General features: G+C 52.2%; 1 protein-coding gene across 8 annotated transcripts; it reads right to left on the bottom strand.

The window, feature by feature from the left end:
* Positions 1-25,110: 25,110 nt before the first annotated feature.
* SH3BP4 (SH3 domain binding protein 4) lies at positions 25,111-121,918 on the bottom strand. 8 transcript variants are annotated; one of them, XM_067027198.1, is made up of 6 exons: positions 121,742-121,918; positions 63,923-64,022; positions 45,429-45,676; positions 37,996-40,355; positions 27,964-28,152; positions 25,111-27,148 (listed from the first exon to the last, which is right to left on the bottom strand). In XM_067027198.1, the coding sequence occupies exons 3-6, from the start codon at positions 45,544-45,546 to the stop codon at positions 26,924-26,926; spliced, it is 2,892 nt and encodes a 963-aa protein (XP_066883299.1). In that variant the 5' UTR covers positions 45,547-45,676; positions 63,923-64,022; positions 121,742-121,918; the 3' UTR covers positions 25,111-26,923. The 8 variants fall into 8 exon arrangements, with proteins under 8 accessions (XP_066883299.1, XP_066883302.1, XP_066883301.1 ...); XM_067027201.1 differs by lacking the exon at positions 63,923-64,022 and adding an exon at positions 68,537-69,270 and having other exon boundaries at positions 121,742-121,886; XM_067027200.1 differs by lacking the exons at positions 63,923-64,022; positions 121,742-121,918 and adding exons at positions 62,983-63,046; positions 63,142-63,582.
* Between the last annotated feature and the right edge of the window lie 21,054 nt (positions 121,919-142,972).

The following is a 142,972-nucleotide window of genomic DNA, read 5'->3' as shown; positions in this document are numbered from 1 at the left end:
CAAAATATATATTTTTAAAAAAAATCATGAGCTCATACTGATGGTGCCTTTACCTCCAATGCAATGTCAGAGGGTTTGTCCTCACATTCCCACACCTCATATTAGTTTATCTCCCACCACAGCAAGAATCCTTGTTTCCCGACTTTCCTGGTGGTGCAGTGGTTAAGAATCCGCCTGCCAATGCAGGGCACACAGGTTTGAGCCCTGGTCCAGGAAGATCCCACATGCCGCCGAGCAACTAAGCCCGTGCGCCACAACTACTGAGCCTGCATGCCTCAACTACTGAAGCCTGTGCGCCTAGAGCCTATGCTCCACAACAAGAGAAGCCACCACAGTGAGAAGCCCGTGCATCACAACGAAGAGTAGCCCCCGCTCGCCGCAACTAGAGAAAGCCCGCGCACAGCACTGAAGACCCAGTGCAGCCAAAAATATATAAATAAACTTATTATTAAAAAAATGAATCCTTATTTCCAACATTTATATATTAACACATTTGCCCAGTCCTAGAATACATGCAAAATAGTCTTGTAATTACTACCCCAATATCACTACTGAAAACAAACTTATTAAGTAAATTCCAACTTTTTTATGATTAATTTGTCCTTAAAATATATTCCACTGGAGGGTCCGTAGTCAGAGAGAACTTTTCAAAAGTTACTTGAATTCACTGTTTTCTTTAATGTGGTTATGATATCAATTTGATCTATAGTTAGACTCATCTATTTCTGCTTGTAGCCAATGGTATTTGATCCCAATAACAAAAGCCCAGAGGGCTTCCCTGGTGGCGCAGTGGTTGAGAATCCGCCTGCCAATGCAGGGGACACAGGTTTGAGCCCTGGTCTGGGAAGATCCCACATGCCGCGGAGCAACTAAGCCCGTGAGCCACAACTACTGAGCCTGCGCGTCTGGAGCTCGTGCTCCACAACAAGAGAGGCCGAGACAGTGAGAGGCCCGCGCACGGCGATGAAGAGTGGCCCCCGCTCTCCCCAACTAGAGAAAGCCCTCGTGCAGCAACGCAGACCCAACACAGCCAAAAATCAATCAATCAATCAAATTTTTTAAAAAGCCCAGAAAAATAGAGTCACTTTATATAAAACTTGTATACAGCACCATGACAATGAAAGATATTATTCAGGAATTTAAAATAAATTTCAAGTAAACAGAAGATATTTCTCAAGAGATGTGGTAACATAAGTTTGACCAGACTTAGAGGATGTATTTTTCCATCACTGTTCTTTGGAGCTGTATTTGGAGGTATAGGGACACTTCCTAAATAGTCACACAATAAACAAGGGCAAAGATGAATTTGAGATGCAGGAGTAAACCCTAAAAGATGATCACGGACCAACCAAGAAAGGAAAACTAGTGTCTGCTGAAGGAATACACAAGCACCTAGTAATCTCAATGGATGCCAAATAAAATAAAATAAACCTCAGTGTGCACTGGATATTAAGACTTGCCAGACATTTTTTTTTTTTTGACTGGTAAATAAGGTATAGAAGTAACTGACAAGATAGGGTCACAGTGAGAATGGTCTGTATGAAACATGAATGTTTTGGGTCATTCTTCCACTGATGTAATATGCTGTTGCATTATTTCTGCGGGAGACGCTGCTGCCTTTCGATTTACAAATTGTTTTGACCAAAATTTGGCAGCTCAGTGACTACTTTACATCTTTATTTTCCCAGAGTGTAATACATAATATTGATTAAAATTTCGATTCTCATGTGATTCATAAATTCCATAATGTTTAAACTTTGTGATACAAATAACGTCCACCTCCCCAAGGAGCAACTGCACATACGACAATAAAATTAAAATGTCGGATGTGAGTGAAATACGCTTTTCTGCCTTAATAAATAACTGAATACATTCATACTGTGAATTCAAGTACATTCCCCTGTGCCTCTTCCAGTTACCTAGCAAGACGGTGATTCATCGTATGCCGGGTTTCCCTGGAAACCATTGATAAGATTTCAAAACACTTCAAAACAGTATAACCCCTCTCTTGAGATGTTTCCTTGCTCGCCTAGGAAACCTGTCTCTTATTTTGGCTCGGGAGTGGACGGAATGGAGATTCTTATGCCAGGAGCAAAACGGTTTCTGAAAATTCCTGAGAGGAGGGTCAGCCCCGAGCATGAGGGTCCTCAGATGTTTCCATCTCTCCACCCACTGGATTTAGTGCACCGCCCTCCTGTTAGGGGCCCTCACGTCCAGGATGACAGGGCTGTGGGAGATCTCTGCCCCGAAGGCCACAGCCCTCATTCCTCACCATCCTCCCGCACAGCTGGAGGTGTCAACTTTTGGGAAACGTGTAGGTGATGCAGGGTGTAGTATGGTGGGTCCCTCTTCTAGATTTCTTGCTGTTATCCAGATAATTCATAGAAACCAAGCCCGGAAAAGCACGTCCCACCCTCTCCTCCTGCTCCAGCCCAGAAGCTGTGGTGGTAGGCAAAGGTCTGGGGGAGGGAGGGGGGCGTCAATCAGAGCCTCCCCTCTCCCTTCCAGCCAAGGTCCGGTCCGTGCTCCCAGCTCCCCAGGGAGCAGAGATAGTGCAGCGCTGAGGTCAAGGTCAGCCTCTCCCCCTTGTCTCATCAGAAGGTGCCTCAGGGCTCCAGGGGGCTGCAGGGTGCGCGGGGGGGTGTGGCGAGTGTCCCATGGGGATGAAGACAGGGAGGCAAGTGGAGGGCACTGTGTGGAGACCCGACTGGCCGTGTGAGTCCAGGAGTGGGCGTGACTGGGCAGAGGGCCAGGACGGGCTGAGACCAGAAGGAGAGGAGTCCAGCCGCCACTGGTGGGAGGCTCTGTGGGGGAGGGGAGGGAGCAGAAGCCCAAAAGGAATGTTCCAGAAGGAGCTGGAAGCATCGGTTTCCAGCCACAGGGTGAAGAGCCTCCTTACAAACACATAAATCTACTTTTGAGAGAAAGCACAATAATTTTCAGGAAAGTAAAACTGTGTCACTCAGGCTCAATTTTGTTTTTTGTTTTTTGGGGTTCTTTTAAAGATTTTTTTTTTTTTTTTTTTTGATGTGGACCATTTTTAAAGTCTTTACTGAATTTGTTACAATATTGCTTCTGTTTTATGTCTTGGTTTCTTGACCACGAGGCAGGTGGGATCTCGGCTGCCCAACCAGGGATCGAACTCGCGCCCCCTGCATTGGAAGGTGAAGTCCCAACCACTGGACCACCAGGGAGGTCCCTCAGGCTCAATTTTGAGCGATGAGTTTGAGGGTGAGGCCTGATTCCCGGCCGCCCCAGCCCTGTCGGAGGGAGCACGGGGCCCCCGGTGCCTGGGAGGGCAGAGGAGGGTTTGGGAAGCCTGGCTGCCCCCCGGCACACAAGGTGACCGGACACCACGGAGTCCTCGGGAGATGGTGGGACGGTGGGTAGGGGACCTGGGGACCCTGCGTGTCGGATGCAGCATCTGCAGGAAGCCTGAGGTCATATGAACTGTTTCTTACCCTCGAGAAGGAAGGAAGACACCCCCGGGAGCAGCGTGATGGAAGAGTTGAAGGCCCAGTGTCTGGAGCTCAGGGTTCTGAAGGGGGAGACACAGGTGGGTCCCAGCAGGTACAGGGAGTCTTGAGGTCCCTCTGCAGACAGCTGGGGGAGCCCACAACCATGGCGGCGGCTTAACGGCGGCTGAATGTGTCCTCCTTGGAAGAGTGGGAGATCTTCCTTTCCCCAGGAGAATGGGGATACAGGCTGGATTCGGAGGAACTGCAGGCAGGTGGAGGGCGTAGCTTGCGTCTGGGGCTTTTCACCTCCCTGCAGGTGCGGCCAAGCCTGCTGTGTGCCCGCAGGCCGGTGTGTAAGGGAGCCGTGAGGTCTCAGTTCACACCTGGCACCGCGCTCCCCGGATGCAGGACCACACCTTGTCAGGTGGGGCCGAGCTCCTTCGCAGGCAGCTCTGCTGCTTGGCGTCGGGAAGGAGACTGGGTTTGCTCCCCTGGATCCAGGTCACACACACTCCCTCTCACCTCCTCAAGGATGTCAGTCCTGAATCTCCCTCGATCCTGCATCCTCCGTGTTTCCAGCTACGGGGTGATTCCCATTAGCAAGTAAACTAAAAGCAAACACACACAAGACCACCTGGGGCCTGACCTGCTCCTCTGGCTGCTCCCTTGTTTTCTTCTCCCCTTCACTGCCCAGCCTCTTGAAAGAGCTGCGCTTTACACCTTCTCTCCTCCCACGTCCACAGTCTCCTCTGTGCTCTGTAGGGGCCTCATGGACACAGAATCGGATTCATCACGGCCCTCGCTTCCTGGTCGCCCCTCGTGGTCGATCCATGGCTGCCCCACATTTGTTTATTTACTTACTAGTTATTGTTAAGCACCCTTGAACTCACTACCCAAAACGAAAGCTGGTACATTGACAATGACCTGCATGTCACCACGTGGTTTTTCTACACCTGCCCATCCTCCTGGCTTCTGCCACCGGAAGCTGATCGTCACCCTGAACCCTGGGTGCGTCTTTCCCCGGCTTTCCTTTCTGTATAGTTTTATCACCTTGCTGGGTAATAATGAAGAGGTCTTCTCTCCCATTGACTGGCTTCAGGTTGTTCCCATGTCTTTGCTAATGTAAAAGCTTCCTGTTGTATGCGAGCACCTTGTCTCCAGGGTTTGTCTCTCTTCATTTTTTTTATTTTTTTATTTTGCAGTACGCGGGCCTCTCACTGCCGTGGCCTCTCCCGTTGCGGAGCACAGGCTCCGGACGCGCAGGCTCAGCGGCCACGGCTCACGGGCCCAGCAGCTCCGCGGCACGTGGGATCCTCCCGGACCGGGGCACGAACCCGTGTCCCCTGCATCGGCAGGCGGATTCTCAACCGCTGCGCCACCAGGGAAGCCCTCTCTTCTTTTTAAATTACTTTATCCAGAACTATTTTCAGTGCACACATATCTGTCTACCTCAGGAAATGCACACAACAGCATGTCCTGTTTCTACTGTCCTCATGTAAAGTTGTCACAAAGTCCACTGCATGGATGTGGCCCTTTACCTGCCAGCTTCCTTATTGTGTGACTCACGGCTGATGCAAATGACGCCACCATGAGCGTACTGATGGCATAAGTTCCTTTGAACTCAGAATCTTTGAATCCAGGATCTTCTGGAGGCTTCTTCACGCACATGTCTGGTGCTTGGGCTGGGGTGATTTGAAGGCTGATGTTTGACCAGAGCTCTTCTCAGGGTCTCCCATGTGGCTTGGGCTTCCTGCAAGCATGGCAGCCTCATAGGACCCTTTACATGGCGGTCAGGATTTCAAGAGCAGATGTTCCAGAGAAATGGCAGAAAGTAGGTGGTCCCTTCTGTCCCGCTTCAGACATCACACAGCATCCGTTGGCCATACTCTGCTGGGTGAAGCAGTCACTGTTCTTGTAGCCTCAAGGCGAGGGTGCAGAGAATGCACATCTGGATGGGAGGAGCGGGTTGGTGCCGTTTTAAAACTACAGACAGCAAGGGAAGGAAGCTCAGTCTGAAAGAAAGGGCAGCTCTGCTGTTCTGAGAGTTCCAGGAGAGAGCACGGTGGGCTGGAGGTGGGGTGGTGGGAGCCCAGCCTGGGGAACTCTGAAGACTTGGTGCCTTGGTCACGTTCTCCCAGAACCTGAGAGCTGGGCAGCTCCACAGCGCCCTTAATCCAGCCACACAGGGAGAAGGACCGACTGTCCAGACTCAAAATTGCCGAGGGGTTCACACCTCATGTTCTTCAAGTGTCTTCCCCTCTGTCGTTCGGGCTTGGCAGCTGCTCCCCGAGGAAGATCAAATGAGTTGAGATTTAACTGGAATAAATCCATTCTAATGAGAAAGAAGAGAATTGGACAACTCCAGTAAAAGAGTGTTTGGGACCCACTGGCATTTTGGCTGGAGAGAAGGAAGCAGCTGGGGAGCTGGCAGAGGGGAAACAGACTGAGGAAGAGGGCGGCCAGCAGCCTCTATGGGGCCATGGGGTCAGGAGCTGAGTGGGAACTGATAGCTTCTTAATTGTGAAAAGGGGACCCAGCACCTCTACATCACTTTTCCACAGATAAAATAAGCATCTATGTGAATGAGCAGTAAGAGAATCCCGTGTCCTTCATTTTGCTGTTTTTAAGGTGTGAATAATTTCCCCTTGGGGGCCTTTTTGAGAGAAGGGTCTGGGACCCAGGGCCACTCAGGGACAAAATCCTGCCTTCACAGCACTCCAGACTCATCTGTTACCCCCCTCTGTGCTCCATGGATGTGTAAATGTTACTGCTGCCATGGTCACTAGCTGGAGTCCATTCCTGTGCTCCTCACCATTCCAGTGGGGACTCGGTATTGGAATCCCCTCAAACCAGTAGATGACAAAAACTGGTAAAAGAGAAAATACACCAAATTCCAAAACATGTCCTTGATCAGGACCTGTAGCTCAAGAGAGTTTCTTGTGGCAGGGAACGGAAATGCCTGCCTTGTAGCTGTTCTCCATGCTCCCCGTGGGTGAGGGGTGGGTGTGACGGCGGTCACAACAGTGCTTCTCAAGTCCTTCTTTCCTACAAAGTCCCGCGGGGAATTTTCAACATTTTTCACAAAGATACCTGGATTACTAAGAAGGTTTTTTACATTGTTTTCCTTTAAAAAAAAATCTTTTGGCAGCAGTGCCTCCTAGCTCTGAGAATACCGACCACATTGCTCTATGTCCCTGTTCAGTGGGGACAGGGTTCCCGAGGCCCAGACTACCTTGTGTTTATCCCAAGAGTCAGACAGACTCGGGCATGTCTCTGTGGCCTCTGGGCTGATGTCACCAAGGTCATGTTTGTTGAGAGCCTTTGGAGCTTCCTGGGAGATAAGTCGTCTGAAGGGGAAGGAGAGGGGAAGAGCACAGGGTGACCCAAAGCCAACTCAGGAGGGGAGGGGCCGTTGTGATTCAGGACAGTGTCTATTCCACAAACTGCCCATGGCCCAGCCCATACAGACTCATGCCGGTGTCTTAGAAAGAGGATCTGGAAATTAAAAAGTGAGTTAGGAATGAACAGACTTAATGTTCCACTAAACTTCTCCCATTCTGCAGGGTGGACCATGACAGGGACAGGATGTAGAATTGGTGGCTTTGCAGCCCATCCATCAGTAAGCTGGAATCAGGGGCTGACATCTCATACCTACCCGTGGCTCGGAATGTGGAGACAATTCCCAGGAGCTGTTCATGGAGTGGTTTCTGCATCAAGCAGTTCAAAGGGCTTGAGGAGAAGGGCAAGACAGGGAGTAGACCAGAGATGATCAAGACCCAGCAAGGGGACCTGGCAAGGAGACCCGGCAAGGAGACCTGGCAAGGAGGTAGGGGGATGAATCATGGAGGAATCCCTTGACTTGAAAAATAAGCAACAAATAACACCAACCAACTAAAACAGATGGCTCTCCTTTCTCGGCTATCAAATTGGCAAAGATCATTTAAAATGATCATTCCAAGGGGCAGCCAAAACCATTAGGTGAAGAGTTGACAGGCTGACAACAGCTGATGCCTTTCGTCTATCTTAATGTTGCCCAAAGTGGGGCAGCTAGACATCGTGTACCCACTGAAGCTCTGCAATAGGAAGGTCACAGACCCATCTGAGAAGCATTATTGTTGATAGATTGAACCTGAACCCAGTCAAGCCTTTAGACCTAACTGCCCATTCACAGCAAATGTGAAGTTGAGAAGAGATTTAAAGGATGCCCCAATGCGTCAGCCAGCCAAAGCCAGAAGTGAGACATTCTGTTGGACAAGTGACCTGGAAAATGATCCGGTTGTTTCTAAGAAATAACTGGCATGGAAAAACCAGAAGAGGAGGTAAACTGTTAAGATTACAAAAGAATTGAGTCATATTATCTGAAAGCAAAGAGTAGAGCAAATGAACCATAAAGGCACTTCTGAGACAATCGGGAAAATTAAAGGTAGATTGGTTATCAGGCAATATAAAGAAATTATTGCTAATCTTTTGGGTGTAATAATGGTATTAGGTGTGTGTGTTTAGCCTTGATCAATTATTTGTTAGAGATGAACACTGGAGTATTTATGAGTGGAATGATATGCTGTCTGAGATTTGTTTTCAATACTCCAGATTCTTTTAAAAAGCTTTAAGAGGTCAAATGAAGCACAAAGAGTAGAATCCGGGTAAACGTTGACATGAGTGATGAGCGCTGGGCGTTCATCATACTCTTTTCTATACTTTTGTGTATGTTGGAGATATTTTTATATTAAAAGATAAAAAGAAATTAGTTCCTCTGGATTGGCAAAGGTGTGGAGAATTTTTTATATCAGATTTGTATTATCCAGCTTATCAGTTTCCTTTGGTTTTATCTTCGATTTCTCTCTTCATTATGTTCTTATTTTCCTTAAAATTCTTAAGCATATTTATAACAACTGTTTTAAAGTCCTCCTCTGCTAATTCCATCATTTCTTCATCATCTACATCATTTCTGGGTCTGTCTCCATGACTGATCTTTATCACGGTCATGTGTCACATTTTTTCACACCTTTGCACGTAGTAAATTTTGACTGGATTGGACATTGTGACGATTGCATTATTGAATGCCCAGTTTTTCTGGGGTTTCTTTGGTCTTCCTTTAAATAGTATTGCAGGGTTTTTTGGCAGTCTGTTAAATTATTTTTGAATCTTGCTGTTAAGTTTTGTTTTTTTGTTTTTTGGGGGTTTTTTTGCGGTACGCGGGCCTCTCACTGCTGTGGCCTCTCCCGTTGCGGAGCACAGGCTCCGGACGCGCAGGCTCAGCGGCCACGGCTCACGGGCCCAGCCGCTCCGCGACATGTGGGATCCTCCCGGACCGGGGCACGAACCCGCGTCCCCTGCATCGGCAGGCGGACTCTCAACCACTGCGCCACCAGGGAAGCCCGCTGTTAAGTTTTTAATGACAGGTTTAGAGTAGCCTTTACTGTTGGGCTAGTTTTATCTATGACTAATGCATGACCTTTCTGAGTTCTTTTCTGAATGCCCTGAACGTTCTGTGAGTTCTCTCCACTTGACTGGTTGGAACTGTGTGAGGTCTGGAAATGGTTAACCTTACAAATCCCCTAATAGTTATTTTCCCTGACCTTGGAGAGTTGGTCCTATGCAGGCACATTATGATTTTCACCCAGAGACTCAAGGGCATGGAAGGAGGCCTCGCAAAGAGCATTTTTTTCTGTGTAGCTCATTCTACTCTAGTAATCTGCTCCACAACTTCTGGCCTCCTTGGCCTCTCTGAACTCTGATCCCTGATGCTCAAGTCAGCGAAATCCTTACGACCTGCTTGGATTCCCTCTCCCTGTGCTGTGGTCCAGAAAGTGCCTCCCGGTGGAAATCTGGGGCCACGGTGGCATTCACCTCACTTGTTTTCCTTCTCTCAAAATCCTGCGCTGACACACTGACTTTGGTCCAGTGTCTGAAAACTGCTGTTTCCTGAATTTTGTCCAGTTTTCTCGCTGTTTATGGTAGGTAGGCAAGTTCAGAGCTGGTTTACACCTCCTGGCGAGAAACAAGAGTCCAACTTTATCATTTCTTTTAAAAAGGTCATATAACCAGTCTAGAAGCTTCTTCTACAAAATGAAACAAGACAGAAATGAGATCTAGACAAAAATAGAATCAGTGTTTTATGTCCAATATGAGGGACACTGAAGGGAAGAAGTGACCATGACTCATTATTTCTTCATGTGCTATCTTTACAGGAAGAAAAAAAAAAAAGTGGACAAAACGAAACAACAATAAACCAGAATAGGAGAAAGACTTTTAAAGAATTCCATCCTTAGAATGAATAATGAACAAGCTCACTGGTTAAAAACACTACCAAAAATAGAAAGAGATGTATCCTTTGCTTCCCAGCCACTGACCAACAGCAAGTCCAGAAGACTTGGTCTGCTACCCACATATAATAGTATCTGGATTCAATACATTGCAAACTTGCATTGATCTCCATGGCAGGCACAGAGGGCTTTGAATTTCCAACAACAGTGCTTGAGTGGAGAGGTGTTGGTACAAAACCACTTTTATTAAGAGTGTGAATTCAAAACAAATGAATCTGTTCGAGAGCAGTCAGCAAGAAGGGGGAGGATGAGCTGTGAAATCCCCACTCATTTTCTCTTTAGGAAACTCCCCACCCTCCTCTCTCTCTCTCTCTCTCTCTCTCTCTCTCTCTCTCTCTCAAGCGCTCAGGTGCAGGGCAAAGCAGGCTTCTCTAACTGCTGGGAGAGCGGTTGGCCTGGTGGAGATCACATCTGATCTTCCAGGGCGGAAGTGGGTTTTCTAGAATGTGGTTCAGGCCATCCAGGGGGATACGAGCTAGCCACAGCCACTCATGTTCGCAGGTGCAGCTGTATCTCCAACATTCTGAGCTGACCTCCTCATGGACTTCCACTTGTAACACAAAGAATCAAGCATTTGCCCTGATGTGAGGTTCAGGTTGACTTTTTGCAGAACTCAGGCATCATTTTGTCTTTTTTCATTTAACACTGGATGTGTATGGATAACTCAGGAGGAGAAAGCAGCAATGGAAAATATATGTTTTGCACAGCAAAAGGCTGGAAAGAGCAGTTAAAGTTCCTAAGTTTTTCCAGAAAACTAAAAGGAACTTCAGCTGAGCTCCTGTTGGTCTATGGCAGCCCTCTATTTTGATGAAGTTGAGCTGTAGAGTCACAGGCAATGGTATTCGAACCAGACGCCTGTAGGCAATTTTCAGAAACGTGCCATACATTCAGATCTCTGGGTATAAAATTATTTTTATGAAACGTGATGGCAGTTTTGTTCCTTTAAGCAACTCTAGGCATGACAGATGCTGCTGCTTGCAAGCGACATTAAAAATGGTGCAAGAGCAGCAAGGAGTTTGGCCGAGTTCTCCAAACGAAGGAAATTCTTGCTTTCCGGCTGGCAGTGGCTGGCTGGCTGCCTTTGGATATAATCAAAGCACGCAGCCAAATTAATTCTGTGTTCAGTTCCAATTCTGAGCTCTGTAGGGGCTGTCAGACCAGACCATCCATGCGGGAATTCGGGTGGCTCAGCAATGTGACCCCCCCCCACTCCCGTCCCCAGCAACCCTCTCCCCTTCCCTTCCTTTCTTCCTCCACAAGTGTTTATTGTGCAGCCGGGGGTGCAGTGGGGAGCAGGGCCCCGAGTCTCATGGCGGGGGGCAGACGTCAAGGAAACAATCATATTAAAGAAGGTGTAATTACAAAGTGAGATCAGTTCTCTGGAGGAAAGGGTCATGGGTCTAACAAAGGAAACAACCAAGGCCAGGGATGGAAGAGCATCCCTACCCAGGACACGCTGGGGAAGAAGCTCCCTGGGGGCGGGGCAGGAAGGAGACGATGGAGAGAGAGCCGTCTCCAAGGAGGGGACCCCACGCATGCCAAGGGGGCGTCAGGGAACTGAGAGCAGCTCCCAGATGTGATTTTTCAGGTCTCAAATGTGACCCTCCTGTTCATCTTGTCCCCAAAGAGTTCTCTGCTAAGGTAGGGCACTATATGGCTGACAATACGTTATTTTGGTCCTCCTGAGTCTGTCCAGATAAGGAAATTCTGGCTGCCTCTCATCGGAGAGACCGGAGCACCTTGAGAAGGAGCTGTGCCAGACACTCAGCACACGTTCGGGGGCTAACTTCACCCGTGGCACTTACAGCGCCTGCATTTTTTCCCGGTATCTCTATAGTTTTGTGTGCAGCTCCCACCGGGACATTTTAAAGATTCACAAGCTGTCGTAGAATGCTTCGAAATACTCTTAAAGAATCAGACTACATGAAATCTACCTCTATAAAAATATTTTAGAGCCGTGATAAACAAAGAATATTTATGTTAAAGAAACAGGGATTTAAATTTATCCTCAGAAACTAAATGAAAGGACTGACATTTCCCAAAATTACAGCTTTTGAATCACCTTACAGTTATTCCTTTGGGTGTAGAGAAAACATAAATCAAAGGTACTTTGGAAGACTTAAAAAATACCATCATGTGTAACCATGAAAGAGAAGCTATGCTCTGAATTCGTTCTCAAATAATCTCTCTAAAAGGCTGAGCAAGTATCCATGTATTTTGAGTTTTCTCTTTGGGAAACAAAGAAAATCTTACTCTTTTTTCTTAAGCTGTGGGTACTTCTGTAAGGATATTATACTCAGTATTTTTTTCCTCATGTATTATATTTTGATCCAGACAAATCTACCATGTTCAGGACAACTGTTATATAGTCATAAACAGGAGGGAAAATTTGAACACTATATTTTTTTCCAGTAGCATCTCTTTAAAATACAAGGTTTTCAAATTAAAACTTCAGAGTTAATGTAAAGAAAATGGAAGTTTCCTAAGGGAGAGAATGCTTTTAAGTTTATATTCATACTTAGTTTCTGGTGAAATGCTACCATTAATTAGTGGGTGCTTGGCCTCTGGAGAAACACCACACTGCAAAAATTTCTTAACAAAACGTCCCCCAAAACAGAGAGAGAGAGACGGACAGTGGTAGGTGTGATCCAGGAGGCTGGCTGTTATTCTGTGAGGAGAATGCTTTTAGTTAGAATTCAAGGCATCATCACAAGAATAATGTCAGTATTATTTCCTTAAACTCAAATTCTATGTCACCGTCTGAACAGTCACTCTCTGTACATTTAAACACCTGTTTGGTCATTTGGTCCAAGACCTACATCTCATCACTTCCGGCACCCACTTTTCTTCCATCAAAATTCTTCACGGGTGGCCCACCCACATCATTGCCGGCCCCAGCCCCAGGCCTTGGGTCCTGGTCCGGAGAAATCCACCCTTGTTGTATAGTATCTGGTGGTGTCTAGGAAAAGAGCTCAGAGAAAAGGCTTCCTTGCTTTGTTTTTTCACAGTGAAGAATGTGAGCCAGCCTCATGGCACTTTTTGTTGGTAACAGAGGTGCCCTGGAAAGTCTGCACAGAATTGGAACTTTGGCTGAACCAGGCACAGGTGGTTGCTTCATTTATTCTTTCTTGTAGGTCATTTTTATTAAAATGTATTTTCCGTTAAACTTATAAACGTAACTCGCTAAACTCATAAACCTTCAACTTAGACGGTGCTGTACGTCAATTATATCTCAATAAAACTGAAAAAGAAATGCAGTTTGCTTCCATCAGGAATTTTTCACCACGTCCCAAGCTGTGTCGTGCACTTTTATTGGAGTTACATTGGAATAGTTTAAAATCATATGATATTCAGCTTTGACTCGAATGGCATTAATGGATGCAGGTCTGTAAGTTACAGCCCCAGGCTGTACTTTCACAATGAAGGTATTAGGCCAGTTTTCAGGCCCAACTGACCGAATAATCCATGCTTGCTGCTTCACGGCGCAGGAATAGGTCCAGACCCACGCGCTCCCATGCATATGTGCAGGCTCCACTTGAGGTCGTGCAATCGGCACTGGACCCTATTCCTCCAACCTAACAGGATTTCTAGTTGGTTTATGGTTACACGACGACCAATTAGTGAACAGAATGCTCCCGGCGCCAGGCTCCCTTTTAGGTGGGCGGGGTGGGGGGGGCGTTTGAGTGTGCGATCATGAAACACAAAGGAATGCTACTGACTGCAGTTGCCCGGAAGGTCCTTGTTTCCCTTGTGAGAAAAAGACAAGACAACTGGCAGATCCCATGCCCTTTGCCCTCTCCCCCTCTTGCTGACTGGAAAATGGACCTGGTACCCGGAGATGCAGCATGAAGCCACAGCCTAAGAATGGCTGTGAAGGGAGATGAAAGTCTAGTTCCCTGAGCTTGTGCATCAGCCCTGGACCGTGCACTCAGCCTGGGAACTGGTCAAGTTAGAAAAATAAACCCCTTCTTCGGCACTGCCGCTTTTGGCCAGGTTTCAGCTGCATTCAGCCAAAAGTGGTCCCGGCAGACTGATAGAATGATGCATGTCATACATGTGATATGCGCAAGACGCAGTTGCTGGAAACATCCGGGAAGAGTGTGCCCTGGGCGTGGGTGGGCTTCATTTGACCAAGGCCAGTACCTATGAGTCCCTCTCATTAATGCTCTGCATAGGAGAGTCTTTTAAACGGAGATCGCCTTTTTTTTTTTTTTTCCGGTACGCGGGCCTCTCACTGTTGTGGCCTCTCCCGTTGCGGAGCGCAGGCTCCGGACGCGCAGGCTCAGCGGCCATGGCCCACGGGCCCAGCCGCTCCGCGGCATGTGGGATCCTCCCGGACCGGGGCACGAACCCGTGTCCCCTGCATCAGCAGGCGGACTCTCCACCACTGCGCCACCAGGGAAGCCCCGGACATCGCCTTTTTTTCACAGCCTCTAGGCTAGTGGTTGTTGAACTTTGGGGGTCATGAACCTGTGTGAGAATCTAAAAAAAAAACTGTGGACATCCTCCTCGGAGGATACACAGACCAAAGTGAAGAAAAAATAAGCGCACCATTTGAGGGTTTCAGAGAACTTCCTAAAACCCATCCAGGGGTGCTGGCTGCAAACGTTCCGTTGTGTTCAATCAGTTTTGATGATCCCTCTCTAAAGGCTCACTGGGCTAATTAACAGGATGCTAATTAGGTACTTGTTTGATTTTTAATTTTGCAAATTGGGGTATTCGTTTTATTCCTTGGATACTTACTAATTCTAAATTATTCTCATTTCATAAGTCATTATCTAGAGCAAAAAGAATATCACTGGTACAGAGTAGGAAATCAAATGGCACAAAAACATATACAACGAAAACTGAGTTCTTCCCCCAAAGGCAGGACCCCAGGTCCTAGCAACCCCATGACTGAGCTTCTTGGGTGTCATTCCAGGAATGTTTTGTGTGTAACTTCCTTAAATGGGAGATTTTATAGTCTCTGTTCTATTTTGTTGTTCACTTAGTATATCTTGGAGATGCTTTCACACCAATTATTATAGATCTGCCTATTCGTTTTCACGGTTGAACAGTATTCCATTGTGTAAGCGTACTGTGATTTATTTAACCACCTCAGTATTAATGGACATTTCTGTTGAGGCAGATTTTCAAGTCACTCTTGGTTCAGCAGGCTCTATGCTGTCTCCACGCCAGCCATTGAAATATGTGGAGAGAATACAAGCTAATTACATCTGCTTAACCAAAGGAAGTGAAAAGCCTGTTACAAACCCCTCCCCACTTTTCATCATCTCCATGTAGAACATTCTGAAGTCAGAAATACAATTTTTGCTCTTTACCACTTCCAGTTACGCAAGTCCCCGTTTCCTCCTCTTGCTGGGGTTTTTGACTCACAGGAAAACATCACCTGGGTATGGTAGGAATGGGGTTCAGCAAAGACCTTGGAGCCAGACTGCCTGGGTTTGAATCTCAGCTCCACACTTTGTAGCTGTGTGACCTTGGGAAAGTTACTTAACCTCTCTGTGCCTTACGTTCTCATCTGTAAATGTGGTTAATAATTTTACCAGTTGCACAGGGGTTTCAAGAGGCTCCAATGAGTTAAAATCTCTAAAGTTCTTGGCACTGTGACACACAGAGCAAGTGCTAAGTGTTGGCTGTTACTTGTCTAGGTGGCCGGGGAATAAAACTGAGGGGTCAGTGGCTTCTGCAGTGGTGGTGCTGCCCGCGGTAAGGAATGCCTGGAGGCTGTCTCAGAAGCCTCCTTGACCTCTGGTGCAGAGGCCCACATGTGCGCTTGCACACTTGTGCACACACAAGTACGCCCCGCACACACCGCCCCGGCCCATCCGAGGTCTGTTGAGCCAGGGACGGTGTGCAGGAGCGAGGGACACTCCTGCACAGCCCTCTTGGGGCCAGCATTAACCAAACGAGAGACTGTGCGTCTGCCTGCACGGTGCCTCCCACGGGGACAGGAAGCAGCTGGAAATCCCTACAGCCCTGGATATTAGCCCCTGAATGCAGAACACAGGGTAAGGCCCAAACCCCGGCCTGGCCTGGGGGCCACAGCCCAGCGGGGATAAACCCCGGATGAATAGGAGGCCTGAGAAGGCCCAGGACAGAGGGAGGTGGGCCCATGGCTGAGCACTGGCCCATTTATTCCTCCCATCAGGTACGGCCCAACAAGCCCTAGAGACATCGTTCGTATCAGAGAAGCCTCTCTGAAAATAACTGCCTGGATTTTAATTAAGGTTCAGCAGGAGGTGACTGGAAAGTGGGAGAGTGAGGAGAAGCCAGGAAGCCCAGGAGAGGAGTCTGGAGCCAAAGCTGCTGAAATATTTAGAAATCACAAAACGAAATCCATACCCATCCCCTCCTACTCAGAAATCATTTACATTTCTTTTCTGTCTAGTGTTTTACCATAAAATGAAAAACCGAGCTTGTCCCCATGCTTCAGAGCACCCAAGAATCAGATGGAAAGTTTGGTAAAATTCAGATTTCCTGTACAGGTGCCACAGTATCTGACTCAAAAGCCCTGGGAAATCTTGGAATCTGCATTTTTAATAAATACAGATGAAAATGCCAGCTGGAGAGTCCTATGCAGGTGGTCCGTGGATTACACATAAAAAAATCAGGCCAGTGGTCACAGCAATTATGTTTTTAAAAATGGCCTTAAACAGTCGAGTTATTTCATTTTCTCAAGATTACCAAGCTGGTACTCACTTCACTTCCTCCCAGAGTTGCGGATCCAAACCTATGGGAATCCCGAATAATAAGGATATTTTAGCTCGAGCTCTGTTCTGATCTGATTGACTTGCAAAATACCCAGATAAGAGTAAATATGATAAACCTTTGAATAATGTATATATATTTGAAGGCATTTTGAGAATAATTATACTAATAAACCACCTTGTTTGAAGTGAAATATGAGTACTGTGCAAAGTTCTTTCTTTCAGGGACAGAGTGCTGCCTGATACATCAAAGGTATCCAATCATACTTCCAGCAGAATTTTGGAATATATCATGTCACAAACAGAAAATGGAGTCGCTTTTACTTGGGGATGAATTTCGGAATGCAAAGCCAATTTATTCTTGTTTTGATAGTTTGAGATACACTCTGTGCATGGCATGGTGACATCAGCCGTAAGGACATCTCTATGCATTTTCCACAAAGCTAATATTTGAAAAATGATCACTGGCTCCCGGCTGCTGGGAAAAATACATAAACCTCCAAGGTCTGTGTAAATTATTTCTAACTAGGTCAAGTGCCCTGAGTCCCTCAATACACATCCAGCACCTTTTCTGTCTTTAATTTCTCAACTCACCTACCACATAGAAAATGTGATAATTAGAAATATGTAAAGGTGTTTTGAACAATGACTTGCAGAACTGGAATATGATTTTCCAAATTATTTTAACCCATAATTGTTTTCCTGTTAATTCACCAGTTGCACAAAGAGTACACCTTCATACAGCGCTTCCGTATACACACAGGAGGTTGCATTTGTACATTTCAATCTCGCACATCATTCAGCTGACTTGTCTGCGAGCATTTTACTATAAATCCTTCATTCTGCAGATGTTGACTCTAACCAGTTCAGGGTCAAAAATGAAAGTGACTCAGTTCTCCAGACCCTTTTTCTCTTCTAGGCAAGAAGCTCGGCCCTGTGATTCCTTAGCGTTGCCAGGCAACTACCCTGCCTGCTTTACTCAGGTGACGGTCCAGGGAGGCCTGTGACACCACGACAGCTCACCTGAGGCTGCAGGTGTTGGCTTTGTGTACCCACGTCTGCTATTCTCACCAAGGTGTGATCATCCACACCTTGGATGTGAACTGATTTTGTACTTGGAGTGTAGAAAAATATGCTGTTGTGTGAAAAATAAAGCAAACACTTTTTTTTTTTTTTTTGCCCTAAAGTGTGAGCTTCAGCTGAGCTGAACATATGTAATGTTATAGTGGGAAGACCAGTGAACTAAAACAAGTAGAGATAGAACTTTCTAGAATAAAATCCAAAATGGACTCGCCACAAAACTTACATTTGTTTGATTTTTTTTTTTTTTTTTTTTTTTTTGTGGTACGCGGGCCTCTCACTGTTGTGGCCTCTCCCGTTGCGGAGCACAGGCTCCGGACGCGCAGGCTCAGCGGCCACGGCTCACGGGCCCAGACGCTCCGCGGCACGTGGGATCCTCCCGGACCGGGGCACGAACCCGTGTCCCCTGCATTGGCAGGCAGATTCTCAACCACTGCGCCACCAGGGAAGCCTCATTTGTTTGATTTTTAAACATCGTTACAATTACATACAAACCTGTTCAGGCACTTGGTACTTGGCCTCCATCCTCCCAAGAGAATCGGTCAGCAGTGGTCATTGGGAAGTTGTTTATTCAACAAGCCATTCATCCAAGAATGTATTGAGTGTGAGTGTGCGTTTCTCGAGCGTGAGCTGGACACTGTTGCATCTTCCGTGCCCAGTTTACAGTCTGTGAGGGCACAACAAGCAAACACACGGCTCTAACACGGACAGATTCGGGTTATACTTGTGGTAAGGGCAGAGGGCTGGCACGTGGGTTTGCGTTTTCTGGGTTCCACGTGTAGCAAGAGTGTCCTCAAGAGGAGGACAAACTGACTGCCTGGAAAGCATAATAAAGCCACTAGCTCAGCGAGGTCGAAACAGCCACAAGAGCAAAGAGCCACGGAAACAGATCGTTCACCTTGTATGTCCCTTATTTGTCCAACGATCCGAGTCGTGAGGGGCTGCACGGGTGTTTGTCATCAGCCAACACTGTACTTTGCCAAGAAAGGCATGAAAACAACTACGACAATTTACTATCTTTAGCAGTTGCCAACATAAAGGACACGTTCACACTAAAAAGGCTTAACCTCGGGATCAGGGAGCGTTACCTGCTTTCTGTAAATCTGGCTTTCACGAAAGCCCTCCGTGCACTGTCCTTTTTCCTCTCATTTTGGGGGGACGGGTGGAGGCTTAGCAGGACCAACGAGATCCTGTGCGCCAGCATCTGGGAGACATCCCTTCGTCGGCCCGCAAGGGTGGGGGTTAAGCTGCAAGGGGCATGGGTTTCTCGTTCACAAGGACCATGCTGGCAGCCGGGTGGAGGATGAGCTGAGGGGGCGGGGCTGGAGCTGCAGGTACAGGGAGAGGTGATGGTCCTGCAGGCAAGGACCAAGGTGGAGCCCCGGAGAGAGAGGAGAGGAGATGAGAGGGGGCGACCCAGAAGCCTCAGAGGTCAACGTGACGGCACGGGTGTTGGGAGGGGAAGCCCCGGGGAGGATGTCCGTTCAGGTCTCCACACTGTCTGCTCCAGCTCCTCACTGGCCTTTTTGGTCTAAAATATTTCAGTGGCGCCTTCCATTCTTGTGTTTGGAGCCAGAGTCCTAGAACTGCTCAGCCCTCACTGCACCCCCCGACAGCCACGTCCTCCACAGCTTCCCTCCCCGACCGCGATGCTTAACCAACCCCTCCCCACTTCCCAGTGAAGCTGCTCGTCAACGCCTGGGACGCCCAGTCCTGACCCGCCGTGTTCTCAGAGGCCCCCCTTGGCCTCGCTGCTCCTGCACAATCAAAAGCCACCCCGAGTCCATCTCCCCCTTCCGTCGCCCACACCCTCCGGCCCCTGACGTCCAGGTCAGTGCAGGGGCTTTGGGACCCCGGGCTTCTCCTCGGCGAACCCGACCAACACCTCCTGTCCGGGTCTGTCACCTCCTCACTCCAACCCCCCAGAGCCTTCCCTCCCCTCTGAGTCTAACCTGGCATCAAGCCTGCTCACGGCCCTTCGTAGAGCAGCGTAAACCCCAGCGCCTCTGAGCCCCTCACCTGGCCCCAAACTTCGCCTCATCAGAGGCCTTCCAGGGGTCCCGATCCACACCCGCTCCTTCCCCTAAGGTCACGGTTTTCTCAGTGTCCCTCATAGCACTTAACCTCCACCTGATCTCACACGGAACATCCATCTAGCTTACCGGCTGTGGGCTCCGTGGGGACAGAGATTACACCCCCAGGGCCTGGAACGGTGCCGGGCAGACAGAAGGTACTCAATCAGCATCTCTTAGTAACCCCCTTCCCCTGCCCTTCCAGAATCTTCTCAGGATTTCCCCTCCACCTTGGGGTTTCTTCTCAGAACCCCCAAATATACAACCACACTCTCATTCAAAGCCCCGTCACCCAACAGGCTCCCTGGAAGTCTTTCTTGGTCCATTCTCATGACAGTGCCTCAATCTCCCTTGAGTTTTGAATATTTGCCCCTGCTCTGGGTTACAAACTCCTGGAAGCCCAGGAACTGACTCCTCTCCCTTGATGGGTCGCCCTTGAGCCTCTGCATGCCCACGACGGCACCCAGACCACATATACCGACGAGCAGCCTGCAGCCCGCTGAGGTCTGTGCTGCTCCCTCCGTTCTGGTGGTTCTTTTGCTGTCCCCAAAGTGAAAATTGCCTTGAAAATTGTACCATATACATGACATGAATATAGATATTCTTCTTCTTTTTTTTTTTTTTTTTTTGTGGTACGCGGGCCTCTCGCTGTTGTGGCCTCTCCCGTTGCGGAGCACAGGCTCCGGACGCTCAGGCTCAGCTGCCATGGCTCACGGGCCCAGCCGCTCCGCGGCACGTGGGATCTTCCCGGACCGGGGCACGAACCCGCGTCCCCTGCATCGGCAGGCGGACTCTCAACCGCTGCGCCACCAGGGAAGCTCAGCAAAGCTTTAAAAAGACGATTCTTGCCAACCTGGAGCAGAAAATATTAATACAAGCAATTCAAACACAGGTATAGCAAAGCTTGGTGATTCACTTTCCTTAGGAGGAGCTTTTTTATTTTTTTAAAGAAGGGAAAATATTGCATCTTTATTTTCATGAACTTTTAGCTGAACATTAGCATTTCATTCAACTATGCATGGAGGCAACGAACCTCTGTAATATGAGAAATTCCTGTGATTTTGTAAACAACTTCCAAATCTCAGATATTTTTATGTGCATTAATGTTTTTGCAGCTATTGAAATCCTCATCACTACGTGGAACTTATCGGGGATACGAGACCTGCTACCGGACAGTGTTATTTGGTGCATAAAGGAGCACATCATGGGCTTCCCTGGTGGCGCAGTGGTTGAGAATCCGCCTGCCGATGCAGGAGACACGGGTTCGTGCCCCGGTCGGGGAGGCTCCCACATGCCGCGGAGCGGCTGGGCCCGTGAGCCATGGCCGCTGAGCCTGCGCGTCCGGAGCCTGTGCTCCGCAGCGGGAGAGGCCACAACAGTGAGAGGCCCGCGTGCCACAAAAAAATTAAAAAAATTTTTTAAAAAAGAAGCACATCACAATTTAAAAACATCTTTGGGTAACTGTATGTAGAATAATTGTCTTCATTTGTGATCCCAGGTCACGAATGCACATTACTTGATGCATTTATGTGATTCTGAGGTGTCTACAGACTTCATCAAACTGTCAAGGGGGTCATGGCACAATAAGAGTTAAGAGCCCTGAATCTCACTCCCTAGTTTTCATAACCAGACCCTGGGGGTGCAGGGAACTGGAGCTACAACTTGTTCCTTTCACAAGGAAAACTTTGTTTGTATGTTCGTTGTACCTCAATAAAGCTAAAATTCCAAAAACAAACCCCAAAGGGAAAACTTTGGCTAAGTGCACATATTTTAAATACTCTTGATTTTAGGGAAACGGCCACAAAATAGTAATGCCCGGCGCGTACACACATCCCGCCAGAGATCCGTGAGGGCAGAGTGGAGACGCCCGTCTAACCCTGACACAGCCGGGCTGTCAGTGAAACTGCCCCGGCTCTGGCTTTGGGCATTTGCTTCTCAAGCAATGGTTTTTACACCGTTTCCTGCTTCTGATGTGGCACGGCTGGGGGTGGACAGAGCTGGGCGTTGGCCGCTGGGCCAGCTGGGCCTGTTCGCTTTCCCTGAGTCTCAGGGCTCCCATTTGTGAAACCAAGGTGGTCCGGGGGGGTTAAACAGAACCAACCTTCCGTAGAGCACAGGTGCTAAGCAAAGCCTGGGCACTTGGCATCCCTTTTGCCCCAACATTCCGGTTACTTGACTATTTAGGACGAGGTCATTTCAATCTATTCTATGTAAAACTCAGTTTTATTACAGGAAAAACCAAGGTCCAAATATACGTTGCCCTGGTGCCAGGAAATGAATAATTAGGGCGTGTCATTGTTGTTGGTGTACACTCCATTGAGTTCCATCCCCGCCATGCTTTTTCCTTTGAACTCTTTTTATTTTTAGAAAAATTTATTTGGCCGTGTCAGGTCTTAGTCGAAGCAGGCGGACTGCCCAGGGATTGAACCCAGGCCCCCTGCATTGGCAACGCGGAGTCGAAACCACTGGACCACCAGGGAAGTCCCTGAACTTTTTTTTTTTTTTTTTTTGCGGTACGCGGGCCTCTCACTGTTGTGGCCTCTCCCGTTGCGGAGCACAGGCTCCGGACGCACAGGCCTAGCGGCCATGGCTCACGGGCTTAGTTGCTCCGCGGCACGTGGGATCTTCCCCGACCAGGGCACGAACCCGTGTCTCCTGCATCGGCAGGCGGATTCTCAACCACTGGACCACCAGGGAAGTCCCTGAACTCTTTTTAAAATCTGAGCTGGGTTTGACGCCTTCACTGCTGGACAAGTTTCACTTATTTTTAACACTGGTTGCAAACCCAGCACAAAGCCCATCCTACCCACTCCAATAGCCGGTCATCCACATTCTGAGATGCATTTTTATGGCAGAGATACGGGTAGTTCCCTCATGCAACACACATTTATTGCACAAAGCTCTGAGGACTCAGAGACGAGCTTAGACACGGTCACCGCCCCGAGGAGCTCAGTGCGGCCGATGAAGGAAGGACAGGTGTTTCACCTCAAGGAGAACCCAGGAAAAAGCAGGGAGCTCTGAGAAGGGGAGAACTCCAGGGAGTCCTGCAACCGGGGCAGGGGTGGGGAACCCAGAGCTGACTGCACGCTGGGCAGCAAGGGGCGTCCCTGGGGCTTCCTTTGTATCCCACGGAGGGGAGAGGAGCCTGGGCAGGTGGGCTCGGTGAGAGGGCGCTGCAGTAGCTTTGCCGTAAGAGGGAATGATGGCAAAGGCACAGGGCAGAGCTCGCTAAGTCCAGGCGTGGTGGGGGGAGTGGCTGGGAGACAAAGTACGGGCTGCCGGGACCTGCAGACCAGAGCCCTGGAGGGAGGGTCCCAGGACTAAAACCGGGCTTGGCGGCCGTGGCCAGGTGACCGGAGACTACCCGAGGGGTGGGGTCTTGGTGACCACAGAGGAAACGATTTGGTGCATATGCCCCGCTTGATGTGTGACTGCAAGACGGTCAGGCGAAGACCAAGGCAGCAACTGACCACGCGCAAAATTGCCCTTTTCTTGGGAAATCAGAGCACAGCTGTTTTCAACGAAGTCTTTCTTCTGAATACTTGGTCCTCAAAAACACCTACAAATACCATAACTTTATATGCCAATTATTACCATTATCAGTATCAAAATCAACATCAATAAAGGACTGGAAATTGTAACCAAGCTTCTTGGAGTAGCCTAGAGAATATTCAGTAAAAGTAGAAAAGTCGTTCGTGTTCAGACCAGAAGCGCCCCCATTCTGGACGTGCGCAAACCAAGGAAAACTAGTGTGACTGAGTTCTCCTCATCTTTACCTGACATCATCCAGTGTGAGAGGGATGTTCCCTTTTTAAGAGCAAACCCGTCACCCCTCCAGCTTTTCCGTTTACAGCAGTAATCTGGGAATACAGAACCTGAGATTAAAGGGATGCCGGCTGCCATAACGCCACAGCCTCCGGGGCCTGGAGGTAAACGCTGGTTGCTGCAGAGAAAGCCTTCAGAGGGGTCATTCGGGGATCTGGGCTTTGCTGCCTGACTCTTCCTCACCTTTAGGTCCCTGGAATTCCTTCTGTTCAATGGGGACAGTGGAGGGGTGCCCGGAAGTTTCTACGGGACCGGCCCGATGGCGCCTGTATCACCAACACTCGTGCCACTTGCTGAGTCACTTGGCCGCACTTACTTGCAAGGGAAGTTGGAAAACACTTGAGCTGTTTGCTCAGGAAGAAAGTAGGTTTGGTGACCTAGCCAGTCCCATCTGAAGTAGTTTCCCCTTTTTAAAGATTTACCTTCCTCTGCCCCTCTGACTTTCTCATTAACCTGGGCAGAGACCTCCAGATAGATCCAGCTGGATTCCTTCCCTACCTTCCCCCAAGCAAGCCACACGCAAAGGCCTCGGAGGAGGAGGCAGGGCTGTGAGTTGAACTCTGTCCTTCAAGATCTGTTGGAGGTCCCATCCCCCCAACCTGTGAATGTGACCTTATTTGGAAATAGTGTCTTTGTAGAAGTAATCAAGTTAAGATGAGGTCACACTCAATTCAGGTGGGCCCTCATCTATGACTGGGGTCCTTAAGAAGAGAGGTTTGGATGCAGACACAGGGCGGACAGCCAAGTGATGCCTTGATCGTGGACTTCTGACCATCAGAACCTCAAGAAAATAAATTTGTTATTTTACGCCACCGGTATGTGGTGCTGTGAGACAGCAGCCCTGGATTAAAACCTCCACTTCTGCCACTAGCCGTGCAAGTCAGTCAACTGCAAAATGGGTGTCGGGATATGGCTGGCGGGGCTGGAACTGAGAAGCACGGAGGGTACAGGTGCACCCCGAGGTTCTTGCTTGTACAACACGCCCCAGGCCCGTGGTGGGGACGGGGCGAGCCTTTTAGAGTCCCTGTACTCTCTCAATGCTGCAGACACCTTGTTCCCCAGGTCTGGCCTGGCCTTGGGCTCACGGTGCCTACTCAGCCTTTGGCCTTGGATTAAAGTTACTTCTCAAGGGGGCTCTCCTTAGCCCCACTCCTCCCCACCACCTGCAGGTGGGGCTGGTCTGCATCAGTTGCCCCCTTACCCTCATCCTGTTCTCTCCCTGGGCTTGGTTCAGAGGGCTGGGTGAGCCCAGGGCCCGTGGGAGTCCGGCTGGTTGTAACCTGATGAAGATGGCTGGCACTCAGAAACGGCTCTGCCCTCAGCTGTGTATCGTGGGTCTGGGATTGGCCAATTCCAGGTACACAGGACCAAGAAAAAGGAAAGCCACCCACGTGCACCCTTTGGGTGCTCTAGGCAACACTGATACCCATTAGTTAGTTGATGACTGAGATCCCTATATTCCAAGAACAGTGAAATCAATAGTAAGAAAACAGATACCCACTCAACCAACGGTCACCCTGTCACCTAGGGGAGACCCGGTAGGGACGGAGCCGTTGTTCTAGGCACAGATACTTACACTAGATTTTGTGTTTTATTAAAAGTCTGGGTGCGTACAGAAAAAAAACCACACACACTGATGTTAAAATATCCAAAGAAAATTTACTGCAACTTCCGTAGAATTGAATTTGTGCTACAAGACATGTTGCATAGGAAACTATTTAAAGCCCCTGAGGAAAAATCTCAATATTTAAGGTGCGACTGGTTTTATTTCTTCTTTGGGGAAGAGTGAGAGACGCTCTCTGGGAAGACTGAAGGCGGAGAGTGAAGAACAAGTACGTAAGGTGATTTCGTGTGATGATTTGGGGGAACTGTGTATCTTGGTTCTTGCAGCATAAAACATGTAATTTTTTTTTTTTTATTGTTGTTGTTGTTTTCTAGTCAGTGGGTCTTCCGTATTTGCATCAATAGATATATAAGAATGTTTTAGCCCAATAAGGGATTTACATAGATTATAGTAAGTAATTAGCATGTTTCCAGAAAGCAGATTTAGAGAATGTGATGCCGGAACCCCAGATGGCTCAGCATCACTCAGGTAAGCACAGCGCATATCCTGGCCCCTTCCTGGGGATCAGCTCTACTGATCTGCCAGTATTTCTTCATCTCTGTCCCTCACTCCCTTCCGAGATGCATCCACAACGCAACTGTAGAATTCAGCCCAGCAAGCTGATCTCCAAACATCAAGGTTTATCAAAGCAACAGTCTGCCAAGTCCCAGATTTTATGTGGGAAACATTTTCAGATGATATTCATCCTGCTCAGATAATCTTCATATTGTTTAAAAAAAAAAGAAAAAAAAAAGATTTCCCTATGCTATTTATTTCCAAGGAGAGGTGGGCACACCAGGAAGGGAGAGGGGTTACATTTTAGGTGGAATGAAGTAGAGAATTTGGCAAATGGCAGCAGGTGCCTCTGGACGTCAGCGTAGGGTGTGCTTGTGGTGATGTTTTCTTCGTGCCTTCGAGCTCTGCGGCAAGCACTCCCCTGTCCCCGGGGAGAAGCAGGACCTCTCAGAGCTGCAGGGGCCACCTCTCTCCAAATGGCGTAGCTCTTTTGCAGGATTAAGGGCACACAGGCAGGGGCCGTAGAGAATGCCACCTGTCTACCGCCTTCTCAAGTGCACCCAATTGCTCCTGCTGGATTTCACTATTCCTGCTAAAGCTCCGAAAAGCTTCCCCTGTGCTGTGGCCATTCCTCTACTGCAACACGAGGCCAAGGTACAGAAGGTAATAAAAACCACAGGGAATCGCAGGACTAGGACAGCCTCAGAAAGAATGGGCACGGACCACACTCATTTACTGAAACACCACGTTTCCTATTTGATTTCTTTTTTTCTTTTACAAGTACAGAGGCAAAAAGGTCCAACATCTGAACGAGTGTCTTTCCGTGCTAAGTGTTGAAATGCAAAGAGAATCCAGCAATCAGAAATGCCCCCATGACCCTTAAATACATATATACATCTGTAACATAATTTAAAAAGGTCTTTATAGAACATAAAAACCTCAACAGCATCTGCCCCTATGAAGTGTTTTTTCTTTTTTTTTTTCACCTTTATGGTCCATTAAAAAATTAGATACCACACCTTTCTCGTACGCCCCCCCCCCATACTTTAAAAAAAAGTTATTTAAATTTATACTTAACAAATAGAAAGCTACGTGATTGGCAACAATATGCAGTAGAAATTCCCTTCAGGTCCCCCCGTGACAGCGGAGGCGGGTGGAACATTGCGTATGCCGGGTCCTGGGTGTGGATCCAGCCAGGAGGGACCCTGGGTCTGTCTGAGCTGACCTTCCCTCCCTCCCCAGCTCTACGTGCCCGCCTGGGCACCCGGGGCAGACAGAGGGCATACGCCCCGGAGCAGCCCTCCGGGAGGGCTCCAGCAGGTCAGAGACCCGTTCAAATCACAAAGTCGTCGGGGTCCACGGGACTGAAAGCGGCCGCCCGCAGGACGTCCAGGGAGTTCACCAGGATCAGGGTCCCCGTGAGGTGTTTCCAGCGCTTGGTGATGGGGTTTTTCATCTTATCCAGGCCGATGTGCAGCTCCTGGATGACATCCCGGTAGCTGTCCCCGACCTCGTGGCTCCAGGTGAGTAGAAAGTCGTACGCGGGCTTCCACATGGCCTGGATAGTGGAGTTGCCCAAAACCAAAAGAGAGAGAAGAGATTAGGGGACACTGAGAGACGGGGTCCTAGAACCTCTCCTAGTACCAGCATCTCTGTTCATCACCGATGCTACTTTTTAAAGAGTGAAATGAACCCAAAGAAGCCGCCTCCGTCCCGGGCCAGCACATTTCAGAGGGAAGAACACATTTTGTGTGAGAGCAGGTGTACAGTACCAAGTAGTGACCGAACAAACAGAAAGGTTTCTCTTTCCCTCCCACGTCCCGCAGCACTTTCCACTTATTTAGAGACTCATCACATCCATAAAGGATGCCCTTATTCTTGGGACTTCTGCTTTCGAGGTCTTGCAAGCCTGACTGTCTTTCCAGAAACTGAAAGTGACCACCACAAGACAAAGTGAGAAAACAAAGACTCCCTGAGCGGGAACCCAACCAGCCTTGGCCGAAGCTGACAACATATCGGGTATGCATTTCACACCGTGCAGGGCAGAGCCCCTACCAGAACCGATCACAAAGGGCTCCGTCAAGCATCACCGGGCTGAAGGTAATTTAAGATCAGGATCGGGGACGGATGGGCACTTCCGAGGATGATGTTGCAACGTCCCACTTGCCGGGAGAGTGGCCTTGCCGCCGCCAGGGCCCGGGCTCAAGACTAAGGACGCCGAGAAGGATGCGACTTGCTCCCGCTTGGCGAGAGCCTACTACGTGCCAAGCTCTTGCCTTCACATTTTACCCATGTTGTCCTCGCAAAAAGGCGATACAGCGGACGCCGCTGTCACTGCGTTTTACGGGTGGAGGGAAGGGCGGCCCCGCTCACCTCGCTGTCCACCACCCCGTTCTTGTCCCGGTGAGGAGACTCGTACGCGTCCATCTGCTGCTTGGACACCTTGGCGAGCTTCTCGGCCAGCTCCCTCCAGCGCTGGGCCACCTCGACTGCCGTGGTCAGGAGCACGAAGTCCTGGATGAGTCTGACCACCAGGCCCTGGCAGTCCATCTTCAGTAAGGCCTAAGGAGGAAGGACGGAGCAGGCATGAGGCCCGACGGAGGGCAGGCTGTGGCCTCAAGGGAGCCTGCAGCGCAGAGACCACGAGCCGGTACCCTCCACGCCGCCGGGCCCGACGCGCCGGCACTCCCAGGTGCACGAAACACCACGATCGGCGGGAGGTGCTGGGGCTCCCGCCCACGGATTCTCATCCTCCTGGAACCTCCCAACGTGACCGAATGTCAAAGCAGGGACCTTTGCGGATGTAATTAGCTAACACGAGGCCCCACTGGCCTAGGATGGGCCCCTCATCCAAGGACTGGTGTCCTCGTAAAGAGAGAGACAGACATGCAGAGACAGAGAGAAGCAGTCCACGTAAAGATGGAGGCAGACATGAGATGATGCAGCCATGTCACTGGAGCCACCAGGAGCTGGGAGAGGCGCACGGGCCAGACCCCCTCAGAGCCTCCAGGAGGAGCCAGCCCTGCCGACACCTCCAGACCTGTCGCAGGATAAACCTCTGCGGCCCGGAGCCTCCCAGCTTGCAGCAGCCCCGGGACGCTGACAGGCAGGGTGCAATGGGATGACAGCGGTTCGTCTGCTGCCTCCCCGACCGGGGCGCCAGGAGAGGTGATGCCCTTTGCCCAGCCAGCCAGCTCGGCACGGCCTGGGGCTCAGAGCAGGACAAGCTGACGTCGGCAGGTGGGGAGCCCCACCGGGCAGAAGAGGTGCAGGTGAGGGCTCAGATCCAGGCCTCTTAGGTTCTGGAGACACACGAAGGCCTCGCGTGGAGGGGAGGCTAACAGGACCATCAAGAAAGTCTCCAGAGTTGATGGGACTGTTCCCTTGACAACGCTGCGAGAGCCTTCTAGTGTCTCTAGGGTGCGGGTCACTATATGGAGGGACAGCGGCTCAGAAGGGCAACAAACGACCGTCAGCCGGGAAGGAGGCAACGGGCACAGCCCTGCCCAAGTCCCGGCTCGGCCCGAACAGCACAGGGTCACCTTGGACTCGATCCCCCATCCAGGAAAGGGGCGGGTCACTCAGGTGGGCTTCCAACACACGGCTCCACGTCCTGTGGGTTCTGTGCAGCCCCAGGCTACAGGCTGTGTCACATTAGCATTTCTGGCTCAAGGAAACAAAGCCACATCATAGCACAAACCCGTCTGCACGCATCACCCCAAGCTACGAGCTACACGGACGGCTGCTGGGTGTCGGGCTGCGGGTCCGGTGAGAGCCGGTACAATGTGTGTGCAGCTTTGGGCGGCCAGCATGGAGCCCCAGGCAGGGCGAGAAGGCGCGGTGAGGACCAGGCTCTCATCCGCGGAGCCTCTGCCGTCCAGCACATCCTCGGACTACAGCCTGACACCTGCAGAAGCGACGGGGTCTGAGACCCCCTTGGGTCCTCGGACATCGAGGATGCAACCAAAGAGATGCTGCTACCAGTCACCGGGCCCAGCCTTCTTTCTGTCCCTCTACGCTCTGTCCAAGCACCTGATGTCACTTCAAGCCTCCGAAGGGAAAGCGTTAAAAACAGCAACTGACCAACCAGCCAGCTCCTCCCCAGCTGAGCCAAACACGCCGCTGACGCGCTCCCTTCAAGCACTTCGTGAAGACGCAGGCGGCCTGGCATCTGTGCAGGATTAATCTGCGGGGCTGCTACTTGAAAGAACGCAGCTATTTTTGAGCATTCTCACCTACGTTTTATGTTTATTTGGGGGGAACTTAACAAATGAAGAAATGGTGACTTTGGGGGGAGTCCCCGGATGCAGAGGCTGATGCCCCAGCATCTCAATCTTTGCCTTTAAAACATAAGATCAGGGCTTCCCTGGTGGCGCAGTGGTTGAGAGTCCGCCTGCCGATGCAGGGGACACGGGTTCGTGCCCCGGTCCGGGAAGATCCCACATGCCGCGGAGCGGCTGGGCCCGTGAGCCATGGCCGCTGGGCCTGCGCGTCCGGAGCCTGTGCTCCGCAACGGGAGAGGCCACAGCAGTGAGAGGCCCGCGTACCGCAAAAAAAAAAAAAAACAAAAAAAAAAAATTAAAACATAAGATCAATCTGAGGCCGTCCTGGGTCCGAGGGGGCTATAAAGGTGGGAAGGCAGAAGGGAGCTTGAGGACCATGTGGTCCTTTTCTGATTTTTGTTTTTGATTTTAAATAAACTACCTTCACTGAGTATTTCCAGTGAGTCGGGGGCAGGGCGCATCTACCTCTCAGAAGCCCCCTGAAGGGAAGCCAAGCTCACCCCCAATTTGCAGGTAAAATCGGAGGGAAAGGGAGGGGCTCCCATACCTGGTGAGTGTCAGAGCCGGCCTGGCCTCCAGGCAGCCTGTCCCCAGCTGCTACCCACCGTGTGGGTTGCACGGTGTCTGTTTTATAGACTCCGTAGATGCTGGGTGGCTTGTCCAGGGCCCCACAGCTCGAGGGCACAGGAGTGGAGGCAGGTCCAGATTTCCCGGTGCTCAGGCCAGACTGTGTGGGCACCACGTGACATCAGGCACTGAGCACAAAGCTTCCTCTCAACGATTTACAGACTTCAGAAAACGGTCTCTGAACTTTGGTATCTTCAAGTGAAATTGTTTGAAAAAACTTAAATGTTTACTAGATTTGTGCTGCAGAAGATGTGAAGAGTAAACAGGGATGTGTTTATGGTATGGGGAAGATGTGTGATAAATTGGTAGAATTCTGGATTTAAATTCTTTGGCTTGAACAAAAAACGACAACAGGGGGCTTCCCTGGTGGCGCAGTGGTGGAGGGTCGGCCTGCTGACACAGGGGACGTGGGTTCGTGCCCCGGTCCGGGAGGATCCCACGTGCCGCGGAGCAGCCGGGCCCGTGAGCCATGGCCGCTGAGCCTGCGCTCCGCAACCGGAGAGGCCACAGCAGTGAGAGGCCCGCGTACCGCCAAAAAAAAAAAGAAACCGACAACAAGGTCCTACTTATAACACAGGGAACTATATTCAATATCCTGTGATAAACCATAATAGAAAAGAGTATGAAAAACAATGTATATATATGCGTAACCGAGCCCTTTTGCTGTATAGCAGAAATTAACACAACAATGTAATTCAAGTCTACTTAAATAAAATAAATTAAAAAAAAGAGAGTTAAAAAAAAATTCTTTTGGCGTGGTGTGGTTTGAGCCCAGACACACAGGAGAGGCAGGGTGCCCTCCAGCCACGCCTGGTGTCTTGAGAAGGCGGCCGGCCAACCTCTCGTGACAATGGTCCCCCCCAGGCCTCACAGTGCCCCAGCAGTGTCTGTGTGCTCAGTTACCAGGCTCCGCAGGTGGCCTTGTTTTCCAGGTAACAAAACACTTCAGAGTCACCTGCTTCTGATTCGGGTATCCCTGGCGGGGGCGATCAAAGCTGCTCTCTCCCAGGGCACTGGGTGCAGGCACAAAGGTCCTGAGAAACTCAAACCCTCTCTCTGGCCCAGAGCGCTGCCCACACCACCGCCAAGGGGTAGCTGATGCATTTATTTTTTTCTGAACGGCACATTTTGGGTGCCCACCAAGTCTCAGCAACAGAAAATTTCTCGGTGGCAGGGATATGGTGCTGGAACCTTTCCCCTGTAGCATCCTCTTTAATTTCTGCACACACACCAGTATACACAGGTGATACCAGAAATAAAGCACAAGGCTGGTTCCAGCTGGACTCTCACGAGCTGGAGTGACCCATGACTTAAGTCAGGGTGGCCAAGTCTGTTCCAAGGGCAAGACGGGACCTATTTTTGGCTTTGCGGGCATGGCGTCTCTGCTTCAGCCACGCGTCTCTGCCAGTGGGGCGTGAGAACAGCACAACAGTTGAACGGGTGGGCAGGGCTGCGTTCCAGTAACATTTCATTTACAAAAGCAGGTGGCCTGCGGGCCTGTGTGTCAACCCCGTCTTATGAAAATACAACAAAACGTCACTTTGCTGTACGTTCACCCCAGAGTCACGCTCCCATTCCTGAGATGTTACAACACCAGAAGGGCGGTCACCATGGCAACCCCGCTCCTCCCTGTATTAGCAGCCATGGGCTTTGGGACCACCTGGCAGGAAGTCCCCAGGAACCTCCCTAAGTGCACAGCGGGTAGTTAACTGTGTCCTCTTCTGGGGGATAAAGAGATTTTGCTCCTGATGGAGAGAATCCCTCCACACCATCCTCTCCAGCCCTAGCTCTCCCCGATCTCAACATCCCCCCTTATTTCCATTAGTATTCAAGGTTCTCTGTGTTGATTTCACCCCCGCACCTCACTCCTAAAGCAAGCACCCACCTTGACTTATATCCTACAGTAACTTTCCCTTTTTCAGAGAAACTTCTCCGAGATCCCAGAGCTCCCTTCCTTCCTTCCCTCCCTCCCTCCTTCCCTCCTTCCCTCCCTCCCTTCCTTCCCTCCTTCCCTCCCTCCTGGCCAGGAGGACAGACACTGTACCTCTCGTAATCCCCAAAATCAGGAATAATCTCTTACACCGAAAGCGTGTTGTTGAACGAAAATACTTCCAGTTCTCCGAGACACACACACACACACACACACACACACACACACACACACACACACACACACGAGATGGCCACTGCCCAAATCCAGGCAGTTCCACAGCACGAGCCAAATCCTTCTCTCTACTCAGGGCTGAGCGTTGTCATTAAGTCCTGGTACAAACACATAGCAGTGTCTTTCTTCTGCTTGGGCTTTCGACCACACTCCGAAAACCCTCCCCCAACCCCACAGAGTGTATCAGAAGCAACGTTAATGCCCTAAACACAGAGGAACGTGCTCTGTCGTTTCTTGCCTTCATGAAACAAAACAAAACCTGACATCGAAACCCAAGGCTCCGAGAGGTGAGGAGAGTGGATACACACCAGCGGGGCTGTTCAGTCTGGTCGCTGCAGTGATAGCGCTTGACACCAGCACGGCTGGTAAAGCATCCCCTGTCATTTTCAGGCCTTGCACGCCCCGAAGTGACACCCCCTGCCACGCGCCAGCGCTGGCTCCTCCTGTCTCGGGAGGGCTCCTACGGCCCGCAGAACGCTGTCAGGGAACGAACGGGGACAAGCGTGCAGAGCCACGGGGCCGGGACCCGGCTCGGAGCGGCGTGGGTGACGGCGAGACCAGGCACCGCTGCCCTGCCGGAGACCGAGGACCAGAGCGCCTGCCCAGCTGGGGGGCCCGCAGGCCCCGCGCAGACACAGAGCCGCCTGTGCACGCTCTGCAGGCGTGTACAGAATGCGGAACACGGACGGCGCAGGGCACACTCGGGGGACTGAGGAAATGTCCGCAGTGTCGACACCGCAGGCCGCTAACACGGGCTGCCTCTGGGAGACGGGCCGGGGGCCTTCTACTGCTGTCCCTCAGGACTGGCAAACAGCAACGCGAAAAGCAGCATCTGCTGTTCTTAACCAATAGAAGCGTCCATGAGGATGATCTCCATTCTGGAAAAAAGCAAAACCTGGGGTGAGCCGCGGCGGCGGGGCAGAGCCCAGGACGCCAGGGCTCTGACGCTCAGCACAGACGTGCACACGGCCTGGGAACTGCCCCTCTCGGCCACGCCACAACCCAGGGCCAGGGCCATGGGCCGTCCGATCCCCACCCGCCAGGGCAGCGCGGAAACAAACCCAGGGCTACTGCCCAGGGCGCCCTCTTGCTGAGGTCGGCCAGGTCTGAAGGCCGATGGGGGTACGAAGCCAAGGGATCCAGGCACAAGCGTGTCAGGGGCTCCCCACCTCACAGCACTTCCGTCTGACCTGTACTTTTCCTCTCTGACCTCTGCTAAAAATGACCCGCCCACTCATTGCCCCAACAGGAGGAGAATCCAGGGATGTGTGTGAAAATTAGATCCTCCACCGCCAGGTGTCCTGGTATTCTGAAAGAATGACACTCAGAGGGGGTGGGGGTGGGAGGGGGAGACTCTCTGTCACCTGAGCGCCTCTGAGACTAGAAGGTAGCAAAGAGCAACACACCTGGGTAGATCCCCAAGGAGCAGGGACACACCTGGATCCACCTGGCTCCCCTTCGTGTCCCCTCCCCGATGCCCAAGGAATAAAGCACAAGCATTATCCAGCCCAGGTGGCTGCACGCCTCCCTCCCATCCCGCCATGTATCAACATCTTGATTCAAGCCAGCCTCCGGCCTCTCCCAGCCTCCGGCCTCTCCCAGCCTCCGGTTCTACCCCATCCCGCTCCTCTGCACCCTTGGCCCTTGCCCATACTGTACTTTCAACCCAACAGCCCCTCCCTGTTGGATGGGATCCCTCCCTGAGTCAGGGGGATGTTTGCCTTTCCCTGGTCCACCCACGCCACGGGGATCTTTTCTTCGGGGCCCGTTACGAGTCCGTCTTGCACTCCTGTGGCTGTTCACTCGGCATCTCCCTCAGGGAAAGGCCCAGCACCCAGCGTCCCCACTAAGCACACAGTAGGCACCCAAGAAACGCTGAACGAGTATGGAGCGCAAACACCTGCCCCTGGCTGGCCGTGATGTCCCTTCCGAGCTCGGTTAGAAGCTGCAGCCGTATACCCGCCACCAGTTCTCGCTGGCCTGTTTCTGACAACGGAATTTGACTTCAAAAGCTCTTCAAATAGGTGGTGCCCACTCCAACCCGCAAGTCCCCCCAGCTAAGAGATCACCAGGGCTTCATTCGATGCCCTCTAATGCCTGGGGACTCTGGGAGCTCTGCCCGCCCTGGTCTTTCACTTTGGGGTCAGCCCGGCATCATGCCTCCCCCCATTTTCATTATAGTCGGGGGGTGGGGCACCATCGGTGTTGGACGGCCATCCTCTGTCACAGACATGCACGGCTGCTACTGGAGAGCTGGGCGGACCGGGGACAGAGGGGCATTTTCCACGGTGGTCACACCACGCGGGTGAGCAGCGCAGCAGAGGCACAGCGGGAGGCCGTACGGTTACATAAGATGCCTCTGGACCAGCTCTGAGACGGAAAATATGCACTAAAACAACAGAAAGAGGGGACGGAACCAGAGAATGGAAACACGTCTGACCTCACGAGACTGCGTCCAGATCAGATCCGTAGCCTGCATCCACCCACCCATTCATTCATTCACTCATCAACTATCTGGTTGTTTCCTATGTGCCAGCGTCCCTTCCCTCGTGGACTTCATATCCACTTAGGGTAATGACAAGAACCATGAATGCAAGTAAACAGGACCATTTCAGATTCGAGAAAGCACTGTGAAGACAATGATACAGTAACACAGAGGGTCAGTGACCCAGAGACACAAGGTTGCTTTATCCAGGGTTGCAGGAAAGGTCTGACAAGAGGACATTCGAGCTGGAATCTGAAGGATGATAAAAAGCCACGACGTGAAACTGGGGGAAGAGAATTCCGGGCACAGGGAACAGCATGTGCAAAGGCCTGGGGCAGGGCAGCTGGGTGTGTCCAAGATACAGAGAAAAGGCCAGAGTGGCCGGTGTGCAGGGGCAGGTAGGGGGCCCCGGGCTGCGACAGGCGGGACTGGGTCTTACAGGGTCTGTGGGGCAGAGGAAGGGGCTGGACCTCGTGCTGAGGGAAGTGGAGGGATGGACAACTCGGTCCTTGATTCCTTTTTCCTTCCCATCTCCCCGCAAATTACCATCCCAAACCTTCACCACTTCCAATTCGTTCAATCACTGCTTCCAAACCAAGGAGCCATACTAAACAGAAAACCACCTTCAAAATGAGAGGGGTGGGAAGAGGTGGTCTGGCTGTGACGGGGCTGGAGCGGGGGCGGGTTAGATCAGTGGCTGAGGCCAAAGGAAGCCTGACTGCTCAGTGGTTTGTTACGTCCCTGGAAATAAAACACCTGGTTTCCAGTGACTCCTGAGACACACTGGGATAAATCAGCCCGTGGTTTCTAGAAGTCTGGCCAACCATTCAAATCTGCCAGCCCACAAGATGAAGAGATAGGAGAGAGGCGGGGGAAATGCTGCAAAACCAGTTTCACTCGTGTACCGCAAATCTAACTTGTCTCGGGGCCACGTTCCTGCCAAGGTCAAGGTTCATTTCCTCCTCTCTGGGAGTCCTGGTGGCTGTGGGCAGGGGGTGGGGGGTGGGGGGTCAGGGAGAGGGTCTTGGACGCACACAGACCCCCATCCTCACACACACTAACCCAAGTAAGCCAGGTGAAAAACCTGCTCTCAGAAGAAAGTTCTCCAAGTTGAATAAAAAAAGAGGAAAAGAAATGAGGAGGAAATGGAAGCGAGAGCCACCTCCGTCCAGGGCGGGAGGAGGCCGCTCGGGTCGATGCATCCTGCGCCTCTGCCGGTTCCAGGTAGGCATTTTCCAGCTGTGACGAAGGAACGGTCAATACCCTTCACGTTCCATGAACGCACATCATTCCACCGTCGACGGAGGATCCCGGCTGGACGCTCACCCCTGCCCACCGTGCGAGGTCCATCCACGAGGGCACCGGGCAGCTCGGGCTGGAAGCAAAGCTCCAGGAATTGACCTCACAGGTGGGCCGGCGACGAAGCCCCTGAGGGGAGGGTCCTGGCTCCCAGCTGTGCAGGAGGAGCCCCATCCAGAGCAGGGGGAGCTTCCTCTCCGCCCATCCCCACCCCCGCCTCACCCCTCCCCGTCGCCATGACAGCCGGCTTCCTTCCCCCACCCCCAACTGAAGCTGCCACTTGGCGACCCATCAGCGATGGACACCCCCTGGATGCCACCTCCAGTTCCCGTCTCCCTCCTCCGGGCAATGTCCGGTTCTCATCTTGCTCCACGCACCTGACGCTTTCTAGTATCTTGGGGCCACCGACAAGGGGTCTTTCTTCGTGCCCCGATCCCTTGCCGGACCCTCAGCTGTCCACCTCTGTCCACGCGTGCGCCCTCACTCACGCAGACACGCCGGGCCCGGCCGCTCCGACAGGCACTCACTCCGAACAGCAAGCGCTGGGGGCAAGGGGGGGAGTTGAAGCGGCAGAAATTCAGGGGCGCCGGGAGTCCCACCTTACAGAGACTAGGTGAGGTGGCCAAGGGGTCCGTGCGGGGTCGGCGGAACACGAGAGCGAAGCCGACGACCGAGTCGGGAACAGAAACGAGCGGCGGGTCCACGTCCCGAGGACCAGGAAGAGACCCGAGGCGGCTTGTATCATAGAAAGAAGTCGACAGAGCACGTCCGGCACAGATTTGACTAGCGACGCCCAGAGGACGTCAGGCTTCTCCCAGGTAACTCCTCCAAGGCCAGCACAACTGAACCGGCAGTTAGAGTGGGCTACCTGTGGGCAGCAGGACCAGCCTGGTGGGTCCGTGATCGGGTCCAGAAAGCTTCCCATTCGGCTTGTGGGCCGGCTGTGCCCAGCAGCGGGACTCCCCACTCTCTCCTTCTTAGGGTCCAAGTTCCCAGCTGCGCTGGCACAACAGAGGCCGTCCTCACCCCGACTCAAACACACGCAAGGAGGAGGAAGAGGAAATGACACAGAGACAGAGGGGAGAACCTTCGAGTAAGGCCTGGAGAGAAAAACTCACAACAAGATAAAGTCAGACTGGGGCGGTTCATCAAACTCTCGAGTCACAGATCCCGCTGGGAATCTGACGGAAGGATGGATCTTGTCCCGAGAGCCCTAAGCAGGGGCGGGTGGAGCACAGGGCCCCCGTGCGTCCCCGAACCGGGCAGGCAGAGGTGCGTTCTGGGCCTCCAGAGGAGCTCACAGATTCAGCAGGAAGAGACCTGAACGACCCTCACCGCAGGGGCTCCGAGCTGTCTGGGGGCCCCTACCGGTCCCACGGCAATGCCTATCCCCAGGTGTGTGTGTGAATTTCAGGGGGCAGAACGGGGGCCCAGACACCGGCCCACTGACCCCCGACACCACACCCGTTCCCACACGTGCAAAAGGGAAAGGCTGAGGCTGGACCGAGCCCCATCCTCCACGGATCCAAGCCCCGCCGGGCACTTACCATCATGAGCTCCTTCTGGAAGGACTTCCGGTCTTTGCTCTCCGTGCTGTTGCAGTCCTCCTTCAGCTTCTCCAGGACGGACGCCACCCGCTCGGGTTCGCTGTCCAGCTCGGCCCGGCAGAAGAAGCTGAGCGGCAGGTTCCCGTAGCCCAGGGCGTCGGCGAAGGAGCGCCAGCTGCTGATGTTCTCCATGAGCAGCGTGCGGACGGAGGCGTAGATGTAGGTGAGGAACTTGCACGGGCGCAGGATCTGTTCCAGCAGCACCGACGTGCTCAGCTCGGGCCCGGAGAGGAGGCTGGGCCGCGCCTTGCCCACCACCAGCACGTTCTTGGCGTGCACGAGGCCGACCCTGCCCTGGTGGTAGCCGACGTACCACTCCTTGGTCCACAGCTGCCCCTTCAGCCGGATCTTCTCCTCGCTGAGCAGGGCGACGGCGTCCCCCTTCTTGTACTCCAGCAGGTAGTGGTTCTTGCTCTGTCGCACCACCGTCTTGAGTAACTTGCCGAACTTGAGGCTGGACACGGGGCGGTCCTGAAAAGTCGGGTACTTGGCGGTGGTAGCAAAGGGGGACAGGATGATCTTTCCGACCTCGTTCTTCTTGAGGAACCGTCTCTGCCCGGATGGCTTGATGGCACTTTTCGGGGGTGGCTGTGGGGTCTGGACGCAAAACTGGGTCAGGATGGCCTCCTGGTCGTCTTTCACCTGGACCCGCAAGGTGAAGTCGGAGAGCTCGCTGGCGCCGTGGCAGCTGATGGAGAAGATGAGGCGGGTCACCTTGCCCAGCTTCACCTGGAAGCCTCTCACGGCCTTGGCCTGCTCACCGGCTTTGACCTCGTAGTTGGTCATGTTGGAGAACATGCAGACGCGGAGATCCTGGGGCCTGGACAAGACGAACTGGTGCTTGCCCCAGAGCTGCAGGGCCACTGGGGCCGGGCTAGGGGCCTGGCGGGTGACCTCGCTGACCAGTAGGGTCTTGGGGGCACAGTCATGCCCGAAAATGGTCACCACCGTCTTGAAGGACGGGTGGATGTGTTTGGGGCCATAGAGACCCACGGTGACTTTTTTATTGATGAAGTCCCAGACCGTGGAAGGGTAGAGGATGTTGGGGCCGTGGGCAACAATGGCCAGGTACATACAGGGCTCCAGGCTGTCCAGCTGGACCTGGACCGTGTCCCCATAGCTGTAGGTGAGTGGGATGGGGACATAGGGCCCCTCCTTTGAGTCGCTCCTCAGGCACTGAAGGCCCACTGTGCTTTTGCTGAAAATGTCACTTTTCACCTCAGCTGAAACCTTCATCTCCAAGATGATGTGGGTTTTCACCTCCAGGTTGCTCAGCTTCACCTCCAGCACCGGGCTGATGCAGCTGCACCTGTCGCTGTTGAGCTCCAGCGGGGGGTCCAGCAGAGCCTTCATGGAGATCTGCTGCGTCTCCCCTGGAGCCACGTGGCCTTCGGGCACGTGGACGCTGATGTTGGTGTCGGGAAGCTGCACGGCGCCCCCCGAACTCTCCAGCTTGCACACGATGTTCGTCTCCACCGCCTGGGTCTGGCCCCACCCGGGACTCTGGCCCAGCAAGTCCAGGTCGTGGCAAGACCGGGCCAGCTTCCGGTGGCTCAGCCAGGCAGCCCGGAAGTCCTCCCGGCTCTGGAACTGCTCGGGGGCCGGCGACTTCAAGCCCGTGAAAAACCCCGAGGATGCGGGAGTGTCGGACTTGGCTTGGAGGACGGAGAGTTCCGAGAGGCTGTAGGAACGCTTGCTCCGGAAGAAAGGGTTGTCCCGCCTGACCGTCGGCTCCGCGTGAAGGCGGCTGGCGGCCGGCAGCTCGCCGAAGATGTTGCCGGCACTGTTGGTCGTGGCTGAGCTGGACTCGGTGAACGAAGACGTGCCCGTATCGAAGAGGAGCAAGTCCACGGTGCTTCTGGGGGTGGGTAGGTCCACGCTGGGCATCGCTGGCACGTTCCCATTGAGAAACGGGTTTGTGTGGACACCGTTCCAGAAAGGATTATTACTGTAGGTTTTGCTCGACGCCCTCCTGTCGTCTGTCCATCCTCCGAGCAGATCTAACTCCTTGGCTACTTCGTCCGGGCTGTCTGGAAGATTGTCGATCATCCCGCTGTCGCTTAAGGTGGAGTTCCGGTAGTTCAAGGGCTGCACGTAAGAGGAAGGGATGTAGCCCATCTCCGTGGTGTTGTGTGCGTACCACCACTCCCCGCCTGACGTATCCAGGACGTAGAGGTGGTCGCCCTTGGAGAACTTGAGGGTGGTGAAGTTGGTTGGGCAGTAGTCCTTGATTGCAATCACTTCCTTTGCATTTCCAAAGGGCGTGGGATTGTCTACGAGCAAGGCACTGGGAGAAGGCACTGCGTAAAACACAAAGAACAGGAGGTGAGGGCGGGCCCTCGGGGCGTCGTCAAAACCAGGGAGAAGAGAGGTCTGGAAAAGCATCACCCCCGACAGGGAGACGACGAGTCCGGCAAGCAACCGACAGAAACAAACCAAAGTAGTCTGGTGGGCGATTCACCTGGCCGACAGCCTAAATCGAGCACGTGGTCTCCCCGGATTCTATCACATCCCAACGCACAATCTGAGTCAGGTGGAGAGGCCACAGAGAGTCTCTCCACCATCCACAGAAACATGAATCAGCACAATGGAATTATCAATATGTCCCAGGTTTTAAACATCTCATTTTGACCCAACTTTTCTTTACGTTACTAACTTACCGGGACTGCTGCTAGGTCGAAAGAGATGCCGAATGTGATTTACTTAGAAAAGACAGTGATGCTGAGTTAAGCGACCCACTGCATGTAACCAGGGACTGGGAAAGACCCGCAACAGAATCTCTCTGTGTCTAAGAGCTGATTCCATGTCCTGCCTTCAGCATAAAATACATAAAACCAAGGGGAAGGTTCCCTTGACTATCATCCCCGTTTCCTAGTTTCCAAGTTGAACACATTCTTCATCAAACTGTTTATATGAAATAAGATTTTTCAGGTTGGTCTCTTTCAACCTCTTTTAAATGATCATTCAGAACAACATGGAAATGGTCTCTCTGTCATCCCCTGAAAATCAAAGGTTTAGGTCTGGTCGTAATTCACATTCTTTTTGAATTTCTGAAAATTTTTGAATTTCTGAAAAATCCCAACACTTTAAACAGTGACTCAAGCTAATTTATGGTTCTTGGCATTCAACTGCGTGTTACCAAGGTAGACGGCAATTGGAACAGCAAAAAAAAAAAAAAAAAAAAAAAAAAAAGTCATCTAAACAAGTAGGGTGTGTTTTGAAAAATAACAGGTAATTAAGAAACCTAAGTGCTTTCTCTCCCTCCCATACATAACAAAGTACATATACTCAGAGAATGAAGAAACTTCTGATGGAAATAAGCCCATATATTTCTCTCCAACCCCCCCATCCCAACTGTCCCTTGTTTTACGGAGTTTGCTGCCTTCCTGTAACAAACAAATGAAAGTAAACTTTTTTTAGTTGCTTATAAGCAAAGAAAGGACTACATTTTTAGTGGAACTACACCTACATCTTGTCCAATATATGATTAAGTCAACAGACATCCTATTCTACCAAATTGCCCCCCCCACAAAAAAATCATTTGCCAGTTTCCCTTTCCTTTAAAAGGAAATAGTGAGGAGACTTCCCTGGCGGTCCAGTGGTTAAGACTTCGCCTTCTAATGCAGGGGTTGTGGGTTTGATCCCTGGTGGGGGAGCTAAGATCCCCCCCCAACACAAAAAAAACCCCAAAACATAAAACAGAAGCAATATTGTAACAAATTCAATAAAGACTTAAAAAAATTTAAAAAGTCCACATTAAAAAAAAAAACTTTAAAAAATAAATAAATAAAAGGAAATAATGAAAATTAAATTGCATGTCCTCAGCAAAGTCTCAGGCAATAAAGCAGGAAGCTTCTATTTATTTACACTAACTAAATTACAGAGATATGCTTATTAGCAGGGTGTGAACCTGGGACTCGAAGGCTGTCACCTACCACCCTGTCTGGGGTGTCGGGGAGAAGCTGGTACTAGGATTACCAGGCCTGGGGTTCGAATCTACACCCTTAGCAGCGGTGTGATCTCCGGAGCCTGACATTCTTCACGATGGATGAACCACCTTTCCTGGATGGGCTCTGGCGAGGCTTAAGCAAGACGATGGTGATGAAGTGATTAGCACAGTGATGCTTAGTACAAGGTAAAGACTCACAAAATGTTACGTTTAAAGAGACATCGCCGGCCCCCTCCTAATTTAATTTTTCTCCATAGCATTTATCATTAACCAATATAAAATGTACCATACATATTTATGTTGGTTTCGTCGGGGAGGGCTCCATTGCCCCACTAGGGTGTAAGCTCTGTTAGGCTATGTTTTGCTCGCAGTGGTGTCCTTGGAACAGGGCCTGTGTCACAAAGCAGGTGCCCAATAAGCATCCATGGAATGAATGCTCATCCTGTAAGCTTACAACAGAGACGCCATATCCACGTTACTGGGACAAGGTGTTGTCCAAAGGCTAAGTTAGAATCCCCCTGGGCTGCGCCCTTCTGCTATAAAATCACACCAGAGAGTTAACACTGAAAGGGGGCAGTGAATAAAAACAGCCAAGTCAAAGGTAACGGCTTCGAGGGGAGGTGGAAGAAGGCAGATGGGTCAGCTGGGGTCAGGGGATAATATAAGATTTACCCTCCCACTTTGTTCTCCACTCACAGGCTCCACAGTTTCCTTGACACATCTAATGAAAATGTCACATAAAAATTAAAACCAAACGAAAATCAAAGAAAGCTGGCCAGCTACTAAGATCTTGTTAGAATTCCTCAAAAGTTATGTCCCTATTATGTTCCTCCAGAATAATTCCCTTACAGTAATTTTTTTTTTTTTTTTTTTTTTGGCGGTACGTGGGCCTCTCACTGTTGTGGCCTCTCCCGTTGCGGAGCACAGGCTCTGGACGCGCAGGCTCAGCGGCCACGGCTCACGGGCCCAGCCGCTCCGCGGCACGTGGGATCTTCCCGGACCGGGACATGAACCCGCGTCCCCTGCATCGGCAGGCGGACTCTCAACCACTGCGCCACCAGGGAAGCCCCCTTACAGTAATATTTTTTAAATTAAAAACCAAAGCTATTAGGCAGGCTGTGTACATAACCTGAGAAAACGTATCAGTGCAAATGATCACTTTAGTCTTCTTACCAGACCGGAGAATAAAAATGGTTTTACTCAAAATCCCAAGCGCTCTCCTTAGGAGAGGAGCAATAACAGATATTTCACTCAAGGCTGTGGCTTGTCTGATGGGAAACGGCACTCCTTCCTGTTGGGCCCCTGTGGAAGTGGACTGCGGTGTGAGCTCCCTTCCAAGACCCGGCCCTCTATCAGACAAGGGCCACAGACACCTGGGGGGTACACAAGGCTGAGGCGTCCATCCAATCAAATGCAGGAAAATCCGTATCGAATTCCATCTTAATGAATTCTGGGAGAGTGTTGCCAGATTCCCAGGTGCCTTGATTTTAATACAAGAAAAATATCCCTGGGTGTCAGGAGGTTCAGTTCACTGAATAATACATTTCCTACCCTCTGCCTCAGGTCTTATGCAGGGAAAACATTCATTAGGGCAGAAAATTCTGCAGCAGATATTCTGGCTGGAATAGATTCCCACCTTGAAGCTGGTTTCACCATCGGCATGTGTGGGGAGCAGTTGGGCCGAAATGCTGCCTGGGCCACAGGCTGCCCCTCGGGAGTGGAGTCAGGGGGTCTCTCCCCCCCCCACCCCCCCAAGCTAACCAGCCCCTCCTCACATCCCCAGCTGTCTCCCCTGCCTTCCTCCCCCAGCTGCAGTGTTCTTTTAGGGATAACAGCTCCTCCCAGATCAGCAGCATCATCGTCTTTTAAAGTTCAGCTCTCTGCCCCTCGTTTCAAAATCCCAGCCCAGGGCCTCCCTGGTGGCGCAGCGGTTGAGGGCCCGCCTGCCGATGCAGGGGACGCGGGTTCGTGCCCCGGTCCGGGAGGATCCCACGTGCCGCGGAGCGGCTGGGCCCGTGAGCCGTGGCCGCTGAGCCTGCGCGTCCGGAGCCTGTGCTCCGCAACGGGAGAGGCCGCGACAGCGAGAGGCCCACGTACCGCAAAAAGAAAAAACACCCCCCCCCAAAAAAAAACCCAACAACAACAAAAAACAAAATCCCAGCCCAAACTGCACGACTTGGGCTCCCAGTTTCCCACTTCAACCATGACTAGCTGGGTTACAAAGTAAGAAAACAATGCCCATTACCAGACTACGGAAATCAAACGGCGTTGATTATTTATAGCAACACCCAATAGGTCCGCTGCTCTTATTAATAAAACCTCATGATTCCCTTGCTAGTCTTTTCTTTAAAAGAACATTTTAAGCAACGCTCAGGGCCACAAGCGTAAAGGACAGACAGGAAGAAGAGGAACTTGAGGGTAACTGCAAGAGAGAAGAAAGGCAGAAACGGGCTCGTTATGATTGTAGCACATCGGGGTCGTGCATCATGATTTCATCTGGGAGGTAGCAGATTAGTTCCAGAAATATTTATTTAGCACCGATTTTGTGCCAGGGGCTAACGATACAAAGGTAAAGCGAAAGCTCCTGCTGTTGAGCTGTCTGCGGGCAGCGCAGTGGATCACTTCAACAGAATTCGGTAAACGTGGTGGGAAAGTCAACTGACGGTGGTGATGGTGACGTGAGGACAATGAAACATAAGGTGCCAGGAAGCCCACGGGAGACACTGACCACGGCCAGCAAGGGCAGGATGGACTCTCCACTAGCAACCACCTCGGAGACCAAAAGATAGGCTTTATCACCAGCCCAGTTTGACGTGGTTGTTAGGGAAACCCCGGGGCCACCTCTAAACCAGGGGTTGGCAAACTCTGGCCCCCGGGCCAGATTCACCGGCCGCTTCTGTAAAGTTCTGCTGGAACACAGCCACGCCCGTTTGTTTTCTCTCTTTTGCGACTGCTTTCTCGTTATAATCTCGGAGTTAAATAGCTGTGACAGAGGCCGTACGGCCTACACAGATGCAAGCATTCGCTCTCTGACCTTCTGCAGAGAAAGCGTGCTGACCCCTGTCTCCGGCCCCCCTTTTATTCTCCAGTGGCTCTCAGGACCTCATCGACTTAGTGCACTCTCCCTCCCCCCACTTTTGTATGCCACCAAGCTCTTACCTTAATGTCACCAACACTCACGAAAAGAGAAACATATTCTGCATTAAGAAGAAGTTTCATTACAAAGAGGAAAATTCAAAACCACCTCCCAACCCATCAAAACAAAACAAGTGGATATTGTTCCAGGGCTGAATTCATAACACGATGAAGTTTAGAGAGCCAAGATTTAGTTATCTGAACGTGAACTTGGCAGCCTGTAAGTAGAGGAGTCCTTGGGTCTTAGAGCTCTTGCAAACCCCAGCCAGTGCTGTTCCCAGGAGCTCACCTTTGACATCATTAAAGCTTGTTTCTGAAAACCCTTCACTCAGGTCAATCAAGGTCCCCTCGGACTTGCACCGCGGGAGGCCGCTGGAGTTGGCAGCCCGGATGCGCTGAGCTGCCATCTTGAATCTCTCTTGCCAGGTGAACGGCTAAGGTTTCATATTTCCCCTCCAGTTATTCCAGCAATTGCTGAAGCTTCTGTCTCAGGCAACCATGCTGCACTACGGCGCCAGCTCTGCAGTGCGCTTCTTCCTGTGGGCAGGGAAAGAAGAAAGGAATTTCCCTTGAGCAAGTGAAACACGGTCAAAGAGTAAACTGATGGCAAGCGGAAATTCTCTTTCTTCCAGAGGCCGCATCCCTTTTCCCGGCCCAAGGGAGCAGAGCAGGGCTCACTCCCCGGATTCGATGCCCACTCGATGCCCGTCTCATCTGGTCCCTTGCTGCACGCAGCCCCGGCAGTGTTCCCTCTCCTACTGTTTGCACCCCCTCTTCCCCTCTTCCCCTCACAATGAGGCCTGTGAGGTCTGCATGAGCACCTGGCCGGCCCATTCATTACAGTCAAAGAGGAGAACAAAACGGCATCTGTCCACACCGTGAGTTCCAGGGTTCAGGGAAGGGGAACTAAATCCCCTTCTGCCCAGCTAGTGGCTGGTCCCATCGTAGGGACAGCCACCCCTGTGATTCCAGCCTTGGGCAAGCAGCACTTGGCATCGCTGCAGTGGGTTTGAGGGGACGGCTCCCTGCCCACACGCTCCCTAAATCCTCCCTGGACCCCAAATAAACAAACACAAATAAGACACACGTGGCCACTTGTGGATATAAGGTATTCTCGTGTGACTTCTGCAGACAAAACGTGGTATATTCACTGGATCACTGTGCTGTTACCAAGCCAGCAAAGGAAATGTCTGTGGGAAAGAACATAGATTCTCTCCTAAGGCCTCGGTTTCTCTGGGAAAGGGGCATCCAGGCATGTGGCGGGTTCTGGAGGTGAACGAGGTGACCGGCTCCAAGCAGACCTCTCACCAGGGCCAACGGACAGGAAAGGACCTGCCAGGAGCCAATTTCAGAGCAGGGAATCTCACATGCTCTCCCAGAGAGGACCTGGGCAGACAACACTCCAGCTGGCCACAGCTGGGCCACAGCACTTGGAGCAGAGGGATACCCGAGGGCAGGTGAATTTCCCCCAGTACGGCTGGGTTCATGTAACCTGTCCTCAGGTCCCTTGTTCTTGGCCTGCGGTCCACAGGCAGCTGGAAATTTGTCTTCTGACACAGGTGGGTGGCCCTACTCCTGCGAGGGACCTGGGGGCCCGGCGCCACCCTCTGCAGCCTCTGCAGTGGGGATGACACAGCCCGGCCCCAGGCTCTGCGTGCAGCAACCATGCAGCGAGCAGACGCAGTTTGCGTCCACACTCTACGGCTCCCGGGGAAGACCCCGAGTTAAATGGCTTTTACACAAGATTCATCTTCATCTTTGTGACATGGCGTAGTAATGGCACTGCTCTGATTTGATTTGCATGAAGGAGAAAAAGAGAACCCAGGCAAGGCGCTGAGAGCAAGGGGCAGGGCTCGGTGACGACGGGAACCCCCCCGCCTCAGCCAACACAGGCGGGCATCAGCAGCCCCAGTCCTGGCTCCGAGTGACCCGCTGGCAGTGGCTCTAGGGTGGATTCCAGGTCATCCCGAGGCCACAGAAGGCCACATCCCTGCACCTGAACACCCTGGAGAGAAGACCTGGGTTATGGGCTGAACGCATCCCCCTCCTAATTCATTTGTTAAAGTTCTAACACCCAATGTGGTTATATTTGGAGGAGAGGTCTTTGCCGGGGGGCAGGGAGGGATGAGGTGGGTGGAATCAGGGCTCTTACAGGAGGAGGCACCAGAGAGTTCTGCTGTCTGCCTGGTGAGGACACAGCAAGAAGGCGGCCGTCTGCAAGCCAGGAATCGGGCCCTCACCCAGGATCCAAATCAGCACCTTGGTTCTGCGCTTCACAAACTCCAGAAATGTGAGGACATAAATTTCCATTGTGCAAGCCCCCCATCCTACAGCATTTTGTTACAGCAGCCCTAGCTGACTCATACAGTGTGTGAGGAGGGCAGAAGGGGAGAGCAAGGGCCCCATCCTCCTCAGGGCCAGGGGGCGTAGACACACATGCACAGGAGGCAGGACAGCAGTGGCTGCCTCTCTGGGGAGGGAGCAAAGGGGGGCCTGGGGGTGACGTGTCCCTTAAAAACATGCCCAACCTGCGCCCAGACCGCCATGCCTCCCATCCTGGAGTTCTCCAGTCCATCCTGAACACCCCCTCGCAAAACACACACACACACACACACACACACACACACACACACACACACACCTTCTCTTTGTGACTCATGCATCAGCACTCACAAACATGCCAGTTACTTGAAGGAAGGGGTGAAGCACCTGGATGGTTTCCCCAGTTGAGTGGGATCCCAGATCACTTCCATGCCTGCCCTGTGAGGTTACAGCGGATGGGACCACACGCTGGGACTCCCTTTCCTGCCCCCGGGCTCCCCTCCGCAGAGAGCTGTGCACGGAGCTGGGCCTCCAGGAGAGGACAACACTGGCCCAGCCGGAGGCACGAGGCAGCTGTGGCCAGGAAGTGCTGCCGGGCTTTGTCTCCCGGTCCCCACGGGTCCCCACGCAGTTTGCACGGCTCCTCCCCACCCAGAGTCCACCCTCCAGCTGGGGACACCGGCCCGCGCCCATCAGCTGCAGCGGCCGCACGGCTCTGTCCGCACAGGCTGTGTCACAGCTGGACCAGAGACCTGGCCACAGGGCTGTCGCGGCTCTGCCCCGACCAGGCAGCCTGCGGCCGCGCGTGGCGCTGTGTACTGAGACGAGGGAACGTAAAAATACTTCAGATCCAAAAGATGAAGCCTCGTTTCCTGGCGGGAATCAACGCAGAGGATAAAACGGGATCCGTGGGTGGGCGGGCGGGGAGGAGAGCTTTATGATGGTTTCGAGCCCGCAGCCTGTGTGTGACGGGTGGGCTGTCACATTCATGACAATTCCTACCTGAGATTCTGGGTCTGACGGGGCCTCTTGGGAGGCGGCAGCCGGACACAGGGGAAGGAGCTGGGAGGCGGCGGAGGTCTCGGCCAGGGGACGTGGTTAGCTGCGGGACCTGACGGCCCCCGCCCAGGCCAGGCTGCTCCCGGGACTGAGACGCACGCCCAGAGAGGGGACCACCCTTCCTGCCCCGCGTCCTCCAGGCCCCCCACCCCACAGGCTCCTGCGCAGGACACGGGAACCCCAGCAGCGGTGCGCGTCAGGGCCAAGGACGCCAAGGCTCTCCCAGGGCAGCTCACCCTGACCACGCTTCGAGAGATGGAGTGAAGAGGCCCCGGCCCTGCCCCCCACCGCCCTTGGGAGCATTACCGAGTCCCACTAGCTCACTGCGGGGGTGGGGGGCATCAAAAAAGCCGAGATGAGCACCATCTCGAGGCCTCACCGCACAGCCCTGCTCCCAAGGCCCCCGGGCCTGCTGTGCCAGAGAGGCTCCGCAGAACCGGGCCAGCCGCCCAGAGGAGGTGAGGTGCACCTGGGTTCTAAGCGGGGTGGGCAGGGGGCATAGCCAGGCAGAGCAGGGCACGCTGGCCTGGAGGACACGGCGGGCTGGGCACTGCAGAAGCTGGAGGGCAGGGGCCACGAACCTGACGGCCAAGGGTCCGGCCTCGGCCCTGGGCGCTACAGGAAGCCACAGAAGCCTTCCGATCGAGAAACTTTGGCTGCTGGTGACATACATGGAAGCGGTAATGCCGTTTTGTCTTTGAAAACTACTGGCACAGTTTAGGAGAAGCTGCCGAGAGAGCTGGTGGAGGGGAGAGACACAGGTGGACATGGCAACGGAGAGGGGACATCCGGAGGAGCCCCAGCCCGCCTCAAAGCCCCGCACAGACGGCCACGTCCTCAGCAGAGGAGCTGGCCGAAGTCCCGATGGGGTGGATTTTACCCAGGGCTGGGAGAGTGACAGCCGAGAACTCAGCTGAGGCCCCTACAGGACACCGGGACAGCTTGCCAAGAGCGGCCAAGAAAAGCGGAAATTAACGTTTAAGAGTAATCAGATTCCCGCCGCCCCTGCCAAGAAGGCAGGAGGGCTGGGGGCGAGGGCAGGGAGAGGCACGGAAAGCAGGGCTCCAGGGCTGGGCGGGGAGAACAGAGCACAGACCACCACTGGGACTCTGGGAGACAGATCCTTGTTTTTGTTTTGTCGTTGAGGGGGATACAACGATTGCCCTGAGCCACTGTGTGTTCCCAGCTACATAAAGAGAGGCGCAGTCCTTTTAAAACACAGATACGCGCGCACTGAGCTTGCCATTCGAGGAAGGTGGAAGCCACTAACTGCGGGGGCCCTGACAATGTCGCCACTTACCAGCCAGGGACCGAAGTCTGAGTCTGCTTCCCAGACCACCAGAGGCCTCGCTCACAGGAGCTTCAATGCGCTCATTCACTCTCTCTCCCTCGGGACCAGGACCCTTCTGTCCCGTGATGCTCAATGCCCCGTGCACAGCCCAGAATGGCAACTTTTCCCAGGGGCAGGGGAAGACCGTCCTTGGACCCACTCCTGACATCCACCACTACATTCGCAGAGAGAGTGCAGACACCAACCTTAGCCTCGGGCATGTTATTTTACAGCAGAGAAAGACAGCCTGGCTGGGCCGTGCCTGGGGGGCTGACACCCTCAGGGTGAGGACTCAGGACGGAGGCTCTGTGTCTCCGCCTCCTCCAGACCCCGGCGTGGAGAGACCCCTGCAGGGACCCGCCTGCCAGAGGGCACAGCTACAAGATGCTGTCAGCTTCCCGCCTGCTTAACAGAGCTCACCACACCTTTGCCTGTGGCCGTCAGATCCCTGAATACTCCCTCCCTGGTGCAATCCATATGTGACCTTACTTTTCTCCAAGGTCCCTCCTGCAGCTCAAAAGCCTCCAGGTGTGACTGGCTTTGAAAGGTGGACTTCCCGCCCTGGCACTCAGAGCCCCCCAACTGCTCGGCTCACCTGGGCACCCAGGTTAATCACTTACCTCCACCGCCACGTGAACCAGAGACACTCTGCTCAAGCATGTGTGTTTCACCTTCTGCTCCCCGGGGCTTGTTGCCTTCACCTGTGGCACCAGGAAAACCGCTTTCTCTCTCCCCGCCCTCTTCCTGCTCCACCCTCCTCCCCACAGCCCTGCAAGCTCTGGGATGACTCAAAGTGCTGACCTCAGCTCTGTAGCCAGTATCCTGGAGCCTCAAATTCAAGTGGCCCAAGTTCAAGGCCACGCCACTGGAATTAATCCCTGCTTTATTAGAAAATAATGTGGGAAACTGAGTCATTGGTAGTGAGGTGGATGGGCACAGAGTCTGTCATACAGAGTGAAGTAAGTCAGAAAGAGAAAAACAAATACCGTATGCTAACACATATGTATGGAATCTTAAAAAAAAAAAAAAATGGTTCTGAAGAACCTAGGGGCAGGACAGGAATAAAGACGCAGACCTACTAGAGAATGGACTTGAGGACACAGAGAGGGGGAAGGGTAAGCTGGGACCAAGTGAGAGAGTGGCATGGACATATATACACTACCAAATGTAAAATAGATAGCTAGTGGGAAGCAGCCGCATAGCACAGGGAGATCAGCTCGGTGGTTTGTGACCACCTAGAGGGGTGGGATAGGGAGGGTGGGAGGGAGACGCAAGACGGAGGAGATATGGGGATATATGTAAATGTATAACTGATTCACTTTGTTATAAAGCAGAAACTAACACACCATTGTAAAGCAATTATACTCCAATAAAGATGTTAAAAAAAAAAAAAAGAAAATAACGTGGGTGTAGATGACCTGATGCTCTGATCTGCTTTATAATGAGCTCACAAAGGTTCACTAACACTGCATTTTACTGTATGTTATACAACTAGTATATATTACTATACGCTATGCTATTTTTTCTATTTTTTAACCATTTCTCTATTTTCTTATTTAATTTTTATTATTTTTACTTTCATTATTAATTATTTTTACCATTTTCTTATTTATGTACATATCTCAAAATGTCCACAACAAAACATTTTTTAAAATTAGGTAAGTAATACTAGGAAAACTTCATCACCTGCCTTTCCACGAGGGATGTGTCAGGAATGAAGGTGTGTGTGTGTCTGTCTGTCTTCTTTCGACTGGGAAAATCTCTAAAGAGCCCTAAATCCAAATGCCCAGGAGGTCTGAGCCCCCTCACAGCACAGGTGGACGTGGCTGGGCTCCCACTTCAAGGTCACTGACAAGTGACCCCTGAACGCCAGATTCAATCCCCTTTAGGACCGATGGGCATCCGGCACCTCCCAGGTCCAAACCCAACTTGGGGTTTGCCCCAAACCTCCTCCCCAACTTCACCATCTAAGCCAACAGGTGGAGGGTTCACTCAGCCAGCCCCAAAGCCCATGTCCCTCCCCAGCGGCCCCTCCCTTACGCCCCTCTCCGTGGACGGTGTGCACTGCGTGTGTGCACGCCACCCCACGCCACCCCGGGCAGCTCCGGCCGAGCTCCCCTCAGCACCTCCTCGCCACTGTCACCTCTCAACTCACTAATCAGCTCCCTTCCACCAGGTCTAACACGTCCAGCTCTGCCCTCCCACAGCCCACCCCTCAATTAGCAGTCAGGACTATAAAAAAGTCCGTCGGGACTCTGTTCAAAACCCTCCAAAGCTCCTTAGGTCTTCGTGCTTACAGTGCCCTCAAGGCCAGCACCCTGGGTCCTGCTGGCTCTTTGGTCCCGTTTCTTGAAGTTCTCTCCCTCCCACTGCAGGGCCTTTGCACATGCTGTCCGTGCATCCTGGGAGGCCCCTGCCTATTATTCGCCAGACTGGATCCCTCACTGCACGCAGGTGTCTCTGCAACAGCAACACCCTCAGCCCGCACTCTTCCCCTACTTTCCTTTTTAACACTAGACACATCCTGTGCTCCTCGCTTTCTAGCCTGATTTCTCCAAGAAAACGTAAGCTCTCCGAGGCCACGGGACTCAGCCTGTTTCCTTGCTCCCTGGGTTGCGACAGGCCTGTGCAGAGCAGGCTCTCAAACATGAATGAGCAAATGAACTCCATTTAAATAAAGAATACAGCTTTGGAGCTATCTGGTAGGTATCCCCGGGATAATCTCCTTGAAAGAGCCCAAATCCCCCCAAAGTGTCCAATGTCCCCCCAGATGGCTGATGTGACTTAATTATACTCAGCAGGCTAGATTCAGGAATCGTACCCTCTTTTGGAAATCCAAGTTATACATTTCTAAAGCCCTGATGGGTTAGCTGGGTGGGCGCCTGGGATGTACCTGGGTGGCTTGGCCACCCTCCACGAGGGTCTGGACTTCACCCACGAACCCCAGGAGCCATCACCCCTCTGGGCCAGCCTGCAGCTGCATGCACTCTTGGTCAGGGCGGCCGGCACTGGACCTCAGGACATCTCAGAAGGGTAGAGGCTGTGGCAGCCACTGCGTCCCCCCGTCCCCGAAACCACACCCCGCTCCCCGCTTCACCTCCACGTGGTAGAAGTCAAGTCTAAGAAGTCAGGAAGGGACATTACAGCTTACTAACTCTGAGTCACAACTAATGAGGTTTTCTTATCTTTAGTATAAAGGCCAATTCACTTAGAGAGAAAAGAGCCTGCTGCCAGCTCCTCCCTGGTAACTACGGGGCTGGTCTCTGAACGGACGACACCGTTGTGCAAGGACGGACTTATTTACAGATTCCGGCGGCGAACTCGCGACCCCGCGAACTCGCGACCCCGCGACCCCGCACACAGCGCCTCAGCTACCCCTGTGGATCTGCCACTGCCCGGATCCTAGAATCCCAGAATATTCTTGTGGGGGCCTGTATGCCAACGTTCTGCCCGAGGACCAATTAAAAAACAAACCAACCAAGAAAAATAACGGAACACGAGCATCTGCAGGGTGGAGAAAACCCTGGTCAGGACCCCAGCATGTGCACAGCCAAGCGCCAGGTCCTCCGGGTGGCCCAGACCCAGGAAGGTGCAGAAGAAAGGCGCTGGGCCTGGACCCCTCCCGCAGGAGGGCATCGAAACTGCCTTCGGCTACTCCCTGGAGAATTCTGTTCGTGCCTTGTTTAAGATGACTCATTCTCCACGTTTGACTTTAATTTCTGGAGTAGGAGTAGCATGTTGATTTCATCAGATTTCCTCCGGGTTAAAAAGAAAGCATGAGTTTCAACCGGCTCCGGGGAATGTCAGTCACCAGGCTCTGTGGACAGACACTCCATCCCATCTGTCCCCCACCTCACTCTCTCCCCGAGAAAGAACATGTTCCCAAGGATGAAAGTAATCCAGAGATACCCTCCCTCCCAAGCTGATGTGCTTCCTGTGAGCAACTGCCCGAAACCCAACGCCCTGGGCTCCCAACGTGATGGGCCGCCGCGGAGAAGCCGACATGCCCGGTCAGGCTGCAGGGATGGACCAGGGATATCTGGTTTCACACCCCCTCCACGTCGAGGAAGAGCCTGTGAGGAAGGCGAGCTGGTGGTGACCCAGAGGGGTGACAGTGAGCCTGTCTGCGCGCCTGTAGACGTCTACGACATCCTTTTCCCTCCAAAGCAAACTGCCCTGGAGGGAGGTCCCCATCCCACAGACTCCAAACAGCACCCCAGCTCCCCGCCGCCTCCTGATCCTTGACCTGACCGGTCTGGGCAACGGCCCAAGTGGAAAGGCAAAACGTGACTGGTGTCCCTTTTCCAGGCTCTCCTCCCTTGGCAGGGAAGGCACAGGCTCCGGTTACGAGAGCACGGTCCTACACAGCGAAACTCGAACCTTCCCATCGCGGTGGCGGGACACTTCCTCCCACCTACAGGAGCCTGGTCTCCAGGACCCTTCTGTAGCCACCTGGAGCAGAGCCGAAAGCGCTGCCCGGTGGCCTGCAGGAGGGCTGCCTCCTTTGGGGGGAAAGCGCATGGCCCCCTCGGAGAGAGGGGACCATAGGGAATCAGCTGGTCGTTCCAGTGTCTGGGATGTATTTCACTTTGGTTCAACAGCGACCTCAATTTGCGTGCAGGAGCTGCAGCAGCAGCTATCGGAGGCCCCCAGCCATCCATCTGGGCAGTGATGAGGTTTGCGGGCAGAATCACGTGTCCTGGTCCCCGGGCACCTCCCGAGCAGGGGACCACATTGCCTGGGTGAGAAGCCCACGACAGCGGCACCTGCTTCTAGGAACAAGGCTCTTGTGTGCAGGCGCTGGCCTGGCAACATGCACACGTCCAAGGCCTTCTCTGTTCACCCAAAGCTGGTGACTCAAGCTCAACACCCCCTCAGGCTCTATGGGGTGTGTGGGAGGGGACCCCGCAGTTGTGGGTGCCCGCTTCTCACTTGCTGCTTTTATGGTGTAAAGTGTGATCGTTGGAGAGAGGTGGCCCAGTGACTCGGGGTGTTTTCACCAGCCAGTGACGAAGTAAGAAAATCAGAGACTGGAGAATCACGGGTTGTGGGTAAGGGTCAGGGAGGGGAAGGGGTGGCCAAGCCCCTCTCCACCGCCTCTGCGGAGCCTGAGCCTCTTATGCCCTGGCCGCCTGTCTCCAGCCTACTTGATGCGCAGCTGCGAGACTGTGCTTCAGGGCGGGCTGGACCAATCCCATCATTTCCTTGGGTAAAAACTACAATCTCAGACGTCACTGGTGGCGCAGCGGTGAAGAATCTGCCTGCCAATTTAGGGGACACGGTTTGATCCCCGGTCCGGGAAGATCCTGCGTGCCGCGGAGCAAATAAGCCTGCGAGCCACAACTACTGAGCCCGCGTGCCACAACTACTGAAGCCCATGCGCCTAGAGCCCGTGCTCTGCAACAAGAGAAGCCACTGCAATGAGAAGCCCGTGCACTGCAACGAAGAGTGGCCCCCGCTCGCCGCAACTAGCGAAAGCCTGCACACAGCAACGGAGACCCAAAGCAGCCAAAAATAAAATAAAATAATAAATAAATAAATTTAGAAAACAAAGCAACAACAATCTCAGCCTCTTCAGAGGCTCCTACAGTCTATAGAAGTCAATCCAAACCTGGCTTGTCTTCCCACACCTTCCTTGCACTAATTCTCCCTCCATGTCTGCGTCACACTCTCATTTGGATGCCCTGAGCTCTCCAAGCACAGCGACGGTTTCTTTCACTTGGCTCCAAACAACCCCAGCCATCCCCCGACCTTAAGCCTCCATCTCTCTCCGCACCCCAGTGACTTGAAGACCCAACAGTGGTCCCAGTTTCTGCTACGTGAGAACCTACCCATTTGAGAGGGACCCCGTCAAACAGTGCCTTTGCAGATGGAATCCTACCCCTTCTCTGAGCTCTCTCGGGACTCATCTGTCATCTTCTCTGGGCATTCAGGGCATCACAGCTGTGATTCTGCACGTGATTTCTTATTTCCCTGACAATTACCCTCGTTTCCTCGAAAGTCAACTGGATACCTGGCTCCTCTGTAATCCTCCGGCACCAAGCACAGTGCCTGGCCCAAGCTGGTGTGTGGTGCCACCTGTTGAAAGGACAAATGCTCCACCCAAACATTTACTCAGCACCACCGTGCAGCGGGACCACCGAATACACAAGTGGACCGAGACCTGGTCTTTTCCCTCAACTGCTGATCATTTAGTTGGAATGACAATGTGTATGAAACTGACCTCAAGAGGAGGAGGAGGGGTGATGTCTCCTCCATGCCTTCCGGGCCTGCACAGACCTTCTGGGCCTGCTCGGGACCTTCCGGGCCTGCATGGGACTGGAAGCCCAGACACCTTGGTTGGCCCAACACACCGTGTGTGCTATGTGGATGCCTTCCACCCACATGTCCTCCTGTCCCATCACCCTGCTGTTGACAATGGCAAGGAGTTCAAAGACGACCCGACACATGCGTGTCAAGTGCTCCCCAAGCGTGGGGTTTAGGAGGTCTGGTGGGGTGGGGTCAGCCTCCCCGAGTCACATGGGGAGAGCTGCAGCAGACAGGCTGTGAAGTAAAATCTTGTGATCAGCCCAGACTAGAAAAACTTCCCCACTCTGGTCCCCAGCCAGCGACTAGAAAGAAAAAGCACGATTATCTCTGCAGAGGTTACAAAAGACATGAGAAGAGAGGCCCATTCACTTGACGGGCTGGTTGGGGGTAGACTCAGATTCCTGACCCCCGTTTGATGAGTTCAACAAAACTGCAAAACATAAGCACTGGAAGGACTTGTGGTTTCCAAACATTAACCATTGATCTACTGTCTTCATTTAAAAAAAAAAAAAAAAAAATCAAATTACTGGGCTTCCCTGGTGGTCCAGTGGTTAAGACTCTGCGCTCCCTTGGGCTTCCCTGGTGGCGCAGTGGTTGGGAGACCGCCTGCCGATGCAGGGGACACGGGTTCGTGCCCCGGTCCGGGAAGATCCCACATGCCGCGGAGCGGCCATGGCCGCTGGGCCTGCGCGTCCGGAGCCTGTGCTCTGCAGCGGGAGAGGCCACAGCGGTGAGAGGCCCGCGTACCACAAAAAAAAAAAAAAAAAAAAAAAAAAAAAGAAGTTAAAGACTCTGCGCTCCCAATTCAGGGGGCCCGGGTTCCATCCCTGGTCAGGGAACTAGATCCCGCACGCCGCAACTAAGACCCGGAGCAGCCAAATAAATAAATAAATGTTTTTAAAAATCAAATTATTTAATATTTCTCTTTAAACCAACCTACTTTAACAATGTAAGTTTATTCAAGAAAGTTATTTTAAAGGTAGCTTTCTATATCTTTAAAAAGGAAGCTTCTATCCTTTAAAAAGAAAGGTCTTCCTTAGATATACTGATAAATCTTTTCTAGCATATATTAACTTAAAACATTTTTTTAAAGTTCATCTTAGCTACCGTTCTGGTGCCACCCATTTTGCAGGTGAGGAAACTGAGGCTCTTTTGGTTTTTATTGAAAGAGGTTTTCCCCGGGGTTCATTTCTGAGACTCGGATGAAAATGCCAGATTCAGACAAGCCAGTTTGCCTGGGGAGGCAGCTCCTAAGGCTCCATCATGCCCCCAAATCTACTGATGGAGTTCTCATTAATGACAGACGTGCCACATCTGAGGCTCAAGTTCAAGTTTAAGTGAAGACCAGGGAGGAGAGGCAAGAGCTGCAGAGACCAAAGTGGTAGGGGGGTGGGGGGTGGGGGGCCGGTGATGAGCAGGCTGAGAACACCCCCCAGGCAGAGACCAGAGCCACGCCCACCAGATGGCCCCACTGAAAACAACCAGCAAATACCGTGAGAGCCTGTGGCGGGGCCCCCAGAGCTGGGGAAGAGACGGCGACATGCGGCCCAACTCCTGAGGACTGAGGTGAGGTCAGTGCTCAGCTGCCTGGCTCACTGCTGCCTCTCAGCCAGGCCCTCCCCTGGAAGGAAGAACTGTTTCAGTTTTATCCACCCACTTATCGAGGATCTGGCATCTAGCACGGTAAGCAACCAATGAGACGCATGGAATGAACGAATTTCTTTACAGAAGTTCTACCGTGTCCATGAATTACGAATTGAGATCTATCCAGGGCAATAAACCAATCACTGATCTATATACTTCATCAACATTTATTAAGGGAAGTGGAGAGGACAGGATTCTTATTCTGTCTCCCATTCCACTGCCCCTCCAACTATCTGTCCTTAGGAAATCAAAGATGTAGGTGAAGTGACTTGCGTACAGCACTGTTTACAGTGATCCAGGAGGGGGTTCTACCTCCAGGACGGGCTACGTAGCTGTGAAGATGTGTTTTCTCATACTCAACAGAATGGAAAACCCATACAACAGAACGCTGAGAAAAATGAAATCCACAAACTTCACAATAAAACTCATTCCACTTTGTTCTTAGAAATGTATATTTACTAGAAAAAGAAGAGGTAATTTTCACACCAAATGCTGACAGCGACCACGTCCAGGTGTGGCAATCGTATGGATTATTTTGTTCTTTATTTTTCCTAAGTTTTCTACTTTGTGTAATTAAAAAAAAAAAAAAACAACACATTGTATAAAATAAACTTCCAGTCTCCTTCCCAAACACCATGATTCCAGCAAGTTCTTTCCAGCCTTGCAAGGCCATTTTCTGAGCGTGTATAACGGTATGCCATCTGAACACTTTCAAACACTTGACTGAGCGCCCAGAACGATGTATTAACCCCCAGTGGATCGAAAGCCAGCCTTCCCAATTCCAGCTCCATGGCTTGGGGAAAGTCATTTTCCCAATAACTGAAAAAAATGCATTCCTATTCCTCCTGGCCTCATGATTCTACTAACCAGGAAACAAGAGGATAGCTGATTGTGATATTTGATTTATAGTATATAATATATATATTAAATATGTATATATATAGAGAGAGAGGTCTGTGTTCTATTTCAGGCACAGAGTTCCTAAAACCTGGACGATTTCTTAAGCAAATAGAGCAGTAAAGGTATCTTTTGTTATGTTAATGAAGTGACTTTGGGGCGGCCCCCAGGTAACCTAAGGATGCAGGCTTTCAGTCCTCCTGCCCTCTGACTTCTGTGGAGGGGAGAGAGGCTGCACAGTTGCATAAATTACAGATGGCCAATGACTTAATCAATCATGTCTGTATAATGAGCCCCCAGTAAAAGCCCAAGGCTGGAGTTTCTGAACGCTTCTGGGCTGGTGAACACACGGAGATTTGGGGAGGGGATGCTAGGAGAGGGCATGGAAGCTCCACGCTCTTTCTGGATACCTTGCCTTACGTGTCTCTCCCACCTGGCTGTTCCAGACTTATATCTTGTTATACTAAACCTGTCATCTAATTAGTAAAATGTCTGACTTCTGTGAGCTGCTCTAGCAAATGAATCAAACCCAAGGAGGGAGGGTCATGGCAGGCTCCAATCTATATCCAGTCGGTCAGAAGCACAGGTGAGAACCTGGACTTGTCATGGGCATCTGAAGTGGGGAGGTGGGGGGCAGTCTTGGGGGACTGAGCCTTCAACCTGTGACCAGACTTCATCTCCACGTAGAGAGTGAGTGTCCGAATTGAGCTGACCCGCTGGACACCCAGCCGGTGTCTGAGAGCTGGCAGCCGCTTGTGGCAGGAGAAAGCCCTTTGCAGGAAAAAGCTCTCTGCGGGAGGCCCCTCTGTCCTGTCACTAACCTTAAACCAGGTGTCCCCACACTACTCACCTCTGGCCCTAGCACACCTTTCAAATCTTTGAATCACGAAATACGCCGCCTAACCTGTTGGTTCTTTCCGTAGAGGGAAGAAGGAGAAATGAAGAATAAGTAATTAACAGATGACGAGATCTCTTCCCTAGCTCCCCCTTCAGTAATTTCGCCAACAAACCGTGAACGAGATATTATCTAAAGAAAGATCACCAGGAGTTGACAAGCCTGCACACAGTGGGGGGTGGCCACAGCGCTGACCCCCCTTCCTCAGTGATTAGCTGAGATGACTTCCCTGTTTCCCTTCACAAGCTTTCCTGGCTAAGCAGAATCTCTGGAGGTGGTTTTTTGGGGGACGCGGGGTCCACCATCTCCCCAGATCGCTGGCATTCCGAATAAGGGCATCTTTTCTTTCTACCAACACTGGTGAGCACGGATTTTGTACGCGGCTAGCAGCGCTGTGATTCAGTAAGAGAATCATTCCTGATGGAGAGTCGTCACCAAAGCTCCGACCAGTGGGGCTTGTTTTGGGGTCTGCGGAGACTGAGAACCCTGATCGCTGCTCACCGAAGGCTCCCAAGTCTCCACTGCTATAAATGGCAGGGGGGCTGGTGACCATCTTCACCCCCAGTCTTCCTCTGAATTTTGGATTATTTTCTTAAGATGACTTTCTAGCAGAGGATGAAGCATTGCCAAACGCTTTCCTGGAAAGCTGCAGACATTTATCTTCGCAACAGCACTGGGGGTCCCTTTTCACCCTTCTGCCAGCGATTTGCGAAAACCTTCCCTAATATGACAACTGGGCAACGAAATACCAAGTTTAAATCCACATTCCTTTGACCCTCGGTCAGAAACGTTCAAGTAGGGACTACGTCTTATTTCCTGCTTCCTGACTATCATTTCGCATCCTCTGCTCGATTAGAGTCTGAAATTTCATATCAGTTTCAAATAATCTTCCTCACCGTTGCTCACGCATACCCATCCATTTGCTAACTTTAGGTGAAGTCTCAGTCCTCTGACCCTATCCATCCTTCCTTTGTAATTTCACCCTGAAGCGCAGAAAAGGGTCCCCTAATGAAAACTTTGATAAACATTTCACATCTATCTTCCTCTATTTAAAAACAAATGGTGTATGGACGGACATCAATGTACAAAGAGTCTATTTTGCTGCTCAGCAAGAAACTCTACAAAATTAATTAGCAAACAGCTAAGCTATTACTCCTTTATCGGTTCCCCAACAATCTGTCCCCTCCGTGATGTCATCTTGATGCGTTTTAAATGTGTATAGACGCCAGGGTTTGAATCTGGCCAATTCCGTGTCATGAGTCTGCCTATTTTTATAACAACACCAGCCCTTATGTAACTCCGGGAGCTTTACCAAGTTTGGCCATCTGGAAGGACCAGCCCCCAAGAACCATTCTATTTCAAAGTCTCCTATCAGTTATTTGAACCTGTTTTTTCCTTCCAAATGAACTTCAGAATAATTAAGTAATATGTCTTCCCACCTCTTCATTCCTTCAAAAAAGTTACTCCACTAGCTTTTTGTTTTTGTTGGCACAGCAATGGTAAGAACTGACATCTTTATACTACTTTATTTTTTCTTCCAGAAATATGGTGGGTCTCTGCTTATTTAAAAATGAGTGCCAGGACAGTGTATAGGGCCGGGCACACTGTTCCTATAAAGGGGCAGAGTGTAAATTAAGCTCTGGGGACCATACGGACTCTGTCAAAACCCCTCGAATCCAGGCAGTTGCACAAGTCCAAGGAACTCCACCTCCGAAGCATGTGGATCTGACCTCTTCTCCCTGCTCTCTGCTCCCAGCTAAGCACCTCATCTCTCTCTGGACTCACCTCAGCAGCTTCCCACCTGGTCTCCCCGCTCCTCCGGCCCCCAAAACACACCACGAAACCATTCTCCTTAGAGCAGCTGGGCCCCTCAGCAAAGTCAGTCTCTCCAGGGGCATTTCCCTCCCGTCACAATAAATCGAACCTCCTTATTGGGATTACGTGACTATGACCCCACCTGCTCCTCCACGACCTTGCCTCCTTCTTATGCACCCAGTTTCTGAATTTAAGTCACTTCTGTCCCAGGACCTTGCCCTGGCAGTTCCCTCTGGCTGGCAAGCTCTGTCCTGCAAACTTCACTTGCTGACAACTCCTGCCACTTGGGATGACTCAGGTCGATGTCACACTTCAGAAAAAACCCACCTGACCACTCGCCAGCGTAGCCATGCTCAGTGGGACCTCTGTCACACAATGCTTCACTGTCCCCAAGTGTAAGAGGACCATAGAGAGAGCTTGCACATGGGAATCACGTGTGCACACACAGGGCACGGTACACCCCCCCCCCCCCCCCGCCACAGAGTTGGTGGTCATGCTGTTTACACTGACCCAGTTCACGCAGGAGCCCTGTACTTTTCACCAAGTTCAAGACACATCTTTTTTGACACACCACCATGGTCTGGAATGCTATGAGTTTCACTGCAGCAAAGAACTAAACTTGCTTGGCTCATAGGTGCCTTACTAAATGAGGTAGTATAATTTCTTCCTAAATCACTAATCACTTCATAAATTCTATCTCTGTTGCTAGCTACTACATACAACTGTGGGTAGTGAAAGTTTAGTATCACTGTACCTTACTTCCATTTGCTTGAGCTATTTAAGGCCCGACCAAGGGGTTCAGGTCAAGCACTTAAGCAAAAGCATCTTTTGGCTAAAACCAAAAAGCCACCAGGCTGGGGAGAGGACGGCAATGAGAAGTCACATATGCTCACATTTTTCTAATACCCCCTTGTTATGAGTCGAACTGCGTCCCCCGCAAAGGAGGTTGAAGACCTAACTTCCACCACCTGCAAATACAACCTTATTTGGAAACAGGGTCTTTGCGGATGCCCACGTTCAGATAAAGTGCTACGGGTGGGCCCTCCTCCGATATGACAGGTGTCCTCACAAAATGGGGAAGTGTGGGCACAGAGTGAAGATGACGTGGAGACGGGGAGAAGGCGGCCGTCTGCAAGCCAAGGAGAGAGGCCCGGGACAGCTTCTCCCTCACGGCCCCAGAGGCAGCCAGCCCTACTGACACCTCAAGCCCGGACTTCAGGCCTCCAGAGCCATGAGAGGATGACCTTCGGTTGTGCTGAGTGACCCAGTTTGCGGCAGTTTGTTCTGGCCGTCTCAGGAAAGTCACACACCCTCCTAGGGGTGTGGACACAGATTCGGCTTCTCAGACCCTCACTCTCCTCGGCCAGCGTGGCCTCCTGCCCCCAGCGAACTTCTCCCCGGCTTCCTCTCTTTCTGTCACATCTAACACAAATAGAACTCCACGAAGCAAATGAAAGCCAAGACCCCCAAACAGAGTTCCGGCCTCCGCAAAGGGTGGTCTGGCCTCCACACTTCCGGAACACCCTCTCCTAAGATTCCAAACTACCAGGCCATTGCCCGACCGCCACTCACCTCACATTCCCGACGGCTGAGTCTGATGCCGGGGGGCAATCGGACCTCTATATCCCGAGTGTGACTGTGGAACATCTTGCTGAGTCACCACAGGCGCCCCGCAGAGGCATTTCTCAGTAGCAACCAAGTAAGTCGGGGTGTGCAAGAAGCTACTCTCACCAAGATTCCGGAGCTCTCCCAACATTTCGACTCACTGAGAACACACTGGAACCATTAGACAATAGGAGGCCAGTGCCCCCTAAGCGGCGGGGAGAACCGGGGACAGCCCCCCGCCCCGGGCTCCACCGCAGGGGCTCCGAGGCCACGAGGTCAGGTTCCTTCCGAGGGGGCCCAACCGGTCTGCAGCAGGACATGCACCAAAGGAACAGACATTTAGTAACACGGAAAGACACCCGACGTAGTCACAGCGCGGAGGCAAAACGCTGACAGAAATTTCCAGCCGCTGGTAGAAGCCGACTGGGAAAGCAGCTGAGGGCAGCAGATGAGGCTGCGGGGGGCACTCGGGCTCCCCGGGGACATGGAGACGGAGGGGGCAGGAGAGCACAGCTCCGGAGACATCGGAGATTCGATGGGACCCGCCGTCCGGAAGGAGAAAGGGCAGCCGAGTGACAGGCCTGCGGGGAGAGCAGAGGCCTGCAGGCCAGACAGCCTGCTGATGGGCGTTTAGGGGTTTAATGTGTCTTCTAGCACGAGCCGAACCCTACCTTCTCTCATGCCTCGACTTACAGTAATACTGGGAAATCACCAGGGAGGAAAAGGCTGTTTGGGAAACATTTGTTGGGAGCGGATACAAGCTCACCCTCTCCCCCCAGGCCAACCGTCTCTACAGCCTAGGAGACAAGCAGTTCCTTTCATCCGGCACCACGCTCCGCACCTTGCCTCCAGCCCCTGTTCCCTGAGGCCCTGCTTGGTCTTCTAGTGCGGCCCTTGGTTTCCTCACCTGATCCTTTATCACCAGCGTCTTCCTCCTCCTCCTCCTCCTCCTCCTCCTCCTCCTCCAACTCGCCTGTAGGCGGGACTAAATTAGGGCTGACAGCATCCTATAAAGAAGGAAACACAGGGTTTTGGAGCCAGATCGGAGTGTGACCAGCAGCTCCAGCTGTGTGCTCTTGGACAAGTGACTTAACCTCTCTGAGCATCTATCTGTATCACCTGCAGCAGGAAGAGAGTAAAACCTGGCTCACCAGGTGAGCACACAGGAGGCGCTCGATGAGGACCATTTCTCGTCACCGTGCCTGGAGATGAACGCCAGTCGGCCCAGCACTTATGTCCCCGAACAGTGATGTACCAGGGACTCAAACCAACTTACAAAGGTCTCCTGCAAACCACAAATTCTCTGCATTTTCACTTGGGAGGCGTTGGCATTTACTCAAAACCCAGGTTACCACCTGCTCACCTTCGATGACTTCCCCTTCATGCCTGGTGGAACCCCTCGCGTGACTTAACCTCCTGGGGCCTCCACTTCCTCATCTGCACCTTGGGGGGAATTACGCTCTTGACCTCTTCAAAGTGTATGGATAAAATCTGCTGGTTCATGCCGAGTGCTGAGGGAAGAGCCAGCACACGGCCCTCCCCAAGTCAGGGTTTCCTGCTCTTGGTGCCAGAAACACTTTGGGTGGGACCGTGCTCTGCTCTGCGGGGGACGCCCTGCCCACTGCAGGATGCCTGGCGGCACCCCTGGCCTCCACCCGCCAGAAGCTGGGGGCACCCCCACCCCCAGACAACCCAAATGTCTCCGGGAGCTGCCAAGTGTCCCCCAATATCGCCCCCCTGATCACCACTGTCCTCGGTGAGGGCTATTGTCATCAATGTTGTTTATCCTCTTCCTTTACCTTTAAGTCTGAGCCTGGCTGGTGTGTTGCCACCTCTTCTCTCCGGCTCCCTTCCTTCCATTTCCAATCTCCACCTCCCACGCTCCACCCCATGGCCACGCACGGCACCCCTGCACCCCAAAGGGCTCCCCTTAACGGTTTCCCCACGCCGGATACCAATGCCAACCACCTGGAGAGGCTTTTGGGTAACACAGTCCCACCCTGGAGACTCAGCAGTATTTTTAAAAAGCTCTCCCGTAATTCTAATGCACACACAGGCAGCCTGGACTCACTCACCTGCCCCCCAAAGAAACTACAGCAGTCCTTTCACTTAGAACCCAGTCCCCGTTGCCTCAACTTCAAATGCTGGTCCGAGGTCCCCCCCGACCGCTTGGAAAAAAGCCCACTTGTTCAACCCCCCGCTTCACCCCCACCCAACCCCCAGCTACAAGGGTCCCAATGGCCAGCTAACAGGTCCCCTCCCCAAATTCGCCACACTCAGCTGGGGATGCTACTCACCTTACCTGGAAGGTTCCCTCTGGCTCCTCTAACCCGAGCAAACCCATCTAGCCTTCAACAAATCCTCCCTGGGCTGCTCTGCTGTCACTGATCCCACACCCCGACCCATCACAAAACCACCCAAGGGCAGTTTCTGGGTCTTACACACAAGGTCCTGGGTCAACACGCCCAGAGAATTAAAGTCCCGGAGGCAAGTTCTGCAGACGTACACAGGCAGAGACACAGGGACGCTCCAGATAGATGACTCATCCCCCAAAGGGCACAAGCCCGCAATGCGGGTGATGTAAGCTCTGCGAATCCACGGACCACTGTGCCCTAGAAAAGCATTTGACCTTGAAGGGATCAACATGTGTTTTGTTTTGTTTTTTTTAAATTTATGTTTATTTATTTTTATTTTTGGCTGCGTTGGGTCTTCGTTGCTGCGCGAGGGCTTTCTCTAGTTGCGGCGAGCGGGGACCCCTCCTCATCGCGGTGCGTGGCCCTCTCACTGTCGCGGCCTCTCTTGTTGCGGAGCACAGGCTCCGGACGCGCAGGCTCAGTGGTTGTGGCTCACGGGCCTAGTTGCTCCGCGGCACGTGGGATGTTCCCAGACCAGGGCTCGAACCCGTGTCCCCTGCACTGGCAGGCGGATTCTCAACCACTGCGCCACCAGGGAAGCCCTCCACACGTGTTTTAACAGGCAAGTGACGGCTGGAGGCCCGACAGAGGGCCCAGTACGGAGAGGCCTGGTGGCCTCAGGAATCCCAGGACCCCTTCCTGGCCTCCAACCCCAATCCTTGGTGTCATTGTCGCTGCCTCCAGAACAGATCCAAGCGCACTTCGCTGGGCGTCGAGTCTGAATTGAAGCAGATCACAGGAATACCGAGCACCTGGGAGAACTCCCTGTATCAGAAGGGACCCGGGAGCATGCGAGGTTTTATTTTTAGAAGCAGGACACATTCTTCAAAGAACATCTTTGCAGAAACCTTGAGCCAGAACTAGGTAAACACGAAGCAGCTCTGTCAGAAGGGTGGAAAGGGGAGGTGTGAGAACAGGTCTGGGGAGGAGACGGGGCCACCTGCTAGCCCACCCGCTGCCGCCCGGCCCCATCACTTCCGAGCCCAGGCGGAGGCGTCACTCACTGACCGCCCACCTGCACGAAGCACAGCGGGAACACTTTGCACGCACCGGACACAGCCATTCCACCCCAGGCACACGCACCCCAGCGAAGAGGAAGCGGGTGTCCACAGAAGAGCTCGCGTACAGATGTCTGGACTGGATTCACTTTTCATAATGGCCCCAAACTGGAAACAGCCGTGACATCCACCGACAGGAGAAAATAAGCCAACGGAGGCACGTTCATATGGTACCACTGATAGGAAATACACATCCACGCCACACCGAGGTGGCCCACGGGCACGAAGGTGAACAAGGAAGCCAAACTCAGGCGCACGCGTCTCACAGGACCTATGAGAACAGGCAGGTGGCCCCTCGGACGTCAGCAAGAGTGGATGGCGGGAGGAGGCGGGGCCAAGATGGAGGGGAACACAGGGTGCCCTGGGGTGACGGGGACACAGCTTGAAGGAGTGTGGGTGACGCGGGCATCAAACCTCAAGGATGCACGACGTACGAAAGTGCAACGATGACGCGACACGCCTTTCAGAGTATAAAGAAGTATAAAGAAGCAGCTGGAGCAGAAACGTGGCGTTTCCGCCTGCAGTTAGGGAGCGTTAACCACAGAGCTGGGCTGAGAACCAGGCCTCCGCCTCCACTGACTGGAGGGTTGCACTGCGCCGGGCGGAATTATCTGGCACCACCTGCAGCTGATGCCCCAAGCCTGGCCCCCACGTGCCCACACGCACCAGGGTCTTCGACGATCGGCTTCCCAACCACGCAGACAAAGGCCTACCTGACCGCCCCTCCCCCTCCCCACGTGGCCGCTCCGAGTCCCCGGGAGCCCCCGGGATGTGCTGTGCTGGCTGACGCCTCGCCAAGGTGCCCTGGGGTCAGCGAGGCCTCGGACGGGCTGGCTCCCAGGCTGCTGTAACAAATCACCCCAAATGCGGCGGCTTAAAACAAAGGAACCGTTCTCTCCCGGCTCTGGATGCTGGAGGTCTGAAATCAAGGTCTCTGCAGGGCCCTGCTCCCAAAGGCTCGGGAAGAATGTGACCCAGGCCTCTCTCCTGGCTCGCGGCGTCACGGGCAAGCCTTGCCTTTCCTCGGCTTGCAGATGCCTCCAAATCTGCCTCCATCTCACGTGGCCTTCTTCCCTGTGTCTCCACGTGGCTGTCTTCTGAGGACACCAGTCATGGGATTAGGGTCCACTCACTTTGACTAAGCCAGTTACATCTGCAAAGACCCTATTTCCCCATAAGATCACATTCCGAGGTGCCAGCAGACGTGACCTTCCGGGGACGTGACAGCACCTTGGACATCGAGTGACAAGGGAAGGCAGGTCGGGGGGAGGCCAGGCGAGAGGCAGGCGGCGGGCTGCTTCCTGCCCAGAGCAGCCCCGCGAGGACTCCGGCCCAGCCGGCCTGGCAGGTGAGACCTGAGCCCTTGTGAGAGTGGCCTGGGACTTTGTGGGACGCTGGCTGCGAGTTACGGGAACGTCCCTCTTGTCTAGTGAAGTGGTCACGTGCCCAGTCAGACGCAGAGGTGTCAACCCCTTTGGGGCCTTCTTTACCTAAGACACGCACGTAAGGGAATCCAGTAACGATACGGGTGAAAACTTGGCAGGTAACTCGGGTTTCACCCCCAGCTCTGGTTAAAAGAACTTCACGGAGCACGTTACGCGTGTTTAACTAACATGCTTAACTGAGCACGTTCTTCGCTGCTACGCTTCTCACCGGGGCCAACAGAGCCTACTCTGGTGACAGACTGTCCGGTGAAGATGCTAGGTCGGTCGCCGCGTCAGTCACTAAGCTTTGCCGTACCGCGGGGGCCCGCGGGACCCGCGGGCAGGTGCAGGGATATTCCCGTCCCCTGTGCGCCCATGCCAGGGCAAACGGGGAGCTGCCAGAGTCCGAAGGATGTCCCAAGTCCTTTAAGCAATAGGCTGCCCTGCCAACACCACATCTGTGGTCACCGGCCCTGCCACCCCGGGCTCCCCTACAACAGGACCTAATCGCGTGACCGTAACTGCTCATATGTGTGTCTCTCCAACCAGGCCATGAGCTCGAGATCAGCAAGGACCTCTAGCGTCCCCGGCACACAGCAACAATCTCTCAATGAGTAGCACTTACACCAACCAAGGGCTTACAGGTTGCTCCGATCCCACAGTATATGAATGGGGTGGCTTCTCCAAAGCGAGGCTTCTTATGTTCATAGCCTTCTTCACGTCTGTCTTGAAAACCGGAAGGTTATCAGAAGTGGAGTCCTCTTTAATTTAAGTCACTAACTGCAGGGGTGCTGAGCACTTGTCATGCACCTTGCTAACAGCTGCTACAAGAACACAAAGAAAAGCGAGACCATCCTACGCTTAGCAGGCTCGTGGAAATGATGAAGACACAGACATGAACTACAACAGAAACCATAATACAGGTAAAACAGCCAACCACATCCACTGCTGTCAGCTGCGTGGTGTCCCCCCAAAGAAGATATGCTCAAATCCTAAATCACAGACAGGCCCTAAATCAATCACTGGTGTCCCTAAAAGACACCGGGATACAGAGACACACACACAGAGAGAAGGTGGCCACATGACGATGGAGACAGAGATGGAGGGGATGCAGCTCGAGCCAGAGGGCGTCAAGATGGTGGGTAAACGACCAGAGCTGGAAGGAGGCAAAGAGGAGTCCTCCTTGAGCCCTCAGAGGGAACATGGCCCTGCAGACATCTTGACTTCAGACTTGCAGCCTCAGGATTTGAGAGGATCCACTTCTGTTGTTCAAAGCCAAGCGGTTTATGGTCATTTGTTATGCGGCCCTGGGAAACTACAGGTAGACCTCCGAGATCACACAGGTTCAGTTCCAGACCACTGCAATAAAGCACATATCAAGATAAAGCGAGTCACATGAAGTTTTTGGTTTCCGGGTGCATAGAAAAGTTACTCTACACCCTGTACTACAGTCTACTGACTGTGCAACAGCATTGTCTGAAAAACATGCAGGGGCTTCCCTGGTGGCACAGTGGTTAGGAATCCGCCCGCCAATGCAGGGGACATGGGTTCAAGCCCTGGTTCGGGAAGACCCACATGCCGTGGAGCAACTAAGCCCGTGCGCCACAACTACTGAGCCTGCGCTCTGGAGTCCACGAGCCACAACTACTAAAGCCCGCACGCCTAGAGCCCGTGCTCTGCAACAAGAGAAGCCACCGCAATGAGAAGCCCGCGCACCGCGACAGAGTAGCCCCCACTCGCCGCAACTAGAGAAAGCCCGTGCACAGCCACGAAGACCCAACGCAGCCAAAAATAAAATAAACAGAATAAATACATTTATTCAAAAATAAAAATAAATTTAAAAATAAAAATATGTGCAGGCCTTTATTAAAAAATACTTTATTGCTCAAAGTGTTAACCATCATCTGAGCCTTCAGTGAATCGTCTTTTTGCCATAGTCATATCGAAGATCACGGATCTCCAGCACAAATATAATCGTTATTATGTGAAATGGTTAAATAAATATTTATTTTTAAAAGTAAAATAATGTTTGAAATCGTTGAAGAATTACTGAAACGTGACTCAGAGACACAAAGTGAGGAACTCTTGCTGGAAAAAGGACGCCAACAGACTTGCTCAATGCACGGTCGCCACAAACCTTCAATTTGTTAAAAAAAAAAAAAAAAAAAAGTATCTGCGAACTGCAATCAAACGAGGTGTGTCTGTCGCCCCGCCCTATCTTCACAGCATTTGTTGGTTGTGTGTCAGGCACTATTCTAAGTGCTTAGAATCAGGCACTGACTTACATGTCACAGCCACCCCATGACACAGACAGTTGATCATTCCCTCCAACGAACAGTCGAGAAAACCGAGGTGCAGAGAAGCTAGGTCACTGGTACAAGGTTTCCCAGCTCGGTGGCCGCAGGGCCTGCTGCAGGAGCCCAAGGCTGGTGTGAGCCCAGCACAAAGACGGCAGGGTTGGAGCAGCTCCTTTCTAGACCATTCCAAGACCACCACCTGCTCCTCCCCTGCCCGCTGGGCCCCTGGAGACCAGAGCAGGACCCCGAAGCTGGGCTCCTGGGCAGAGCTAGCAGGGTAGTCTAAGTGTCTGCTCTGTGGTTTTGTTCTGTTTTTGTAATCAATGCGTAAATCAACAAACCTGGCGTGAAATCACTCCCTGTTTTTCTGCACAGCCTCTGCTACAAGTCTGTACCAGGCAGAGATGAAATGGAATCCAACCGACCCGACAGGTTTCCTGCGGGGAGGATGAGTTCACCAGAGGCCCTGGAATCCAGGTCCCTGGCCTTTTGATAATCAGCTAATTTCCTTCCAGTTCTGAGGGTGACACAGGAGAGGCGCTTGGCCAGGGCGAAAGTGTGACCTGGTGCCAGAGGGCAGTCGGAGAAGCTTTCCTTTTGCCTCCAACTAAAAAGTGCCCGAGGTTGATTATTTTATACATAGGTTAAGAAAAAGGATCAGGGGAAGAAAAAAATTACCCACAGTAGAAAGGGGCTCCTCCTCAACCGTTCCCATCCTCTGCTTTGTTTTGTCACCATTCATACCCAGCCGTCTAGCGGATTCTTAGCGGCATCTTCTCCCTGCTGCCACCCCCTCCCCCCCATCCTTCCTCCTCCTCCTGGTCCTCAGGAAGGCTGTGCCCTCCGTCACCCAGAGCCTCGGCTTGGACCAGAGCCCCGGGCGGCACCGGGGCTCCCTTTCCTACAGAACCGGCAGCTGCCTCGAGCTCAGGGCTGCTCGCTGGCTGGCGCTGGTGCCTTGCTGCTTACAAACACCCTCGCTGGCTCCCCACGGCCCCTGAGCTGCCGCCCTCTTCCCCTCCCCTCCCCCGAAGCGGCTCCTGCCCCAAGCCTTGGACACACTGTTCCCATTGGGGTCGGTGATGAGGCCACCGGAGCCCCAGGTCCTGAGGGCGTTTTCCTGCATGCGTCTCACCGGGCGGCTTTCTAACCACTGACCGCTCCATGGCCTTCCAGGGTGACGGCTCTCTCCTTCCTCTCTGAGCTGGTCTTCGAGGTCTGTCTTGCAGGTGTCTTCCCAGCACCTGCATGGCTGGTCCTTCCCCCTTCCTTCCGAGATTCCCCCTCCTCTGTCTGCCTTCAAGTCTCCAATGTCCCGCGTCCATCCTTGCCCTTCTGCTTTTGTCACTTGGAGCATTCTCCTTAGGGGGCCTAGCCGCCCCAGGGAACAGGGCGGGGATGGGACCACCTAGTCTCTGCTGATGCCCAAAGCCTGGTCTGCCTGGCTGCCCTGTCTCTGCAGCACCTCCCACACGCCCTCAGGATGGCGCCCTCGGGGCCAGCATGCCTGGCTCACCTTCCCCCACCGAGCCTGCCCCATTTCCTTCATCCCCATATTCCAACAAAAGCGCCGCCCACCTCCCCCAAACCAGTCCGTTCTCTAGTTGAAACAGGAATTTTTTTTTCTGGAAAGCATCGTTTCTCAACCTTGGCACTGCTGACATTTGGGGCCCGATCATGTTTTGCTGCGGGACCCGTCCTGTGCACTGCAAATGGCCAGCAGCACACCTGCCTCCACCCCCTAGATGCCAGTAGCTGCCCCCAACCTCAGCCGTGACGAGCAAAAACGTCTCCAGACGCTGCCAATGTCCCCTGGGGACACCACTGCTGGAAAGGGCCAGACAGGGAAGATGGCGGGCTTCGTGGGCCACTTGGCCTCAACTCCAGCCACTCAGCTCTGCCTCTGAAAGGCAAAGACGGCCACAGACAGTGAGTGTGCACGGCCGGGTCCCAATAAAACCTTATTTACAAAAGCAGCGTGCGTGTAGGATTTGGTCCACCTGGTGCTGAGGCCACACCCCACTGGCCCCTACTCCGGGCGTCACCTGCTCTCTGGCCGGCTCCGCTCCCCAGCCCCTCCCGTGTCGCCTTCTTTTTTTTCTTAACATCTCTACTGGAGTATAACTGCTTTACAATGGTGCGTTAGTTTCTGCTTTACACCCTCCATGCCTTCTTTGGGGCGCTACCCATGCCTCACCTGGACACCCAGGTCCTTCAAATTGCCTGCCATCTGGAGACCCACCCTGACCCTACAAAAACAGAAATCCTTTGAATCCTAACTAGGAAGATAACACTGTTTATCTTGGGCCAGGCCCTGTGCTACCGGCTTTACCAACTCATTAACATCTCCAAAGCGGATCTGGGGAGTAGAGATAACGAAGCAGATGTGGAGAACCAACTTGTCCTAGGACACACAGATACCGCGTGGACCCCATGCCTTCATCCTACCTGGATCCCACGTGGACAATTCGCTGCTGTCACTGCCCGACCCCCCGGCGCCCTCCTCCAGCATCTCCTGTCTCGGCCCCTCTGAGTCCACACGGGCAGGGCCACGGGACCGAGGGGTGGCGTTGGAGGCCCGCGGCAGCACAGACCAACACTGGCATCCTCAGATGGGCTCACGCCCTCCTGGGGACACGGGCCCAGCAGAAATCCAGGCCCCCAGCATCTCAGAGTGAGACCCACGGTTCTGAGTATCCGGTGGTCCTGGCTGCCTCGGTCCGGCTGGTTTCCTTTCTGGAAAGTTTTTGTATTACACTTAAAAATCATTAAAAATGAAAAAGAATATACTCTGTTTCCCATAAAGATGCTAAGCCAGAGGTTTCTGGTTGATCTATTCTTTTATCAAAACCTAGGAATGTCAGGTTCGATACCCCCGAAGCAGCAAGTGGCCCTTATGAGGTTTTCTGAACATGCCCAGGCCCAAAGGAAAAGAAAAAAGACAGGATACAAAGCAGCAGCTCCCTATGGGAACAAAGCAGGAAGAGATGGGGTGGGGGGGCGAGCCTGAGCCCCCCTCCCACATGCTGTCCTTTCTCTGTTTCGCGCCCCGCCCCCGCAGGAAGCGAGAGCAGGCTCCCAGCACGGCTTTCCAGTACAGAGAGGGCGGCTTTCTCGGGTGGCCCCGCTCAGCCAGCCCAGGACAGGATTAGGGTCGGAGCCAGAGGGCTGGAGCTGGACAGCTGCAGGGGCTCCGCCTGTTCCCCACCCACCCAGAGGTCAAAACCCGTCCCTCGCAGGACACAGGCTCCTGAGCCCACCTTGAGGTTCTCACTGGGTAGGGACAGACAGGCTGAGCTGTCGCTCAGATTAGCATCGTTTGAGCTGAGTTTAGTAAAGGGACAATGACAGCAAGGTGGGAGGTTGCAGGAATGCGCTGGGGTAGTGACAGCAGGGGGGTGGTGGAGGGGGAGGAAGGTCCTGGAATCTGGGGAGACAGGGAAGGGCTGCTCCAACCCCCACCCACCTCCTCTCCCCACCCCCGCCTTTCTACTGGAGGCAAGGGAGCCCCACCTGATGCACTGATTCCAGACGAATCCCCGGGCCAACACCCCCACTCCCCCGCAGGTGTGGAAAAAGCACAAGGGGCAGCCCCAAGGCAGCCGCCGCAGACGAGGCCCAGGAGGCTGCCTTCTCGCAACAAGCCTCCCTGCGGTCCTGATGCAGGTGACCGAGGGGCCACATCTGGAGAGACGCCAGGCCTGGGCCTGCTGTTGACGCCCCTTCACTCAGTAAGCAGCACTTCCCGGCACCGCCGTGTTAGCTCACAGATGGGTGAATCCACAGGGGACAGCACCGGACCAGCCACCGCACCACAGTGACCCAAGCCAGTCCACGCCAAGGGTGACTTCAAGTCCAGGGCAAGCCCTGGCTCTTGCAGATCTGTAAGATACCAGGGACAGGCGTGCAGGCGGAGGGACGGGGCTGGTGGGGGCAGGGAGCTGGAGTCTAAAACGAGGGCTCTCGACAAGAACTTGGAAATGAGAGAAGATGGCTCTTACAATTAAGTCAGAACCTCACGGTAGGATGAGTCCTAGCAGCGCTATTCAGAACAGCCCAAAGGCAGAAACAACCCGAGCGGCCAGTGACGGATGAATGGACCCCCACAGCGTGGTCCCTCCATAAGGTGAATATCACTGGGTACGAAAAGGAAGGACATTCTGACACAGGCTGCAATGCGGTGAACCCTTGAACACACTCCGATAAATGGAAGAAGGCAGTCACAGAAGTCACGTATTGTACAGTTCCGCTTATAAGAAATACCCAGAAGAGGCAAATCAAGAGAGACAGAAAGCAGGTCGGTGGCTGCCAATAGCTGGGGAAGGGAGGGATGCCCCGTGGCTGCTCCCAGGTCTCCTGTTGGGTTGGTAAAAGGCTTTGGAACTAGAGGTGGTGGTGGTACAGCTTCGTGACTATAGTAAGTATCACCACATCGGGACACCTGAAAATGTGCCCGTCAGAAACCCAATTCAGGCTAAAATGTGTGTGTGCACAGAGAACAGTCTGAAAAGGTACCTTTACTTAAAAAATTGTATATGTTAAGATATATTTTTGTTATAATCGGGGTAAACTACTAAAGGATTGAGGGGGGGGGGAAATAACCCTACACGTAGTCAGGAGGGAGGGTGGTCCAGCAAAGGGAAGAAGCGGTAACAGTAGGAATCAAGGCGAACTGCACCCCAGTTACGGCCAGGAGGCGGTACCCGCTGGCCAAGGGTGCTGACCCAGAGCCCTCAGGCACTGTGGTCCCACTAGCGCAAGGCAAGGCGTCCCCAGGAGGGACAGGTGCGGGGAATCTGGGGTGGGGGGGCCGGGGCGGGTTTAGGACTGACTGGGGCAGCCAAAGCAAAGCTGCGGGAGGACAGGATGGGGGCCTGGAGCCACCTGGATGCAGAGACTCCGGCCTCCCAGCCCGCAGGCCCTCGTCCTCACCCCTGTGGGTTCGCCTGCGTTACACCAGATCCACTACTCCACCACGATGCGGGGGCGAGCTGTGAAGGCACTGCCCCCTCCCCTAACTGCAGCCCCCATCCTCATTCTGCAGAAGTGCAAACTAAGGCACCACTGAGGGCCGCTGGGCAGAGCCACACGGCTTTAGTGCCTGAGGTGTGCATGCGGACAGGCTTGTTTCAGAGTCCAGGCCACACCCTGTGGCCAGGACCCCATCAACCAGAGCTTAGTGACATTCACTCTGAAACCCACTCTTGAGTGGTACCCTGAAGAACGTCTACCAAAACTTGGCATCCCAAGGAGAGCAAACTATTTCCTAGCGACATATGCAAACCTGCCTCACGACACATATTTAGGCCCAAGCAGATGAAGGCCTGGTTCTCAAGTTACATTAAGTCCACTGGAAATCTAGATATCCCTGGGGTGTCCTCTGATGGAGCCCGATGGCCTGGGCCTCGGCCCACTGAACACAATCTTTATCAGTAAAAGGTGTGTCCCCGTGGGGCTTACGGACCTCTAGCTGTCAGTCCATTTAGAGGGTCCTCAAGACCCCAAAATGATAGGTACAACTTTACAGGTATAGCTGATTTTCTAAAGGGAAAGCCTGTAGCCCTTATCAGAGTCCTCAAATGATTTATGACCTCGAAACCCCTGACTTGGAGGAAGGCCTAAGACCGGCTTGGAGATTTGGAGATAAGGTGACCCCCGACCGGGAGATAAGTCCGTGCTGGGTCTGACTGAGGGCCTGAAGGTCTGCCCTTGACCATGAGTGTTCAGCCCAAGCCCAGATGAAACTCTTCTTTCCTTTATCTGGTTATTATTTCTGTTGCTTTTTGTTCAGTCCCAATGATATTTGCTCCTTTAGAGAACGGCGAGGACCTGGCTTATGAAAATCACCTTTGGACTGTAGCTGACGTGGGCTTGCTCTGATTCATACCTGAAAATCGGAGACGCTGTGCGGGTGTGGTCGGGTGGTCGACAGGGGCAGCTAAGCCCACGTGCCGCAACTACCGAGCCCTCGAGCCACCCCCTCACTCTCCTGGGAGTTTCACTGCCCGTTCCAGGCACACCCCCAGCCTGGACACGCCATGGCCCCGTCCCCTCCGATGGGTCAGCAACAGATACCACATATAGGTGAACCAGCCCACTGTCTGCCTGCCGACCCAGCAACTAAAGACCAGCTCAAAAGGGTCAGTGGGGCCCAACCCACTTCTCAGAGCACCGAGCTGGGAAACTCAACAGTGCCCCAGGGGCACATCCTGCTCGGGACTGCCGGGCCCTGGCCGGTGGCCATTCCTAGGCCAGGTGCACGCTGGCTGAGCAGCAGAGGCCGGGCGACAGGGGAACATGCAATTCGATTCTTGAAGAGCAGTTTCACTTCTCAAGTCCCGGTTCCCAGGTCTTCTGTGATCTGGGGGCTTGATCTCTGGATCTTTCCAACAATCCTCCCACCTTTTCTCCTGAGCAAGTTGGGGTGCATATTCGATTGCTTTTTATCTCTGAGGACCTTCTGAGACTGGCTCCATCTTTACAACCGAGGACCAAGGAAATTAGTTTATGCAAAATGCTTATGTGCTCCTAATTGATATTTGTCTCTGCTTGCAAAAGACCAACGCGATAGGCTCTCTCTGCATAGACATTTTTCTGACCCAAGAATGAAATACAGTCACTCAGTCCTTCCTAAATTGCAGTCGGCCCAGTCAACTTTAAATAATGAACAAAAGGGGAAAACTCCAGCCAGAGATATGGAAACTGGCGTTTTCTGATTAGATTGGGAAGTTCTTTGTAGTCTAAGCAGGTTTCAGCCAGAGACTGGAAGGCTCTGGAAATAAACAACGGTGGAATCTTTCCTTGACTCACCTCTTTTATCTCCAGAGCCTCAAGTATGTTAAAAATGTCTCGGCGGTCCTCAAGACACTCCTGCTTTAAGAAGGGTGAAAAGGCAGGCTGGTGAGGAGACTAAAACACAGGGCCTGTAAGGATGCAGATGCCGCTTCTGGGGGAGCGCGTGGGTTTCTCACCCGCCCCGCGTTCTCCAGGCTTCGCTCCGTGAAACCTGACCTCACTCACAGTCAACTGCAGCCTTTCTTTAACGAGGCAGCACTCACGTGAGGCTTATTCATACAGAGGTTGTGCAAGAGGCTGAGCACTGCCTTACATTCAGGCGATGTGCGGCCGGGTCCCCATCCCCCCAGCGGATCACCTGCAGACCACCGTGATGTCAGACCTCACCTCCGGAGGGGCCCTGCAGGCCTGGGATGCCAGCCTCGGTTGCTCTGTCCGAGGACACCTGAAAGCCAGGATCTCCCTTACCTACAGACTGGCCCCCAATTCAAACCTCAAGAGTAAACCCATCAATGGTGGCCAGGGCATGGGGACAGGGGGCAACGGTAGTACTTACTTAATGGGGAGGGCGGCCTTCTTCTGGGTGATGAAAATGTTTTGAGACCAGAGACAGGTGGTGGTCACACAATGCACTAAACGCCAATCAATCTGTACCCTTTCAAATGGTTAATTGAATGCTATGTGAATTTCACATCCAAAAAAACAAAACAAACTCACACAATCAGAAAATGTGGAGACCCCACCCCACCCCACCCCACCCCGGGTCTGAAAAGTAACCCCTGCAGAGCAAGAACTTGTCAGTGACTGTGCACGTGGTCCAGACAGTGCCTGGCCAGAGTTCCCGGACAGGAAGCGTGGACAAGTCCAGGCAGCTGGACAGCACCCGCCTTTGAGATCACGCAGCCCACTTCCTAACTGTGTCCGGTTTCAAGTAAATGTACAGTCCTACGAGAAAAACTTTAATTCCAGCTGCTTATTTTTACTCTAAAAATTACCTACGTGGCTCACGTTTGTGACTCACAGTTGATAGCTACTGGACGGAGAGGGACTCGCAGAGACTGGCCCACGTAGCTCATGTGTCCTCCTTCCCATAAGGAAGGACGGCTTGGGGCACACCCACAGGCTTATTAGTAACTGTCTGACCTTGAACTTGAACGAGGCACTGTCTGAGCCTCACTTCTTGTCTGTAAAATGGGCAGGACGTATGGAGTGTTCCTGGGCTGGAGGAGAAACGACAGAGGAGGGTGAGCGGAGGCCGGGGCTCCTGCTTCCACGGCCATTGGCAGCATCATGGGAACCAGCCTTGACCTTCGTCTCCCCACAGAGTTCCTCCTTGGTTGGCACCCCACCCCCCCAAGGAGCTGACGGGCCAAGCTGTTACTGCCGGTTACACTGGTCCTTCACAGGGGTCTTAAAGTGAAGGAAACTGGAGCCAGGCCTCTTTCCTGCTCCCTCACCTGGTCCATCACCTTGAATAGCAGCATCCACCAGCCCTTCAATAAACTATTCCTGACAGTGATAACAGAGGTGGAATTACATCCAAATCACAAAATTAGGCACCAGCAAAAACCCTGGGAAGCTCTGCCTCACAATGAACTTGAGATAAATCAGATCTTGAATATTAAGAAGCAAAGAGGAAACACTGCATTTATGTTTCTGGAGGGGAAAAAAAAGCCATAAAAAATTGGCCAGATGTAAAGATCCCATTTTGGCCACAGACAGCGTGTGGTCTCTTTTTAAATGCTGGGAGACACATGCCCACTCCCCTAAATTCTGCACAGGGCCCATCTGTCATCTCCAAGGCAAGCAGAGGTGCTCCTCCAGACACCCAGGAACCCCTAATGACAAGATGAGAACAGCAGGCACTGCTTCAGCTCATCCTGAGATGGAAGGCTCCATCTCCACCTCCTGTTCCCTCTTCCCAGAGGTCCTGCTGCCCCAGGTATCCTGGCTCAATGCTGTAGAAAGCAAACCACATAAATGACACCCAGGGAAGTGCCAGAGCCAGAGAGGGGTCCCAGGCGGGGGCTCCATTGTCCTCCTTTTCTGCTTTGCTCAGGAGGGGGTCTGCACCAGACCCCCAATTCAAACGCAGAGGTGGGATCCTGTGGGGGTCAGGCAGGGGGCCCTGCCCACCACCGCTGGCATCTATCACATTTATCTACAGAAAAGAACCCAGCTGCATACTTGCTTGCAGGACTTCAGAAACCCCAGCATTCAGGCCAATGCCAGTCCAGAAGAATGCGAGGAATGTGGATGCCTTTCACTGGGTTTCACTGCAGCCCAGACAGACCACAGCCTCCGGGGCTTGCCGACGGCTGTTTCCTGGGCAGAAATATTTTAAGTCTCTAAGACCTCTGCGGGGTGAGGATTAACCCTGGGACCAGAACACTCCTGAATTCCTCACTCACCATTAAGAGCCCCCGGGTCATAACCTGCAAATGTCCCCAAACATTCTTTCTGTCCTACAGCACACGGGCTGATACTGGCAAACAAAGAAACGTGATATAAAAAGGTGGGGAGGGAAGAAAGTTGAACCAAAGCCAATCATCTTCGCCCAGGTGAACAGAAGACAAGCACATGACGTAAAGAATAACCTTCACTAATTCAGGCGCTTTATTTGGAATGGCTTTTATTATTCAAACCTGACCCTGAAAGGAAGCAGTCTCTGAGCTGCTCCCTCTCAACTCCCCTCTTCACCCCGGGTCTGCAAATGACCCCTTTACATTATACCCTCTCCTTTCACCCGGAGAGGAAGGTCTCATTTTTTTTTTTTTTTTTTTTTTTTGCGGTACGCGGGCCTCTCACCGTTGCGGCCTCTCCCGTTGCGGAGCACAGGCTCCGGACGCGCAGGCCCAGCGGCCATGGCTCACGGGCCCAGCCGCTCCGCGGCACGTGGGATCCTCCCGGACCGGGGCTCGAACCCGCGTCCCCTACATCGGCAGGCGGACTCTCAACCACTGCGCCACCAGGGAAGCCCTCATTTTTTTTTTTTAAACACACGAAGTCTGTACCATTATTATGTAGGTGATCTTACTCAACTGATTTTACAAAAGGTGGTTTTTCCTACAGTATTGTCAGCCGCAGGAATAAAGATCAAGAACAGCCGAGAAAACATCCGAGAACATTCTACGCTGCCACCCTTTCCTCTCCCTTCTGCTGGGAGATGCCGGACGCCTCCCATTCTTCCTCCTGAACACCGGCTAATGCTTCCTGTTAACATTTTCTGCCATCGTACTCCTTCCCACGACTAACCTCTCCCAGATCCACACAGCCAAACACGTCGCACCTTGTCACTGGTGGCCATTGTTCGGGAAACTCAGAACCTCTTAGGTTTGAAGAATAACTCCTTTGTGTAAACACACAGGACAGCCAACCTGGGCTCCACCCCCCAACCCCCCCCCACCCAGCCCCCGGCTGTGCTGTCGGGGAGGAGGCCAAGCTGCCCGGCTGGTTTCTGGGGAGAGCGAGAACGTTCCATTGGTGGCCACAGAGAGGGACGTCGCGGAGGTAAACAGAAACCAGGGGCTGTTCTGGGAACACGCCGGTGCCAGGCACACCGGCGACATCTGACCTTCCCACGTGGGGACGCGGAGAGCTGACGAGGATGTGAAGACAGGGCTGCAGAGCCGGGAAAGGCCGAGAAGGGTCACGGGGAAGCGACCTCTCCCTCCCGAGGGGCTCTGCGGGCACGCGGGGCCCGGCTCCCAACACGGGTCTGTGCCTCGCGGTCACGACACAGCCGCCTCCATGCGACAGAGGCCCCGTCTGGCTGCTCATCAGACCAGCCACAGGGCCCAGCTCTCTGACATCAGAGCACCAGTGCCAGGACCCGGCCTTCTGTCCAGAGTAGGAAGATGCTACCAGACGAAAAGGAGAAACGTGACTAAGATTCAGAGCCTCATTCAGCTGAAGAACTCATTTCCACCTCTTCCCCCCAAGACTCTGCCACGCCAAGAGCAGATTATGTCATAAACTGCATTCATCGGGAAGTTGAGGACGGCGGTGGATCGCTGGGATGGGGCACCCGGACCCCTTTGCACCCGGCTGCTGGGAGTGTGGCCGGCTTCCTCGAATTGCCTCCTGGAAAGAGGCACTCCTCCCCCTGGGTCACGGCCCCGCCCTGGGTCAGCTAGGCAGGGGTAAAAGGATGCCCGCCACCCCTCTCCCAACCCGCACAGGTGGGAAGTGCAGTCCCAGGGCCAGAGTGTCTGTGGGGTCTCCAAGGGCTACCCGCTGCCCCCAACCCCCAGTTCCTTCCAAGGGGGCCGACCCCAAGAGGGCGTCACAGTAAACCTGCATGGCGACCCGTGTCACCGTTGGCTTCTGCGAGCCCAGCCTGCCACAAGGGCTTTTTTTGCTTGTGTCTCCCCGACGCTGCACCTGCTGCACCGTCTTCCCTCACCTGCTGTTACTTCTGCTGCAGAGACGGCAGTGTTGGCTCAACAGAATAATCTTATCAGCTGAACCCAAAAGATGCACTCCCGATGCCTTCCCAGCAGCGGAGTTTCCTCCCCACTTGCTGGTCATTTAGGAGGTGGTTTACTAGCAAGTAATCATGGAGGCCATGTCTGTGACAGATTCCTTAAACAAGGATGCTGATGGATGGTGGAATTGAAGGTACCACCTCCGCATGGCAGCCCCCCTCCACCCCGATGTTCTGGACGGCAGTAACAGAGCTGCTCTGAGCTTTACAGGAACCCTGCACCTGGCCAGACTGTGAAACAGGAGGAAATTTCATCCTGGATACCTTCCCTAAATCACTGTCCTTACCCGAACAGACAGCCCAGAACAGACCCTCAGCTGCGTAAATGATTCACATGCAATTACAAGGAGCATCACCAGAGGTCAAGAATTATCCCCTGAGATGCCGGGGGGCAGCTGGCCAGTCTTCAGAACATCAGTTTCCCCTTGGGGCTTCCACGGTTAAATGAATTCCAGATGTACAGAAAGCCCAGAGGGAGGGAGAGGGAGGCACGGAAGGAAATCAACCAGAAGCAAAGAGAAAATCCGGCAGGTGCACAGTTAACTCTAGAGGTAGAGACAGACGTAAGTGCACAAGCAACGTACAAAACCACAAAGGCAAAAGCAAAAACTCCAGTGAAATCGATGCACGCTACGAAAAAGGCAGCAACGACCGAGGAAATATATTCCAATGTGACAAAAGGTTTAGATCCTGAGAAGATGAGAAAATGACGGGATGAGGGGAGGATGTTCAGGACTCAGAGGCCGCTGTCCACCCATCACGTGGATTTTGGATACGTCCGCCACGCCACGCTGCTCTCGGGTCCAAGGACCTCGGGGTATCATCAGATGGCTCGCCAGTACCCCAAAGACTGTCAAGACAGAGCAGGTGAGAACTGCTGTTGAACTTTTGTTCAACTTTCTTCCCTCCCCACCTTTTTATATCACATTTCTTTGTTTTCGTTGTATTAAGGGGGCGGAGGCACTGAAAAGACCCCGGGGAAGTGAAACATTGCAGAGGTGGCCTCTCAGAAGTGGGTTTATGGTGTTTGTCTGCTTTTTCAGACTTCTCTAATCTTTCCACTTCGTTCTATGGTGAGAATAGTATGCATTTATCGTATTCTTTTTTGTTTTCAAGTCACTATACCAGCCTAAAAACTTGGATGTCTCCTTTCCTTTATAAACCCCAAAGCCCCCGTATCTAGGCCGGGGGATGGGACTTTCTACCCTACATCCCCACCAGGGGCCCACAACACTGCTAGGCCTCTGACCCCTGCCCGGGTCCATCTGCAGGCCCTTCGGGAAGGGCAAGAGGTGGCTGGGGGCTGGCGAGGCCACGGGGTCTCCCTGCAAAGAGCATCTCCGTGCAGCTAAAGGCCTTGGCCTCTGGCATCCACGTCACTGCTCAGGCTACAGCCCATCTCCCAGACACAGAATGACTGTACACTCCGCGGAAGCAGAGCAGACCGCCACCAGGTCTTTCTGAAGAGGGAAGTATGTTTCCCCTCTCAGTCCATTTGCGGTGCCCTCATTCACTGCGGCTTTAGGCGCCCGGCTGCTCTGAACTTGGCACAAGGGCCTAGGGAGCCACTGGGCTTTTCTCTTGTCTACTCCAGCAGGCTCCTGGGCACAGAGCTTCTGTTTACAGCCCAACGGCCCTGAAGCTGAGCTCTGTTCCCTCAAATGGACCCTGGCAGGCTCCTGGATGGGCCACGGGCAGGCACAAGTGCACAGCTGGAGTGCTCTACCCACTCGGTGTTCACAACCCTGGCGGTGAACAGTCATGCCGATGAGGTCCAGGGTGGGGGGGTGAGGTGAACAGGACCAGCTGGCCCCTTTCCACCTCCCCAGCTCCGGGCTCTACCTCTCTGGAAGCCCCAGGTTTCTGCACAAAGACCAGCTTTCCTGACAGGAGAGGGGCGTGGTCCTTCGCCCAAAGAGGGAGCCGCCAGTCACCGGGGGGCCCATCAGTCCCCACGGGCCCCCAAAAGAAAACACGGGACTTAGTGTGTGTGGACCAAGTTAGCCCAAAGCTCTGGAGTGTAGAACATGCCTAATTCCCTGATTTTCTGGTTTGTTTCCAGACACATCAGTGCTTTTATTAGCCGAAGTCTGGGGGAAATCTCCAAGAAGCACAGAGCTGTAAAAAGCAATGCTGAGAAGCCTCTGTTGTCTTCCAGAGCCTCCAAGCATGAGTCCAGCCCGGTGAGAACAGCACTGAGGTCGTCCTCAGGCATCACCTAGTAGCTGTTTTAGCCACAGCTTACAATCTCGGCTGACGATGTAGCTACAGAGTTAATCCTACCTGAGGAAGTCTGGAAAGCTCGGCAGGTAAACTTAGAGGTTCAAGAAACTTAAAAGACAGTAGACTCTGTTCCAACAAAGACAGAGATGACGGACGGCCCTGTCTTCACTTCTCACCCCAGGACAGGCCCCAACAAGACACTTGCCCATTCTCTCCACTTGCCCTATGTCATGAATGAAATCATGCCCCCAGCCCAGGCCTATGTTGAAGCCCTAACCCCCAGACCCTCAGAATGTGACCATATTTGGAGAAAGGGTCTTTACAGAGGCAATCAAGTTATAATGAGGTCATTCGGGTGACTATCTGTAAACCCAATAGGACTGGTGTCTTTACAAAGGGGGAAATTTGGAGGCAGATATACACACACAGGGAAAACTCCACATAAAGATGGAAGGCAGGGTTTCCCTGTTGGCGCAGTGATTGGGAGTCCGCCTGCCGATGCAGGGGGCGCAGGTTCGTGCCCTGGTCCGGGAGGATCCCACGTGCCGCGGAGTGGCTGGGCCCATGGGCCGTGGCCGCTGGGCGTGCACGTCCAGAGCCTGTGCTCCACGGCAGGAGAGGCCACAACAGTGAGAGGGCCGCGTACCGCAAAAAAAAAAAAAAAAAAAAAAAAGATGAAGGCAGGGGTCAGGGTGATGCTTCTCCAAGCCAAGGGTTGCCAGCAAACCACCAGAAGCCCAGAGAGAGGCCCGGGACAGCTTCAGAAGGAACCAACGCTGCGGACACTCAGTCTTAGGGTTCCAGCCTCCAGAGCTGTGAGACAATAAATTTCCGTTGTTCAAATAGACCCCCCAGCTTGCGGTCCTTTGTTACAGCACCCTGGCAAACTAATACAACCTATCTGCAGAACGGGATTAGGAATTCTCACCACGCTGCCTTCTTCAGAGCTGAAAGTGACAGATTCAAAAATGCTCTGTAACCTCGGATCCACCTCGACCTACAGCTTGGCCTGTGTCAACCCCACAAGAGGCGTCCGTGCCGCAGGACACAAGCCTCTCGGGGAGGACCTACGTGGTCCTCTGATGTCACCAAACACCCAGAGCTGCGTGCTTTGTTTCCACAATCCCAGTGTGTGCTCAGTGGCCCCACATCCACGCAGACACCCAGCACAGTTCTTCAAAGCTGGAGGGGAAGCTTTTCCAGCGGGATTTTGGGGAAACTGGAAAACCAGGAAGCTTTTTCCTTAGGTTTCCAACCGTCACGATGGAGACAGACAGATCCACCAGCTAAAGGATCCTTTACATCCAGCATCTGACAATCGATAGACTGGGATCTCTCCGCGGCAGGGCTCGGTTCTCGCCCACCCTTGACCCCACCACACCTGGAAACACCGAAGTAGCAGCGCTAAAGCACAAAGCAGAGCCAAACCCGGCCCGACACGTGTCTCTGCCTGTGGATGAAGAATGGTTTTCAACAGTTGGAAGGGAAAATCAAAAGACTGTTTCATGACATAAACATTATATGAAATTCAGGTCGCAGCGTCCAGAAATATAATTTTATTGAACACAGCACACCCGTCGTTCCTTTACGGTCTGTCTGTGGTCCTTTTGTGTGTCAATGACACACAAAAGTAGCTGCCGCAGAGACCCGAGGGGCCACAAAGCCGAAATACTTACTGCCTGGCCTTTCACAGTGGAAGGGTGCCGACCCCTGCTCTACACCGGCCCTACACAGGCCACGGGGCAGAGGGCCAGGCCGGGGTAGGCTCAAGCCACAGAGAGGTGGGCAGCGCCCACGGCGGGTGCATAGCCCGAATGGCGGAGGGCTGGCCAGGCAGCAGGTAGGATCTGAGATGGCAAGAGGGAAAGGAAGGCAAACAATGGGGGGTGTGGCTCCACAGGGAAACAGGAATGGCACAAAGGTAAACTTCATCCACTGGAAGCTGTTTGTTTCCTGGAGCTGGCTCCAACCTCCAGCAAGGAGGAGGATTCCCGGCCCACAGCCCTGAGCACAGGTTAGCACCCTCGTCTGGTCCCTTTGCAAGGGATGCTCAAGGCACATGGGGGTCCTGTGGCCTGGCCGTGGACTTCACCCTCGGTTTTTCATTGTTTATGGAAGAAACTACAAGGCAACCAATTTACAAAACTGAGAAAGATCACGCTTCTGCAGACTGACCTTCGTGTTTGATGCTCACAAAATAAACACGAGTAAAATTGTTCCCTGCAACAGAGTATTTAGGTATGTGGTGGGTGATGCAGCCGAGTGAGGCCGCACCTGACCTACGGGGCAGAATCTTCCTACACAGAGCACAGAGTACAGAACTGGTTCACCGACGTCTCCTAAAATTTCATAACATTTCAAACGGTACAGATGGCGCGGTAAGGAATATCCTTTCCTCTCTCGTGTACGAAACCAACGTTGAATATGAAGCACAAAAGGGAGATTATTGAGACACGCATCAACCAGACGCCCACAGCGGTTTCATCCCGTACATCTGTGGGTTCCCACCTGGTGCCTGACATGGTATCAAGTGGGTGGTTTAGTTCACTGTGTGTGGCCGGCGTTTTGAGCATCCTTCCTCCCTGGCAGGGCGGGGACGAGGGTGGGTGCTCCTGTGTGTGAACTGCGCCCACTCTCTCAGGTATGCGGACGCCCACACCTGTGGCCAGAAGGCTGCCTTCTCCTCCTCCTTTAGGCTTCTGCCCCCACTGGATGGAGCTGGTGGGCCTTGCTATATGGTCATTTTAATGGATTTAATTATCACATAAATAATTATGTGAGATGAGCAGCTTCCAGGACTGGTCAGGTAGAATATTTTGTAAAAGACTCGATAATGGGGAATCGCTTAAAAACAGGCTGGCAAACTAGACCATGTTAAACATTTAAGGAAAAAACAATAAAACTCCAGAAGAACTCTGGACTCGGACGGCTTCACCAGCCTCTGTGTTGTCACTTGACTTTAAATGGGGAATCAAGAGGATGTATTAGGCTGTGGTCCATATGCCAGACACAGCCATGAAACCCACACTCAGATAAAGACCTTCACCCCATATAGGAAGACCGGAAGAGCCACAGACACTGGCTTTTTCCATTAAAAAAAAAAAAAAATTCTATTTCTTCCAGGCTTAGACTAACTTTTTCTACTCACTGACCAATGACTTAGGGACTTTTACAATCTGACCCGGGTCACAGTTCTGGGCTCCCAGCGGGGCTGGAGGCTTAAATCCAATGTCTTGATGATCACCACTTAAGAGCTGATGAGGAAGTGCTTCCGGGGCAAGTCCTAGGTTTTTGATTCTGACCGTAACCTCCTCCTTTGAATAACTGGAGCCGGCGCCAGGCCCGGGCTGGGTGTGGGAGCTATACCACCTGAAGGAAGGCAGCCTGGAAACGGAGGCTTCTGAGATGGTCCCCAGTCAGACCTGTGGGCTCACAGGTCAGCGCCACCCTTCACTGGCCTGATGACCTTTGCTCCATGACCTAAGCTGACTCTGGGCCTTGGCTTCCTCAAGTGTAAAAGGGCTCTCTATATCATGCGAGAGATTACTCTTTGCTCTCTTCTTTCCTACTTCATCCTCTTTTTGCTCCGTATCACGTGAGAGTATACTCTTTCCTTCTTTTCTACTAGCCTCTGGACCACCTTGAGGGCAGGGACCCTGCCCTTCTCTTCTTTGAAACATAAAAGTCCAGAAATTTAAGCCAAATCCATAGTGGAAAACTCACAAAATGCTTATGGCATAAGTGGCTGAGAACTTAACTTCCTACACGTGAATAAAGCAGTGGTTCTCAAACACGGGCACGTATCAGACTCACCTGGAGGGTTTGTTCAAACCCCGACTGCCGGTCTCCACCCGCCGAGGCCTGAGCCGGGTCTGAGAATAAGCATTTCTAACCTGCACCCAGGTGACGCTGGTGCAGCTGGTCCCTCGACCACACTGTGAAAACCACTGATGTCATGCACGCCAGCTGACAAGGTGCTCCTCCATCTGGCCTCCTGGTGGTCGCAGGTGGGCAAGGCCGGCGTCACTGTGTCCTTTTCAGCAGACGAGGGAACTGAGGTTCAACAGGGTTTCAACGACTGACTGGGGTCAAGAAATGGGAAGCTGGGAGCATAACCCCTGGTGCAAAGCAGCCCCCAGGACCCTGATGAACAGCCTAACAGTCAAGTGCAGAGAAAACAAAGGCAGAAAAAGGAGATGACAGGGACTTCCCCTGCAGTCCAGCGGTTAAGACTCTGTGCTTTCCATGTAGGAGGCGCGGGTTCGATCCCTGATCGGGGAACTGGGATCCCACATGTCACGTGGCTCGGCCAAAAAATTTTAAAAAAAGAAAAAGACAGGTGGGATAGGGAGGGAGGGAGAGAGGGTGATGCAAGAGGGAAGAGATATGGGAACATATGTATATGTATAACTGATTCACTTTGTTGTAAAGGAAAAACTACAATAAAGATGTTTTAAAAAGAAAAAGACAAAGACAAAGCAGGCTGCAGTCAGACCAGATGTCTCCACGTGAGGGTATAAGATGCCGGCCTGGGTTCCAACACTGAATGGCTTTCCTTCTTTCCTTCTTCCAAGACAGCAATTACAACCACACACCCCCTTCCCAAGTCTACTAAAGTAGGAAGAAGTGCAATATCCTGCCTGGTGTTTATGAGCCGCAGGAAGGGAGTTTCTGTGCCAGTCCTGGGAGAAGCACAGAGCAAAGGGCCTCCCGACAAACGTAGAAGAGGCTGAAAATCCTAGACAAGTCAGTGGTGGAAGCTCAGCCTCTGCTTGAACAGGGCCTCAAATCCCAGCTCGGCCCCTGAACGTGTGACCCCGGGATGTGTCACCGTGTCCCGCGGTGCCACGTGGGGCGGGGAATTACCCGGCCTTGCGGGAGCAGCAGCCTCTGCCCCTGCCCACGTGGTGTCCCGTGCTGGTCCCTTTCTGCCGGAAACCCAACAGCAGTACCCCCTTCCTCAAAGCTGCCCTCCTGCTGGCTCACCCCTCCTGCAGAGCTGTCGCCATGAGGACCACCCACCCTCTGACCTCTTGGATGCTTCTTCCCGGGGACCTTCACCCGGGCAACCTCTCCCCTTAGCGACGGTGAAAGAGGCAGGAGGAGGGAAACGCAACTGGGGCCACCCTAGCGGACCTTTCCAGCTGACCCAAATTCCCCTCCACGCCCGACTCACCCAGCATAAGGCCCCCGAGAGGCCCCTTCCCCGCTGAGCTTTGCAAAGAGGGCTCATTTCAGTTCCATAAACCTAGCCAAGGCGGTGGAGAAAGGGTGGAATACCTACTTTATAAGAGCATCGAATGATTTGTAATTCGTTAATCTGCTACGTATTGCAATATCACAGACCACCCCCTACTTTTAGATGACAAGTCCTACTACTCTCAAAGACATGTAGAAACTGGGTCAGAAACAGAATCACTGCAACAAACATTTTCTGAAGCCCAAGACCTGATTCTGGTTATAAGAGGCCCATTCTGTATTTTTACTTTTTTCCCCCAAAGTGAATCCTCCGTTTCTTAATCGCTTCTTTGACATACGCACAATGCTAGCCAGAAACGCAAGGTGGTCCCCAACCTCGGAATATCCTACTTTTTTTTTTTTTTTTCGGTACGCGGGCCACTCACTGCCGTGGCCCCTCTCGTTGCGGAGCACAGGCTCCGGACGCGCAGGCGCAGCGGCCACGGCTCACGGGCCCAGCCGCTCCGCGGCACGTGGGATCCTCCCGGACCGGGGCACGAACCCGCGTCCCCTGCATCGGCAGGCGGACTCTCAACCACTGCGCCACCAGGGAAGCCCTCACTCTAAGTCTTAATTCTGCTCTTTCGGCATCTGTTTGAGTAGTCGGGATGATGAGATCAGAGGTTGAAGAATTTGCTTTAAGGTAAAAGGCTTCTGAAGCCAGCACTGTGGGTAACCCATGCACACCCATGCCTTTTTTTTTTTTTTTTTTTTACTTTATTTATTTTTGGGTCTCTGTTGCTGCGCGCAGGCTTTCTCTAGTTGCGGCGAGCGGGGGCTCCTCTTCGTTGCGGTGCTCCAGGTTCTCAGTACGGTGGCTTCTCTTGTTGTGGAGAACAGGCTCTAGGCTCATGGGCTTCAATAGTTGTGGCGCATGGGCTTAGTTGCTCCGCGGCATGTGGGATCCTCCCGGACCCTGCATCAGAAGGCGGACTCTCAACCACTGCGCCACCAGGGAAGCCCAAGGAATATCCTACTTTTTGAACGAGACTTTTTTTAAAAATGCAATCTTCCCCAAGAAAGTTTAAAAAAAAACAAAAAAAAAAGCCAACTTGAAGCAGCCATTTCAATGGCCAGCTGCCCACTGGAGTGGCGGGCATCTGGGCAGATGCTTGCATCAGCGGACACAGGGTTGGGTGACCGCACTTCCCCACCGCCAGCAAGGCCGGGCAAAGGGCACAGCTCCGTGGGGTCATTTCTCCCCGATCCCCCAGCCCCTAACTACAGGCTGGAACGAGTGAGCAAGTGTGGAATCAGGCCCCGGTCGGAACCCTCCAGCCCGGGTAGCGATTCTGCGACGTGAAAGGTGGGCTTTGTTTACCTTCCCTCAATCCCCGCCAGAGCCGCCTGAAGCTCTGTGAGGAGTCTCTCCTCCCAGTGGCTGCTCTGAATATCTACTTATTCTCACCTTCGTCGCAAGCACCCACCAGCTAGGTGCAAAGGGGCGACGCGACCTTAAACACAGTTCAAGCTCTCCTGGCTGGTGCCCATTTGGCTCTGAGGGACGTGAGGTTAGAGTGTCAACAGACCCCTCCTTCACCTCCCGAATCCTCAGTCCGGCTCCGTTGCTTGCCAGCTGCAGAGGGATGGACACCATAAATATAACACGTGGGTCCTGCGATCCAGAACGGAAGTTTAAGAGAAAGCAGGTACCTGAATAAAAGACAAGGCTGAAAAGAGAAGATGCCGGGACATGAAGCTGCTGGGGTGAGTACAGAACTAGATGGAGAGAGAACCCCTGGATGCAGAAGGGGCTCCTGGGACACGGATCGGGTACCACCTGGGCTGAGCGGGCTCCAAACAGGTATCAAGAGAGGATGCCACACACAGGGATCAAAAGTCCTTCTGCGGGTGCGCCGCTCGGCACCTCTGGGCCCCCATCACTCCCCACACACATCTGAGGTTTCTCCGACGACCGTCTGAACACCGTTTGCTTTGCTGGTGACTGACAGTCGTGAGGACGGACCTCGGTGGCTGTCTCAGCTCTCGTGGCTGGGGCTGAAATACCTGCCTTTCTCACGATCCACAGGGAACAGTCAAGCCTGGATTTCGTGGAGGCCACACCGTACTGGATTTGTGTTCAATCAGTTACCCCCTTGCTGTGCTGTCAAGATACCCTCCAAACGGGTGGCTACAACCCCTCCACGGCAGCCAGGCCCACAGCCCTCCCTCAGCCTGCAGGGACACACTCCCCAGGACGGCCCCTGTCCTCCAGAGGGACGATGCTGAGGTTCCTCGGGGGGGTCCCCAGCAGTCACGGGCACCACAAGCTCAGCAGTAACTGACCCTGCACTTGCTTCCCCGACTTCCTCATGTCGCCCTCCTGCGTCCCATTCCTGCTTCTGGGGACCACCTCTCCCCAGAATATCAGTCACCAAGTCCTCACCTCAGGCTCTGCATTCGGCAAGTGTCAAGCTGGCCCCGGGCCTTCTGGTCAAGACACAAGCCCAGCTGAGTGATGTGTGCGCACATTCCCGGTCGTCTCTGGTCAAAGCCGGTGGGCTATTTTGTACTGTTAGAGATTCCCGATTTAGAAAGCCAAGGAAATATTTGGTTCTATTAATAAGATACACTTACACTCAGCTAAAACTGGAGAAAAGCAAAGGGTATTTATATCCCGACTGACATTTTTACATTAAAAACGTATAATTGCACTGCGGCTCACTCGGGTCCAGGCTGGAGGCCGTTAGAGTCCATGGTTCCCAAGGAACTTCTGACTCTAAGCTGGGCCTGTATCCCGGGTCAGGCCCCGTGGCCCCAGCCCACAGGTCAGCAGGGAAGCCCACCCCCACCTTCTGAAAGCATCAAGAGTTAGGACCTTCGGTCACCTACGCCTAGGGCTCTGCTCGAGTGTCACCTCCTCAAAACCCCCAGGCTTCTGTATTACTTTCCGAGGCTGCTGTTACAAACGGCCACAAACTCGGTGGCTTAAGACCAATTTATTCTTACAGCCTGGAGGCCAGAAATCTGAAACCAGTTTCACTGGGCAAAAGTCAAGGTATTGCTGGGTTTGGTGCCTTGTGGAGGCTCTAAAAGGAGAATCCGTTTCCCTGCCTGCACCCTAGCAGCCACCTGGATTCTCAGCGTGTGGCCCCTTCCTCCATCTTCAAAGCCCGTCGCTCTGTCTCTGTCTCCATCATCACATGGTCTTCTGCTCCGTAATCACACCTGCCTCTGCCCCTCTCATAAAATGACACTGGTCGGGCTTCCCTGGTGGCGCAGTGGTTGAGAGTCCGCCTGCTGATGCAGGGGACACGGGTTCGAGCCCCGGTCCAGGAAGATCCCACGTGCCGCGGAGCGGCTGGGCCCGTGAGCCATGGCCGCTGAGCCTGCGCAACGGGAGAGGCCACAACGGTGAGAGGTCCGCATACCTCAAAAAAAAAAAAAAGACACTGGTCGTTACATTACATTCAGGGCCCCTCTGGATATGTGGGGTAATCTCCCGTCTCAAGATCCTTAAATTATCACACCTGCCAAGTCCTTTTTGCCATCTAAAGTCACATGCAGAGGTTGTGGGAATTACCACGTGACTATCCCCGGGGGGCCATTATTCAGCCTACTACACACCCTCTCAAAACAACACAGCTTTTCCGCCTACGCGTCCACCTGGCTTCAGGGACCACTCCCAACATTCTTTGTTTATCTTCTGTTTATTTCCTCTCTTCCACCAGAGAAAATGCTCCTTGAAGGCAAGGACTCCATGCTGTACATCCACCAAAACCACCTGGAACACAGCAGCGCTCAGCAAATTGCTACAGAATCCCCTCAAGGAAATCAGCATCTGTATCTTTCACAAGCTCATCTGTAGGGTCCATGGGCAGGAATCCACCCTCCTGACTCAATGTTGCATCCCAGCCCCTGCACGGAGCACGAGGTAAGATGCTCTTAGTACCTGTTGCCTGAACATAAAAAAGAAAAGTCCCCCCAGGTACCTGGGATCTGCATCCCAGTTTCGGAGCAAATGATCAGCTATCTCCCGGATGGTCCCAGCTGCACATACACCATCCATCCTCCGGCTCCCTCACCTTCAGCGATGATTCCCCTACCCATGAACACAAAGTGCCCTTCTCCCTCCTGCCCCCACCCCACCTGGGGGCCAGGCTTCTCTGCCCCAGCTCAAGCTCTCCCCAGCTTGGCCCCATCCCACCAGCCTCCTTAGCACGCACTGCCAATTCCCTTCCCTTCACTCCGGCCAGATCAGCCACCCACCAGAAAACTCCTACACACACACACACCCCCCACCTCCTCCTTCAAGGCCCAGTGGCTAGCCAGGGCTCCCACAAAGAGACCTGTGATTCCAGGTCTTGGTGACACGCACGCCACCTCCCCCCCGTTAAGGGACAGCGCCTCCGGGCAGTCCGGTGGTGAGCTTGTGACGCCTCTGGTTCCCTGGGTGTGAGCCTCTGACGAGCGCACTTCTGTTCTCCAGGGAAGAGGACACTCCCTTTCTCCTGTGCCCTCCAGCCTCTGGGCTTCGAGTGACAAAGCAGGAGGGCCCTGATGTTTATGAGCTACTCGAGCTGTGAAGCACGCCCTCCGTCCATAATAAAATGGGTGCCGCACGATCCATGACCACCTGACCGCAAGCTTTACCCCAGCAGGTGAGAGCGACCAGCCCAGTGCCGGCACGAAGACGTGTCCAAACACAAAAGGGACAGAGCCCTGGAAAAGCCACCGGTGCCACCAGCCAGCCAAGGGCAGGCGACATCCCTCCGAGACCAAGAGAGAGCAAGACCCAGGACCACAAAGTATCACCGGGGGTGAGGGAGGGGGTGTTAGGGCCGCCAGATAAAATCCAGGACACCCAGTTACATTTGAGTTTCAGATACACAACAAATAATTTTATTACTCTAAGTATGTCCCAAATAGTCAAACATACTGGGATGTAGTACATTTTTACTTGGTAACCTGGAGGAAGGGGGGTGCGAGGGTGTGCCCCCAGGTTGTGTCGGATCAGAGGGGGCTCCCCAAGAAGTCCAGCCTCAAGGGGAGAGGTGGGAGGTGGCCCCCCTGGGAGGGGGCAGGGCGAGCCAAGCCCCCATGCGTCCAGGTCCACACCTTCCAGAGCTCACCGACAAAGAGACGCGCTCCACGGTATCAACTTCCCATTAAAGAGCTTTCTCAAAAGGGAAAACCTTTCTTGCTAGCTATAAAAAGGAGTCCTTTCAAGAATATTTTTTTCATGCCGGCATAATTCTACAAGAATCCACAAACAAAGCCGTGATTCTGACAACAGAGATTGCCATGGAAACGGATCACCTCCATCCCGAAAATCATGACTTCACCTCACATTCCACCAGAAACCGACCCCAGACTGTTACCAGAAGAATCCTTGTGCAAACAAACACCGGCCAACTGCGGCTGAATGGCAGGAAGTGTAGCCGCTTTTTCTAATTTTAACTTCCTCCAGGAACGCGCGTTCCTTCTAAACACGCCGGGCCCAGGCTCCCCAGACCCCGCATTCCTTTAGTAAAACACCCACCTCCAGGGGCCACCGTGAAATGCAGATTTAAAGCTGCAGGGCCGGGAGGGGTGCACCCCGCCCCCGACCCGAGGTCCAGTGCTGACTCAGATTTTCTCCAAAAATGACTAAGAGACTAAAGCAAGCAATTTGAGCAGGAAAGCACTCCCAGACCAGAGGGTGAGCCAAGTGGGGAACAGAGAGTGAGAGACGCCTCGGGAAGGCAGCAACAAATAATTACAATAAGTGGGACCCAATCTCCCAGGCACCATGCCTTGGCCAAGACCAAGGACCCGTGGGCCAGAACTGGAAACGCCTGGAAAACAGTTCTGCAAATGATCGCCCAGGACAGGATTCGGGAAGTGTCTCGTTGGATTTCTGAAGCCCGTGTGGGCAAGTACACTGGGAGGCAATATTTGCAATGCTCACAGCCAAGAAAGGCTTATTTTCCAGAAAATTCAAAGAACGACAATACGGTAAGAAAAACAGGAAAAACCATGAAAACGATCTTCAGCTCCGAAGAAACTGCAGCAGCCAATAAACATTAGCTTATGGCCGATAATGAAGAAAGCGTAAATTAAAAGCCCTCTCACCTCCATCAGACCTCCTCCCAAAATGAAGAGTCAGACAACATCAGGGATGGAGAGATGGTGAGGACGTGGAACAACATGAATGACCTGGAATGTGGCTGGTGGGACGTGAAGGGGACACCCTCCATCTCATAGCCAGATCTGTCCCATAGATGGGCACAGAGCTGCTATGCTGAAAAGGCGACTTGTAACAGCAAAGCGCTGAAAAGAGCTCTGATCCCCAAGAGCGGAAGGAATAAGGAAACTGAGGTCTAGTACACTTGGAAAACCGTGTCAGAGAACTGCAGCTGTGGACCTCAAGAACACACGAGCCAGAAGGGAGCACTCAGAAGGATGTCTATCAGTTACCTAGTGCTGGGTAACAAAAGACCACAAACAGGAATCCAGGTGTGACTTAGCTGGGTCCTTTGCTTCAGGCCGCAGTCAATGCCTAGGCCGGGCTGGGGTCGCACTGAAGGCTCGACTGGGGAAGGCTCTCCTCCTACACCCCCATGCTTCGTGGCAGCACTCGGTCCCTGGCTGGCTGTTGGAATGAGGGCCTCAGCTCCTTGCCACGTGGGCCCCTCTATATGGAAGCTTGCTTCGCCAAAGCTAGCCAGAGAGAAAGTCCTTTTTCAAGAAGGACATTATAATCTTATGTAGCCTGTTCGTGGCAGGGACACCCATCACTCTGGACGAATTCCATCGGTTAGAAGCAGGCTGCTAGGCTGGCCACATCCCGGGGAGGATGACACAAGGCTGTGAATGCCTGCAGGTGGGGACCACGGGGGCCACGTCAGGGATGGCCAGCCACAGACAGATAGCGTGTGGTTCCATCTACATGAATGAGAAGACGTGAAAAGCAAACGATACTGCTTAAGGAGACGATGCTAGCTACGCTATACAGCTATAAACAGCAAGGGAATGACAATCACAAAATTCAGGAGGGACTCCTTTGAACACCTACGGCACATTAGATAGAACACATTTGGAAGGGGGCAGGTGAGAGGGCGTTGGGACTGGGGAGGGGCAACAGAACTTCAAAGTCAAGGGTAAAGTCCCACTTCCTGGCCTTGGTAGAGCCTATACCAGTCTATATGAGTGCTCATTGTTTCTGCAATTTGCTAGCCATCCCAGATATATAAACTTTATTTGTATCTATTCAATATTTAGGGACCACATGGCTTGGCCCCTGATACCCCACGGAATAGAAGGGACACGCATTGCAGGGCTGGGGATGGAGCCACTGCTTCCCCGTTCACCTCGCCCTGCAGAGAAACAGACCAGCTGTGACCTGAAGTAGGGCCCCACCTAGAGACCCTCCTCCCAAACCAAACTCACAGGCCTCCAGCTTCAGTTCGAAGCCGTGTCCTCCTGGGCTGGATTTCGACTCTCAGAATTCACCCCACCTCTTCGCCCTCCCTCCCCTGCAATTAAAGGCGCAGGTCCCAGAGGCTGCTGAGCCGGGCTCTTCATTAATCCAGGGCTCCCCCCGCCCCCAGGGCCCTGAAGTGTCCTGTGATTGTGGGGTTTGTCCCTCTTCAGGCAGCAGAAAACAAGAACCTTCGACTGCTGGAAGTTGGGAGTGACCCAGACCACATCCTGTTTGGCTGCGGCATGGATTCAATCACGGCAATATCATGGAACAAAAGAACTTTCTACGCGGGCTGATGGGCGAGACTGCAGCCTGCAGCAGAGAAGGAGCCCAGCCAGAGGTCAGTGCACAGGGTGACCCTGTTCGGTGAGCACACACGGCCAAGTGCACGCCAGCTGGGCCTGGGGGGTCGTGGGGTGCAGGGAAAGGGTACCTGGTCCCTGCTGCCCACGGACGGAAAGCAGACTGTGCGGGGAGCCCCGCCCTCTGCCCACCCCCTACACCCCGCGACGCAGCGGGCTCTCAAATACTTGTTGAATGAATGAGTGACAAAGCGCCTTCCAGATGGAGTGAGGAAGGGAGGTGAAGCTGCTCTTGGCCGTGAGAGCAAAGCCCCCGAGGACCACGGCACGGCGGCCGACCCTGCTCCTGGGGCTCCTGTCCTACAGCCGGCAGAGAGACGGGGAACGTTCAGTACCGAAAAATCAGGCTCTCTGTAGAAATTCCTCCGCAGGCTGCACAGCCTGCTTGCACCGAAGAGCTGAAAGGACCGGAGAAGGGGTTTTCACAGCACACCCTAAGCATGAAAGGAATCTGGAGGAGTTTCTCCCAGGAATGGCTGGGGAACGTGGTGGTATTAACTCAAAGGTACTGTGAGGCTCAGTCGGGGATGCGCTGGGCACACCTGAGTTTGGGAAGCAGAGAGTGGTGAAGGGAGAACCTTCGGGAAAGCCCAGACAGCAAGGAAGACGCCCCTGGCGGGGGGTTAGAACACCAAAGCGGCCATCCCGGCTCTATGTCCATCAGGTACATGAGCCTCTGGGCCCAGCACTCGTCTGAGAGAAGGGTGACCCCAGAGGCTCCCAGGACCTGGAGCTCACCCAGTGCAGGGACCCTAAGCTCCGGTCTGATGCTCGTCCGTGTAAACACATCGGCTGGGAAACCCCACCTGAGCAGGTGCCGGGCCGGGCGCGTTGCCCGGAGTCCAGGAGCGCAGCTCCCACCCTCCTCCCACCAGTGGGGGCCCCAGCAAGGAGCAGACCTGCCCTCATCTCTAGAAAGGTGCAAAAGGGGCTTCCCTGGCGGCCCAGTGGTTAGGATTCCACGCTTCCACTGCAGGGGGCACGGGTTCGATCCCTGGTCAGGGAACTAAGATCCCTCATGCTGCACGGCATGGCCCCCCCGCCACAAAAATTAGTTAAAATACATAAATAAAAAGGCACCCAAACGGCATCCAAATGGACACCCAACTCGCAGGCTGCTGTGGGGAGTGAAGGGTACATGTGAAGCGCTTAGAACAGCTCGGGGTCCTCGGTCGACACTACATAGGTGCGCGCCATGTTACTCTCCGATGAGGGACCACGTGTGCACACAAGGGCCGCCCGGGACGGCTGCCATCTCTCCTGCTCTCCCACCTGCCACCCCCTTGTCGCTTGCCAGCTGAATCTCATCCCTGTACTCAGGTTCAGGCGTACCTCCCGATTTATCCACCTGAAAAAAATTTCCGTCCCGGCCCCCAAGGAGAAGCATGAGCCCCACTCCTTGCAGAAGTCACCCCCCACCAGCCCAGACTGAGCCTCTGCCACGCAGAGGTGCGGTCCCCACGCCGGCCACCTCCTCCCTGTCACTCGGGAGCTGGTCAGGAACGTCCCTGTCCCGGGCGATTCCTGGGCACGTGAGATCGGCCGGAGGACGGCAGCTCCAGCTGGAGATGGACATGTGTCCCCATGGCGTCCTGGAGCTCGGTCCTCTAGGAAAGCCTTCTGGCCTAAGATGACAAGCTCCAGTGCAGGGGCCCTGTGCCTGCGTGCGTGTGTATGCGTGTGCACGTGCGTTCAGCGACTTTCCCGGTGCTGGGCGTGTAACACCGCTCACTCCCTGAGCCCTGAATCACAGCATCGGCAGAGAATACCTAAAGGAGGAGATGCCTCGATGCAGCCGTGCATACTTTAATGAGCCATCTTCGGAGCAGAGACAGTCTCACCATCTCAGGCCATCTTCTGTGCATCAACCCCTGAGCCGCTAACAGGATGAGCGGGACCCTCAGCCACCACCGCAATTCCCACCACCAGCTTAATGCTCCACACGCTGAATCTGAGAGCAGTTTATAAACAGGCCCACTGTCCCCGCTGCCCTGCTGCCTTTCTCAAGTGCACCTGGCAGAGATGACCCGTGTTTGTGTTTGCAAGCCGGCTGCCTCGCTGGCTGGGAGAGCAGCTCACCACCGTTCAAAATCTGGTCCAGGAGAGAACAAAGAGCATGCCGGCCGGAAGAGACAGGCCATGGCCTGACCTGGAGGGGGCTGGGCACCATGTCTGACATTAAAGGCAGCTACTAGCCCCAGGGTGGAGGCCTGGGCTTCTCCCTGGCAGCGGGTGGCCAGTACCACTGGCCGGCACTGCAGGGCGCCCTCCGGACACCAGCTGCGCTCACTGAACAAAGCAGATGCAAGAGCAGACAGGGCCATTCCTGGCCTGAGAGCTGTGCCATGGAATCCCTGCCACCCATTGGCCTTCCCTGCCGCTGTTTTTTTTTTTTTTTTTTTTTTTTGTGGTACGCAGGCCTCTCACTGCTGTGGCCTCTCCCGTTGCGGAGCACAGGCTCCGGACGCGCAGGCCCAGCGGCCACGGCTCACGGGCCCAGCGGCTCCGCAGCACGTGGGATCTTCCCGGACCGGGGCACGAACCCGCGTCCCCTGCACCGGCAGGCGGACTCTCAACCACTGCGCCACCAGGGAAGCCCCTTGCCTCTGTTTTGTCTCTTTTCTAAAATACACTTTCTGGGCTTCCTTGGTGGTTAGTATCATTGCTTCATAAACAACACGTCTCTCTCTCCCTCTTTTTTTCTGTCTCTCTCAGAAATGTTCAATTCAAGATCGAATAACTCTGCCCTTAAAAATTAATCCTAGGGCTTCCCTGGTGGCGCAGTGGTTGAGAGTCCGCCTGCCGGTGCAGGGGACGCGGGTTCGTGCCCCGGTCCGGGAAGATCCCATGTGCCGCGGAGCCGCTGGGCCCGTGAGCCACGGCCGCTGCGCCTGCGCGTCCGGAGCCTGTGCTCCGCAACGGGAGAGGCCACAATAGTGAGAGGCCTGCGTACAGCAAAAAAACAAAACAAAAAAAAAAAAAATAAAATAAAATAAAATACACTTTCTTTCAGAATAGGTTTAGATTTATAGAAAAGATAGCACAGGGCATTCCCATATGCCAACCAACACCTAATTTCCCAATGATTAAATCGTGCACTAGGACAGCCCGTTCGCCAACGAGTGAGGATGACACGTCATGACGATCTGAAGTCCGTTCTTTGTTCAGATTCCCTCAGTTTCTCCCTAATGTCTTTCTTCTGCTCCAGGATCCCATCCAAGTACCACATGGCACGTAGCCCTGTCTCCTGAGGCTCCTCTGGGCTGCGACAATTCCATTGACGCTCTTTGTTTTCAACGACCTTGACAGTTTGGAGCAGGAGACCAGGCAGGTAGTTTGTAAGTGTCCCTCAGCTGCAATGTGTCTGATGGTTTTTTTCATGGTGAGACTAGGTTTGTGGATTCAGGGGAGGAAGGGCGCAGAGGTGAAGTACCCTCATCACACCATATCAAGGGCACGTACTATCAACAGGACTTAATACCGATGATGTTGACCTTGGTCACCTGGCCTGGCCTCTGTGAACCCCCTTCTCCAGGCCCCTCCCTCCTTCTCTGCTTAAAGATCCCCCTACATCCATTGCCAGCCAGAAGGGCAAAAAAACACAAGCTTTTCTATTTATTACAAAACAAGCAACAGAAGTGCTGAGCCCAAGTGCAAGAGAACAAAGGCGTAGCATGGCTGCAGGAAACTCTATGTAAAGGCCTCTCAACCGCACGCACACGGCCCTCCAGTCTCCTAAGGATTTAAGTGGGTGACTCAGAACTTTCAGTTGACTATAACGTCAACAGGAAGTCACAACGTGAGAGGCTGGATAAATAAATAGAGGTGAAAACCTGGCCTGTATTTATAAAAAAGCAATTTCTAGGAGAAGGGCCCAAATACCACCTGTCCTGTTTGGGCCTTTATACATACCTGGCCAGGTGACCTGGGGGACCCCCCCTGCATGGATGGATGGATGACCTGATGAGGTCCCTCAAGTCTGTGGGCGTCCTTCAGAGGGGTCACTGGATGAGAGCTGGGCCCCGAACCCTAGGAGACATCGGCATGTATGGGGACATACACTGTCCCTGACACTGAACTCTGCCCCAGACCCCTGTGCTCTGGAGTCATAAATCAGTTTAGAGAATTGCTCAGTGTCTGTGTGTGACCTGGAAACTTTGGGTGGAGGATCCCTGAGGATGAGACGGGAGGAAAGAGACACATCCTCTTTTAGCTCCTTTCTGGAAGAGAAGCAGCAAAGTGGCTGGAGGCTGGGGAGGGAAGAGAGAAGGCTCCAAGGCAAACCACTTTTGTTCGATCTTTTTTTTTTTTTTGCGGTACGCGGGCCTCTCACTGTTGTGGCCTCTCCCGTTGCGGAGCACAGGCTCCGGACGCGCAGGCCCAGCGGCCATGGCTCACGGGCCCGGCGGCTCTATGGCATGTGGGATCTTCCCAGACCAGGGCACAAACCCATGTCCCCTGCATCAATCGGCAGGTGGACTCTCAACCACTGCGCCACCAGGGAAGCCCTTTTGTTCTATTTTTGACCCTCAAAATTTGGGGGAACTTCTTGATGCCTCGGTTTCTCCAAACGCTGAATGAAGACGCTCACAGTGCCTGCTTCTTAGGGGGGATTCTAGAACCAGGCATGAGCCTCCAGGCAAGGGAAGGTGAAAGCTGGTTACAGGATGGAATTCAGGCCCTGAATGGAAGGGGCCCCACGCTCGGGGGCAGCAGGATGTCTGGGTTCAAGTCTGCCACGGTGGCCTTGGCATGAGACTGAACTTCCCCAGGGAAGCTTTTCCAACTGTGAAAGTGACAAGGGGCAGCAGCTGCGGGCAAAGGGCTCAGTACTGTGCTGCCCCAGGGCTCGCTCGCAGGCTGGAAGGATTCCTGTTGGGGAAAACAACCCAACCCAAACCAAGCTCCCTTCTCCCACGGAGCTCTCCAAAACAGAGCTGCTGGACACCGGCAGGCACGTCCAGCTCTGCACCAAGCCAATCCCAAGACATCACCGCGCCCCCCGCCAACACACACCCATGTCCCTCCCTGCCCTGTGTCCTCGGGGTGCCAGGCAGCTACCAGCTGGGCTGAGACGTGAGCCAGGCACACTCCACACGCCCCTGTAATCGGGGTTAAGTTTTACGATTATCCCCATCACAAATCGCCACGTGTCTCAGGCAGCAGGCCTGAGCGGTTACGGATGAGCTGCATATGCCCCAGGGTGGGCACACACAGACTGGCTCAGAGCCACCTAATTCCTGCCCCTCCTCCCACCCAGCGGCCAACAGCAACCCAATACCTGCCAGTGAAGGGGGAAGCCAGTGAGGGGTACAGAGAAGCTGGAGCAGCTGTGCTGGGCACGAACCCCTCACCCTTTCTGAGCTAAGGAAGCTGGTCCGTGTAGCCAGGGAACGGAGCTCCAGCCTCGCGGAGCAGCTGAAGGGCCAGCCCATCAAGGCGGGAGCCTCAGGGCCAAGTGGAGCTAAAGATTCCAGAAGCTTCTGGGCTCCAGCGGGCCTGGCAAACCCGGAGTTGCATTTCAGGTTAACTGTTAGCCAAGGGCTGCGTGTCCACAGGGCCGCCCACCCTACCCGGCCCCGACACTGCACATTTCAGGGGGCAGCAAAGGATCCAGTTCACGCCTTTCCTGAATCTCCAACGGACCTTCCCCCAGGTGAGGAGCTGACCCACTGAGGCAAGTGAAAACATTCCTTCTCGAAGGTTCCAAACCACACCTACCAAAGTGGACGCAGGAAAAGCACTTCGAGATTGGCTCGCACTCCGTGTGGGCAGTGCGAGATACAGCCCCCAAATTCAGGCTTCAGAAAAAGGAGGGGGTCTCCGGAAGGCGTCCAGCTGAAGGGGAGAGGCAGCCTCACCGTCCCAGAGGGTGTGTAACGTGCACTTCTTCTCCGGAAGCTGGAATCACTTTCAGCCTGGTGCCACCGCAGAACAGGCAGCGAGGAGACAGCTCCTTGCCGGCTCCATTTCGGAACAGAGCACTGAAAACTACCGATCTGCAGCGAGAAGGTGCTTCTCCTGCCGGAGGACGCCTGCTTCGATTCCACCTTATGCAGCGAGGCTGGGAGGGAGATGTCCAAACCGGAATGCAAAGGAGTGGGTGACTGCAGGGGTCGTGAAGAAGTGCTGACATCACCTCCTCAGACCACGGCACTCAACTCGTCCCAGAGACGGCTAAGGAGCCACATGGCATGGGTGACATCGGTGTGGCCAGAAAACGCTGTTCCTCACAGCTGCCGAGTAAAAAAAAGCAGGCTGCAGGAGTGAGCACGAATGACCCCGTTTCTAACGCCACATCCATGTGACAGTGATGGGGTGACAGGCAGGCAGGTGACTTTTCATTTCTTCTGCAGGCTGTATTTTCTCAATCTGTGATAAGCATGGATTACTTGTGAAGAAACAGAGAAGACAACCGATGGGCCCTCTTTAGAGGCACTGGGTGGCTTCAATTCTTACATTTCAAGTCTACAGGGTGACAGTCGTGTCTTACAGGTGTCATTCATCACAACGCACTTGACCTGTATCGACTCTTTAAACAACCTGCAAAGGGGAGCGTGGCTCTCTGGGATGAAGGCGGGGAAGAGGCGGGTGGGAGAGGGGGTGCGCTCACTTTTCACAAGGAACTCCTCCTTCTAAATCGTCTATTCAGAAATAAGCGCCCCCAGCACATGTACGTGGGAGAATCCCTCAAAATCTACATCCGTTCACTCGAGTTTTCATTTTTACCACAAGTACCTATAAAGAAAAAGGCTCCTCAAAAACACTTTCAAGAAAATCTAACTAAATACTGTTTAAAAAGGGCAGGCTAAGCTAATAAGCGTATGAAGAGATGAGCAGTATCACTAATCTTTAGGGAACGCAAATCAAAACCATGGGCTGTCACCTCACACCCCTTAGGCTGGTTACGGGCAAAAAACCCAGAAACTGACAAGCGTGGATGAGAACGTCAAAACTGGAACCCTTGTGCGGCCTTGGTGGGAATATAAACTGGTACAACGGCCGTGGAAAACGCTATGGAGGATCCTCCAAAAGTTAAACATAAAACTGTCCTATGATAAAGTAACCTCCTCTCTGGGTATCTACCCAAAGGAAGTGAAAGCAGCATCTCAAAGAGATATTTGCCCACCCACCTTCATAGCAGCATCTTTCACAATGGCCAAGAGGTACAAAACAAATGTCCAAGAACAGAGGGATGGATAAACCAATTGTGGTCTCGCCATATAACAGAATACCTTTCAGCCTTAAGAAGGAAGGCAGTTGTCGTGTGCTACCATCTGGATGAACCTTGAGGACATCATAAGTGAAATAAACACCAGTCACAAAAAGACAAATACTATATGATTCCACTTATCTGGGCTGTGTAAAAGAGTCCAATTCACAGAAACAGAAAGTAGAACGGTGGTTAGTTATCAGGTGGTGCTAGGGGAGAGGGGGAAATGGGGAAAAGTTTAATGGGTAAGTTTCAGTTTTCCAAGAGGAAACAGTTGTAAAGACCTGTTGGACCACCACGTGAATACTATATTGACAATACTCAACTGTACACTCGTTAAGATGGTAAATTTTTTACTAGGTTTTTTTTTTAAGCCACAATTCAAAATAAATAAAATTTTTAAAAAGAGAGGGAGGTCCTGTACAGTAGCCTATTTTGTTTTCTTCACGTAGTTTCTGGAATTTGAGTTTGGCAACGGCGTGCAGCAACACACATCTAACTCCTTTCCACTGGGGCCTGGTGCCCCACAAGATAGGTCTAAAGCAGTTTAAAAAAAAAGTCTCGGGGCTTCCCTGGGGGCGCAGTGGTTGAGAGTCCGCCTGCTGATGCAGGGGACGCGGGTTCGTGCCCCGGTCCGGGAAGATCCCACGTGCCGCGGAGCGGCTGGGCCCGTGAGCCGTGGCCACTGAGCCCGTGCATCGGGAGCCTGTGCTCCGCAACGGGAGAGGCCACAACAGTGAGAGGCCGCAACAGGGAGAGGCCACAACAGTGAGAGGCCCGCGTACCGCAAAAAAAATAAATTAAATAAAATAAATTTTTAAAAGTCTCCTTGCCAGTCGCTTTAGGAGGCAAAAAGCGATCCTAATCCCTAAAGCTAACAAACAAAAAAGGAAACTATACCTAAACCCCACTTGGGAATACAGACTCGGAAACCTGAGCGATACGGGTCCCGCAGAAGAATCCACAACACAATGGATTTAGCCCCGGGAAGGTTGTTAAAAGCTGAGACACAGCCTGCTCCAGGGGGGTCGAGTGACTCACTTTTCACTTGCCAGGTGTCGGTAATATTTGGCATTGTTACAAAAGCGCTCTACTCTTACAATAAAACAATTTAATAAGCACAGCGCTATTTTTGAAAAACCGTCATCTAAGGAATGATACCATCCAAGACATGGGTTCCAATGGGGGTCACTCTAAGCTGGGCACAGAGTCACCCAGGATGCTTTTAAAACGAAGGATGCAAGGGGCCCAGCCCAAGGCCAACTGACTCTAAGGGAGGGACCTGAGCAACCGTCACCGGTGAATGTGCTTGGAGAACGAGAGAAGCCCAGCTGAGGTACAGAGATTCACCAAGACCCTCCTTGAGTTCAGGAGCAAAGGAAGCATGGCATCCAGGCCAGTCCTCAATACCAGTGATTGCAACTGTTGTGACCAGCGTAGCTGGAGCTAAAACAGGAAGACATCAGGGGTTACAGTGAGTGAGAGACACAGAGAGAGAGAGAGAGAGAGAGAGACATTCAGCCTGAAGGCCTGAGGAGGAAGGTCCACGCGCATCAAGTTGGGGACCACTGTGGCATCTCAGGGACCAGCGGCAGCTGCAGAGACGGGCAGGCCAGACAGAAAGCTCGAAGGCCGGCCTGCCAGACCCAATGCCGTGCTGAAAAGGTCAGGCTTACTCTGTGAAACCAGGAAGGCCTCAGAGTGTGCAGGTCAGGAAGAAACACGATCGGCTTGTGTTCTCAGTTCTTGGCAAAGGGCAAAGGTCATGGCGGAACCGTGTCCAGCACGCTGAAGCCTGAAGCCGCCAGGCGTGTCTGCTGAGGGAACCAAGGAAGGAGCAGCAAGAACAGGAGGGGGTCGGCCTCCAAAGGCAGGTCACAGAGCCACACGAGGCACAACTGAGGCCAGCCCTCCGTGCATGTGACCACGGGGTCCCACCGAAACCCACAGTCCACGTGACAACACACAACCTCCCAGACACAGAGAAGGGACCGAGCGCTGGGGAGGGGTCCCCGTAAGTCTACAGGCCAGACTCTGACTGCACCTCAGTCATTCCCAGATCCAAGTGTTACACACGCAAAATCCAACCACACTCAAGACTTGCAAACCCCAACTGAGAGCCAACTCGGCGGCACCACCGATGCAACATCACAGGAGGAAAACGGCGCCTGTGGGCCCTGGGAAGAGGGGACCTGGGGCAGGAAGCCTGGCTGAAACGCTCGCGTTGTCCCGGGAGCAGCCGACCCGAGTCCTGACACAGCTCTCAACACGCACCAAGCACTTACAGCAGGAATTTCTCCTTTTCAATGAAGGTAGTAACTAAGCCACCGGCCACGGGTCTACCTTCCAAACCACAGTCAGCAAGAGGACCCGAGAAGCAAGCCCTTCAAGGAACAGGGCAGCAGTGGAACCAAGCGTGTGAGCTACTACACCAAACACGAATCATCCAGGAAGGGGCTCCAACCCAGTGAGTAGAAGCACTCCTCTCTGCTGAAACCCACCCGAAAATGACCCAGAAGGGGTGACAGTAAAGCAGTGTCGGAAAAGGTAAAATTCAGGCCACACACACTGAATACACACACATGAGCATTTTTTGATTGACAAAATGGTGAAGCGATCAAAAGACCCAATTATGCTGAAAGAACAACTAACATGTACGAAGGAGAAGCTGCTAGAGTTGATCCAGAGAACTTGACAAAACCACAGTCACGTCGGGAAACAGGAGCCCGACCCTAGAATCTGACAGCGCAGCGGGCAGAGCATCGTCTGGTTACAACGTGAAACATAACATAATCAACGAGCATAATTTAAATGATCCACATCCACCTCCACCTCCACGTCCTGGAGAAAATGCAAAGGCCGTGCGAGTATTCAGGGAACATTCGCAAACACTCAGAAGCATTCTGGAAACCCAAAAGACTCTCCAAGCTAGAAAACTGTATGGGACAGCCCCTGGCCCCAATGCAGCCGAACCAGAAGTTAACTAGAAAGTAAGAGGGAGGAAAAAGGGGAAAAGAGACAAGGAAAAAAGTTAAATACTTAAACAAATGACTCTTGGGTTAAAGAGGATATTAAAATAAAAACGAGAGATGCCTTGGACGGCATTGGGATCCACCTGGCGCCAGGCACTCGGGTGCCTCTCCAGAGCACCCCATCATGGAAACACCACTGTAAACCCACCCACCCCACGGCCCACCGATGTTGCTACTTCCAAATATTCCCCCATGAGTTCGAGGGGCCAAAGAGGCAAGATCTGGAACCTTTCATCAGTCATCACTGTGGTCACCAAGGTAACCGGGGTCCCAGATCCCTTGGTGGACCAAAGCCCACCTTTCATCCCATCAGCCGTGGATCGATGGGTCCCAGAGGACCAGATGGCCGCCCTCGCTTGATGGAGGCAAGTCCAGTGGGGCTCCTCCATGGCTGGCAGGCAGGAAAACCGGAGGCACCATGACGGTAAGTAGGAAGCTTCCCATACTGCGCTAATTCTTAGTTGAACATGTCATGGCTAATCAGAAAAGCACCATAGGGCCTTCCCTGGTGGCGCAGTGGTTGAGGGTCCGCCTGCCGATGCAGGGGACGCAGGTTCGTGCCCCGGTCCGGGAAGATTCCCACGTGCCGTGGAATGGCTGGGCCCGTGAGCCATGGCTACTGAGCCTGCGCGTCCGGAGCCTGTGCTCCACAATGGGAGGGGCCACAGCAGTGAGAGGCCTGCGTACCACAAAAAAAAAAAAAAAAGAAAGAAAAGCACCATAAAACAGAGTTACTTGAGTACAAGCTCTTTAGGTACAAAGATTTACCTCTAAAACATTTACCACGCACAGTCATGAAGACACCTTGACCGAGTGTCTGGCACAGGGCCTGATGGGTGCAGATCTAGATAAACGACAGCTTTGAAGGAGGCAGGAGAGGACTGGGCCACAGCAGGAGGGCTCACATGTGTGCCAAGTTTGACAGCGCAGTGGGGGTGGGGGGGAGATTAAGACCCCCCCCTTCCTGCCCAGCTCCCCCACCCCCACCCCCCAGCATTAAGGTCTCTCTCCTGTGCTCAAGCCTCCGGCTGGGGGTCGGGAATCATCCCCGTCAGACGAGCCACCTGGCTGTTGTTACCTGCCCACCCTCATCTCACCTGAGACCTCATGCTCCCTGACCCGTCCCCCCACCCTACCCCCGGCCTGGTTCCCATAAGCACCTTGTTGGCCCCAGGATTTCCCTGCCTGAGGGAGACCTGGCCGCTGGTGCAGGGCAGAACAGGTAAAAGTTGATGGCTCAGACCCAAATCCTGGCTTCTGCACTCATGGGTCAGACAAGTCCCTTCCCCTTTGGCACCCTAGCTTCCCTGTGATCCAGACACGCTAAGAGTCCCTCCCATCACAGGATGGAAAGATGAATAGTTTAGAGGTAAAATGCTGAAGACGTTGGCTGGCGTACGGCTATGCTACTGGGGTCCTAATTATTACCATCATTATGAGCACAGCGTAAAGGTGCTATGCAAGAACGCCAGACAAGGACCCAAAGTAGAGGGGAATACGTAAACACAGTTTGTTAGCAAAGTGGGATTACATATATTTTTTTACTACTCCTTTTTTTTTTTTTTTTTTTTTTTTGGTACCCGGGCTTCTCACTGTTGTGGCCTCTCCCGTTGCGGAGCACAGGCTCCGGACGCGCAGGCTCAGCGGCCATGGCTCACGGGCCCAGCTGCTCCGCGGCACGTGGGATCTTCCCGGACCGGGGCACGAACCCGCGTCCCCTGCATCGGCAGGCGGATTCTCAACCACTGCGCCACCAGGGAAGCCCTTTACTACTCCTATTATCAAGGATAATGTTAGCTTCGTTAAGGAGAGCATGTATGCTTTCTCCACAGACCGGCAATGTTTACATTAGTTTGAAACGGGCGCTATCTGCCACCAATGAAAAGAACTATTTCCGAAGTTTCTGAGTATCCTTGTAATTCAAAGGAAGATAAGAGGGTCAAGGCACAGGCACCCTCAAATGCAGGATGTGAGAAAGAGTCGATGTAACACTGAAAACAAGCTGCCGGTGTCTAAGACGGGCTCACAGGGGCGAGAAGTGATTGGACAGGTGCTCGTGAATCAAGACCCTCCAGGGCAACGTCTGGTTTTGTGTCATTTTCAATGCACTTAACCCTCCCCCTCCAATAGTCCACGTATCCACAGTGGGACAGCTGCACCTAAGGCCGGGCATTCATGTTTTGGGTAAATAACCCCCTTGGTTAATATCCAGGCATAAAGACCACATAAAAGTATATATTCCGATACTCGCTGTGTCCCTGGACACAGTAACTATCCCCTTGTTTTCACAGTTTTCTCATCGGTAAGATGTGAACAATGCCACCTACCCCTCTGCGTTTTGGGAGGATCTCACGTATAAGTGAGAGGACCTGGTATACTGACCTGCCTGTAGGGGTTTTACAAACATTAGCCGCCATTTCTCCTCTTTCTCCCCAAAACATGTTAAATTTACAGTTTACTTTGTTTTGTTAAAGACAACGGAGGGGGTTGCGGTTGGGCGGGAGATGACAGCCCCAGACCTGCCCACCAATTTTCACACCCAAACCATTTCTGTTCACTCCCTTCCAGCCCTGTGTGCAAGCTCTACAGAGCTGCCTATCTGCAATTCCCAGCAGTAGAACCTGAAGGCAAAGGACAGCCACAAACAAGCTGACATATTCAAAGTCACGCACGCTCAAGTTCTCCCCTTAATGCCTAATTTACAATCATCTGCTGAGCCGTAAATCGGCACTTTGTCCTGAATGCCTTACTCACCTGTTACTCTCAGGCTGCCAGCACCGGACCCCAAGGGAATCGCTGCTATTCTTTCCATTTTCCTGCTCATCAAAATAACCCCGCTTCTTTCCAGAATAATAATGACCCTCAATTTAGCAAGCAGCCAACTTCTTGACAGTTTCACTAATGACAAAAAAAGCACTGTTTATGACATCATTTTCCAGCTTCCAGTTCTGTCCCTTTTAACCTTGATAAAGTCACGGTGTTACCCAGAGCAAGTTGAGGACAGCTGGTTGTCTGACTGGAGCAGGAGAGGCTGGACTGAAGTTTTCCCCCAGAAGTAGACACCGGATTCGCCAGGTTAATGTGGGTTAAACACAGAAATCCTCCAGAAGGCCAGCAAAGCAACCACCTCAAGTGGGGTAGAGAAGGGGGATGTCAGGAGGGGGAATGACTGCCCGGCCTGGTGAGGTTTGCAACCTGACAAGGAAAACCAGGACTCGCCCTGCCTGTGCTCCCGAGCCGTGTCCTGGGGGGGCAGCCACGCTCAGAGGCTGCCAGGGACTCAACTGACCAGGGCAAGGTGCTCTGATCTGTCTCACTGGGTCCCTCTGATGTCGTTTTATCTGGAAAATCTCCACATCTTCATCAGTACCTTTTCCTTTCTGGAATATAAGACGCTGGGACTCTTTTCACGACCCGACAGTTGGCTCAGTTTCTAAGTGTCATTTTGGGAAAGAAGTGTGACCCTTAAAACTGAACAGGGTGGTCATTTAATCAATCGGATGATTCTATGAGACTCTCACAACAGGTCAGGAGGGAGAGGTGCCCCGTGTGGGTCGCAGAGCGGGGCGCCAGGGTCCCCGGGAGGGGAACCCAAGGCAGCTGCGGGGCATCAGGGCTGTGAGAGGGAGGCACGGTTATCAGCCCACCTCCCGGGCCCCTTGCAAGTCAGGCTCACACGTGTGATCGTCTTCCTGGTGGCCTGAGATAAAAGTTCAAAGCTGACCGAAGCCCAGCAGGACCCGCCCTTCCAGCCACACCTGCCACCTGCCTCTCGCATCCCCACCAGGTGCTCGCAGAAAGCCGGCACCCCTGTCGGTTCCTGGCACTCACAATCGCCCGCTGCCCCCAAGTCCCCCCGCTGTGGGCACCACCCAATAATAGCCTCCAGTCCCGAACCCCAGCACACCCAGGGAACCTTGACCTCCTCTCCTGGGGCACTGGTGGCTGATTCCCTGCACAGAGGCTATCCCTGGTGGTCTCTCCATCCCCCCTATCCCCCACCCCCCATCTGGCACACAGTGGATTCGGCGTGAGGGAGGGAATGAATGAGTTCAAGTCAAACGCGAGCTAACAAGGGGGGGAGGGGCTAGGGCAACGTCCCAGAGAGTTACAAGAGGGCCCGGCTCTCAAGCCCCCCAAAACTCCACGAGGTGGACCTGGTACCCAGAACAAACAGCCAGCACAAAAGGACAGCCCGAAAAGTGCCGTCTCATCTAACATTAGTGGACAATGACTCAACGGATACCTCGGAGCCAAGACAGAGGAGGCAGCCAGGCCCTCTGCAAAACCACACTCAGGACACAGGCCAACAAATATTCCGCCCATAACTCAGCTTCCCTCTCCTGCCAGAACGAAGGAGTCCTGTGACACCAGACCACAGCTAGAAATCAAAATTAGGCCTCACCATCAGTGGAAGGTATGAAGTACCTTCTCCTCTTAATGAACCCAAAGGTCTCAAAAAGGAAGTCTGTGCCATCACCGTGTACCAGATCAAACTGCAGCAGCTCATCAAGGGACGCAGCTCCACGAATCACTCAACGCCCATAGTGACAGGACCCTGGGGGGCTTGAAGTGACAGTTCTTGAAGCTGAGTGCCTGGAAATCAGACTCGTCCCCTTCTGGGAAGGAGTGAGCCCTGAAGACGTCCACCAGAAACACCTCCTAGGTTTCAGGACACACGGTTTCCCCCACCTGTTACTGTTTCTGAAACTGGCATGTTTGTGCGCTCCCTAAAATTTTTTTTTTTTTTTTTTTTTTTTGCGGTACGCGGGCCTCTCACTGTTGTGGCCTCTCCCGTTGCGGAGCACAGGCTCCGGACGCGCAGGCTCAGCGGCCACGGCTCACGGGCCCAGCCGCTCCGCGGCACGTGGGATCTTCCCGGACCGGGGCACGAACCCGCGTCCCCTGCATCGGCAGGCGGACTCTCAACCACTGCGCCACCAGGGAAGCCCGCTCCCTAAAATTAAGATGTGCACTTCCAACCCCTGCCCGCAAAGCTCACACAATGCAGAGAACATCAGCACTCTTGATGATCAGAAATCAATTCCCCCCAAAGGAGTCCCAGCAAGGCTGAGACTGGTCTCAAAGTTCACCAAGTCTTATTCAACACATAGAGAAACTTTCCTGAATATCACTCCCTTTGGACATGCTTTTCTGAGCAGCAATTATACGGTTCACCCAACCGTTAATATAGTTCAAAGTTCTTTATACATTTTAAGGATAAAAGAAGAAAACTCATTGGAAGAAGAAACTTACATGTATTGAAAGATGTTCACTGCAGTGCTGTTTATAATTTCAAAGTCACTGGAAACTGTCCATGAATGTGGACTTGTTAAAGAGGGTGCATTGGGGCTTCCCTGGTGGCGCAGTGGTTGGGAGTCCGCCTGCCGATGCAGGGGACGCGGGTTCGTGCCCCGGTCCGGGAAGATCCCACGTGCCGCGGAGCGGCTGGGCCCGTGAGCCGTGGCCGCTGAGCCTGCGCGTCCGGAGCCTGTGCTCCGCAATGGGAGAGGCCACAACAGTGAGAGGCCCGGGTACCGCAAAAAAAAAAAAAAAAAAAAAAAAAGAAGGTGCATCCCCGAACAAATGTGACGCAAAGTACAGGATGCAAACCTGTACTTACTGATCTGGAGCTATGTCAACAATTTTCAATAAAAAGCATAATGTTCATTCAACAATGAATGACTGACTAAAGGATTACTACACATCAGGTACCTAGTGAACTAAAAACAAGTTCCCACTCCACCATCCTCTTTTGTTTGGAAGAGTCTAGATTTACATGTGAAAATACCTGAAAGACACAAAAATGCCCAGAGCAGTTACCATGAGTGGAAGAATTCCACTGATGAAACTTTTTTCTGCTTTTGCATATTTTCTAAGGTTTCTCAGATGAACATACGATTACTTGAGTAACTGCGGGGGGTGGGGACTTAAGCAGACAGGGTTTTTTTAAGAAAAGAATAAAAAATCACAACAAACTCTTTCCCTCTTCCCATAACAATTCATATAATCTAGAAAGGAGGTATGTTGGACACAAGATGCTTCACCTCCCTCCCCCACCCCCCAAGGTAGCTAGGGCAGGTAAGGCCTTCTTGCAAAGAGGCACAGAGGCCTCCAGCCACTGGCTGCTGGTCCCCGCAGCCTACCAGCCAGGGCCACTCTGGATGTCAGGTCTCGGACTGGGGTGCCACTTGCTGACTCCACCCCTCTCCTCGCTTGTCACCTTCCAGTCCGTGAAAACTTATTTCAGCTATTTCTGTTCCCTGACGATGCCTTGGGTACAAAAAATGGTGTTGGATGGTTAGTCACTTAATTCTTGAATCACCTATAACGATTTTCAGTTGCGCAGATCGTGTTGCTTCATATTTGGTTGACGGAAAAGAAAGAGCCATTTACAGAAGACTCCAACATGGGCCTGAAATGTGACCAAAATTTGAAATTTTGGTTTCCTAATCCACCACATAAAGCCGAAACAGCCCAATGGCTGCTAACCGGCACCAAACCAGAATAGAGCTGTCCTCCGAAAAATGTCGTAAACACCGATTTCTGAAGTTACGGAAAAACCCACAACTTCTGCAAGAGGATATTTGGGACGGGGTGATGGGGAGGGACCACACCATAGTAGGCGACTGCTTTTACGCCATCACTACCGCCACCACCGGCTGCTGAGTGGCCCTGGATCACAGGCCCTGGTCCACCCCTTTACATGCATTACTTATATGTGCTATCAATACACCAGAGCTCCAACCATTATCCCCAGTTAAATTCAAACACGGACCTTTATTTTCTACTTCTGTAAGGAACATACACAAATATTTGATACCACTTGTCAAAACGATGACTCTTAGGATAATTTTGAAACGCTTAAAGGTACCTGCAGCATTTTTCAGATATTCCATTTACAGATGGTCCCTGACTTACATCTCTGGACTTTACGAGGGTGTGAAAGCAATATGCATTCAGTAGAAATAGTACTTCGAATTCTGAATTTTGCTCTTTTCCGGAGCTCGTGTATGTGGGTTTGATGCTTTCCCATGATGCTGCGCAGGGCACGGAGTGATCACCAGGATCAGGAATGGACACACTTAAGACTATTCTGCACTCAGACACTCGTTCTGTTTTTCACTTTCAGTACAATATTCCATCAATTACATGAGATATTCAAAACTCAGTTACCAAACAGGCTTTGTGTTCGATGATTCGGCCCGACTGTCGGCTACTCTAAGCTTCTGGAGAATGTTTAAGTTAGAGAAGGCTAAACTACGACGTTGGGTAGTTCAGCTGTAATCAAATGCGCTTTCAACTGATGATATTTTCAGCGTACGATGGATTTATCGGGACACAACCCCATCCTAAGTTGAGGAAGAGCTGTATTTCTCTGTATCCGAAAGCTATAAAAATTAAAATCCTTTCCAAAAGGTCAACAACATGAACGGGTAAACAAAGGCGGGAAGCCGGACTTAATAAAACGGTAAGGGGCAGAGATGCGAGGGGGCCACTGGACAGCGTTTACAAGTCAGCTGATCGTTATTCATAGAAATTACTTCTATCCTCCAGTGTAATTTTTATTTTTTTATTTTATTTTTTTTTTGCGGTACGCGGGCCTCTCACTGTTGTGGGCTCTCCCGTTGCGGAGCACAGGCTCCGGACGCGCAGGCTCAGCGGCCGTGGCTCACGGGCCCAGCCGCTCCGCGGCACGTGGGATCTTCCCGGACCGGGGCACGAACCCGCGTCCCCTGCATCGGCAGGCGGACTCTCAACCACTGCGCCACCAGGGAAGCCCCAGCGTAATTTTTAGCCGTGAAGATGTCTATAAGAAGACTCTCAGCGTTGCTGCTGTGCGGTTACTTGGTAAGGCACCCCCCTCGGTCTTCATCCTGGCTGGTCCCTCTTCGTTCACGGAATGTGCTGTCTGTGCAGCAAGGATGCAGAGATAAAGATGCAGCCCCCCCATGCCTAGCAGAGCCCCGCCTAGGGGGACAACGGCCTGGTGAGGAAGCAGCGGTCAGCTCCTGGCCTGGGCAGTCAGGAAAGGCTTCCATGAGGAGCCTCAGGGAGCTGGGACTTAGGGGCAAATGAGGCCCCCAGCCAACCCCCAAAAAAGGCTGGTGAAAAGGCACGGGGGCGAGGGAGTCTTCTAACCAGTTCCTCCTGAGGACAACCACTCACACCCACCTCTTTCCCTCACAGTCCATGGGGCCGCTCACACCCCCTCACTGGACCCTCCATCGCTCCGTGCTGTTCCTAGCACCCCGTCAGCCCCCGACCAGGCCTCCGCAGCCGAGAGCATCCCAGGCCCTCTGACGCAACTCTGGGTCCTTTCCGCCTTGATATCCTCAAAAGACAGTCCTTTTTCTTTTGTCACTAACTCAGCGGCCTACGCCCCTTGTCCTTGGTTTTCTAGAAGCTTCCCCACTACCACAGTCACATGGTTCTAACAAGCCAAACCCAGGGGCCCCTAGACTTCCGGGTGTTGATTCTCTGATGACTCATAACCCCGAACTGTCCTGTTTGCACAGGGCGCCCAATCCCCTTCCTCCACCCCAACCTTCTCCTCGGCTTCAGGGACACACGGTACACATTCTCCCACCTCCAGCGGCTACTTTCCTCTGCCCCCCTGGCCTTCCCACCCCACCTTCAATGGGGTGACGAAGAGGCATGCGCCCAGGCCCACTCCACACTCGAGGCTGCAGTGAGCTCTTCCACCATCACGGGTTCGACTCTAAGGAAGTGAGGCCCGAGCCAGCCCTCTCTCACACGGGCGACCCCTGACCAGCAGGGCGGACCCTGTGTGTGTACAACCCAAGGGTGATTCCTCCTTAAGTCTGCATCTGAGGGCCTGGCTGGCCCCTTCCTGCTCACAAGCCTGGCTCAGAAGTTCCGTGACACTCCCTTCCTTTCCCATGTGCTTGCTGCCTCTCAAGGAAGCTCTTACATTTAAAATAATTGGACTGCTAATTATGACAGAGAAAAAGTAATCAGCTTACGTGAGCAGCCAAGCTTAGACTCTTAAAGAGCCCTCAGCCATTGAGTTTCTCCTTTCTTCACTTGGATGGTCCTGGGAAGCTCCTCTAGACGCCGGCTCTCTGCTGCAACATCCAAGGTCAGCTCACCAAACCCACCCAAGGAGCCGTCCGTCTCCCCCAAGGAGCGATCTCTCACTTCATCCTGACCCCTCCCTCCGCGAAGACCCATCTCTGTTCCGGACCAGCAGGAGCAGCCACGGCAAAACAATCTCATCCGCCCCCGCGGAGGACCACTGGGGTCAGACTGGCAACTGGGAACATGTGGGCCCTTCCTCCACTGCGAGGCTTCTGCTGGAAAACCTTCCCTCACCCCACACGGAAAACATTCAACTCCTTGGCCTCCAATACAGGGTCTGCCATGCCTAATCCCACACCACACCTCTAATTTTCTTGTTACACAAATTCCCTGCATCAGTGGAGTTCAACGCTGGATACACACAGAATGCCTGCCGATTCCACTGGGCAGCTTTTAAAATCCCCCAGGAGATTTTAATGCAGGAGTCTGAGGTTTTTGTTTGTTTGTTTGTTGTTTTTTTTATGGTACGCGGGTCTCTCACTGTCATGGCCTCTCCCGTTGCGGAGCACAGGCTCCGGACGCGCAGGCGCAGCGGCCACGGCTCACGGGCCCAGCCACTCCGCGGCACGTGGGATCCTCCCGGACCGGGGCATGAACCCACGTCCCCTGCATCGGCAGGCGGACTCTCAGCCACTGCACCACCAGGGAAGCCCGGGAGTCTGCGTTTTGAAGCACTCTACTCTTGCTGACCAAACTAGGCTACTCGATGACATCCAAATCCTCTCAGTACATACAGCTCCTGGGCAGCCGTGGTCCCAGCAGAAGCCAGGCAACCATTTCATCCATTCTACAAGGGGGGCTGTGCTGGTGAGCTCAGTGCAATGAAAGGCAAGCTGCAGCCCCCTCTAATTGGCTACACAGATTGTCAAATACTTAGTAATATTGCCAGACCCAACTGGCAGCTTGAAATCAGCCATGATGGGAGGATTTACACCAGGGCAGTTGACAAACGCTACCATCAAGACACTTTGTATTTTTCCTGGAAGCAGGTTGACCAGCACACTTCGGGCTCAGGGACCTGCAACGTGGAAAAAGCCAGGAAAGGGAACATGTGAATTCCTTCCAGGCCTACAGAGCTTAGGAGGCTTCCCTGTTTCATAAGAATAGGGCAGGGTTTTCCTCAGTGAAGCAGACTGGGAGAACAGGGAAGGGGAGAGAGATGAGAGGGAGATTTAGTAAGAATATGGAACCACAAAAGTCCTTTCACGGAGAGGATTCTTTTCCATTTGTTCAGAAGAGTTGGGCTACCAGGCATCAGCTCTAAGAGTTCCCCGAAGACCGAGCTTTGATGGAGCAGATAAGAATAATCTCATTATATATCCTTTGTTTAACTGTAAAGTGGAAGGTGGACCCTTATCTTAACATTTACTTAACAGCCTTCCCATAATCTTAATCTTATTCTAGTGACCTCATCTGCTCCGAATACCCTCTTTTCATGGTACAAGGACAGACTTCAGAGCAGATTCTGAGTTGTCCCACCTCCAAAATCGCAAGCTTCCAAAATACATCAAACTTTACCTTGCAGACTGGGCACAAGGGCACGGCTCCTGGGAAGCAATGCTGCAAACAGGTTGCTTCCCATTTAGGACAAAGAGTCCCAGGGTTTTAAAGATTTCATCACCTTTTTTCGGTCACTGTGTAAGGGAAGCAGGCACTCTGCTATCTCCATGCATGCGTCTTCACGCTCCCGAAGCTGTGACCTGTTTCTTTCGTTCCGGCACACTGGGAGCTGTGATGAAGAGCTCTGGGCCCAGGCAGGTCCAGGTTCAAATCAAGCACTTACTGGGACCATTAGATTGGAGCAACTACTTCAATTCTAGCTTCCCTGTAAAATGGAACCCCTCGCTGTTTTTGCGAGGATAAAAGTGTGCACACCGGACCTGGTCTATCACAAACCCTCAGCAAGCCATGCCCGTTAGAAAACACCCCGAGGGCTCCCCTGGTGACACAGTGGTTGAGAGTCCGCCTGCCGATGCAGGGGACACGGGTTCGTGCCCTGGTCCGGGAGGATCCCACGTGCCGCGGAGCGGCTGAGCCCGTGAGCCATGGCCGCTGAGCCTGTGCTCCGCAACGGGAGAGGCCACAACAGTGAGAGGCCCGCGTACCGCAAAAACAAAAAACAACCAAAACACCCCAAATCTCGACTTAAATTAGTTGAACTCAGGACACCATTCTACTACTCCCACAAGTCCATATTTCCTTACTGAAGGTTTGGGAAGCTAGTTTCTACACCTGGTGGATGGGAAGCAGTGAGGCACGATAAGGAATTTCACCCTTCCTAGAAACACATCACACACCCTGTTTCTAAAATACCTTCGGCGTTCTCTTGCCTTCTAAAGGCTGAACATTGCGACATCCTTTCCCCGGGGACGCTGATGCTCACGGCATCAGACATGCGGTCCAATAACACACGATGCCCTCGGGGCCCACGGAGAAGCAGGCTGGGGCTCCCCGGAAAACCCTGAGTAAGTAGCTGGATGGTTCCCTTGTGTGTGAGGGCCGGCTGAACTGTTTTTTTGTTACTTTCCAGGGTGCAATGGGAGAACATGGGGCTTCTATTGTGCAAACAGCTGGGGAGGCAGGAGACCCAGCTCGCTGGAAGCTGAGTGCAACACTGGATGGCCCCGGGCTCCCCTCTGGGCCACGCAGTCACGGTGACCCTTCCCAGTTCCTGGTTATCAGGCAGTGACCTCAGGGCAAAGAAGTCCTCAGTGCCCATCTCCAGGGCCTTAGGAAATATCCCAGGGGCCTGAATCCAATTCTCAGAAGAAAAACTGCAATGTGGCCACGGGTGTCGATTTTGAAAATAACAAAGCTAAGGGAAACCCACGTGGATGGAGCAAGGCCCACTGGCTGAACAACGGCTTCTCCTCAGTTGAGTATCCGACAGGCACACGGCTGTGGTTCCTCAAACACGGAGCCATGGAGGTTTGCCCCGAGCCGGGGGTGAGGTCAGCCAGGGCCCAACACAGTGCTTAACTCCTAACCTTGTTTGGGCCAAGGGCTCCCCTTAAGAAGCTGAGGGAAGCCAGCTGGCCTCCTCCCCGGGAAGAAGGTAACGCACACACCCTCCCACACTTCACAGGCCTGAGTGCCAGGGATTTAAACTCAGGAGCGGCCTCCCAGAACCCGGGGTGCAAACCCCATTTATGTCAGCAAATCTTGTCCTCACACTGGAACCATTAGAATAAGAAAAAGGTCTGCTGAAGCAGCTGGCAGGAAAACAATTCCAGGCTGCCGGGTAACCACAAATCCAGTTAGCAAACAGCAGCAGAGAAGAAAATCCAGGAAGACTCCCCCGTTCCTCTCTACGCGGAAAAAATTCGGGGCACAGTACTAAGAGCCGACGAGCCCCGGAAGGACACTTATCAGCAACTTGTCCAGACCACTTTCTGGGTCCCCCCTGCGTCTGGGCTGTGGTCAGCTACTAGACATTAAGCAGAAGAGAGTGCTGGTGGGAGCGACAATTTAAAAAAAATGAAACTATCAAATGACAAACTGGAGCCCTGGAGCCCTGCTAAAGAAAGAGGAGCTTCCATCACGCTGCTTTGCAAGGGGAACAAAAGGCAAACCTGTGTGGCACCTCCGGCTTTCGGTATCAGACGTTAACAAATGATATGAGTTTCTCCCAATTGTTTAAAAAGCCCCGTAAAGCACGATGCCAGCGGCTTGGGACGACAGGAAAAAAATTAAAGCTCACAGAAGCTTCTCAGGCACCGCAGATCTGAGCTAGTCATTGTTCATTTCGTAAACAAGAGAGCCATAAAACAAATGCCTAGGAAGCCAGGGCTGTTCACAGCCTGAGCCCTTCTCCCACAACTAACTGTTCCCTCTTGGATCAGCAGGCCTTGGCATTCTGGGATGGGCCGGCATCAGGCCTGTGAATCCTGGGTCCCGTTTTAACGTCAAAGCCCCTTACACTCTCCACATCTGCCCACGTGCAGAAAGCAGACAGGGAAGGTGGATCGGGGAGTTCTGTCTCCTTCCAAGCCCCCCCCCCCCCGCCACGCTTTTCTGAGGGGCTTAGCCTGGGCCGACTCTGTACTGAGCAGGGAAACAGGAACCTTCTCCAGACCCCACCAGCCACTCCTGGCGCCCGTTTCCTGGTCAGGATGGCCAAGTAGGAGATAGACTGTTTTATTTGATGACGAAAGCAAGGGACACCCCCCAGCCCCGCAAAGTACAGCCACTGTCCACTCAAGGGTGTCAGAACGCTTTGCAAACCACCCGTTAATTTTTATGGTGCCCTGAGCAGCAGACTGAGAATCATTACCTTCATTTTTTCAAGGCAAGGAACCAAAACCACAGCCAATCCAGTCTGAGCCAGTGGTCTAGCTGACTGCTAGCTTCTCTCTCCATCTCCAGCCTACAGAAGGCGCGGAGCACACCACACTGGAAAGGGAACTCAGCCTGAGAAGGGAGCCTAGCCGATACACCCAAACTTTGGTGCTCGGAGACAAACCCATTTAGAAGGGTGGGAAGGGGAGAGTTGCTTGCACAAAGGGATTGCTTTCATTTAGTCAAGAGAGGCTCCACTTGTAAACTTATCGATTAGATCGGCAAGCCTGTGAAATGTGAATATCAAAGAGAGTAAATACTGAGGCCGGTAGGAACTGTGAGATCGATGATGGTTTGTTTTACTGTTTATACTTCTGATTTCTACCCAGAGAATATATTGCTTTTGTGATCGGAACAAAAGTTATGCGAACTTCTTACTACTGACAAAGCACACGGTACCGATCTGCTGCACTAACTTGGAAAGAATAAACACGGATAAATTCCAGCCCGGCGTTCCCTTTTTAAATCTCATTGACCGGTGAGGCTCCCCGGGCCTCTCCGCACGCAGGAAGCCCGGCCGCCGTCCCGCTGCGCCCCCCTGGCGGCACCGCCGGCCGCCCAACACCCCCCGGGGAAGGGCCAGCGCGGCCTGGTCCCACTGGCTGCACGACCGGCCCCGGGCTAGAAGCCGCCGCACGCCAAGGCTGGGATCCCACAGACCACCAATCCGCACCGCGGAGCGGGCTTCCCGGGAAACACCACTCAGCAACGTGCGTCTCTGCCCGCCGTCCCCACCCGCCCGCAGCCGGCGCTGTCACCTCGCGGCAGCTCGGTCCCCGGACGGCCAAGCCAGAAATCGGGATTTTCATTTCCATCCTAAAATGAAAGGTCTCCGAAAAAGTTGAAATATGCATTGTCACCAAGTTTAACCCGGGACCGCGCGCCCTTCCCTCCTCCCCAGGGCCGCGCCAGAGGAAGCCCCGGCCCCTCCAGCCCTCGGAGTGCCCAAGCCCCCCGAGCCGAGCGCCCCGAGGACGCGTCCGGTCGCCGAGGCGGGCCACCCTTCAGGGCCGGCCTCGGGAAGCGCTAGGGCCAGGTGAGGGGATCCCCCGGGCGCACGCGGGGGCCATGAGTGAGGCTCCTTGCCCGGAACCCCGGCTCGCCCGCCTGCGCCGGGGTGACTGGGTCCCCCAGGAGCACGAGGGGCGCGAGAGGCTTCCCGAAGCCGTCCGTCGCCAGCCGCGCCCGGGCACCCCGGAGCCCCGAACTCAAGCGGCGGGGGAACGAGCGGCGCCCGCGAGGCGTGCAAACCCGCCGAGCCCCAGCAGGCGCCGCGGGAGAGGCTGGGCGCGGGGCTGGAGCGGCCCGCAGTGGACGGCCCGGGGTGCAGCCTGCCTACCTGGCTCGCATTGCGTCCCACGGGTTCCTGCGGCTCTCCTCGCGGTCTGAGAGCTCTCCCGGCCGGCGGCGCGCGAGGATCCGCGGGAACCACCGCGCGGCGGCGGCGGCGGCGGCGGCGGCGAAGGGCCGGGGCAGCCGAGAGTGCCCCGAGCGCTTGGCCCCCGCCTCCGCGGGCGGAGGGTGGTCCCCGCGCCGGGGCGGGGCCGCGGGGGCGGGGGCGGGGCGCGCGAGACCAGGACCAGGGAGCCGGCTGCAGGGGTGGTCTCCCGACCCGGGCGGGGTCCAGGGAGTGGGGGTTCGGACGCCTGGCTGCGGGAGAGGCGTGGTCCTGCTTCGGCGCTGGCCCTTGGGCGGCGGGGGCAGAGTCTGAGCCGAGCCCCCTGGGGAGACTGAGGTGGGAGGAAAACCTGGAGAAGGAGGTGACTGGCCCTAGCCTGTGCCTCTGGGAGGCAGGGGCGGAGTGTGGACTAGCAGGGGGCGGGGCAAGCTCAGAGGGGGCGGGGTCTAGAAGGCGGCCGAAAGGCGGGGCGGGGTGTGAATAATTAGTGGGCGAGGCTATAGTGGAGGGGCGGGGCCTATCCGAAGCTGCCGAGGGGAGGGCGGGGGTGAGGGGTGGAAAAGCAGGGGGTGGGGCCGAGCCTTTGTCGCCTGGAGGCTGGGGGAGGGGCGAGCCGCGGAGGCCGGGAGGCGGGGGTGCGGTGTGGTCCGCGGGGGCGGGGCGAGGGCGAAGAGGCGTGGCCGAGCCGGGGCGCGCGGGGAGGCGGGGCAGGGGGGGAGCGCGCGCAGGCTGGGTCTGGCGCCGCGTCTCCCCGAGCCCCGGCGGGGATCCGGCCTCGGCGTCTCCTCCTCTTCCTCCTTTAGGCGCCGGCCAGGGAGCGAGGTTCAGGCGGCCGGGCGCCCCCGGGATCGTGGTCCTTGATACCGAGCAAATCTAGAAGTGGCTGTTGGGCAGCGCTCATAAGCCCCTGGGCATCTCCATCCTCGCACTCCTTCTCTGGGAGCCCCAAGCGGAGACCCCTGGGTGAGGTTTGGATCCGCAAGCTGGCGTTGACCAGGCCGCGGACGGTGGCGCCTCATTCTCAAAATCCTTCTTACAACACACTTGTCTAGGACCGTGGAAAAAAAGCAGGTGCGAGACTGCGGACCAGCGCAAAGTTTGAAAAGTAAGAACTAGAAAAGGGCAGTCACATCGAGAATTACAAAGAACTTCCTGCTAAGCAGATCGCAAATGGAATACATAGCGTCTAGCCATGTACACTTTCAATGGCCGGTACACCGCTGGGTCACCAGCGCCTAGGACATGCCTGGCATGTAGCAGATACTCAATAAATGCTCTGTGAATGAACGCACCACTTCCTGTGTGGCAAGCACTTTCCATTTACTGGAACATTTAATCCTCCAGAAATCCCACACTTGGCTACCCTCCTTAGTCCATTTCACGCATGAGTAGCCTGAACCTTGGAGAATTAATCTGACAGCAACAAACTGGTAGAACCAGAATTTGACCCGAGGCCACTCCAGAGGTTGGGCTCTAACCACTTCGGCGGGGACCACCAACTACCCTACTGCAGGCCTGGAAGCCCCCTGCAACGCAGAAACCAGAAGGAAACACAGGTCTTTCGCGGGAGAAACGCTAACATTTGTTCTTCCGTGGCCAGAACTAGACACTCCTTGAGTCATTCCTCACCATTACCTAGCAAAGCCAAGAGTATTACTGTTCCCATTTTGTAGGTGACTTTAGTGAGACCTTATGTACTGTGTCATTATCCCCTGGGGCATGAATCTAAATTTAAACCCAGTATTTTCTGGATCCCAAGCCCTTGCAGCTCCGTTGGTCTTGGAGACCTCCCTTTACCTCAGGGATCTGGTTTTCTACCACTGCAACCTGAAGTCCGTGTTGAATTTTCAGAAGGAGACACTGGAAGAGAGAGACATGGATCTGGAAGGGTGGAGACTAGTGTTCTGATTTGGGTGTCATCTATGTGTTAGGACAATTGAATTTCTGAAAATGGATACAATTAGTCCTAAAATATATGTTGCAGATTTCAAAAGGAAGCAGTCACCCTGGAAGGACAGGTAGGAGAGCCTCAGAGAGGAGGAGGGTGTCTAGGGCGTGTGAGGGCCCAGGATGTCCTTAGTGGTATAAGAACACGTTTGGAGCACTAACACGGGAACCAGCCTGCTGGGCTTGAATCTCTGTCACTGAGTTTCCTAAATGAGAATGCAAATTCAGTGGAGCATGTAAAGTGCGTAGCAGAGGGCCTGGCACAGAGTAGCGTTTGTTATGCTTTAGCTACTATCATTACTGCTTTTCCCAATGACTAATAGCCTTACTGTGTAAAAACGCCTGTAAAGCACTGAACAAGACAGGCCAGTAGAAAATGGACAAACGGTATGAAAAGACAATTCCCAGAAGCACACAAATGGCCCAACGCATGGAAAAGCTCGCAGCCACGCTGAGGAAGGGAGCAAGGGCAAAACACGAAAACAATCAAATAAGAAAGTCAAGGTCCAGTCTGGGAAAAGCTGAGTTCGCTGATCAGTGAGGGAGGAAGAGGTGTTAAAATGCGCAAAGAACGAATTGCGGTAGAAATGCAGGGTACAGTGCAAATGAGCAAAGCGCCCGCTCCGTTCACCTTGAGGGACAAAGAGCATGTCTCGTGGTGTCCACAGCTGTACCAACCCAGTACTTGGTATTGTGGTGCCGTGAGCATCTTCAAACCAACCGGCTTCCTTCGAGAGGATGAATTTATGGAAGTCAGAATGTTTAAAGAGAGTTGCGAAAAAGACATGAACACATTCTCTTGTACCCTTACTGCCGAAGCTCTTGGATTTGAGGCAGGAATGAGCTGGAGAGACAGTATCCCGTGGCCAGGGGTAAGTTGTCTGTGGACTGTTCTGTCCTTGGTGTTCTGGAAGGCAAGGAGGTCTCCAGACGCTGCTCCCTGTTAACTTTATGCTTTCTCATCCTGCCAGTTTTTCTTACTTGCCCTTCCAAAGGCAAAAGAAAAGAAAAAAACATGAGCCATACATGACATTCAGTGACTCAGTAAGCATTTCTAGTGGAGACACATTCAGCAAAATCGATAACTTGGTTTTTTAAGTACGGAAATAATCCATGTTTGTTTCAAAGGATTCAAATGATTAGAGGAGTAGGGTAACAAGTAGGCATCGACCCCCAATTTCATACCCTTTCCCACAGTTAACAGAGTATTGTGTCCACCCAGAAACTTTTCTTAAGCATTTACATATATGTTAGCATGTGTGTATGTATATATGGTACATGTGTGTGATGTGGATGTGTGTACATATACATATATGAGTGTACACACGCACAAATAGAGTACTGAAATCAAGCTGCCTGGGGTCGAATGCCAGCCCCACCACTTAATGGCTGGGTGTTTTCTCATCTTGAGTTGGGCACAGTGCTTGCAAGGATTAAATGAAATATTTTGTGCAGATTGCTCAGCGTAGAGCATACAGCATTTATAAATATAAGCTATTGTTATCATGTATACACACACATACTTACAAGTTATTCTTTCATTCCTGGTTTTATATCAGCTGTACATAGACATACCTTTTTGCAAGCCACCTTAGTTCCCAAAGAGCTGACCACATTACCCTGAGGGAAAAGTGTCGATGAGAGAGTCCAAGAAAGTGACCTTCAGACTTCACAAAATGACTTCACCTGCCAAATTTCTCCAGGAGTGTGGGCTCCTCTATAACGGCATGTATTCAGTGTATTGGAGAAAATGCCGTTTTAGGAAGTCTCCTGTGTGTAGGAAAGTGAAATGCACAGGAAGTTAGAGGAGGCTGGAGTGGATTTGGGCCGTCAACATGGCAGCGCTTTTATTTAAGGCAGTGGTGGTGTGAGCTTAATCCACACCAACCATCACCACCAAAGATTCATTCCTGGGACTTCCCAAAGTACATACAGTACTGCTAGAAATAGCAGCTCAAACAAGAATAACTCCTAAGGGATATATACTGCCCTGAACTCTACCAAAGCTTGCTAAGGTTGTAGCATTCTAGCTACCTGTAAAAATATTCTTCGCATTAGGAAGTAACTACTCAGAAATCTCAGGTGAGCTCATGGTGAAAGTATCTTTCTATGTACAAGGGCATTCTCAACAAGGAAATCAAAAGAATAATGTTCTTGGGCTTCCCTGGTGGCGCAGTGGTTGAGAATCCGCCTGCCGATGCAGGAGACACGGGTTCGTGCCCTGGTCCGGGAAGATCCCACATGCCGCGGAGCAACTAAGCCCGTGAGCCATGGCTGCTAGGCCTGCGTGTCCGGAGACTGTGCTCCGCAACGGGAGAGGCCACAACAGTGAGAGGCCCGCATACCGCAAAAAAAAAAAAAAAAAAAAAAAAAAAAAGAATAATGTTCTTTTGGTGAAGTGAAGTCAGTAATGACCAAATGTCCACGTCACGGGGAAAAGAGAATAAAAAGATACAAAACACAGCTAAGGGAGAATACATAAGGTATTTTTCCAGTGGAATCTATATCATCAATGTGGCTGAGTGGAATTTCAAATTTGCCGTCTCTGACTCAGAATGTGAAGAGGGGTTTCTTGGGAAAAGCCTAGCCTGGCTGAGGACCCTCTGTGGATTTCAGGTGAGGGAGAAGATGCTCACAGCATGAGCCACAAGCCTGAAGAGTGACAGTTGTACACTTGAGAAATATTTATTGGACACCCGTGTACTAGGCCCTGGTCTCAGCCCTGAGAATCAGCTCTGCTCTCTTGGTGCCGAGAGCCCAGTGGTGGTTTGAGACAGAAGGAGAGGAACAAGCCTGTGGGTGGCACATGCTCTAAAGGAAATCACCTGAGCCAAGAGATAATGAGACACCTGACTTAGGTAGGACAGCTAGAGAGGGCCCTCAGGGGAGGGGACATCAGACCCAAAGTGAAAGAAATCTGGGAGGGGTACGCCAGGCAGAGAGAACAGCATATGCGAAGACTTTGAGGCGTCGGTGGAAAAAAATGGCACAATCTACAAGTTGAGCATTATGTTTTATTTGGCAGACATTCCGAGGGCTTCAAGCCCAGGACACAGCATCCCAGATAATGCTAAGAAACTCTTCCGAAGAGGCAAGGCCGGTGGAGGGGCCAGGATATATAGGAGTTTTTGCAACCAAGACCAGGTGGTCGGAACATCAAAAGATTACTGTTAATAAAGGAAAACCAGGTATCTCAGGTTAGGGAATTTAGTGATTTTCTATGTATGGGAGGATGCAAGAGGCTGGGCTCACTGCAATCATTCCTTTGATCTACACCTCAGCTCTCTGGGGCCGGCATCCTGTGCCCTCTTATCCTGAGTCTCCTTGGGTGCACCATGCGTGGGGTGGGTGGCTGCAGCCTGATGATTCGATGGGGGGGCATCCTGCCTCCTTTCAGAGTTCCCTCGGGGCTCACCATCAGGGCAGCTTTAATGCGATGGCTTGATGGCTGCAACGTCCTTTGTTTACTGACACGGCAGGCAATATTTTAGTTCACAGAGGCTAGAAAAAGCTTCATGCCCTTCTGGAACTGCCATGACAGCAGTGCAGTTGGAATGAAAGAGTGAGGTGGAGAACCATGAGAGGTGTCGGTGGAGAGGTTCGCAGGTGCTGGGCCCCCAAAGCCCAGTGACTGTGCAGGGATGTGGGGACTCAAGGGGCGTTCAGATGCTGCTCCATCCTCAGCTGCTCCCCTCCGCAGCTCAGAATTCAACAAGTCATGAGCTGCAAGAGAGTGTCTGTGTGGTCAGAAAATTTGGGGTGACCTATTTGCCATTCTCGGAAGCCTCTATCCTTCCCACCCTAAAATGCCGTGACGCTGAGCCCTCCATCCTGCTGGGTGTCCTTAATTAATTCATACACACAGGGGCATGACTAGGATGTCACAGGCGCATGTGCAGAATCCAGAAGGGAGAGAGACAAAAAAGTCAGCTGAAAGGAGTTCTGTGGCTTTCCGGAAACTTCTAGAAATACTTCTAAATAAACATTCATTTCCTTCCTCATTTATTCAGTTACTCATTTAACGAATACGTCTAGAATTCTTATTATATAGCAGGCAGTGTGCTAGGAGCCCGGGATAAGAGCATAAGTACAACCTAGATCCTTTTGTCTAAGGATCAGACAGCCATGGGAAGAAGAAATTACTCTGTAGGGTGTTAAGTAGTCAATTAGGTGTCAGGGTGCACACAGGACGGCCACCTGACCCAGCCTGGACGCGAGTGGGGGTGGGCATCCTCAGGGCTGGGTTGCAAAGGGCAAGTATAAGTTGTCTTAGGCTTAGAAGCCGGGAGGAGGGACAGTGTCCCAAGCAGAACTGCTCTGGGAAGGAAACAAGCTGCTTACTCTGGGTGTCGTGCCAGGTGGGATGTGTGACCCCAGGGACGCTACGGCTGGACAGACAGGCTAGCTCCAACCCTGGGGTGTCCTGCACAGCACAGAACCCCAATTGCATAAGGCTGTCCTCACCACAGTAAATATTTCAGTGTCAAACTATGAGAGTTTAACAAAATTCAGTCAGCTTGAGAATTTAAGGGTGAGGTCAGTTTGGGAATTGCAAGCGCAATTCCAAAGAGCAGAAAAGTCTGCCTGGAGGTCTGCGATTTGCCTGGACTTGTTCCTATTATGTGCACGTGGCTTTCCACGTGGCCAAGGGCATGCTGCTTTCTTCTTTTTCAAAAAAATCAGGTCCTACTGGTCATATCAACATGGGTTTAAATTAGGCTTAAATATGGGTTCAAATTGGGATTCGAATTTTCCAGAACCAGTGAAAACTGTTACACTGCTGCCGTAGGGAGTGCTCATTGCTTTTCGCAGTGCCCTTGCAGTAAAACATGTAGTCCACTGCTTTCTGTTCAGGGGTCCGTTGGGAAAGACCCTTGGGTGGATTTCAAATATGTCAGCATGGCAGGAAGGAGAGCCTTAGAATCCTAGGTGTCTAAAACCTTCCAGGGGGAAGTCATTGTTTATAAGAATTCATTGTTTGTAAGAAAAAGAGAATTACACTGGAAAAATAGTGCCTTGGTCCAAAACCCACCATGTCTTTCATAAAACTCAACTATCAACATAAATTTTTCAATTTTTATAGAGCATGAAAGGCCACAAGCAGCGTTAGACTCTCTTCCTAATGACAGAGAATTGATGGGGACACAGATTGCTTAGCAAAGTTTTGCTTCTGTTTTGCTGTTATGTCTTCTGGTGGAGTGGGTTTTTCTACATATCAGATTTTAAGAAGAACATTCTTCTCCTTCCCTCCCTCCCTCCCTCCTTTCCCTCCTTCTTCTTTCCTTTCTCTTTTTCTCTTCAGTGATAAGAAGCTTTTCTTCACATTATACCCATCTTAGCCACATTTTTGTTTTCATAGTCTTTTTTGGGGTCAGAGAGAAAAATGGACTTGAGGTGACTATTTAAGTAGCATGTTTCTCACTGGATAGAGATAAAGTTCTGGTCATCATGTGGTTTTTAACCCTTCAAAAGTTAACAACAACCATTGGAACCACTGGCTTCTAGTGTGTGCTTGGATTATCTTATCTACCATCGAAACCCCCTCAGTTTCTTTCAGGGAATCATACTCTCATATGTGTGCTTCTAGTAGGGCTCACCCCACCCCCAGCTCCAGGCCCTGCCAATCAGAACTTCCAAATCTGGGGCTTCCCTGGTGGTGCAGTGGTTGAGAATCCGCCTGCCGATGCAGGGGACACGAGTTCGAGCCCTGGTCCGGGAAGATCCCACATGCCGTAGAGTGACCAAGGCCGCGAGCCACAACTACTGAGCGTGTGTGCTGCAACTACTGAAGCCTGTGCGCCCAGAGCCCGTGCTCCGCAGCAAGAGAAGCCACCACCACGAGAAGCCTGCACACCACAACAAAGAGTAGCCCCCGCTTGCCACAGCTAGGGAAAGCCCACGTGCAGCAACGAAGACCCAACACAGCAAAAAATAAATAAATAAAATAAATTAAAAAAAAAAAAAAAAAAAAAAAGAACCTCCAAATCTTAGGTATGGACACAGAACAAGTCAGCCAACAGGACATAAATCTGTCACTTTTTCTGGAAGCGTGGCCCTGGGATGTAGAGGTTTTCAGGTAATAAAGATGGTGATAATCGCCACAGCGTATCAGTCCTGGCAGGGGCCTTGTGCCAGCACCTTAGGTGGGTGACTATGTGCTCAGTCCCCACAGCAGCCCTAGAAGGTGGGCATAACCCCCATCATCCCCACTCTGAAGTTATGGAAACTGTTTTCAGGGTACCCAGGGTCTGTCCCAATCATGCAGCATGATAGGACGCGCAGAGGCAGAAGTGACACAGACAAAGAAGCCTATGATACTCACGGTTCCCTAGAAACAGGAGACGTGGCACACGGGGCCACATGGAGAGGCACCAGGCTTTGGTGGGAGGCAGAGAGAGTAGGAGGATGTGGGCAAGAAAGCTGTACTGTGCTTTCCAAGGAAGGAATGGGCACGGCAGGGTAAGCAGCCTTGGACTGGCTATTTTGAATAATTGCAGCAGGTTCTGGGGCATAGGAGCTGCCCCTAGCTGTCTGCTATATCTGGCCCTAGTGTGATTGGGGCAGGTGGATAATAGCCTGGAATGTGAGGGCCTAATAAATGAGGTGGCTGTGTGTGAACTCTGGACTGGTTGCTTTGCATTTGAAAAGCACGCTTCTGGGCGAGTTCTTTACTATGTCGAGGAATTGGCCCCAGGTGTCAAAGTACCACATGGTTAATCCAGAAGTAGAGGCTCAGAGAATTTGAATGACTCAGCTAAGAATAGACATAGACTTTGACTCGGGGGGGTCTGCCCCACTCTAAAATCTGAGATTCCGGCCACTGGCGAGTGCACGGGCCCTATTTCTCCAGTCCACTTGGCATCAAGGGGAGGTCATGCTCCTTGGGCCTCCACAACAGTCTCAGTCTTGACTTCATGATTCATTCTTCCCCAGCCACCAGCAGACCTTACGGCTTATCTGAACGTCCTGGAAGTGAAGCCGGAAGCTGTCAGGCAGACCTTCCCTCTGGTCAGCAGCAAGTGAAGCATCCTCAGAACCACGACACGGGAGGAGAGGAAGGTGCTGGGAGGTGGCCTGCTCTGGGCTTGGCCCTGGGGTGACCCCCACCCCCACTCCAGGGCCTCCCTCTGAGCTGATTGTTCAGCGTATCAGCCTGAGGGGCTCCAGCTGCTGTCCCCCAGACAAGGCCGAATTAGGGTTAGGGTAGGGCAGAGAGCAAGTGGCACTTGCTCTGCCCTCTCTCCAGATAACCAGGTATGTTCAGAGAGAAACGCCATGAGGCAGCAATCAGATAGATTCTCTGTCCAGATGCACTTAGAAAGAGGGCCCATGGGGCTGTTTTGTTTCTACCCTGAGCCTCAGAATCTAAACTTTCAGAGATGGGGGAGGGGAGCCATCTGTTTCTGGAGTCGAATATATTAGAGATTCTTTCAGCCTGCAGCAAAAGCACTTGCTCTTGAAGTATGGATCAAGAACTGTCACATGTTACAAATGTATAACTATATACTGCACACACACACACAAAAAGATGCCCAGGTGTCTGGTACCCATTTCCGGTGCTTCCTCCTAGAGGCCAGGGTGTGGCCTTAAGGGAGCAGGATGCTGGTTCCTGGGTTGTTTCTTAGTGCTTTGCTGAGCCGATCTATTTCATCCGCACTAGGACCCTGTGGCTAGGACCTTGTTACTGCATCTCTCAGATGAGGACTCTCAGGCCCAGGTGATTGGCAGTCTGTTTACACACTTGCTCAGATACCAGCTTTGGATTCCAAGTCTTTTCTTTATCAGTTGCTCCTCCTGACATTTATTAGGCTCTGCTCCCTGCAGGGGGACCAGCTAGCCTGAGCTCTGGGGACTCTCTGATCCCCTCCCCTCTCGGTCTAGCTTCACAGGCAGCTGCAAAAAGTCAAAGGCACAGATGATCTCCACCATCATAGGATCCCGAGCATGCTTTCCAAGGCAGCTCTTCCCCAAGAAACACTGAGTCAAATTTAACTCACAGTTCTTGACTGCTTCTAGCAAGCCAGATGTTATGCTACGTGCTTGACCTCATATTATTTTCATTTTTACAAAAGTCATTCTAAATGGTTAAATAGGTGCTCAAGATCACACAGAGCTCGAAAGTGGCACAGCGGAGACTTGAACCCAGGTCTGTTTAACATCAGATGCTCTTCACCAGCCGCTGTTGCACCTGCTACTGCTTCCTAGCAAGTGAGGCCTGTAGTCCTAGGTGTGACCACCACTGCCTCTGTGACCATGAATGGTTTACTTTTCCTCTCTAAGTTTGGGTCAAATAAGCAGATGGCCCAGACCATCTCTGAAGTCCCCTCAAACTCCAAGATTCTAGCTTCATTTATTCACTTAACAAATACTGAAGAGCTGTATGGGCTGAATTGTGTCCCTCCTGTACCATATTCCCATGTTGTAGCCCTAACTGACTGTATTTGGTGACAGAGGCTTTAGGGAGTTAATTAAGGTTAAATGAGGTCATGAAGGTGGGGGTCCTAATCTAAGAGGATTGGTGTCCTTATAAGAAGAGGAAGAGACACCAGAGAGCTCTCCCTTTCCAAGCCAAGGAAAGGCCATGTGAAGACACAGTGAGCAGGTGGCCGTCTGCAAGCCAGGGAGAGAGCTCTCACAAGAAACCAAATTTTCCGGCACCTTGATCTTGGACTTCCAATCTCCAGAACTGTGAGAAAATAAACACCTCTTACTGAAGCAACCCAGTCTGTGATATTTTGCACGACAGCCCAGCGGATTAATAGAAGAGCTTTCTATGTGCCAGGCATTGTTGTAACCGTGGGGAATGTAGCTGGGGGTGTGCACTCACAGCATTAAAAATCTGGTAGAGGAAACAAACAATAAGTAACTACATTAAAAAGCCTAGGTTGGTTGTTTTTCTTTCTCCTTTCCCCAAACATGACAACCATTGCAAAAGAAGATCATCAGTGGTTCAGAGGGAAGAAAGAACCGTTCAGAACAAGGGGTGGCTACCATCAACAGGCCTGCAGGTAAGCCCCCATCAGGGGCTGGACACACCTGGAAAGGTGTGATGGAAAGAAGGGAGATCTTCCTTCAGGCTTCTTTTTCATGCTCATGTGTCTCTCAAAGGATTTAGACAGTTTATGATAAAGAATACATAGGCCATAAAGCTATTAAAAGGAAAATAAATGTTTAAGAGCCTTGAAATATTATTTAAAGATGGAAGTCGTTTTCCCCCTAGCAAAACTTGACTGATGAGCATGCCTGCAATTGAGTCTAGAACTGAACTCTGAGCTCCCTGGCAACCAAAGAGAAGGGAAAACCCGGGAAACCATGAATAAGTGTTATCTATTAACAAGAACTTCATCACTTCATCCGGAGAGACCAACTGTTTTTACATCTAATGTGCAGAGCCCATCTTATGGATATATATTTTTTCTCTCTCTTAATGTACTTAGAAACTTCTTTGTTTCCAGGTTGTGAAATTTCTTGAGCTCTCTCGATGTTTTTCATCTATTCTGGTTTGTGATGGATAATTTAACAGCGCTTTCAATCTGGAAACACATATCTTTAAATTGTGGGAAATTTTCCTGATTTTTTTTCTTTAATAAACTGAGAAATAAACTGTCACTCCATTTTCTCTTTCTGGAGCTCCTATTCTTCAGATGTTTGACTTCCTGGATTGATGCCCTGTTTTTCTTATATTTTCCCCCCACCTATTTTCTATCTCTTTGTCCTTTTGCTCTGTTTTTTTCTCTTTTTATGGTGTGTGTGTGGTTTTTATTCTTTTTTTTTTAACATCTTTATTGGAGTATAATTGCTTTACAATGTTGTGTTAATTTCTGCTGTATACCAAAGTGAATCAGCTAGACGTGTACATATATCCCCATATCCCCTCCCTCTTGCGTGCTCTGTTTTTAAAAGATATCTCCTCCATTTTCTTTTTCAAATATTCTACCAAATTATCTTTACTTCTGCTATTGTATTTCTAATATTCTTTTTTTGCTCACAAATGATAGCATCCCATGCACAACATTCTGCAGTTTGCTTTTTTGCATAAACAGAATATCCTACAGATGCTTCTGAAGCAGTTTACAGAGCTCTGCCTCCTTCTGTTTAATGAGAATAGTGTTTCTTTATATGGATGTGCCAGCATTTACTTAACCAGCTGGGGATGTATTTTGAAGAATGATAGGCATAAATTAAATGAAGAGGTTCCAGGCATTATAAGCAGAGGAACAAGGGAGGCAGGTGGGGGAAGGCATGGGGATACAGAACAGCAAGAGATAAAGCCAGGGCTAACTGGTGACTCAGGGGTGGGATGGAAGAGTGTGTGTGCATGTGTGTGTGTGTTGGGGAAGAGTACACTTAAGAGTCAAATGATGGACAGATCCCCTTTCCAAGTGATTTGGACTAAAAACTCTAGACTTGGGGCTTCCCTGGTGGCGCAGTGGTTGAGAGTCCGCCTGCCGATGCAGGGGACACGGGTTCGTGCCCTGGTCTGGGAAGAACCCACGTGCCGCGGAGCGGCTGGGCCCGTGAGCCATGGCCGCTAAGCCTGCGCGTCCGGAGCCTGTGCTTTGCAACGGGAGAGGCCACAACAGTGAGAGGCCCGTGTACCGCAAAAATAAATAAATAAATAAATAAAAATAAAAATAAAAACTCTAGACTTAAAGCAGGGTAGGAATAGAGTGAAATCAGTTCTTCAAATGTCCCCTCTGTCAGGCATATACAGGATGGACCAGAAGAGGATCAGATTTAGGTCAGGAGAATAGTTAACTGGTTGTTACATTTGTGGTGAGAAGTGCTGAGTACTGTGACCAGGATGGTGACATTGTAACAAAGCAGAGGGCACAGGCCGAGGTGGTAGATCTAAAGGAGCAGAAACTATACAGTTTGATGGTTGCGTGGGGGAGATGAGGGAGGAGGGGTCTGGAGAGAGGCCTCAAGTTGAGCCTGGTGGCCTTAGTGGACCATGACTCCTTTCCTGGCATGGCAAATCCTAGATGAGGAGAAGTTCTTGGGGGAAATGATGTAATCAGGTTTGGACATGTTGAATCTGAGATGCATATGGCACATCTGAGTAGAGCTGCCTTAACTAGGATCTGATTCTTCACTGAGAAGTTTGAGCTGAAGTAGAGTTGGCTTCACTGGGATGAAGGTGGTAAAGGAAGTTCGAGGCTTGGATGAGGTGCCTCTCTGAAAATATACAGAGAAAAAATACTAATAGCAGCTCCCTGGAGAACACTGGCCTTCCTCCTTGGTGTGCAGGTGCCTTTGTCATTTACCCCTGGACACCTTGGCTTTCACTTTCCCTCTGGTCTTCCTTCTCCCACCATATTTCCCCCTGCTGCTCTTGGAACATGCCTAATAGACACCTACCTCGGCATCTTTGGACTTGCTGTTCTATTTTCCAGATGCACAGTCTCCCAGGTCTTCACATCGGTCACTCGCTCACATTATTCCAGCTCTGAGGAAGTGTCTCCTTGGAGAGGTCTTCTCTGATCACCTTAATCCAACGAAAGACCCCATCCCACTGTTACTCTCTATTAGCATTGCCTTACTTTATTTTGCTGCCTAGAACTTATGACCCTTTGACATCAGATGACATACTTATTCATTCATCACTCGCTCCTTGCTCTTCCTCCCTCCCCCCACATTGCATTGTAAGTTCCACTAGAGAAGAGACTGTTGTCACTGCTCTGTCCACCGGCCAATAGTTGGTGCTCCATAAATATTTGTTGAGTGAATGAATGAGTATCCAAAGCGTAGTTGAGAGAAGCCTAAGAAGGGACAGACAAAGTCATAGAAAGGAAGTCAGGGTAGATGAGGGTCTCTCAAGGAAAATAGTGAAAATATTTCTAGTAAGAGAAAGGGTTCGGCAGTGTCAAATGTCAGAGAGGTGACTGAAAAGATGACTACAAAGATGAATGCAGGAAAACATTGGCTTGGCCATGGGAAGATCGTGGGTCACTTTAGTGATGGCGTGGTAGAGCGGCAGGGCTGAAGAGGGCAGACTGCAGAGGATTTGGGCAAAAGGCACAGGAAGTGAAGGCGGGTGACCAGTGCTCAGGACTTTCTCAAGAAATTGGACTGAATGGATGAGGACAAGGAGGACAATAACAAGAGGGTGACCAGTAATTTTCAACTTGCTGTATGTTGGTTTTAGGGGCAGCAGCCAGACAGATGAGAGGGTGCAGTCTGAATGGGAGTCTGGGAGCACCATTTCAGAGGTGGAAACATTTGGGATGGTGGTCACAAAGCTGGGTGATGAGACGGACAACGGTGGCTCTGCATCTGCTTTCTTCAATATTCATCCCTCTGAGGTCAAGTCAGGATTAGAGTCTCCTCCTGCTTCATCCCTTCTGCTGTTCCCGATTTCCTTTTAAGTGGTATGCCGACAAAATCGGCTTCTGTAAATATCTATTTTCTGCCAGGGACAGTGCTGCTAGAAGCAAATAGAAGAAGCACAGCCCATTGTCTTATAAAGGGAGGTATAAGTGTATGTTTTTGTCCCCCTAAAATTCATATGTTGAAACCCTAACCCACAAGGTGATGGTATTTGGAGATGGGGGCTTTGGGAGGTCATTAGGTCATGAGGGTGGAGCCCTCATTGTGGGATTAGTGCCCTTATAAGAGATACCCTACAGGGCTTCCTCATCTCTCTGCTCTCCACCATGTGCAGACACAGTGAGGAGGTGGCCATCTGCAAACCAGGAAGAGGGTTCACATTTCACCTGACAGAGCTGGTTCCCTGATCTCAGACTTCCAGCCCCCAGAACTGTGAGACATAAAAGTCTATTGTTTAAGTCACCTAGTCTGTGGTATTTGTCAGAGCAGCCTGAGCTGACTAAACTAAGAGAAAGAAAAACTATATGAAGGACAGCTCTAAAGATAATAGCCTTTCAGAAAGAGAGTGCAGAATGGAGATGGAGCAAAACCCAATAATTAAAGAAGTAGTAGAATTAAAGAAATTTTTAAAATAGTGGAATAAAATAAAAATCAGCCCTAAAACAGAACTCAAAATTGAGGAAATGATGGCTGGAAAGAGCAGAGGGTGAGCAGAGTTAAATACCGAAATAAAGGTAATTTTTAAACAAACCCACTGTCTTCCTCAAGAGATACTACAATGTCTGCCTACCTGCTGACTTTGATGGCTGGTTTCCCTTAAGGTTAAGAATGAATTTTAACTGCATCTAAAAAATCTATGATGTGACAATTAACAGAATTAAAAGGCTATTTGCCCTACAGATCGCAAAGAAGTCTAATATTGCAAAAGAAGAAAATGGAAAAACAAAAACCTATCCAAACAAAATAGACTAGAAGGCAAACAATCAGAAAACAAAGAGAAGAGCATAAAACAAGAAGACAGAAGCAAGTTGGAATATAAATGGTGATGCTGAGTAAAAATGGGTTATTTCTCTAAGTAAAAGAGGACAATTGAATTAAAAAAACAAAAAAACCATGATGTGCTCCTTACAAAATCAGACCTAAAATATGATGATGAAAGAAGTGGTACATAGAGGCAAACACATAGCAGGTAAACTAGAACTAAAAAGGAAGTGAGGGAAGATATGTTAATAACTGTCAACAAGTTTAATGTGAGAAGCATCCCCAGGAAAGTGGAGGTCAGTTCACTTTTTTTTTTTTGCAGTACGCGGGCCTCTCGCTGTTGCGGCCTCTCCCGTTGCGGAGCACAGGCTCCGGACGCGCAGGCTCAGCGGCCGCGGCTCACGGGCCCAGACGCTCTGCGGCACGTGGGATCCTCCCGGACCGGGGCACGAACCCGCGTCCCCTGCATCGGCAGGCGGACTCTCAACCACCGCGCCACCGGGGAAGCCCTGGTCAGTTCACTTTGATGAGAGAGAACTCACGTTCTCTCCCTGCACCTGGTTCATTATCAGTCATGTGCTAACCACCCCTAATTTACACCTCCGGCCCAGATCCATCCTATCCACTCCATACAATTGTCTGCTCACCACCCCTTCCCGGCAGCGGTCAGTCCTACCTGCTAGGTGACCAACCAATTTCCAGTTTGCCCGGGACTGAGTGACTTTTGGCACTGAACTGGGACAGTCCCAGGCAAAGCAGGATGGTCGGTCAGCCTGAGTCCCTCCATCACAAGACATCACAAGAAGGGAGACGTCTTACCACTTTCCGCAGGGTCAGTCACCGGCTTGTTTCCATTCCAGGCTTACTTCTGTTTCCTTGTCTCTAAGTTCAGGAGGGCAAAGCCTGTGCTGGGGTGTGTTTGCCTTTGTATGCCACCCTCTCTCACAGCGTCTGATGCTCCGTCAGTCCTGGTTGGATGAGAGAATATATGAATGATGGCATTATAGTCAGGAAACTTCCTGTGCTACACATAACAGCATCAGAACATGCAAGGCAACTTCCAAATAATTTGCTCATTTAAATACGTTTCTAAAAAACAGTACAAAATGACAAAACGTAACCGCGTGTGTGTGTGTGTGTGTGTGTGTGTGTGTGTGTGTGTGTGTTCCATTTGGCCATCTTCTCTCACAGAGATCATTCTGGAACACTTGTGTCTCCACAAAACCTATCCCCTGCCCTTCAGCTGTCTGCATCCCTTTGTTTTGCTTCCCCAAAGCTTAACTTTTGCAGGCATTTCAGTTTCCTAAGATTTTGGAATTTCTTCCACTTTGTTGAGTAAGTTCGGATTCCCCAAATCAAGAATTAAAATAGATTCACTGCTTATTACCAACTAAAGATTTTCCTCTGGACGTAAGAATTGCTCGTCTTGGTACCATTTACAGAAACACCTTCACTCCCCTAAATATTTATTAATGAAATATTTTTATCGGCCAACATGCCTTCTAAATATTTACTTCTTAAGAATCCTCTTACAATGCTCTGTTTAGAAAAGTGCTCGGAACAGGCCAGAGCAACTCTGCCTTCACGGGACTGGAGTGATTTTGACAACCGAGGTGAAAGTTTGTTTGGCTCTTGGCTTCGCTGCTATTTTCTGAGTAGATCTGGTGCTGTCATGTTTTGTGCAGTTGTTCTAATGTTTAGAAATACTTATCCAAGAATAGATGCATGCAGATTCTCTGGAGGGGCTCTCCTGTTGGTCCCAAAGAGGAGAGTGAAACGTGAGACTCAGGACTGGGGACTCTAATTTTTCGTTCACAGCAGTGCAGGCTGGTGGACACAGCCCCTGCTGCCTCGCCAGGCACAAAGACACACCCACCACGCACACCTCACGCTCACATGGATCGGGTAGCTCCCCCCATTCCTCTCTGCCCTCTGGATCTTTTTCCATCCCTAACTGTCCACCTCTGTCCCCATTTGGGCTAAGCATCTCAGTGCTTCCCTTGCCTGACTTCACCACATCTTAGATTTTACAGGACCATCTTGAATTTAAATATTTAGTCTGTTTTTTGACCATCTGCAGCAGATTTGTTCCAACTTGGGGCTTGGAAAATGTGATCTTCCCAGAGCTGGGTGCCTTTCAGTACTTTACTTGGTAAAAGAGAATGGATATTCTTCAGTGCTTATCCCCAACTCCCTAGGAGACTTTGGGCTTAGATTTAATGTGTTTAGTTGCTTGCAAAATAACTGCCATTTTTTTTTTTTTTTTTTGGAGTGTGTCACTTAAGATGACCAGGTTGTTTTATTCTACACTCTGGGTCAGCTCGTTTCCTCTGGGCTGTTGTAACACGCGGGGGTAGCCTGCATGCCTGGTGTACTCCAAGTAATTTGTTACTGGCAACGTGTAAAGGACTAGAGTCGGTGAATGACCTAACTTTACAACAAGTCAGAGATGCTACTTCCAGGATGGAATCCTCACTGACTCACCTGTGTTTTGCTTTACTGGAAGGGGAGGAGGATCGTAACGACAGTCAACAAGCAGGGTCTTGCTCCTGCACCCGGGCAAAGCCCCGGGACTGTGTCACGCCTGTGAGCGTCATCTGGTCAGTGTAACTGGGCAGAGCCAAGCTTGAGGACGCCTGCATTATGTCACTTGTTTGCCAAAAATGCTTCCAGCTCTTTTCTTTCTCTCTGCGGTGAAGGAGGCATTTCTGGGAAAGGTGCTGGATGTCTGATTGGAAACGGAAACCTTGAAGCAGAGCTAAGGAAATCGTTTATTACAAGATTCATCATAGTTTCGATGTACTTTATACAACTAAATTATTTGTGCTAATGGAGGAGGTAACGAGAAGACAATGCAAAATGGGTGCAAAACCTAATGGTCTTTATTTTTAGCTTTAGATTGTGTCTCTGTGTGTCTCCAAGCAATTGTCCTGCCCAATTCTATTTTCTTAGGTCAGTGTTACACTGAACAGGCATATTCCCATTTGTGGTGAGCAAGCTGTAGCCAATCACAAGAAATGTGTCCAAAATGGCTATACGAGAAAACCTAGAACTTAATGTTGATTATAGAAATCCACAAATTGGATACTCTGCACTCCCTTAGTTGCGTGTTAGTTAAAAACAGACAGGGGTGAGGGGCTGGGAGGGATACATTAGGAGTTTGGGATTAGCAGATACACACCACTATATATGACATAGATAAACAACAAGGACCTGCTGTATGGCACAGAGACTGTATTCGATATCTTGTAACAACCTGTAATGGAAAATAATCTGCAAAAGAATGTATATGTATATAAAACTACATCACTTTGCTGTACACCTGAAGCTAACACAACATTGTAAATCAACTGTACTTCAATTAAAAACAACGAAACAGACAAACAGAAACCAGCCCTGTGTCCAAGTAAATGGAAATGTAATAATTTATGAAGGCTCTAATAATGAGTGATGTCATCAAGATCTAGTGAAACTGACCACTTAATGAATTTATCCTAATCACTCATTCTGCTGAAAAATATGCCTTCTAGATGTCTATGGGAGTATGTCTAAAATGCAGTATTCTTCAAATAGCAATTTTATCTTTAAAATTCACCTAGCAATTATTCCTCAACTGCCGTAGGGTATCCACCCAATTGTTTAGCTGCTATTTAGAATTTTAACTATTCAACTTTTTGCATGCTTTCTTTTCTTTTTTTTTTTTTTTTTTGCGGTATGCGGGCCTCTCACTGCTGTGGCCTCTCCCGTTGCGGGGCACAGGCTCCGGACGCACAGGCCCAGCGGCCATGGCTCACGGGCCCAGCCGCTCCGCGGCATGTGGGATCCTCCCGGACCAGGGCACGAACCCGTGTCTCCTGCATCGGCAGGCGGACTCTCAACCACTGCGCCACCAGGGAAGCCCCATGCTTTCTTTTCATCTGTTCAGTATTAGGGATTATTTTAGTAACCAGAACCCTCTGAAGGGCCAAGAACAATGTCTACACGGGGTAAAGTTCTAGCCAATTTTAATTCGATTTGCTTCTCTCCTCTCAGAGCACAAGGTCTCCTCTCCTTTCAAGGTCATGTGTTCACAGAGAATGTTAAATACCATCTCTTTACACAGACAGGACTCACCCCAGACGTGGGGTTCAGAAAGCATCACCTCAGGGCTGGAGAGCGGACCACAGGGTGTGCTGGGTTAATGGAGCAGCTGTGTGGTTGATGTTGTTTTTAGCTTCGGCCACTTGGAGGATGTTGTTGAGAAACCCGGATGATTCTTCGTCTCGCAGCCCCGTGGGGGGTCGAGCACCACCCGCTGCCCTCCATTGCTTGGCCCTAGAGCTGAGCTCCCTGTGGGCGCCCACCAGCAGCTCAGTTCTGTTTCTTCACTGCCTTCGTCTCTGAACAACGGTGAGCCGTGAAGTTCCACTGTAAATGCTTTGTCACTGTGATGTGCTCCTGACCCAGCTGTATATCCAGGATCTGATCCGGGCAGGCCAGACAGACGGGGCAGCTCTCACTGATGGAAGAGCGGGCTCCTTGAGTTTTCCCTGGGAATTACAGGGTTTCCTGCAGATCACGGGGAGCATGTCTTTTGTGCCCCAGTCTGGCATGGGACTCGAACACGTTCCCCAGTGTGCCCAGCTCGGCTGTGAAGGACTAGATGGAGAGCTCCTGAGGCCACCTGTGGACACTTGAGATCTACTTTTCTTGTCTTCTTCTTATTCCTCCATGACAAAATTCATGCAGATGAATGCATTTTCTAGAAAAATGGAAAGCACATCAGGAACAAATTACAAAATGCTCATGATTCCTCCTACTTTGTTTCCGAAAATAGACTGAATATAAAACGATGTATATTGGAGTCTTGCGGTTCTAGTAACAGAATTTATGCCTCGGGATTATGTTGAGAAGCAAGTTTTAAATATGTCTCCCCTGGTATTTCCAGGAATTTGCCCTCTAAAATGGACTTGAGGGACTTCCCAGGTGGTCCAGTGGTTAAGACTTGGCACTTCCAATGCAGGGGCCTCCGGTTCCATCCCTGGTTGGGGAACTAAGATCCCATATGCTGCGTGGCGTGGCCAAAAAACATAATAATAAATGATAAATAAAATGGACTTTGAGATGGAGGCTGCTTATACCACCCTGTTTTACTGTGGGTGACTCTGAGTGAGCTCTGAAGAGTGCTAGTCCTGCATTCCTATTTTCTGAATATTTAACATCCCACAAGTCTGTTTAATGAACCATCTGAATGCATAACCATTTATCTTTCACTGTAAAATGCATGGTCAAAATGGCGTACTGTGGGCTTCCCTGGTGGCGCAGTGGTTGAGAGTCCGCCTACCGATGCAGGGGACATGGGTTCGTGCCCCGGTCCGGGAAGATCCCACATGCTGCAGAGCACCTAGGCCTGTGAGCCACGGCTGCTGAGCCCGCGTGTCCAGAGCCTGTGCTCCGCAACGGGAGAGGCCACAGCAGTGAGAGGCCCGCATACCGCAAAAAAGAAAAAAAAAAGATGTACTGTTCACTGAGCTCTGTGTGTGTCAAAGATTTGATATCAAATGTCTTAGTCCAATTACAAGGGATCTCAAACAGTCAGGTATGGCTGATGGCTGGAGGTACTATATCACAATAGAAACTGGAAGCTTCTAACAGAGAGTGAAATAATTAGCATCATGTTATCCTGAAATCTTGAAAATGCAGTATTGTTAAGGAAAGTCTACATTTCCATCTATCTATCTGTCTATCTATCTATCTATCTATCTATCTATCTATCATCTATCTATCTATCTATCACCCTCCATACCTGTAGGAATGTATAAATTTTACTAGCTTAAGAATTAGGACTAGATTTTTTCTTGGGAAAATAGCTGTCTATTGAAGAAAATACTGTGAAAAGCCACTTGATGAAAATCTAAAACCCTGAGAGTATTG

This window comes from Kogia breviceps, chromosome 2 (genome assembly GCF_026419965.1).
Source record: "Kogia breviceps isolate mKogBre1 chromosome 2, mKogBre1 haplotype 1, whole genome shotgun sequence".
Classification (NCBI taxonomy): Eukaryota; Metazoa; Chordata; class Mammalia; order Artiodactyla; family Physeteridae; genus Kogia; species Kogia breviceps.
Note: the sequence above shows the minus strand (reverse complement) of the source record. Positions and strands in the feature narration are given on the sequence as shown.

What these genes read in the sequence shown, in the direction of transcription:
- SH3BP4 (XM_067027198.1), bottom strand. Translation starts at nt 45,546, where the DNA reads ATGGCAGCTCAGCGCATCCGGGCTGCCAACTCCAGCGGCCTCCCGCGG. An exon ending in AAGCTTTAATGATGTCAAAG is followed by an intron (nt 40,356 to 45,428) that starts GTGAGCTCCTGG and finishes TGTTTTACGCAG; the next exon opens with TGCCTTCTCCCAGTGCCTTG. An exon ending in TCCAGAAGGAGCTCATGATG is followed by an intron (nt 28,153 to 37,995) that starts GTAAGTGCCCGG and finishes CTTCCTCCTTAG; the next exon opens with GCCTTACTGAAGATGGACTG.